Raw genomic sequence first — 142983 nt, 5'->3', positions numbered from 1 at the left:
GCGGCTTTGCCCCTCTCATCTACTGGGTGCGGTCGCATCCCAACCTGTGTGTTTGTGTTCTTTCCCGCCAGCAGTACCGGATCCGACGAGCGGAGGCAGTGGCCACCTGGGAATTCGGGACTTGGCGGTTCCAGTACTTCTGGGTTTCGGTGGCAGAGGAGATCTGGGTGGTTCCGGTTCAACTAGGACGGACGTCTCCTACCTTCGGGCCTGCCCACAAGACACCAGCAGATTTCGGCTTACAAATTGCTAATTGTTGTATCAGTTGTGCTATTTTCACAACAGTAAAACTTGTTCTTACTTTTCTCCATTGTCCGTTCATTGCGCCCCCTGTTGTGGGTCCGTGTACCTACACTTTCACAACAATCTGCAGAGGAATGGTCTATTTGAAGAGTTTCAGTCAGGTTTTAGAATTCATCATAGTACAGAAACAGCATTAGTGAAGGTTACAAATGATCTTCTTATGGCCTCGGACATTGGACTCATCTCTGTGCTTGTTCTGTTAGACCTCAGTGCTGCTTTTGATACTGTTGACCATAAAATTTTATTACAGAGATTAGAGCATGCCATAGGTATTAAAGGCACTGCGCTGCAGTGGTTTGAATCATATTTGTCTAATAGATTACAATTTGTTCATGTAAATGGGGAATCTTCTTCACAGACTAAAGTTAATTATGGAGTTCCACAAGGTTCTGTGCTAGGACCAATTTTATTCACTTTATACATGCTTCCCTTAGGCAGTATTATTAGACGGTATTGCTTAAATTTTCATTGTTACACAGATGATACCCAGCTTTATCTATCCATAAAGCCAGAGGACACACACCAATTAGGTAAACTGCAGGATTGTCTTACAGACATAAAGACATGGATGACCTCTAATTTCCTGCTTTTAAACTCAGATAAAACTGAAGTTATTGTACTTGGCCCCACAAATCTTAGAAACATGGTGTCTAACCAGATCCTTACTCTGGATGGCATTACCCTGACCTCTAGTAATACTGTGAGAAATCTTGGAGTCATTTTTTATCAGGATATGTCATTCAAAGCGCATATTAAGCAAATATGTAGGACTGCTTTTTTGCATTTACGCAATATCTCTAAAATTAGAAAGGTCTTGTCTCAGAGTGATGCTGAAAAACTAATTCATGCATTTATTTCCTCTAGGCTGGACTATTGTAATTCATTATTATCAGGTTGTCCTAAAAGTTCCCTAAAAAGCCTTCAGTTAATTCAAAATGCTGCAGCTAGAGTACTAACGGGGACTAGAAGGAGGGAGCATATCTCACCCATATTGGCCTCTCTTCATTGGCTTCCTGTTAATTCTAGAATAGAATTTAAAATTCTTCTTCTTACTTATAAGGTTTTGAATAATCAGGTCCCATCTTATCTTAGGGACCTCGTAGTACCATATCACCCCAATAGAGCGCTTCGCTCTCAGACTGCAGGCTTACTTGTAGTTCCTAGGGTTTGTAAGAGTAGAATGGGAGGCAGAGCCTTCAGCTTTCAGGCTCCTCTCCTGTGGAACCAGCTCCCAATTCAGATCAGGGAGACAGACACCCTCTCTACTTTTAAGATTAGGCTTAAAACTTTCCTTTTTGCTAAAGCTTATAGTTAGGGCTGGATCAGGTGACCCTGAACCATCCCTTAGTTATGCTGCTATAGACGTAGACTGCTGGGGGGTTCCCATGATGCACTGTTTCTTTCTCTTTTTGCTCTGTATGCACCACTCTGCATTTAATCATTAGTGATCGATCTCTGCTCCCCTCCACAGCATGTCTTTTTCCTGGTTCTATCCCTCAGCCCCAACCAGTCCCAGCAGAAGACTGCCCCTCCCTGAGCCTGGTTCTGCTGGAGGTTTCTTCCTGTTAAAAGGGAGTTTTTCCTTCCCGCTGTAGCCAAGTGCTTGCTCACAGGGGGTCGTTTTGACCATTGGGGTTTTACATAATTATTGTATGGCCTTGCCTTACAATATAAAGCGCCTTGGGGCAACTGTTTGTTGTGATTTGGCGCTATATAAAAAAAAAATTGATTGAATTGATTGATTGACTGTGGATTAGCGGTTAGCACTGTTGCCTCACAGCAAGAAGGTCACAGGATTGCTTTCCACCTTGTCCTTTCTGTGTGAAGTTTGCATTATCTCCTCACGTTCACATGGGTTCCTTCCGGGTGCTCTGACTTGCAAATACATGCAGATTCAGTGAACCGGTGACTCTCTATGGTGAATCCGTTTGTATGTGGCCCTGTTACAGACTGGTGTCCTGTCCAGGGTGTACCTCTCCTCTCACCTGATGAATACTGGTGTAGGCTTCAGCCCCGTGACTCTTGATTGGATTAAGCTGGTATAGAAAAATGAAATAATTGATTTTAAATTAAAGGACCTCACAACAAAAAGATTGTGGGATCACTTCCCACCTGTGGCCTTTCTATTTGCATGTTCGCCTCATGTTCATGTGGGTCCTTTCAGGTGTTCTACTGTCCTCCCACTTACAAAGACATGCATGTTGGATGGATTGGAAACTTTAAATTGTCCGTTGTTGTGTGTGTGAGCGGATGTGAATGTGTTTGTCTACACAGCAAAATCACCAGTGTTAAATTAACACTGACAGTGTCTAATTTTCCTCACTGTCACAGTGTGGGCCCATATAGACACTGTCAGTGTTAATTTAACACTGGTGATTTTGCTGTGTATATGTCGCCCTGTGACAGACTGGCATCCTGTCCAGAGTGTACCCTGTCTCACGCCCTATGACTGCTGGGATAGGCTCCATCCCCCCGTGACCATTAACTGGAGTAAGCGGGTATAGAAAATGCATGAATTTTCAGTTGAAGAGCAGTGACTAGTTTTCTACCTAAAGATGAAATATTTTTATGTTCTCTCTGTTTATGCCTTGATTTATGTTCAAGATGTTTTGTATTGCAAGGTGTATTTGAGATAATAAATGTCTGTTCTTGGAGGGTTGGGGGGGGGGGGGGGGTGCATACTGTGCACACAGTTTGAAATCTCGTGCTTATCCATATTCTGAGCTCTTCAATCTGCTGTTTTACTCTTCACCATTTGCGGTCTGAGCACTCATGACGCATCACACACAGCAGGAATATTTAATAAGATTATCTTTGGAGCCATCAACATATTCAGGGGTCCTTAAGATTGACGGAAGGGAAGATTGGGTCTGAAATTGGCATAATTATCTTGCCATGTGAACAAGGCATAAGGGTGACCATGTTTCACTGCTGTCCAAGGAGCTTGGAAGGTTCTGCATTACTGTGGCTGCATGCTGAGAGCCACAAACCTGGAAGCAACTAGATTTGTTAGTGGATGCATCTATTTTTGGATTTCCCCACTCTGCCCCATTTGAGAGCTAACGCACAAAACTGGAACAGACATTTGACCTGATCAACATCATCTTCAGGTGACTAAACAGAATTACTTTCAAATTCTGGGTTCATATAGGCTGTTTTGGCTGTCTCCCAATCGCCGAGTTTCCAGTGATGTGGCACAGTAAGAGGCTTGTCATGACAAATTTTACTCTCTATAGAGCAGTGATAAAGCAAGGCTGGGAGTGTAACTGACAGAGACAATAACTGGCAAGAGGCTGGAGCAGTTTAACAGAAAGTGACAAAGGATGTGAGGAATGATGTCTTGTGCACAGCACTTCTACATTAAAATGACATATTGAAGTGAAACCCACAAAAATAAATATAAACATGCTCAAGTGAATGTGCATTGAAAGCTTGTATCTCACACATTGCTGTGCAGTGATTCACACCCACCCACACACACACACACACACACCCCTTTATTTTAACCTATACTTTTTCTTTATATGTTTTATCATTTTTTTCTGAACTAAAAGAGGCAAAAGACAGACACCAAGTCTAATCTGTCTCCAATCTGCTTGTGGGAGGAGCCGGCTCATTACACATCTTTACGTCTACGTATTCTTACCTGATAAAGACTGGCTGATCTCTCAGCAGAACCAGCAATACCAGCAGAAATACTGTAACAGATTTATACTTCAACTGCAACAGGAATGTGAAAAATTTTGACCTCTTAAGGCAACGTGAGACTTGTACAAACGTGATCCCCACACTGGCACTCAACCTGGGGGTTAAATTTGTGCAAGTGTCAAGGTGCCTTAACTCTGCTGTTACTTAAAGTCTCAAGAGGAGCTATTTTAGTGCAATCATCAGGTTTAGTCAGGTAAATATGAATAATTTGACAGAACAACAAAATTAAGATGTAGCGTTACAAAAAAGATCATTTGTGAATTCACTAGATAAGGTTTGCAAATTGAGAATGTATACAGAATTATGACTCACTAACCAGCAGCAGTTTGATAGGAGCAGCACGGGCAGCTGAAAAAAACAAAAACTGGCTAATCTGATTCTTACCAGATTTGTTCGTTTGATTCATGTGCGTGCTTCCTCTCTGTCGGAGGTCTGGGAATGACTGGTAGATACACTTTGTCCAAGCTCGCTGCTACGACTGACAGACAGCTGAGTGACGCAGAGTGTATTTGTGGCTGAAGCACAACCACGTTAGCTCCACGGCTACCGGTTATCTCCAACTGACAGGGATAAAAAGTGTGGAAGCACCAACATGATATTTCCTAGTGGATTTGAAGAGAGAATCGGCATTAGCCATAAAGCTAACTCGGGGCCCGTTTACACAACAATGTTTTCGAGTGAAAACTCAAATCTTTTGTTGCATTTTGACTGTCCGATTACATGACAACAGTGTTTTGGTGCCTGAAAATGGAACTTTTTGGAAAGGAGATTCAGAGTGCAAGTTTTTCAAAGCACACATATGCACAACAGCCGCAGTAAATATCCATGCACAAGTAGGGTTGTAACGCATGGACAGGTGGTACGAAAAAAAAAAATATTTACCAATAAATTTTCTTTAATATATTGAAATATATTTCAATACATTATTACCTCCAATACATTATATATTGTAAATACATGGATTAATATATTGTTGATACATATATTACACACCATATTATATATTCACAAAATATATTGCAATATATTGTAAAATATACAAATGATTGCCGCTTTCCATATATTACAATATATTTAGCATGAATATATAATATATGTGTTTATATATCCCAAAATATATGTAATTTTATGTTTATAAATATCAGCCATCATGTATTGCAATTTATATGGGCAAATGTATTGGTATTTTATGTAAAAATATATTGTCACATATATGTTCAATATATGGTAAATGTATTATACATGTGTGGAAAATTATATGGAAACATACATTAAATATATGTTAATATATATACACAATATATGGTGGAATATATTGTAAATATATGTAACATTATATGGAAACACATGAAATATATGTACATTTATAATGTTTAATATATGGTACAATACATTTTAAATATATGTTAAATAATATGGAGAACACCCTGCACTTCATGTATGAATACAAACATGTATACGATAATCAACACAAACTCATGGGTATCCATCAAATTCACTTTTATTTTCTTTTGAGGCACAAATCCTCAGGATGTTGAGGTAGATTTTACCAGTACAAACTTTGAACATGTTCAGAGACTCAGCTGAAACAAACTTCCACAGTGCAACATGCTGGTATTCAAAATTTAAATTAAAGCAACTTAAAACGTTCAGCAACACCTTTCTGAAATTGAAAAATATAAATATATACAACCTTTCACCGTGCAACACATACTGGTATAAAAATAACAAACGTTCAGCAACAGTTTTATATAATTGAACAAATATATATATATACGAGGTCTGTGAGAAAAGTATCTGACCTTATTATTTTTTTAAAAAACCATATGGATTTGAATCACGTGTGATTACATCAGCCAAGCTTGAACCCTCGTGGGCATGCGAGAGTTTTTTCACGCCTGTCGGTGACGTCATTCACCTGTGAGCACGCCTTGTGGAAGGAGTGGTCCAGCCCCCTCATCGGAATTCCTTTGTCTGAGAAGTTGCTGAGAGACTGGCACTGTGCTTGATCAAAATTTTTTCAAGAACTGTGAGGCACATCCGACTGGACACCATTCGAGAAATTCAGCTGGTTTTCGGTGTAAATTTTAACGGCTGATGAGAGATTTTGGATTGTTTCTATCGCTGTAAGGACTTCCCACGGAGCGGGACGTTGCGCAGCGCGTCGAGGTGACGTCGTCATCCTGTTTCAAGCTGAAAACCTCCAAATTTAAGCCTCTGTTGACCCAGGACATCGTGAGAGAACAGAGAACTTTCAGAAGAGGTCGGAATCAGCAGTTTATCCGGACATTCCACTGTTAAAGGAGATTTTTTTTAATGAAAGACGTGCGGACGGATTGGTGCGTCGGCTCGCAGCTGGCGCAGCGCGCCCGCCACAGGAAAAACACCTCCGTTGGAAGCCTTAAGGACAAGTTGGAACATGCCCTGCTGTTAAACAATTTCTCAGATACTCACGCAACTGAAAGCCACCAAAAGCCGCCTGGATTTTACAAATGGTTATCAACACGGAGGTGTTTTTCCTGTGCCGCCGCACCGCGCCGGCTGCGTCCCGACGCGCGGACCCGTCCGCACGTCTTTCATTAAAAAAATCTCCTTTAACAGTGGAATATCCGGATAAAATGCTGAAACCGACTGCTTCTGAAACTTCTCTGTTCTCTCACGACGTCCTGGATCAATAGAGCCTGAAATGTGGAGGTTTTCAGCTTGAAACAGGCTGACAACGGCGCCTGAGAGCGCTGCGCGACGTGTCGCACCGTGGGAAGTCCTTAAAGCGACAGTATCACCTCAAAATCTCTCATCAGCCGTTAAAATTTTCACCGAAAACCAGCTTAATTTTTCGAACCGTGTCCACTTCGATGTGCCTCAAAGGTTTAGAAAAAATTTTGATCAAACAAAGCACCAGTCTCTCAGCAACTTCTCAGACAAAGGAATTCCGACGAGGGGCTGGACGACTCCTCCCACAAGGAGTGCTCACAAGCAGATGACGTCACCGACAGGCGTGGAAAAACTCACGCATGCGCACATGGGTTCAAGCATGTCTGACGTAAAAACATATGAATGAAATCCATATAGTTTTTGAAAAAAATAAAAAGGACCTATACTTTATTGACAGCCCTCGTATCTGAAGCTTTTGTACAACAATCATTTACACATAAATTCAGCATTATTTCATCATAAAAGATGGGGGAAGTGATCACAGCGCCTACATCAATTCAGAGCCTCGGTAACAACTCGCAGATTATCAGCTCATTTTCTGCTAAAAACAGCCTAGTTTCTACTTAAAACTGACTTTAGAATGATTTATGAGGTTCATCTGATTGTTAATAATCACATTATTCCCTTTGATCGCTTTAGGGGTAGAGAGTCAGTGTCAGACGTGCTGCTGCAGTCCCAAATGACGCATGGGCAGTGAAGGCATGGCAGACCAATTTTTAGGGGGACCATTTGGTCGGCGATACCAGTGTCCTGCACCTTTTAGATGTGTCCCTGATCCAACACACCTGAATCAAATGGCTGAATTACCTCCTCAGTATGCAGTCAAGTTCTCCATATAGCTGCTCGTGACCTCATTAATTGACTCCAATGTGTTGAAACAGACATTTAAAAGTTGCAGGACACCAGCACTCAAGGACTGGAGTTGAAGACTCCTGCCGTCCCTTACGTATGCTCCGAGAAAGAAAGTATCTGTGTGCATGCATTCATTTTGGTTCATTTCAAAATAATGCTACGATCTACTGGCCTGACATGTATACTACATTGTTTTTGGTGTTTCCCACAGTCTCATGTGAATGGAAATCTTTTTGAAAACGTTGCTGTCTGATCGTGGAACTATTTGAGTAGAAAAACTGAAAAAAAATGTGTAAACGGGGCCTCAGGTTCATTGACATGGTTCATAGTTATCACTCATGAATAACTTATTTTGTGCAGTATAGTACTAGGTGTGTATATAGTTTTATCAGTACTTCAAGACAAACTCTCAATATGGTTTTAATGTAACAGAGTTGAATAAATGCCTGTTTACAGAATCAGTAAAAAAAAAAAAAAAAAAATCATGTTAATTTAGTGGGATAACAATGTTGACCAAAATAATCTTTTCTTTTTTTTTCTTTGCCCCATATTTGAGCCCTAAATTCAAATTTTGTGATAATGGGGTGCAACATTCTTGAAATAACTAAGCTATTAAGGCATAATCATTGAGACATTTTTGCAAATAGTCAACAGGCTCACAACAAATATGTGCAGAGGAAATGAAGATATATAAGCTATTTTAATGATGATTAGCTTTGCATGCTAACAATGCTAAAGTTACCAAATTGAATAAAATGTTTTGTGTTCATTAGTTTGAAAAAGTAACAAATGTTTAGAAGTATGTGCACCATGCTAGCTCCAATGAACTAGGTATTGTACGGATTGAATAAAGACTCTCCTGACATAGGAACTGAACTTTCATCTGTGCAGATATCAGAATTGTGGTTTCTCACTGTCTGCACAATGGCGTATTAAAACTAAAGACACCTCCATATATGGACTGAAAACAGGTTTAAACTGGTTTTAGGGAACAGATGTGCAGGCAGACATCTGACTTAGGCGTGAAGTGCTGGTAAACCTCTCCTTTAGATTCTGAGAACCAGTTCACCACAATATTGACGTGTTCAAGAGGACCAATCAATGTGCCCCAGATAATCAATAATAATCAATATCCCCCACCATGCAATTTCCACGAAGAACTCCCCCCCAACTTCTCGAAGACCTTTCATGCCTTGTCCAATCAGAAGATGATAACACCCAAACTGTACTGAACTGTATAAAGACTGTATGTTTTCCGGTATTCTTGGTTGGGTCTTTGTTGAACACACAACTTGTTGGTATCGTTGTTGCGTAATAAAGTGTGTTGCATCGAACCCACCCTGCACTTGGTGATTGATGACAAATCAGTTGATCTGTTCTGCTGTATTCTTCAATAAACCCTGTTAAGGTTTGTATAATTACAAATTGAATTCTGAGTTTTTTGTGTCTCTCACGATTCATGAACACGCAAGGAATACTTCCAGGTCCTTCAGGACGGAGAAAAGGGAGTTATCCTTAACAGAAAAGACACAAATGAAGTACAAAAGACTTAAGAATTAAACATGACACAACTAGAAACCCATTATGTTCTAGTGTCACCATATTCCAGAACTGCGAGCTCTGCTCCCCAGAAAAGAGCACAAGCCCCCTTGAAAGCCCCTGAGAGACGTCTAGTGGGAGCTCTGAAAAATGTCCACTTTTGTGTTATGGTTATATATTATTTTCTGTACATTGAAGTTACTTTAAATAGTAAAACTACAGGATGTCAGAATTGTGTGTTTATTCTCTCCATATTTTGAACTCTTGTCTCCACTAAAAAGGGCCTCACTGCACAGCTCGATCTCCTTTTTCTGTTCCTGCTCCGTCCATCCATATATGGCAGCTCTCCAGTAAATTTACATAGCCATATGAGCCTGTTACTGAGTGGGCGCCATTTTGTGATAAATGTGCAAGACTCGAAATTGCAAAACAGACTGCCAGGGAAAATGTGGTGAAGCCCCAGACAGGTAGTCTCACCTGCTTGTCCACCTCAGCTGAGTTACCTGAACAAAGCCTCTCCTCACTTCTGTTTGTGGACTCAAATGACACACACACACACACACACACACACACACACACACACACACACACACACACACACACACACACACACACACACACCCTTACCGGAGCAGGAGCAGTTTGGCCCTCTGCCTTTTGTTTCATCATGGATTAAAGCTGCCCACTGACCCTTAACATTCTGGGTTACAGATGAAACAGGGCAGGCAGTTCCTTCTTAAGGTCTGATTCTGCCAATTAATTACTCGAGCTAAGCATTTCTAAGGTGTATTTTTTTTTTTTAATGATTTTGTGACATGAGTATATTTCCAATCTAAGATGCAATCCATAATGAGCGCTCTTTATCATGTGCCGCCTGGTTGTTTTGTCCGCTTGCTATATATATATATATATATATATATATATATATATATATATATATATATATATATATATATATATATATATATATATATATATATTAGCGGTTGCAGATTTAACTTTTGGCATGAGTTTGGTTTTCTTTCCCCCGTTGCAATCCACAGACAAAAATGAAATGAGGAACAGTGAGAGTGAGCTGCGATCCACAGATATCTTATTTCACTGTGGTTAATGACCATAGCTTAAGTCAATAAAGCTCAGCTTTTTCAGATCAGAATCATAATAGCCTTTATTCACCAAGTATCCACAAGAATACAAGGAATATGACTTTGGTTTGAGCCGCACTCTCTGTACGGCATGTATAAATATATACTAAACACTGAATAATGCACAGTAAAAGTGTGAAACAGACAGACTGAAGTTGTACATGAGGAAGATGAATTAGTGAGTTTATTTATTTATTTATTTTTTGGCAGGTTAAATTGTTCATCAGTGTGACAGCCTGTGGAAAGAAACTGTTCCTGTATCTGGTTGTTTTGATGTACAGAGCTCTGTAACGTCAACCAGAAAGGAGGAGATTAAACGGTGTGTGTCCAGGATGTGAGGGGTCTGCAGAGATGTTACCAGCTTGGGCAGGGTGACTCCAATGATTTTTTTTTCCCTGCAGACCTGACAGTTCGTTGAAGTACGTGTCTGTCATGTTTGGAGGCAGAGGGAATCCAAACAGAGATGGAGATGCACAGAACAGACTGGATGATGGATGTGTAAAAGATAAGTAGTTCGTGGAGCAGGTTGATCCTCCTGAGCTGTCTGAGGAAGTACGAGGTCTGTTAGAAAAGTATCCGACCTTTTTATTTTTTTCAAAAACCTGATGGATTTGAATCACGTGTGCTTGCATGAGCCAACCTTGAACCTTTGTGCGCATGCGTGAATTTTTTCACACTTGTTGATTGCGTCATTTGCTTGTAAGCAGCCTTTGTGTGAGGATGGGTGGAGTCTCTCGTCGTTTTTTCTTTGCAAGGAAATGGCGGAACGACTGGAGCAGCACGACTGCATCAACTTTTGCCAGAAACTGGACGACAGCCAGGTGGAAACCATTCGGATTATTCAGACAGCTTTCGGTGATGATGCTATGGGCATCACACAGATTAAGGAGTGGTACAACCGGTTTAAAGACGGCCGCACAACGGTGGAGAGCGCGCCGCGCTCCGGGTGGCCATCAACATGCTGAAATAACCAAATCATTTCCAAAGTGAACGCTGTGGTGATGTGGGACCGTTGTGTGACTATCCAAGAAATTGCAGAAGAGGTGGACATCAGGTGGACCAAAAAAAAACAGAGACGCATGGAAGAAAATGGAAAACAACCATCAAAATGGATAGAAGAATAACCAGAATGGCAAAGGCTCACCCATTGATCAGCTCCAGGATGATCAAAGACAGTCTGGAGTTACCTGTAAGTGCTGTGACAGTTAGAAGATGCCTGTGTGAAGCTAATTTATTTGCAAGAATCCCCTGCAAAGTCCCTCTGTTAAATAAAAGACATGTGCAGAAGAGGTTACAATTTGCCAAAGAACACATCAACTGGCCTACAGAGAAATGGAGGAATATTTTGTGGACTGACAAGACTAAAATTGTTCTTTTTGGATCCAAGGGCCGCAGACAGTTTGTGAGACGACCCCCAAACTCTGAATTCAAGCCACAGTTCACAGTGAAGACAGTGAAGCATGGTGGTGCAAGCATCATGATATGGGCATGTTTCTCCTACTATGGTGTTGGGCCTATATATCGCGTATCAGGTATCATGGATGAGTTTGGATATGTCAAAATACTTGAAGAGGTCATGTTGCCTTATGCTGAAGAGGACATGCCCTTGAAATGGGTGTTTCAACAAGACAATGACCCCAAGCACACTAGTAAATGAGCAAAATCTTGGTTCCAAACCAACAAAATTAATGCCTCGCAGATGTGAAGAAATCATAAAAAACTGTGGTTATACAACTAAATACTAGTTTAGTGATTCACAGGATTGCTAAAAAAGCAGTTTGAACATAATAGTTTTGAGTTTGTAGCATCAACAGCAGATGCTACTATTATTGTGAACACCCCCTTTTCTACTTTTTTTACTAACCGCCCAATTTCATAGGCTTAAGAGTGTGCAAATCATGAATGCTTGGGCTTGTTGGATTTGTGAGAATCTACTGAATCTACTGGTACCTTGTTTCCCATGTAACAATAAGAAATATACTCAAAACCTGGATCAATCTTTTTAGTCACATAGCACTACTATTAATCTGAACACTACTGTATGTGGGAGGTCCACTTCAGATCAAGGAAGATCTGAAGTGGATATATATTATATAGATATATAAGATATATATTTTGAAAGTACAGGTTGTCCTGAAAAAAGGAGACATAAAACTTGATTGTGGGATGCAGGGAGAGCTGTTAACAGCAATAATAAAACATTTATGCCAGCAGTGATGCCGGTAACGCGTTACTCTAATCTGACCACTTTTTTTAGTAACGAGTAATCTAACGCATTAATCTTCCCAAATCAGTAATCAGATTAAAGTTACTTCTCCAAATCACTGTGCGTTACTATTATTTTTCATTGTGGGTCGATAGCAGCATTAAACTTGGTCTGTGGCAGGAGGTCGGGGTTCGACTGAACTGCCCACTTTAAGCGAGCTGTGAGCTTTTCATCCACAGTTTTTTGCAGCTGCTCGACTTGTCCTCACCTCTTAAAGCACGGTGACAACAGCACACCTGCACTGAGCTTTACAAAGACATTTTTATACTTTTTTCCCTCCTTTATTTAGAATTCTGAGCTGAGCCGCTCCGTATCTGCTCGTTAAAAACAGCTGATCCTCCGCGACGCGTCAACAACTAACACTATTTTCCACTCAAATGCACCTAAACTCTCTTTCTGAGGACCACATGATGTGAAAACGCAATAAAACTTTCTTAACTGTAAATCTGGTCCTGTTTTCTGCATAAATAAATGTTATCCATTCTTTATGCTCAAACGCCAAAGCAGGGGCGAATCCAGATGGAATGGAGGCGTGGGACAGGGATGTGCCCCCCTCCCCTACAACACCCCTGGATTAAAGGTCCAGTTTTGAAGCCGTTTTTTTACTACAACTACTAATATTGCTTAAAATAATAATAATTTCGACAAGTAAAATGTTTAGAGAGAATTTAAATGTTAGAAAAATGTTAGAATTTAATAGTTACATTTATAAACAATGTAAGTTTGAAATTGCAAGTTTTACTGTTACAGTGCTGTCAATAGTTAAATATAAGGTCAAGAAAGAGGTCTTTATTTTACTTTTTATAAAACAAGTATTTATTTTCATTGAAGTCAAGAAAGGGTGACTATAAAGTGAGTTTTGGCAAAACAGGTATCATTGTTATGTTGACGTGGGTTGTTGTCGGCAGCTGGGGGAAGTAACTAAAAAAGTAACTAGTAATCTAACTAGGTTACTTTTACAATTGAGTAATCAGTAAAGTAACTAAGTTACTTTTTCAAGGAGTAATCAGTAATTGGATTACTTTTTCAAAGTAACTGTGGCAACACTGTATGCCAGGCGAGTGAACTGTCCAAAAATGCCCTCGGACCCCAGAGGGTTAACCACTGAATCTGAAACATGACGGTAGATATGTGAAACAACGTGGAATAAGTCTCTTTGCCAAAGAGTATTCCATGTGACGTCAGTGACCCTATGGCCTTGGCGGAGGTTTGCGCTCTCTGAGTGCTTATGTGTTGTTATGTGTTGTTCTTGAAGGCGTGTCTGAGAAGAAAGGCATCCCTGTGCTTGGTATTTTGTTTGCACAATTATGTTATTGGCCAAAAAAATGTTACTGAAGGTATGAACTGCTTGCAGTTGTAATCGAATGTTTATCCCTGTTATTGAATGTGCACTTATGTATGCACATGTATGTATGTGTTTGGGAGATTGTGGAGTTCACTGGAAAATAGGGCTCCCTTGAAAGCCACTGTGTAATTTGAACTCTGATTCCAACCTACCTGGAGTGTCCAGAAATACTAGGCATTCGGTACTCAGACATGGCCAAGACAAGGAAGGCAGAAACGTGACCACAACTGAACAAGATTCACAAATTGAAACATCAAGACTGGATGAAGAAATATCAGATCTTCCTCAGCTGACTGAAACCCTATGGAGAACTTGTGGGCCCTTCTTAAATGAGCCTTACAGTGAGAAAACTATATACACCTCTGAAGAGCAGGTGTGGCTCTGGTTGCTGCTGCATGAAAAGTTGACAGTCAGCATATCAGGAAATTGACTCAATGTTTACAGAATACAAACAGAATACAGTTTGCAAATCCTCCTCAACATTTCAGTTGTTTGAAATCATTGTATTCTATTTTTATTTACATTTTACACAACGTCCCAACTTCATTGGAATTGGGGTTGTACTTCCACCTGTACCGTAAATGCATGAAGAGTCACAAGACAACTTATTAAAACAGCAGCTGGCTTTAGCACATGAACAGACCTCTGTACAAACTTATTTTTTGGGAACAAATTAATGAAAATGTGTGTATGATTTGGTTAAATGTAATCTGTACGAGGTCTGTGATAAAAGTAACGGACCTTATTATTTTTTTCAAAAACCATATGGATTTGAATCACGTGTGATTACATCAGACATGCTTGAACCCTTGTGGGCATGCGAGTCATCGTTTTTTTCATTGTTTAGGAATGGCTCAGAGACTGCTGCTTTGTTTGATAAAATTTTTTTCAAAAACTGTAAGGCACAACTGAGTGGACACCATTCGATAAATTCTACTGGTTTTCGGTAAAAATTTTAACGGCTGATGAGAGATTTTGGTCTGGTAGTGTCGCTTTAAGGACGGTCCACGGCGCCTGACGGCGATCTGCGCTTCGAGGCGGCAGCGTCTCGCCGTTTCAAGTTGAAAACTTCCACATTTCAGGCTCTGTTGACCCAGTAAGTTGTCAGAGAACAGAGAACTTGCAGAAGAAGTCGGCATGAGGCGTTTATTCGGACATTCCATTGTTAATGGACATTTTGTAATGAAAGAACGTGTGGGCAGAGTCGCATGTCAGGCCGGACCTGACCGCGGGGGGTCGTGACAGGAAAAACACCTCCGTTGGAAACCTTAACGGGCAAGTTGGAACATGCCCAAGCTGTTAAACAATTTCTGTTACTCACTTGTTGAAAACCATCAAAAGCCGCCTGAATTTTACAAATGGTTTTCAACACGGAGGTGTTTTTCCTGTCGCGGCGCACACAGATTCGCCGAGTCATCACAGAAACGACTCGGCGAATTTGCGCACACGTCTTTCATTACAAAATGTCCTTAAACAGTGGAATGTCCGCATAAAGTCCTCATGCCGGCCTCTTCTGAATCTTCTCTGTTCTCTCACGACGTCCTGGGTGAATTAAGCCTTAAATTAGGATGTTTTCAGGTCGAAACAGGTCGGAACAGGCCGAAGACGGCGCCTGGAAGCGCTGCGCGACGTCCTGCTCCATGGAAAGTCCTTACAGTGACAGAAACACCCCATAATTCATCAGCCGTTAAACTTTTCACAGAAAACCAGCTTAATTTCTCGAATAGTGTCCACTCGGATATCCCTCAAAGGTCCAGAAAAAATGTTGATAAAGTAACGCGCGCCATCCGCAGCAGCTATTCAGACAAAGAGATTCCGACGGACGGGGTGGAGCACCCCTCACTCAAGGCCTGCCCACAGGCCAATGACGTCACCAACACGCGTGAAAAAACTCACGCATGCACACGAGGGTTCAAGCATGTCTGACGTAAAAACATATGAATCAAATCCATTTATTTTTTGAAAAAAATAAAAAGGGCCGCTTTTTTCATCACAGACCTCGTATTTCTTCTCCCCTTTGTACATTTTCTAGATGCCCACTCCATACTAACCCTGGTACTTTTCTAAAGTGGTTCGTCTGTCTCTGATCTAATGGTGGGTGCAACCAACTCATTAAGCATCATCACTTTCCTACATTATACCAATACTATATGTACATTTTGCAACTGCACATTGCAGTTAATAATTTTTAGTTTATATATTGTTTGCACAATTTGTTTTTAGTCCCTACTCGCCCAAAAAATATTGAGACAGGAAGCTGACGTTTGTTATTTCTGTCTTTAAAAGAAGTTAAAGTGTTTGTAAGAATTACAGAACGCTCAAGAAGAAGCCTTACCCTCTATGCCTTGTAATGCAGGCAATGAGGTTTGTGTAATTGCCGTCTTTTTGTTTGTGCTACTGCTAACATGGCTAACATTTAATTAGTATAATATTGCTTTACATATGTACAGTAGTGCTCAGAATAATAGTAGTGCTATGTGACTAAAAAGATTAATCCAGGTTTTGAGTATATTTCTTATTGTTACATGGGAAACAAGGTACCAGTAGATTCAGTAGATTCTCACAAATCCAACAAGACCAAGCATTCATGATATGCACACTCTTAAGGTTATGAAATTGGGCTATTAGTAAAAAAAAAAGTAGAAAAGGGGGTGTTCACAATAACAGTAGCATCTGCTGTTGACGCTACAAACTCAAAACTGTTATGTTCAAACTGCTTTTTTAGCAATCCCGTGAATCACTAAACTATTATTTAGTTGTATAACCACAGTTTTTCAGGATTTCTTCACATCTGCGAGGCATGGAGTCAACCAACTTGTGGCACCTTTCAGCTGTTATTCCACTCCAAGATTCTTTAACAACATTCCACAATTCATTCACATTTCTTGGTTTTGCTTCAGAAACAGCTTTTTTGATGTCATCCCACAAGTTCTCAATTGGATTTAGGTCTGGGGATTGGGCAGGCCACTTCAAAACATTAATTTTGTTGGTTTAGAACCAAGATTTTGCTCATTTACTAGTGTGCTTGGGGTCATTGTCTTGTTGAAACACCCATTTCAAGGGCATGTCCTCTTCAGCATAAGGCAACATGACCTCGTCAAGTATTTTGACATATCCAAACTGATCCATGATACCTAGTATGCGATATATAGGCCCAACACCATAGTAGGAGAAACATGCCCATATCACGATGCTTGCACCACCATGCTTCACTGTCTTCAGTGTGAACTGTGGCTTGAATTCAGAGTTTGGGGGTTGTCTCACAAACTGTCTGCGGCCCTTGGACCCAAAAAGAACAATTTTACTCTCATCAGTCCACAAAATATTCCTCCATTTCTCTTTAGGCCAGTTGATGTGTTCTTTGGCAAATTGTAACCTCTTCTGCACGTCTTTTATTTAACAAAGGGACTTTGCGGTGGATTCTTGCAAATAAATTAGCTTCACACAGGCGTCTTCTAACTGTCACAGCACTTACAGGTAACTCCAGACTGTCTTTGATCATCCTGGAGCTGATAAATGGGTGAGCCTTTGCCATTCTGGTTATTCTTCTATCCATTTTGATGGTTGTTTTCCGTTTTCTTCCATGCGTCTGTTTTTTTTTGTTGTTGTTTGTTTGTTTGGTTGGGGTTTTTTTTTTCATTTTAAAGCATTGGAGATCATTTTAGATGAACAGCCTATAATTTTTTGCACCTGCATATAGGTTTTCCCCTCTCCAATCAACTTTTTAATCAAACTACGCTGTTCTTCTGAACAATGTCTTGAACGTCCCATTTTCCTCAGGGTTTCAAAGAGAAAAGCATGTTCAACAGGTGCTGGCTTCATCCTTACATAGGGGACACCTGATTCACACCTGTTTGTTCCACAAAATTGACGAACTCACTGACTGAATGCCACACTACTATTATTGTGAACACCCCCTTTTCTACTTTTTTTTTTTACTAATAGCCCAATTTCATAGCCTTAAAGAGTGTGCATATCATGAATGCTTGGTCTTGTTGGATTTGTGAGAATCTACTGAATCTACTGGTACCTTGTTTCCCATGTAACAATAAGAAATATATTCAAAACCTGGATTAATCTTTTTAGTCACATAGCACTATTATTATTCTGAACACTACTGTAGTTGTTACTTTAAGCTAAAGGATCAATGTCATGTGGGTTAAGTTTAGAAGAAGCTCTCTCTTTTGTAAGTGTCTGCTAAAAGAAAGTCAAGACAGTCAAATCTTATGTTTATTTTTGATAGTTCTTGCTCCAGATGGCATCAACCAGAGACCAGTGTCTCAACATTCCTGCTGCCTTCCATGACTCTGGTCCACAATCTGAATTTTTATTTATTTATTTATTGCCCTTAACACACAGTATCCCAGTCAAAACAATGTTCTGCATCACATAATAGAGAAGCTTGAATCTTCGACTGGACTGGGTTGCTTGACGCGAGGACGTTTCGCTTCAAATCGCAGAAGCTTCCTCAACTAAAATTCTTGCTCTGGTGGTCTGACTTCTGTCTTGACTCTTGTAGAGAAGAATAATCAAGAAGTCACAAAAGCTGGAGTTTTAAACCTAACCAGACCCCTCCTACCAAGAGGCAGACTGCTATAGACTAGTGACTAAACAATAGCTCTAATTAGCACCTATTGTGCTCTAGTTAGCACCCTCCTAATGACAGGGCAGCTGTCCCTCTCCTGATGGCTCCCTTGACGACTCTGCTGATGACGTGAATGACTCATTGCCATGAAGAAAAGACTGAAACTGCTTTGACCTGAGTACCCCATTGTAAACAGGGGATAAAGCATGTCTCAGACCCCCTCCCCGTTTAAGGCTGGGTTTCAAACGTTTCACAAAGAATGCCTCCTTGACCCCTCTCTCAAACCATTTCTTCTCTCTGGCTAATATTTTAACTTCCTTGTCCTCAAACGTGTGGTTAGTGTCTTTAAGGTGGAGATGAACTGCAGACTGAGGCCCACTGCCGCCCTCTCTGCGGTGCTGGTATAGCCTTTTGTGTAAAGGTTGCTTAGTCTCACCTATGTAGTGTTCGTTACAGTTTTCCTGACATCTGATAGAATACACTACATTGCTCTGTTTGTAACTAGGGATCCTGTCCTTAGGGTGAACTAATTTCTGTCTCAAGGTGTTAACCGGTTTAAAGTAAACTGGGATTTTGTGCTGTCTGAAGATCCTCTGTAGTTTTTCCCCTACTCCTGCTAAATAAGGGAGAGACACTCCTCTGCCTACACAAAAATGTAGTTGTAGCCAGGTAGGAGTAAATGAAGAATTACACAAATTAAAAATGCTCCAATCATATTGGAGCATTTTTTTGTCTGATTATAAATTATTTGTCTGATCATAAAGTTTCCAAAAAGGTGTAGCATGGCTTATGTGACTGAACGTTATGTTGTTAAAAACAGCAAAAATGATGACAAAGGTCACTTTCAGTTTATACATGGGTCAAAAGTTTAAAGTTGCTCCAATGTTGGTAAAACATGATGAAAATTATTGGTTGCACTAATAGGATTGATGAATGGAATAGTTCTGTTGAATGTTTGGTCTCCAAAGTAATGCTCAAACAAGGTTGACATCCATTGGATTCTATAATATATGTTACCCCATAACTTAATTACTAAGAATAACAAATGGTGCAGACTATTCCTTTTTAAAACACTTAACTAATAATCTGCATCAAAAACCTACTTGGCTCATGAACTAATTGGAGTTGTAACAATTCCCCCTACAGCATATAGTTGCATCTGGGCCACCAGGGTGCACATGGTTATTTGCCTTTTTAAGACATTTGTGGTCATCCGTTCTTCCGGTTGCACTCAAACTGGCGTAGCTTGCATTAATAAATCAATCTAATAGTGTAAACGAGACTGGACAAAGTGCGTAACATATAATAAATACATACTTTGTGACACAACCACATCCCTTTATTTTGCATTTCCTTAAGTAGCATACAGCAGTCAGAGAATATTGTCCTGCTGGCCAACACTGCTTCTTGCTTCACGGGGCTTCGTATGAGTCAATATTTCAAAGTTGACTTGGTCATTAAACATCCGACTGCCATTGTCACTTTTGTGTCTTTTTGATTCTGTTATTTGTCCAGCCACTGTCAATTAGCTGGTAAACACAAGCAGCACTAACAGCTAGCAGTGCTAACTGCTTCTCACAGTCCTCTGGGCAAAGATCGCTAACCTGACATCGCTTCTTCTTCTCCAAGCCTTCATAGTCACACACTTACAAAATCAGAAACTTGCACGGCTTTCTCATAAACACGTAAAAACAAAATATAACAAAAAGTGGAGGTCAAGTATTGTAAATAACAATATGTTTAATTTGGCTGACTGGAAGAAAAACAGACGTTGACGAAGTAATGCATTGTGGGGGGTTTTTTATTATTTTTTTTCCTATGTACATGCAGTCAAATTCAGCGCTCAACGACAGATCTTTTTTAGATGTAGTTTGAAGAAAATGTCCAAACGGTTGCATTGGAATGATAAAAATTGTAACAGTCATGCTTCAGAGCAAACAGATGTCACTAAACAACCAAACAACGACTTTCCTCTGGACAAACTAGTTGGCACAGCAGAATTAATCACTTGACTTTGTGCTGTTAAAGATTACTGTCATAGTAATGGACAACCTCAAGTCAAAAAAAGTGGAGACAACATGGAAAAGTGCAAAACCACATAACTTTTATTTCATTACAGACAGTGTGACTTAGATATTTCATGTTTTGTGGTGTCAACTTTTCATTTATGTATACATCCATTCCTGCATTTAAAGCCTGCAACCCATTTGGAAAAAGTTGGGACACTAAAGCATTTAACACTTTATAAGTTTCTATTTCTTTTTACAACACTTAAAAGATGTGCTGACATTGAGGATACAAAGTGATGAAGTATTTCAGGTGTTGTTTTGTGCCATTCTTCCTGAAAACATGTCTTAGGGGCCCCCTCACACAGTGCGAATTTGGCCAATTTGAGTATAAGTTGCTCATGAAGCAGGAATTGTGTAAAATCGTAGCTGCATTGTACACCTGTTGCTACAACTATTTGTGCACACCAGCGGCTGAAAGACAGAGTGTGCACTGTGCGAGCCCATCAAACCCTGTCATGGCAGGTGTCTGCCATATTCCAAGTGACGCACACGAACATCTAACACTGCTCGTTTGGCACTTAGAAAATGTGTGGCCATTCACACTATTTACAACAACAGTCAGCAGACAATCATTGTCGAGCTGGCAGTGAAATTTGTCTAAGTGCCCCACAACTGAAGTTGCCAAGTGCACATGTGGTGTGCCAGAGTGTCGGCTCACCTCACAACACATCTGTGCATGTGGTTCGTGAAGCATATCTCATCTGATCAGAGTGACATCTTGGTCTGTGCACTGACAGGACAGGGGGCGTGGCTGGCTGTCCACAGCTGTTGAGACATCTCTGCTTCTGGACATCACAGCTGCAGCATACGTGCCTTGTTTTAATGGATGTACATGTGTGCTTGTGTGGAAATGCATAAAAACGGACAGTCAGTCCGTTTGGACATGCAGCAGGCGATCTGAACGTGACGTCTGACAGGACACACATGTCGGGCTGTGAGCGGTGCGCCGCAGGACCAGGAGAACCCAACAGTGCAACAAATACACCACTTTCAGTCATGTATCAGCAGAAATACACTGTACCAAACACTGTTTGGTGAGTTATCACAGCGCTTTTTTTCTTTTTTTGAAAATATGTTTATCTGCTTGTTGATTTTTGCCATTTCACACTCATGTTATAGACAGGTTTTGTAGCACAGTTGTAAAGTTTCCATCTGGTAATCAGAGCATGCAGGTTCAAATCCCATGAGTGGCTTTTTTTATTTTAATATAACCAGGGTTATTTAACCATGGGGTTCTGTATTGCATCCCCTTTTATGTATTATTTATATCAACCCAGTGATATTCACTAATTATACAGCTGGTTTTTATTTTATTTTCCTCCACATCAGCGGTGCAATGTGGTGCACTGCGTTCCTGCTCGAAAAACAGTCGCACCGGCATTGTGCATGTCTGCACGTCGGCGCGATGTTTTGTGGTGCACTCATATGAGCTCTACCGCCGTGAGTTGCCCGGGGTTGTACATATTCACACTATGTGTGAAAGGGACTTTAAGGGTGCCGTCACTTAGCAAGAATAAGCAGAAATCAAGCAAAGTCACCCAGAATGAGGGGAAAAAAAGCCAAAGTTCGACACGCATTCGGGAGGGACAGATATTCCGATGGCTGTATACGAATGCCGTTCGAATACTTAGAATGTGGGTGGAACCCGCCTTGACTGAATCATGCACAGTCCGTGTGCATGCCTACGAATGCAGTCCAAATCTAGATTGAACACAGTACGAATACTTAGACTGCTGTAAGATTGCAGTAAGAAGAAGAAGGATGTACATGGACTGCCATACAGGTGTGGTTCTGGTACCACCGGAGGTCTAGGTGGAAGGGGAGAAAGGGGAGGGGCATGGCAGAGCAAGCCCCACTATCTTCTGAAAACCTGTCATGTCTCTCTGCTGGACTTTGAATGACATCCAACTGATGACATGTAACCCAGGGTCCACTTACGATCGCATCTCTGTAGTGCATGTAAACTCAAGTGATCAGATCATTACGGCCATCAGTTCGCTGACATGCACACTCATTACCGGTGTGGCAGTTATAGCAAACAGCCCACAATGCATCACAGAAAACCCATATTCAGGAGAAGTTTGATTACATGTATTAGGCCATATATTGATTATCATACATAATCCTGAAAAGTGTGGAGGCGTGGCTAAGAAAGTGGATGGACAGAAATGCAAACTCATTCACAAAGGAGTAGGAGTTATCAAAAGACTTTTATCTGGAAATCAGGCAGAGGTTTGGTACACAGTTTGACAGTCAGCGATGCAGAAGTGACAGTCGTTAGGCAGAGGCGAGGTTCAAAAACAAGCTAGGTTCAAACAAGGTGAGGCAAAGTTCACAAGCTGTGGCAGGAGAGTGGTCCGAAAGCAAACAAGATCCAAACATGGTGAGGCAAAGTTCACAGGCTGTGGCAAGAGCGTGGTCCAAAAAGCAACACAGGATCATACACGGCAAGGCAAAAGAACAAAGACTAAACAACGGCGATGATAAAATACAAAGGCTGGAACGAGGGCAGAAGCACAAGGCAAAAAGCACAACAAACTGGCAGTGACAAACAACACACAAGGCTTTAATAGTCAGCAGGCAATCAGGGCGTGAAGTGAGACAGGTGTGGAGAACATTCAGGAAAGGGGGCGTGGTCAGAAATGACATGAGGAAAGACCGCAGACAAGAAGTTCAGTGAGAGATGGAGCGTGACTGACAGGACCAAAGGCAAAAATAATCCTTGACAGTAACAACATCCAAAACCAACAGGGAACCAAATAAAATACCTAAAACAAAGACAAGTCAAACCAAAATCCTAAAAAAACATTAAGGAACAAAGAATCAAACTAGGAAAACAAACAGGGGTTTGCATTAGTTTGTCACCTCATGTTTTTGTCTCTATTGTTTTCCATGCATATATTCCACACAACTGGACGATGAAATCATCCAAAAAGAGCCCCATGGCTGCTGTGGTCATTGTAAAAAAAAATTAAAAAGTATTTCTTTGCATTGAACACTCCAGGTCTGCTACATGTTATGGACATGATACAACAGGATGGGTACAAAATAGACAGCAAAGGTCAATGTTAAGTATGAACAGTACTCCATCCACTTATCACCATTAAGCAGACTTAATACTTTCCACTGGGGGGTCAAGAGTGGTTGATGCACATAGTTCATGTGGCAAAGGCCCACTAATAAAACTGAAACCTGGAGTCAAATCAAGGTCATCCTCCCCAACTCCAGGTGGAGGAGTGAATCTGAACCTCTGGAGGAGGGAGGAGAAGAAGAGCAACAGCTGCATCCTTGCCAAGCCTTCCCCAAGACAAAGTCTTCGACCTACACCAATGAAAGTTTTTGTAAAAACAATAAACTTGCCATGTGCATCTATAAATTCTCAATCAAGTGTTTGAAATTTTTTTTTAAAGTGACTATCCATGCGTAGCCATATTGATGAAATGAAATAAACGTAGCCATGTTTGAGGTTATGGTTAATATTAGGAATTACGGTTAAGGCTAATTTTTAAATTTAATATCAAAACAAAAATCCACACAACATAAACACTCCCATGCAAAAAGCTTTATTTGGACACTAATAATAGTAGTGACGTTTTGGGTGCTGCCCATCTTCAGACATATCTATATATCATATATATATACTATTATTGGTGTCCAAATAAATCTTTTTGCATGGGAGCGCTCAGGTTGTGCGGATTTTTGTTTTGATATTTGCCTCATTTTTGATCCAGCATGCCATTTTAAACATCTCAGATGTGCGTGTCTTTTCTGATTTACTTTTTAAGTTAAGTCTTTCCACTAATATGTATGATGACTTCATGTTATGAGTTGTGGCAATCGGTTGGATGCTGTGGCATAGATAGAAGGTGTTATGATTTTCGCCTGTCTGTCCTTGCTCTGTCTCCCTCTTGTGACAGTTCCTGATTCTGGCTCTCTGCATTGTCACTATTCTGCCTTTCTGACTGTGCCTTGACCTTGTGTCTTGTCTTTGGAGACCGGATCCATGTAAACTTTCAACACTAATTTTGGAATGTGTGGTTGTCTTGGTAAGTCTAATACTTTCTTTACATAATTTAATGCAAATTAGTTTTACTGGTTCACAATCCAGGTCAGAACAGTATTTTAACACGTATTTTACAAACTTTTTTCCGTGTGTGTTCACTCGCATATCTGCAATGAAAATGCACATGAAACATTTCAGATGTTTCATGTGCAGGGGAGGTGATGGTCTAGTGGTTAAGGCGTTGGGCTTGAGACCATAAGATCCTTGGTTCAAATCCCAGCCTGACTGGAAAATCACTAAGATCCCTTGGGCAAGGTAGATTGCTCCCAGTGTGTAGTGAGCACCTTGTATGGCAGCACCCTCACATCAGGGTGAATGTGAGGCATTATTTGTAAAGCACTTTCTGCTATATAAATGCAGTCCATTTATTCAGATGCGGGCACTTCAATAGATTGATTGCAACTGATGTCACATTTCCCATGATCCTCCCCAATCAGAAGCGGTGCGGAAGGTCCTAGTGGTCGAGCAGGAGTCCGGCGGGCTGGGGATCAGTATTAAAGGGCGCCGGGAGAACTGCATGCATCCTCATTTCAGAGATCTTCCCAGGACTTGCCGCCGATCAGAGCCAAGCTCTGCTGTCCCTCAACGGGACTACCTGCACAGTGCAGGCACTGAAGAAGGCCAGCAGAGAGATGATGCTGGAGGTGAAGTATATTCGGGAAGTTTCTCCGTTGTTTAAGAAGCCATCCCTGGTGGCTGATCTGCCTTGGGACAGCGTTACCCACAGTCGCCGAGTTACAGTGGCCCAGCTCCTTGTTCTTTTCAAAAGACAGCATACTGTGGTTCTTCACTGTAAAGATGGGTCCACTCCTGGCACTCGAGCAGAATTGTTAAAACACCCGACAACTGTGCATATAACTCCCATTTTGTGCCTTGGTCAACTGTTGCTATCACCTTGGTGTACATTAAACATGGCAGACACTAGCGAATCAGAGGATCGTGGGAAATCTGTGACGTCAAGCCACCTATACTTGCCCGGTTACAAAATGGCAAATCGTTCTCCATGAAGGTACATTTGCATTAAGTAGGCAGCATTGGGACTGTGCTCTCTCATACTCATATACATCTCTATGCTGTTAAGGCCCAATATAAACATTAGTTTATCATCCATGACATCAGAAAAAGTGGTTTGAGTCTTTTTTTTTTTCTTTTCTTAGAAACAGGTACATACGTAATTTCAAACCTGAAAAATGACACATACAGCACCTGCATTCCAAGTGAGGAACTGAAAATATAATTTTTTTTTAAATAAGTCTGGTCAGTGTACTGCACACAAGTAGTCTGATAAACATGTATACTGTGTGTGAGTGAGATGGAGCAACTGACTGTGGTTGTCAATGACCGTCTTTGGCCAAAGCATACTTGACACCTAGTGGATGTGCCGGTTCTTGTACCAGCTGTATTGCCGCTAATGAAATTTGCCAAAATTAAAAAAAAACAAAAAAAAAAACGATGCGGGCCGATTTCAGCATGTGGACGGGATGATAAACTAATGTTTTAGTTTTTTTTGTTTTTTTTTTTATGGGACCTAAATGACTGTGGTAAGGTTTGAAAGAGATAATTGCAAATATTTTGGTATCACAGAAAGTGTTTAAGATCGTCACTTCAAAAGGTAATTTCGCCCCTACTTCAGGACAGAAAGAGTAATGGTGCGTGCCATCATAATCATGTGACCTAGATTGACCAATCATAAGCATTACATGCTGTATGAATGTTGCATTTTTAATATGGCTACATATGGATACCCACTGCCTAATTTTTACCTGCAGAAAATGGCAAAAAAGCCTCTCGTTTAACAAATTGACCCTCTTTGTCCAGAAAGTGGGAGGGGTTGAAAGTGTGCGGGCTCTCCCATTCACTCTCATCATGTAGGACAGACATCAGTAAAGGATAAACTATTGTCCCCTGGAGGCAAAAGGAAACTGATTCAGTCTTTGAATATCAAAGGTAAAAGTAACACAAATCTTTCCAAATTAGTGACCTTTTTAAGAAAATGCCCCTGGAAGGTCACATCCTTTGAGGTTTTATGAGGGAGTGACATTGGTAGAATACTGGCAAACCTCTGGGTCTCATGAATAACCGCATCAGTATATGGCAGGTTTCTTCTGTCATCCATTCTGATTTGACGATTTCCAATAACTTTCCAAAGCTCCGCCTGGACACGATCTGGAAATGTACAATCCAAAATATTCATCATGTTCCCCTAACATGAGGAATTTGTCTAATTCCCCAGTGGACAGCACTGCTAACCTAACAGTTAGCTTCACTCACTCGCTGTGTGAAAATGTAACTGTGATAACATTAAACTGCTAAAACATTTAGCTGAAGCTACCACTAGCTTCTTATGTAAATTTATTTGTCTCAGACGACGATAAAAATATGGCATTTTAGTAGGCTGTAGTGTAAACATGGAGGTTGCTAAAGATTTAGCATGCCGAGCTCAAATAGTCAAGATGTAAAATAATTAAATCAACATGTGAATTTCAACAGTTTCCATTCAACAAACAGTTTATTTACACTACGGAAAATATCAAATAAATAAGATTAAGAAAGGAAACATAAACATGGAAAACTTTAATACTTTAACTATTTATTATACTTCTACTCCTCCATCTCCTGGCTTATTGCCTTTGCACGGTGTGTCAATTTTGCTAAAACGATTAGTGTATAAACTTCCACAGAAGCAAACATTTAATTTTTTTTTTTTTTTTTTAGGGATTATACAAACATTTTTGACAATTACATTTTATTCAACAAAGGTTTGTGGAACTACATTTTAATGGAAGATAGTTGCGCTAATGATTTGCAACATTAGTTGAAAAGCTAATCCGCTAGCAAAAAAGTTAGCTTTATCAATTAGTTCAGCTGTGCTCACCACTGACATTCACTCAAATGCAAATGGGACATTTTTTTTTCAAACTTTACCTTTTTAACTGCAAATGTTGAAGGAAGGCAGAAAGACAGAAAACCACAAACTTTAGCGTTGTCCTTACCCTGTATTTGTGGATATTTGGCCATCAACAGCAAAGCCCAATTTAGTGTTGTTGCTGTCGTGTCAGTTCCGGCAGCAAATAGATTAGCCACAGTGAAAATCAAGTTACTCTCATGGAAATGAGAATCTTCAACACCAGAATCCTAAAGCAGAGGCACAAACCCATATCAGTATTCCCATATCTTTGCTCAAAGGCACAAGAATGTATTTGCATACCTCATCTTTCTTCTTACGGTTGAGGAAACAGTCCACCAACCCCCTGCACATGTGAGAGTTCAGCGTCTCTTTAAGATTGTTGAGCAACTCTTTGAACCGTCTGATGTTCCCCTCAGTATACTTTAAAATCAGCTTCCGGTTGGCGATGAAATGGTGCAGCCAAGGAAACGTGTTATAAAACTGCCAGGAATGTTTAAAACAAAAGTCATATTTCATTGTGCAAAATGTTCACTGTATTTTGAGACGAGAGTAGATTACTAACAAGGTTAATGAGCCCATCATTACAGATGTTGAATTACACAGAAAATGTTTAAAAGGAACCCCGACTATAAATACGTTTATTCTATATGACTTGTAGTGATATTAGTAACATAACTATGGGACAAAATTTGCAAAAATAATGTCAAGTTTTATGATATTTTAAGAAACTTTATTTCTACGTAGGTCGCCATTGTTGTTTGTAACGCAATGCATTCTGGGTAGTGACGTCAAACGGGGGCAGAGCTTCCCGTGTTTACATTACAACTAGCGGCGATTAGCAACGATGAGCTCCTCTGTTCACCCTTTTCAGTTCAAACCAGAGCGTGATCTGCAGTGTGAGGAAGAGAACTTTGAAAATACTGTCAGAAATGAAGATCAGCGCTCTGATCAAGCAAGAGTTGGTCATTGTAGGTGGTGTCTGTGTGGGGGCTGCTTGCCGATGCCGACAGAGAAAGAGAGCGTCTGCTGCTCTTTCGCGTGTTTTAGTCCTATTTTCAGTAGTTAACTCGTGGACGATTTTTCTTCTTGTGGGGAAATATGACGGGCACTGCATCTGGTTTAAGACGTCGTTTGTATCCAGAAACACCAGCAAGCTCCCCCATTAGCTGAGGTCGATGAAAAGCCTCAAATGCATCCGCGTTGAAGTGACGTGAGCACAGCCGCGGGTCTTTCGGCAACTGCACTCTTCCACAAGCATCCTCCCACTTTTTCCTTAACTTTCTTTCTTTTGGAAAGCAATGAAGGCTTACCTCACTTTCTTTGTTGCCCTTAGACTAAAAATTACATCCAAAAGCCGCGCAATGTGGCATTTTATCTCGGTAGAAGAACTAGCTTTAACACTGTTTTCGCTTGCATGAAAGATTTCAGAAACCTTTCCACGTCATCACCCCCAGAATGCATTGTGCAGGCAAAAACACGGCGGCCGCGTTGTATTTAAATACGTGATAAATAAACGCTATTTTATATCATTCAAGACTTGTTTATGCATTTCTAACTATATATTATAATAGCAGATGTCAGTGTTTCAGTTTTTTGACAAATTTGATGTTATAGTCGGGGTTCCTTTTAAGTTGAGCCTAAAGGAATTCCACCCCCCCCAACGGCCCACTCTTTTGGAGGCCCAGACATGTTGGGGCACCCAAAATCTCATTTGAATTGATAGTTTCTGTTATCCCCCGCTGGCTGAAGGCCCAGAATGGGATAAGATTATGAAGATTCCCGTCTGTCTGTCTGTTATAGATTGGCAATACGCATATTATCATATCATTTGAGTTACGCACATTTTACCAGAGTTATGGCCCTTGATTAACAAATCTAGACTCCATCAGTTTCATGAGTGGGTGCCTGCGTTCTAAAATCAACTCCTCACATTTTTAGGAGGAATTTAATGAAACTTGGTGCAAGTAATTGTTATATAATGTTGGTAATATGAATAGTTTCATGTTGTTTGGGCCCATTTTACCAGTGTTATGGCCCTTAGCACACCTAGACACTGCCAGATTCATGAGATAGTGTCTGCATTCTGAAATCGACTATCACACGTAACTTGAAATGTTATCAGAATGTAGCAAACATTTGTAGCAGCATTTGCCAGTGGGGGATATTGTGCTATCAAAGCACTCTTGTTTTTTTTATGGCTTTATGTAACCAAACTCAGGCACCCACTGACTTTTCATAAGTTGTGTTGGCTGAAGGGGATGGACTGTTGGATTTCTGAAACTGGCAATGAAGAAAAACGTGCAGATGTTGTGTGTGTATTTTATATGACATCCTCCTAAAAGTAAAGCACTATTTCATGCATATTCCTATGAATTTCTGGGCATATTTCGGATGTAATGTTTAAAAAAATGTATGCTTTGTTTTTTGATTAGGGCTTTGGTTAGAATGAAAAGATCAAGACTTTTTATATATACAGTGAGGAAAATAAGTATTTGAACACCCTGCGATTTTACAAGTTCTCCCACTTAGAAATCATGGAGGGGTCTGAAATTTTCATCTTAGGTGCATGTCCACTGTGAGAGACATAATCTAAAAAAAAAAAAAAAAATCCGGAAATTACAATGTATGATTTTTTTTAATAATTTATTTGTATGCACTGCTGCAAATAAGTATTTCAACACCTGTGAAAATCAATGTTAATATTTAGTACAGTAGCCTTTGTTTGCAATTACAGAGGTCAAATGTTTCCTGTAGTTTTTCACCAGGTTTGCACACACTGCAGCAGGGATTTTGGTCCACTCCTCCATACAGATCTTCTCCAAATCTTTCAGGTTTGGAGTTTCAGCTCCCTCCAAAGATTTTCTATTGAATTCAGGTCTGGAGACTGGCAGGCCACTCCAGGACCTTGAAATGCTTCTTACGGAGCTCCTCCTTAGTTGCCCTGGCTGTGTGTTTGGGGTCATTGTCATGCTGGAAGACCCAGTCATGACCCATCTTCAATGCTCTTACTGAGGGAAGGAGGTTGTTTGCCAAAATCTCGCAATACATGACCCCATCCATCCTCCCTTCAATACGGTGCAGTCGTCCTGTCCCCTTTGCAGTAGAGTACCCCCAGAGTATGATGTTTCCACCCCCATGCTTCACGGTTGGGATGGTTTTCTTGGGGTTGTTCTCATCCTCTAAACATGGTAAGTGGAGTTAATTCCAAAAAGCTCTATTCTGGTCTCATCTGACCACATGACTTTCTCCCATGCCTCTTCTGGATCATCCAGATGGTCACTGGTGAACTTCAAATGGGCCTGGACATGTGCTGGCTTGAGAAGGGGGACCTTGCTGCCCTGCAGGATTTTAAACCATGACAGCATCATGTGTTACTAATGTAATCTTTGTGACTGTGGTCCCAGCTCTCCTCAGGTCATTGACCAGGTCCTCCTGTGTAGTTCTGAGCGTTCTCACAATCATCCTTAACCCACAAAGTGAGATCTTGCATGGAATCCCAGACCGAGGGAGATTGACAGTAATCTTGTGTTTCTTCCACTTTCTAATAAATAATCATAACAGTTGTTGTCTTCTACCAAGCTGCTTGCCTGTTGTCCTGTAGTCCATCTCAGCCTTGTGCAGGTCTACAGTTTTGTCCCTGGTGTCCTTAGACAGCTCTTTGGTCTTGGCTATGGTGGACAGGTTGGTGTGTGATTGATTAAGTGTGTGAACAGGTGTCTTTTATACAGGTAACAAGTTCAAACAGGTGCAGTTAATACAGGTAAAGAGTGCAGAATAAGAGGGCTTCTTAAAGAAAAATTAACAGGTCTGTGTGAGCCAGAATTCTTGCTGGTTGGTAGGGGATCAAATACTTATTTGCAGCAGTAACATACAAATAAATTATTTAAAATTATCTAAAAAAAAAAATCATACATTGTGATTCTTTTTTTTTTAGATTATGTCTCTCACAGTGGACATGCACCTAAGCTAATATGAAAATTTCAGACCCCTCCATGATTTCTAAGTGGGAGAACTTGCAAAATCGCAGGGTGTTCAAATACTTATTTTCCTCACTGTATATATATATATATATATATATATATATATATATATATATATATATAATTTGTTTAATTTATATTTAATTTTTTTCTTTATTTTTTTAACTAGAAAATTTGCCATGTTGTTTTTGTTGACATCAGTCGAATACCTGAGATATGTATGAAATTTTGTGCATTACTTTATTTTTTCATAACCAGACAGGTCCAAGAAAAATGCAGGGAACAGCACCAAGACCTTTACATGGTCTTTGTCGATCTAACAAAGGCTTTTGATACGGTGAACAGACCTCTTTGTGGGAGGTACTCAAGTGCTTTAGATGTCCTAGCAAGTTCTTAGCCGTATTGAAGGCACTGCATGATGGAGCCATGATGAGGGTCTTGGATGGAGGTGAGCCATCCGACACATTCCCTGTATGCACTGGAGTTAGGCAAGGCTGCTTGATCACACCTGTGATATTTAACTTGTTCCTTGCCATAGTGATGATGGCAGCAAAGAAAGACATATACCCAGAGGACTGTGTCCCCTTAACCGACAGACTCGATGGTAACCTCTTCAACTTGCGCAGACTTACAGCGCCAACAAAAGTCTACCAAGAGGCTATCCTTGAACTGCAGTACGCAGACTATGCTGCTGTTGCCAGCTGCACTGCTGAAGGACTGCAGAGGAACCTCAACGTTTTGGACAACACCTCCACACAGGCTGGGCTCAGTATTAACACGGGGAAGACTGAAGTCATGAGCCAAAGTGAGTCCCAAGCAGCCCCAACAAACTTACTGATCAAGAACACCACACTGAAGAATGTGCCCTCCTTCATCTACCTTGGCTCAACTTTGTGTGCAAACTGCGACATAACTGATTCAACGGTGGATAGGACTAGCATCTGCCTCCTTCAGTAAACTTGCAAGCAGAGTCTTCCTGAATAGGAACCTGACTGTCAAGACCAAGGTTGCTGTCTATAGGGCCATTTGCCTCTCAATCTTGCTGTACACCAGTGAAACTTGGACACCATACAGATGACACATTCGGACTCTGGAGCACTTTCATACACGTTGCCTCCAGCACATATTGGGCCTCAAGTGGTGGCAAAAAGTCCCTCAAACGGAGATCTATCAACGGGCCAACATCGAGTCCCTTGGGACTATACTACTACACAGACAGCTCAGGTGGGTCATACGCACCATCCGTCTGCCCCCCAATTGTATACCTTGGCAGGTACTGTATAGAGAACTGTCCAAGGGTAAAAGAACTGTTGGAGGACAACAAAAACGCTTCAAAGACCAATTGAAAGTAAACCTGAAGGAGTGCTGTATCAAACCTGCTGATCTCTAAGCACTGGCCTCGGACAGGAACAAATGGAGGCAGCAGTGTTCAGCAGGCAGTGTCTCCTTCACCAACCAGACTGCTTCAACCAGAAAGCAGAGGCCAAAAGAGAGAGCAGACATTATCCTGACCAGCCGCAGGGCAAATATGTGTGCGATGTCTGCGGAAGAGTGCTGGCGGCCCGCATCAGTCTGATCAGCCACCAGAGAACTCAAAAGCACAGAGTGACAACGATGGACTGCCCTAAGCAAGTAAGCAAGCAACTTGAGCAAACAGGACAAACCAGGTTTGGTTTTTCCCTATTTCACATGCTAGTGTGAAGAAAGTAGCACCACCATCTGTTTTCTTCAAAAGCCACTGTTTTACATGCATTATTATTAATCACAAGTTTCAAAGTAAAAATTACCTACCTGGATTCCCACAGAACCAAGGAGGCGGTTGTTTTCATTGGTAGTCCTCAACATGTCTAAGAATTGGGAGTCATCGTATTCAAATCTGCTGCCGTACAACAGAGAACTGATAATGCTGGATGCAGCATAAGTCAACAGATCAACTGTAACAAATGGTTTCCCTGTAAAAAGAGAGAGGAGGGCAGTATCAAATACAACCTGGAAAAAATATTTTTTCCATGAAGTCAAACGGGGACCCTTTACAAACCACTGAATGCACTCAGCTGGCTGGCTTTAAGGGGAGGCAATGAATCAGGAATTTTTTATTACATCCATGCACAGAAGTTTACATAACAGGTGTGATTTCAGTCCTGTGTGAAGGGACTGTTTTAATCGGATTGACAACTTTGTGGAATAAGAGCCAACCAAAGACAAAACAATATGACTTTGGGACATTCAAGATATCTCATTTCAACCTTGTACAAGTCCAGCATTAGATGAAATGTTTCTCCAGGACCATGATACTGTATGACGCTTTAAAGGACGTTCATTAAAACAACATGAAAATTAAACAAGATAAAACAGTATAAAAACATAAGAGATATTAACATAAAGTTGGGCATTTTAACATGGACTTGAGTGGGAACCTGCTGGCTTTTATGACCAGTCAAGGAACTGCAACTTTTTCTTCAGGCAAAGTTTAATCTGAGTCCACTGAAGCTTTCCACTTGGTTACACTGAAATAATATACTGCATCCACCTTCTCTTGGTCATAACAGTTTGAACATAATTTGTCAAATATCAAGGCCACATAGAGCCGTGTGTTATCACTGAATTACAAAGAATTTCATTCACTTATTTTAATGTGCAAATAACCTTTATGACTTTCAATCGCTTGGATCAGATGGTGGCATTCCTCAATGACTTTGTCCTCAATTACTCTTTTGCCCATTCCAAAGTCTTTCAGGGTAGAAATTGCAAAACGCCTCATTTCTTTCCATGAATCTCCATTTGCAAACAAAATGCCTGAAAAATACCACACGAAAGATATCTGTTCAACAAATGTACATTAAAGAAAACACACTTTATTCGGATTTCAGTGCTGTAATTATTTTTGCTGAAATTTTAAAAGTAGATCATACCATGACCCTGAGTTATATCTTCAAAAATGGGGGTGACACTTCGATCTCCAAACTCCTCTGAATAATTGACCAGAGCCTCCTTGACTGTCTTGTATCCAGCCAGAACCACCACTTTAGTGGGTCCAAAGTAAACAGTGAATACAGAACCATATTTCTTGGACAACTGTGAAAATAAAGGCAGTCAAATGTCAGATATTTTGATATTTACAGTCGTTAAGTGACACACTGAAAAAAGTGAAACACAGTGCACTTCATTCAAAGTACTTATTTACATTGGTCTAATGGAAACTTGTGGTTTCCAGTTTAAATCTGATGGAATCACTTTACAAAATCATAAATATACATTGTGAGAAACTAAAAAATTAGCTGTAACAAATTACATCAATTTTTTTAAGTTGATCCAAAGTATCATTTTTTTCAGTGCAGTGTAATTGGAGTTTCGGCAAGATGGCACACCAAGAGGCTGCTTAGAAAATAGCTTTCCAAAGCTGATAAACCACCGAAAATATGCAACTCAACACAGAAATGTGCTAAATACAGCGATGATTGGTGGAAGTAAGCGCTGAGACCGAAACAATACAAAGAAACAGCCTGTGACTCAGGACACGAGCCAGAAGGAGAACACAGAGGCGCTGTAGGAGAGCTTGAGGAGGACAGGGGCAAATGGATTCGGATAGGCCTAGCTAGCATTAGCAAAGACAGACACCTCCGACAGAGACGAGTTGGCAATGTTTTAAAGCCAATTTAAAATGGCTATTTAAAAAAGAAAGGAAATAATAGCACTTGAAAACTGAAAACTTGGAGAAAGCTAAGAAGAGATGCAGGAGCAAAGGCAGGACATGACTGAAGTGCAGATCTGAATAACTGAGCTGGAGGAGAGAAATATTGAGACAACTGAAACTCTGCTGACATTACTGGAACAAATAAGTCATAATCATGGGAAAATAACAGACATCAAAACCATAGACTCAAAGAAATAACATCTGTATGTTTGGCTTACCTAAAGGGACAGAAGGAACCTTCTCCTTCAGCCATTTAGAAGAACTATTTAAAACAAAGTTGGAGTTCCCAGAAGAGACCAATCTACACATCCAGAATGCTCACAGAATCCGAGCTCAGGTGGACATGTGAGATCCGCCCTGGTTGCTTTTTGGCAGTTAAAAACAAAAGAGATGGCACTGAAAAAACTGTGACCGAAGTGGATTTAAATAGGTGACAAAAGAATACAGTTAGACCACGACCAACCCACGGAAATAGTCCAGAAATGCAGAACATATCTGGAAATGAAGAAGACATTGAAAGAGAAGGGTATTCATTTCCAGACTACATACAGCAAATATGAATTGTGTGGAATGACAGAGTAAAGAGCTATGAAGATGCCAGGACTGGTGCCAAATGATTCAACAGACACTGGCGTAGGAGGGGGAGAGAACCAGCGAGAAACTTCAAGATAGCAGTGAACAAAAGGCAGAAACTCAGCCCAAGACACGGCACAGCAAGCGAGAGAGAAGTCATAGGAGTACCAAGGGAAGATGAGAACAATAAGGGTGAACTACAGACATTAGGGTTCCCACCACAACTTGTTTGTGGTGAGATCCAAGTATGTACGAGGATAAAAGACATGGTACTTTAACGTGTCAAAATTTAAAAAGGAAAAAAAAAATTACCTCAATGTAGACACACAATATAAGCGGGTATCAATAACACTAATTTAATAAGCTCGTTGAAGAGAGATTTTGTAGAAATGTTGGCCAATTCTAGAATGTGGAAAATCCAGGTACAGGATTTAGTTCCTCATGTAGAAACGATGTCTTCAAGTGGAAGTGAGGACATCCCATCCACCCACCAACAGTGACATTAGGGGGAGAAAGCTTAAACCCCTAAATGGAGGTCTCTTGTTAAGTTTGTTTCAATCGTGTTTATTGTTTTGTAGATTTTCAAATATTTACATACTGAGGCCAAATATGGTCAACAGATTTCTCAAGATAATGTTGCTTGATGTTAATGGTCTAAACACGGGAGAGGAGAGGAAAGATTGTCTATGCTGAAAAAGGAAATGGTCCAAGTCACTTTTTTTAACAAGAAACCCATCTATCCTCCATAGAACGCGAAAAATTGAAGATACGGCTTTAGGAATTCATATTTCAGTACATATAAACGATGCCAGAGAAGAGGGGTTGCAATATTAATTTGTAATGCAACAAATTTTGAATGCCATAATCTGGAATGTGAACCCATGACCTTGATAAATGTTGCTCCGTCTGAGAGTGACATATATGGGGTGCTGCTGTTGTTATGGGGTTGGAGAAGTATGAAAATGGTATATTGAAACTGTTGAATAATGCCAAACACTATCAACTTTTATCTTCCAATCCCACCTCCAATATTAATAGTATGATTCATGAATCTATTGACTCATCTCATAAGAAAGGCTGGATAACAGAAAAAGAGAAGGCCTTCATTTTAAGTGAATACCCTCGTTGTCCAGTATTTTATGGTGTACCCCCTATTGTTTCTGGAATAGGGAGTCTTACTGAGCCCGTTTCGCAATTTGTTGACTTCTTTCTGGCAAAGTTTGTTTGTAAATTACCTTCGTATCTTGTGGATACCACTGATGTTCTAAATCTTATCAATAATCGGAATTGTGCAAGTAATGATATCCTTGTGTCTTTGGATGTACAAAGTCTATATACGTGCATACCTCATCATACAGGCTTAGAAGCCATTTCCTTCTATCTTGCCAAACGTCCTATTGATGTGCTGGCACCTTCAGATTTTTTGAATAATTGGTTGAGATTGTCTTATCGAATAATTTTTTTAAATATTCAGACAAATATCTACAACTACAGGGGACTGCTATGGGGAGTGCTTTTGCTCCATCATACGCCTGCTTAGTGATGGGTTTTTGGGAAGAGAAACATATCTTTAGTACTGAAAATAACCCTTTTCTGTTGTGAAAGTGTCGTGACACGGACCCACAACAGGGGGCGTTAATGAACGGACAATGGATAAGCCAAAAGTAACAATTTAATGTTGTGAATCGCACAACGACGTACAGACAATAACAATATGGTGGAATGTCAATTATACACCAGGTGACGTGTGGGCAGGCTCGACGATAGAAGACGCCTGGCGAGAGAAGAGCCGGATCCCACACAGCTTCCACCACCAACAGAGCTGAAGAACACCGGAGCCGCCAAGCCCTGCGCCCCAGGTGGCCGCTGTCGCACACTCAGTAATCCCACAGTCTGTATACAGTTAGGAGGGAAAACCTCCACCTCCAATCACACACTCTTGCAGCTCCTGTGAAACCACTTATCTGGTTTGGGGTGTGAGGCAAAGCCGTCGCAGTCCACACCAAACGCCAATACCGCAGATAAGGACACCGTCACAGGAAAACGGCTGCAAATGAGATCAGACTATTAGTCACAGTTAAGCTTAGAGAAATTACCTGAATGGTAGCTGATTTCTCGGCGGGGAGGTGGAGTTGCAGTCCAGCCTTTATGGTGGTGGTGATGAGTAGTGGATGAGTGACAGCTGGTACGGATGATGAGTGACAGCTGTCATTCCCGGTCGCTCCGACGCCCTCTCGTGCTTGAAGCCCGCACTTCAAGCAGGGCGCCATCTTGTGGTGGTGGGCCAGCAGTACCTCCTCTTCAGCGGCCCACACAACATTTTTTACTCAAAAATATCACTATGGCGCAGATACATTGATGACATCCTCTTAATTTGGAGGGGCACATCTGATGAATTACATCAATTTTTGAACTATATTAATTCCACTATGGATTATTTATCTAAGTCTTCTTCAACATCTAAATTGTTTTTTTCTACCTGCTATACTCCATTTGCGGGAAGAATAAAAAACATAATTTATAAATATTGGCACATTTTGAAGAGTGATCCCACACTTAAAGACATCTGTCCTGAACCGCCTAAATTTATATTTAGGCGTGCCCGAAATATTTTCGTGATAGACTTGTTCATTCAGATATGATCAGTCCCGTCTCAACTGCCTGACCCTCCTGACCTCCTGGCTTAGGAATGCCTTGGGGTTCCCCCGGAGGAGCTGGGGGAGGTGTGTGTGGATCGGGAGGACTGGGCGGTTTTGCTTGAGCTGCTGCCCCTGTGACCCGACTCCAGGTAAAGCGGAAGAAAATGGATGGATGGATGGATGGATGGATGAGAGAATCATAGCTCCACCCAGAGGTGGTGATATTAAAAAACTCTTATGTAGAGAAACATTTTGGATTTACACTTTAGGCACTTTGGAATCTTTTGGTCTGAATGAAGATCTAAAATTTACTTGTTTTCTTTAATAATTGTTTTTTAGTCTGGTTTTATTTTTATGTGTTTTGGGACAGTGTGTTTCTAATCATGAATTGATTACTAATTGAGTGAGTGTTGTGTCTGACGGAGCTGACAGAGCTGCGTGTCGTCAGAGCGAGCTGCAAAAAGTTTGTACCTGAGTTTTCAGAGGTGGTGTTTGTAGTTGCCATCTGCCACGCCGGTGTTTGCCAACCCGGACAGTGGGAATACCACCTCAACCGGCAACTTAGCCCCGCGACTGGACAGCAACAACGTCCGAGGCCCAACGTGGTGAATTCACTGAGGCCGCGTCATTAGAGCCGCGCGTCACGAGTGCCGCTTCCCCGAGGCCTCGTGCAGCCACCGCGGATCCATCAGCGCGGAAACACCGAGGCCGCGCGGCACCAGCGCAGTGCAGATCCATCCCGGTGACAAACAACGCAGGCTGTTAACATCGGCGATCGACAAGCTGCTCATAAGCCGACCATGGGGCCTAAGAAGGTTCTGACAGCGGAGGAAGGTGACGATATTAAAAAATCTCTGGACTTTCTATCAGAGGAGATTTCTGTTGTGAAGCAGCAACAGAAATCAATTATGGATCTGGTGGAGGAGGTGAAGGCATTACGGCTCCAGAATGCCGAGAAAGACCGGCATCTGGTGCAGCTGGAAAATAGAGTGGCTGAATTGGAGCAGTACACCAGAATTAACGACGTCATCATCACAGGTCTTCATATCAAACCACGGTCCTACGCACGGGCGGTAACAGATGAGAGCGGAGGGGAGCCCAGTGAACAGGAGGTCAGCTCTGTGGAAAAACAGGTTGCTGATTTCCTCCTATCTAAAGGTATAGAAATGGATTTAAATAACATTGAAGCGTGCCACCCTCTGCCCCGGAGAAATGACGGTGATAAACGAACCGTCATCATGAGATTCATCAACAGAAAACACAAAACAGCACTGTTAAAACAAGGAAGAAAACTGAAAGGGACAAACGTATTCATCAATGAACATCTCACCAAACGGAATGCCGACATCGCCAGGAAAGCACGCTTCTTGAAGAAACAGGGAAAAATCCAGCACACATGGACTTCAAACTGTAAAATATTCATCAAACTGAACGGATCACCAGAACAAGCAAAAGTCATGGCAATAAGGAACATCGAGGAGCTGGACAAATATGAACAATAGTGTTTCTTAAAGCGAGGATCTGGACAAATATGACCAATAAGGTATGAGGACACAAACACATCACAACACCATGACACAGACCAGAGGAACCTATTCATCTACTACCTATTCATCTACATCTGGAGACAAGAAGGATATAACTCAAAGGATTGCTGATCATGGAAAAGTAGAACTGAGACCATTTAAATACACAGACCACAATGTACTGGACTTGGAGCACGATATAGACCCGGACAATAATTTCTTCTCAAATATCAATGACAGTTGTTGCTATTATACAGATGAACAGTTTAATCGGATCATTAAAACGGATAACAAATTATCAATAATCCATTTCAACAGCAGAAGTCTATATGCAAACTTTAACAACATTAAAGAATATTTAAGTCAGTTTAAAAAAATATTTAACATAATTGCTATATCAGAAACATGGATCAATGAAGATAAAGGAATGGATTTTGAACTGGATGGATATGAATTTAATTGTGTAAACAGAAAAAATAAGAGTGGAGGAGGAGTGGCTGTGTATGTGGATAAGAACATGGATTATAAAATAGTAGACAATATGACAACTGTGATTGATAACTTATTAGAATGTATAACTATTGAGATATGTGAAGAAAAAAGCAAAAATGTATTAGTCAGCTGTATATAGAGAGCACCAGGATCTAGTATTGAAACATTCACTGACTGTATGGGAAAAATGTTCTCAAAAACTAATCAAAAAACTGTGTTCATTTGTGGTGACTTAAATATTGATCTGCTCAATCCAAATAAGCATAAAATAACAGATGAATTTATCAGTATAATGTACAGTATGAGTTTATATCCAAAAATCACCAGGCCAAGCAGAATTACATCCCATAGTGCTACCTTAATTGATAATATATTCAGCAGTGATATTGAGAATAACACTGTGAGTGGATTATTAATCAATGACATTAGTGATCATCTACCAGTTTTCATCGTTTATAATAGAAACCATCGGCGGAATCAGCCAGAGGAGAAAATAAAATACAGGCGAGTGCGGACAGAGGAAAACATGAACACACTAAAGAAGGATTTACAGGAGCAAAACTGGGAAAAGGTATACAGTGAAAGTGATGTTGATAGTGCATATGAAACTTTTTTTACAAATATTTACATCATTATGATAAAAATTGTCCAATTAAACAAGACTACAGAAAACAAAAAATCCAAGCTCGACCATGGATGACGAAAGGGTTACGAAATGCATGTAATAAGAAAAATACACTGTATAGAGAATTCATAAAACTAAAGACTAAAGAGGCAGAAAATAGATATAAGAAATACAAAAATAGATTAACTAATATTATACGGGTATGTAGGAAGGAATATTATAGTAACATATTATATAATAACAAAAACAATATTAAAGGAATATGGGATATATTAAATAGCATTATCAAAAATGGTAATAAAAAACAGAGTTACCCTCAGTATTTCATTGATAATAATGTCAAGAAGGAAAATAAGGATGAGGTAGTCAACGGTTTTAATAATTTTTTTGTAAATATTGGACCAAGCTTGGCAGAAAAAATTCGCGATTCCCAACCTGAGGATTGGGATAATAATCTCATAGAAAGAAATCCCTGTTCAATGTTCCTCACAGCAGTGGATGGAAATGAAATTATAGACATTGTGAATAATTGTAAATATAAAACATCTACCGATTTAAATGAAATTGATATGGTGGTGGTAAAACAGGTCATTGAATGGATTGTAGAACCATTAACATACATCTGTAATTTATCATTTCAAACCGGTAAATTTCCCAATCAAATGAAAATAGCTAAGGTTGTGCCGCTGTATAAGACTGGGGATAGACACCACTTCACAAATTATAGACCTGTTTCTTTGCTTCCACAATTTTCCAAATTATTAGAAAAGTTATTCAATAATAGATTAGACAAATTCATAAATAAACATAAATTACTTACTGATAGTCAATATGGATTCAGAGCACATAGTTCAACATCACTTGCATTAATAGAATCAGTTGAGATTACAAACGCCATAGACCACAAATTACATTCAGTTGGAATATTTATAGACCTTAAAAAGGCTTTTGATACAATTAATCATGACATATTAATCAATAAACTTGAACAGTATGGGATTAGGGGGTTGGTGTTGCACTGGGTGAGAAGCTACTTAAGTAACAGAAAACAGTTTGTGAAGTTGGGGGAATATACATCATCATGCTTGGACAATGCTTGTGGCGTCCCACAGGGGTCAGTATTGGGTCCAAAACTGTTTCTAATTTATATAAATGATATTGTCAATGTTTCCAAAATATTAAAATTAGTATTATTTGCAGATGACACAAGCATTTTTTGTTCAGGGGGGGATTTGCAGGAGTTACTGAGGAGGATCAGTATAGAAATGGGAAAATTGAAAATATGGTTTGACAGAAACAAATTATCATTAAACTTAAGTAAAACAAAATACATGTTATTTGGCTATTGTAATACAGACATACAGGTTCAGTTACAAGTCGAGGGGGTAGATATTGAAAGGGTACATGAAAATAAGTTTCTGGGGGTGATAATAGATGATAAGATAAACTGGAAGACTCATATAAAACATATACAAAGTAAACTGTCAAGAAGCATTTCAGTTCTAAACAAAGCGAAACATATTCTGGACCACAACTCACTCCGCATTCTTTACTGCTCACTGGTTTTACCATATTTACAGTACTGTGCAGAGGTATGGGGTAATACTTATAAAGGTACAACACAATCACTATCAGTAATGCAGAAAAGAGCTATAAGAATTATTCATAATACTGGCTATAGAGATCATACAAATCCACTATTTTTACAATCCAAATTCTTAAAATTCACAGACTTGGTTCATTTTCAAACAGTACAAATTGTGTATAAAGCAATAAACAATTTACTTCCAGCAAATATTAAAAATATGTTTTTTAACAGATCAGGGGATTACAGTCTGAGGGGGAAATTTAATTTAAAGCATTAGTGGGCACGAACAACATTAAAAGGTTTCTGTATTTCTGTCTGTGGGGTGAGGATGTGGAACAGATTGGGAGTGGGGCTCAAGCAATGTCCAAGCATGAACCAGTTCAAACAGCGGTACAAAAATATGTTTTTTTCTGGGTATAGGGAGGAGGAAGGGTAATGAGGGTTAGGGTGTTTTTGTTTTTTGCTTCGGCTTGTAAATATATAGTATTTTGTATGCAAGTAGGTATGTGTAGGTGTATATTTATGTTTGTGTATATATATGTGTATATGTGTATGTATGTTGATGTGTGTATGTATATATGTATGTGTGTATGTGTGTGTGTGTATATATATATATATATGTATATATATATGTATATATATGTATATATATGTATATATATATATATATATATATATATATATGTATATATATGTATATATATGTATATATATGTATATATATATATATATATATATATATATATATATATATATATATATATATATATATATATATATATATCGGTTTAGGTGTGTAGGAATCTATGTGTATATGTGGCAAAGGGTGTTACTGGTTGTGGGGAAGAAGGGGTAGGGATAAATAAGCTGATGCTTCACCCTACCCCTTTTCGGACATGTTGGGTACACAGTAGGAACTTTTTTGTTGTTGTCTTTACTGATCTATCTTGTAATTGTTGTTGTATCAAATGTTCGAAATAAACAGTTTTCATTCATTCATTCATGGTCATGCCCCTTTGGAAGCATCAGGACACCTGCTTCTTATTAGTATTTAAGCTGTACCATCTCTGTCTTTGCAGGACTCTGAGGAAGATGTGACTCTCACATTGAAACGTTAGTCCCATGTACATCTTTGCTTTCAGCACCTTATTAAATTGTCTGGCACTTATTTCTGTGTTGCACCAGTTATTTTTCTCTTTTACAAATTAGTCCTATCTGGTTGCACCAGATTTGTTTGTGCTATACAGAAGCACGGTGAACTCTTTGTTTTTGCTCTACAAGATATTTAATGTTCAAACTGATAAACTTTATTGTTTTTGTGCAAATATTTGCTTATTTTGAAATGGATGCCTGTAACACGTTTCAAAAAAGCTGGGACAGTGGTATGTTTACCACTGTGTTACATCACCTTTCTTTCCAATTCTCTTCCATTCTTGCTTGATGTACAACTTCAGTTGTTCAACAGTCCGGGGTCTCCGTTGTCATATTTTGCACTTCATAATGCGCCACACATTTTCAATGGGTGACAGGCCTGGACTGCAGGCAGGCCAGTCTAGAACGGCACTCTTTTGCTACGAAGCCACGCTGTTGTAACATGTGCAGAATGTGGCTCGGCATTGTCTTTCTGGAATAAGCAGGGACGTCCCTGAAAAAGACGTTGCTTGTATGGCATCATGTGTTGCTCCAAAACCTGGATGTACCTTTTAGCATTGATGGTGCATCACAGATGTGTAAGTTGTCCGTGCCATGGGTACTAACACACCCCCATACCATCAGAGATACTGGCTTTTGAACTTAGCGCTGGTAACAATCTGAATGGTCTTTTTCCTCTTTTGTCCAGAGGACACAACGTCCATGATTTCCAAAAACAGTTTGAAATGTGGACTCATCAGACCACAGCACACTTTTCCACTTTGTGTCTGTCCATTTCAAATGAGCTCGGGCCCAGAGAAGGCAGTGGCGTTTCTTGATGTTGTTGATGTGTGGCTTTCACTTTGCATGGTAGAGTTTTAACTTGCACTTGTATATGTAGCGACGAACTGTGTTAACTGACAGTGATTTTCTGAAGTGTTCCTGAGTCCACGCGGTAACATCCTTTACACAATGATGTCGGCTTTTAATGTAGTGCCACCTGAGGGATCAAAGGTCACAGGCATTCAATGTTGGTTTTCAGCCTTACCGCTTATGTGTAGAAAGTTCTCCAGATTCTCTGAAACTTCTGATTATATTATGGACTGTAGATGATGGAATCCCTAAATTCCTTGCAATTGAACATTGAGAAACATTGTTCTTAAACTGTTGGACTATTTTTTTTTTCACGCAGTTGTTCACAAAGTGGTGATCCTCGCCCCATCTTTGCTTGTGAACGGCTGAGACTTGGGGATGCTCCTTTTATACCCAATCATGACACTAACCTGTTTCCAATTCGGTGTTCTTTGAGCATTCATCAACTTTCCCAGTCTTTTGTTGCCCTGTCCCAACTTTTTTGAAATGTGTTGCAGGCATCCATTTCAAAATGAGCAAACATTTGCACAAAAATAACAAAGTCTATCAGTTTGAACATTAAATATCTTGTCTTTGTAGGTTGAAGAGGATTTTCAAATCATTGTATTCTGTTTTTATTTACATTTTACACAACGTCCCAACTTCATTGGAATTGGGGTTATAAAATCTCTCTTTAATAAAATAACAACAGAAACAGAGGGCACTCTAATCTGTAGGGAGACTTTAATATAGCTGTGAATAAGACCTTAGATACAAGTTTCAGAAGAACTAAAACATTTCGCAAAATTCACAAATCTGTCATTGGAAGAAATGGGAATGATAGATGTTTGGAGGAACCTTACATACATTCAGCAACCCATAAGGTACATTCAAGGACAGATTTTTTTTTTTTTAATGAATAAGAGTTACAATTGTCAAACCACAAGGCTATAGATTTAAAAATCCACCAGACAGTAGGAGAAGGCAAACAGTATGGAGACGAATATTAAGCAATAAAGATGTGATGGAAGACTTAAGCAATACATGGAGGAGAGCCCTGAGATAGACTGGCATCCTGTCCAGGGTGTACCCCACCTAACGCCCTATGAATGCTGGGATAGGCTCATGACCCTTAATTGCAGAAGCAGCTATAGAAAATGGATGGTTGGAGGAGAATGATAAAGAAGTCGATCCCACTGTAGTTTGGGATGCCTTGTAAGCAGTACTTTTGGAGAAAATGTATAGCAAAAACTGCTTTATCAAAAAAAAAAAAAGTTTAATTGGACACCTAGAAAAACTGTTCAGAAAGACTAAGACATCTGAAGCAACAACACCAAATAACAAATCATCAGGAAGTATACCAAAAATTAAGGACACAAAATCTGAAATTGATGAAATGTTAATAGAAGAACAAGAAAAAATAAATTTATTCTTAAAGCAAAGTTATTATGAATCAGCCCACAAAGCAACAAAACTTTTACAAAAATTAATTAGAAAACAGGCGATCGATACTGTCAATAAAATTAGAGATCCAAATACGAGGGAGATAATGTACAACCCAGAAGGAATACAAAAAGAAAAAAACTAAATCAAAAATGCTATGAAGAACTATACATGCAACCACTGCTATGAAAATATTAGGTCTACCATCAATTGGGTCATACCAGAATGAAATATTAGTGGCAGACATGACTTGTCTGCCACAGACATGCTTTGAAAAATAATAAATCTCCAGGCAGCGACATGGTACAAAATTTTTAAGGAAGAATGAATACCAATACTCCAGGCCTCCTTTAATTGGACTTAGAAAACAAAATGCCACCATCTTGGGAAGAAGCAATAAATTCAGTTATTCCAAGACCACACAAGGATAGAGACAATTGTGTGAATTATAGAACAATTTCAAAATTGAACATAAAATTGTGCACTTCTATAATTAAGAGACTGAATAAATTCCTTCCAGGTTTGATAGATGGAGATCAAACGAGCTTCATGAGAGGTCCTCAAACACAGGAGGACCACTTGACATAATAGAGCAAACACAAAAAGAAAGGCGAAGTACCATTTTGATGAGTATAGATGCTGAAAAAGCTTTTGATTGTGTCAATAGGAGATACCTATACCAAGTACTCAAAGCTGGGATTTGATAAGAAATCTGTGCAACTAATCCAGACACACAAAGTACCATCAGCTAGGATAAAAATGAATGGACATTTAATGGACAAAATTAAATTTCAAATATCTACTAGACAAGGTTGTTGCCTATCACTGGCGCTTTTTGCTATATTTATTGAACCATTGGCTCAGGCAATCAAACAAGACATAGAATCAAAAGCATCAAATAAAAGGAAGTGAACATAAAATTGGACTTCTTACGGATGATGTAATAGTTTTTTTTCGAACAACCAGACACAACACTCCCTAAACTGATGGAACTGCTGAAAATCCTTGGCTATGTAGCTGGACACAAATGAAATATTTCTAAAACTTTTCCTAAGACTTAATTATTTATAATCCGTCTAAAATAATAAAGGAATCCCATGATTTTAATTGGAATCTGAGACTTATTAAATATTTCGGTGTGGTAATTCCTAACGATCTCTCAGGACTCTATAAAGTAAATTATAAAAAGGTAAATCAGGAGGATATTAAAAAAAGAGATGGAAAGATGTTCCACCCTACCATCATGTTTTAGCTCTAGAATTGAAATTAAGATGAATGTGCTTCCAATACAGTATTTATTCCAATCCTTGCCAGTAGAGATCACCCTTACACAAACACACACACACACACACACACACACACACACACACACACACACACACACACACACACACACACACACACACACACACACACACACACACACACACACACACACACACACACACACACACAGACCAACTGCTTAGTCCAGGGTCCAATTCCAAATCTGAGACAAGTTAATATTTAGTAAGGGAGTGAAGGCCCAGAGTTAGATGTCTTGCTTCAGTTATCAAAAGAAAATGGGTGTCAACCAGAGTTTGATGCAAAATGGAAATATGTTGAAGAAAAAAAAATTCCACGAGCTAATCAAAAATTTGACAGGACATAAAGTACTTTTCAAGAAATTAAAGTTATTAAATCAAATAACAAAATCAAATAACAAAACATAGGCTCAAATGGTGGTTTATAGTGATTAAAAAAAAATGTCTAACTCACAGATATAAAAATATTGAAATTGGTAGGGTATGAGTAGAAATTTGAAGCAGCAAAAGATCCAACAATTCAGTGATAATCTGTGTAATTTTGGTGATATTGCAACAAAAGACAGATAATTAGTGAAAGTAATGTTGGTAGCTTGACAAAAGCAATAATCAAAGATCTTCGTAATGTAGAACTCAACTGTGTACACAAAGGAACATTTCCAACACTGTGACATGATCATGTCAATGTTGTCATTTCAAAGTGGCTTCAAACTCACCTCAAACAGGGTGTTATGGGGCCTCTTCAGATCGAGCTGCAACAGGTTTCCAATCAGAGGCAGATGTCTTGGTCCTGGAGGTTCCTTTCCCATTTTCTCCAAGATGAATCTGGAGATGATGTAGAGAATGAGAAAGAAAGTAGCAGCTGCCAACATGGCAGTGGGACAGAAGAAATGGCAAAATGTAAGATCTTCAACAAGATGCATCTTCTCTTTCTGCTTTCAGTGATGGAAAGCTACAGCTTGCTGAGGGCTTTTAACTTGACCATGAGTCCTCCCCACAACCTGACTCCTCCTTATCACATAGAGATGTATCCTTTTGCTCCCAGTGCAGTAAACAGCGTAACCTTGCTGGAGTTTCCATACATACACATTGTACAACTATCTTCACAGCCTGATACATTCTGATATGGTAATTTTGAGTCCGTTAAAAACACTCCTCCACAAACACACACACACACACACACACACACAGCCTTGTCTTTGTTACATTCCGGGGATGCAAGACCAGACCATGCTTTCTGGTAACCACCTTGTCTACTTGTTGTACTGCTCTGAAAAAAATTAGGCAACATCATGTAATGGCAGTGAACACAAATTTCAATTCAAAAATTCATTTAGACAAAGTAGAGCTCCAGACTTGACTAGGACCCCCATTCTGGGGACTTTTCAGAGACACACACTTTATTTATTACTGAATGACAGTTTTTCTCTAAATAATTACAAGAAACCTAAAATAAATGGACTGCATTTATATAGCGCTTTTCCATCTGCATCAGACGCTCAAAGCGCTTTATAATTATGCCTCACATTCACCCCAATGTCATGGTGCTGCCATACAAGGCGCTCACTACACACCGGGAGCAATAGGGGATTAAAGGCCTTGCTCAAGGGCCCTTAGTGATTTTCCAGTCAGGCATGGATTTGAACCCATAATCTTCTGGACTCAAGCCCAACACCTTAACCACTAGACCATCACCTCCCATAAAGTAATTCCCCACAACTAATAGATCAGACATAATGGAGTTCGTAAAATACAATAACATGCTTTTGGAGGCCATATGCATTTTCAGAGGCCCGACGTCCATGCCCATTCACCCAAAATGATTGATATTCACCCAAGTTAGAGGAGGGTGAATATTTGGGAGACTGGGCATGGACGTCGGGCCTCTGAAAATGCATACCGCACAACAACTGCATGTTATTTGCATTATTATCACTCACTGAGATACACAACACGTGGAATCACATTAACAATATTTAATGTCATTTCAAAACACACGACACCCAGTAAACGCGTACATAAAAAGTTGGCTCACTTTAACTTTTGTCATGTTGGCTGGTACCGCGCTGCTCTCCAAATTCAGCAGGGCGTCCTCAGCAGGCTGCTTTGGCTGCTGTTCATTGTCAGACTATCCATGAGAAAATCATCTAATATCCATATTGGGACCAACACACACTTCTTGCCTTTTCATCTTTTCCTCTGCGGACAGTTCTTAGGCTGTGCGCTATGACGTCATCAGTTTATGCACCTACTGCGGGCAGGTGTGGACAGGTAGCGTAAATGTAAATCTATTCTACCGGCCCAGCAACGCCTCAATAAGTGATAATAATAGGGTAGCGCAGTCTCGTTTGAACGCTGCGTGATATCACCGGGACAGCTGGGGACAGCTGCTCCCGTTGTGCAATATATAAATAGCATAACTGCACACGGGAAAATGGTGTTCTGTTTTCCTTTTGGCTGCAATCACCAAAGCAGTCGTGAAAACTGCAGGGTTTTTTTTTAGTTCCCAGTGAAGAAGGGAAGACGAGGCAAATGAGACGTCGGTAAGTGTTAGCCTACACAGCTAACCAGAGTAGCTGTGTTGTCTCGCCAGCAGAATCGACTCGACACTTTTGAGCTCCACTTTCCACCATATCATCACTTTTTCTTTGCATTTTCACTTTGTTTGCATGTAATTTGCCCAAAAACGCAGAAAGTGTCCTGTTTCTGTCCCCAGAAGTAGAGAAATTACATCATATACAGTATATTTTACCCCTTTAGCGCCCACCCTCAAACAAGACTGCACTGCCCAATTCAGTGACTGAGTGGGTCCCAAAATTTACATAAATGTCACAGAAACTTATACATGATCAGCTCTAATGTTTTGAGTTGTAGCTTCCACTACATTTAGTTCCAGTAACATTTTTTAATGAGGTTTCAGGTCAAAAATATCTGGAAAACCTAAAATCATACAGGTCTGTTTCTGTTTTAAATCATACACCAAAATTTCTACCCTATTGTGTAAACATGACAGGCATCTCCTCAAGGAGGTCAATCCAGAGTAAGTGCTTTAATTGGATTTTTAAAATTGTCTAATTTGTGTATTTTATTTCTTAATTTCTTGTGCATTTAATATTTTCCGTAGTGTAAATAAACTATTTAATGGAAACCACTGTTTAATTTCTGTTGGGGTTTTTTTTTTTTCATTTAATTTCTGTACTTCCTGATCATGTTAAACCTTGCTTCGGCGTTTTAAAATTTAAGCTCTTTAGGTTTATTTTTCAGGGTTATAGAGCATTTTCCTGCACCTTTTACAAGGCAGTGATGGTAGCTCAGTGGTAAAGTTTCTGGCTGACAATCAGAGCTTTTGGAAATTACAGGTTCGAATCCTATGGGTGGCATGTATTTTTTTATTTTATTTTCACAGCAACTGCAGCTGCTTGCACTGTGTTCCAGTGTGCACGAAACCGTCACAGCATACGTTTTTATTTATTTATTTTGACAGCAGCTGCTAATGTGTAACTACATCATGCAGCTGCTCGTACTGTGTTCCCACGTGCACAAAACCGTCACAGCAGCATCGTTCAGACCTGCCCGTCAGCGCGACGTTTTCGTGGTTCGCTCATACAAGCTGTTCTGCCATGATTCACCCTGAGTTGTACGTATTCGTACTATGTGTGCAGGGGCCCTAACAATGGGCAGGAACTCAGTGTAGCACATGTGCCGTGACTTTGGGCTTATTCCAACTTTTCCCTGTAACAATAATGCAAGAGTGGTTTCCTGTTAGATTTTTCTTGGAGTTTTGCCTTTGACTATGAAGAGCTTCTTCAAATTGGCAGCATTATCAAATTATTTTACATGATAAATATTGAAATGAATCACTATGGTGGCTGGTCTGTCTGACCCTGTTCCTCAGACTGATAATGTGTGTCCTGACTGCTCTGTAAATTTTGCCTGATGGAAGAGGGACAGTTTGTGCTGAGTCTTTCACAATGTTGACAGGTTTCTTATGTAGGCGGTGAGCATAAACTGTGTCCATATTTGGGAGTTTGTTTCCAACAACGAGTTGTGCAGGCTGACCCGCTCTGATTCTCTGCAGTGCAGCTGGTGTGACACAATAGCAGATAAGGCTGTCTGTGCTGCTGTAGAAATTTGAGGTGAGAGGGGAGATTGGCTTTTTTAAGCTTTCTCAAGAAGAAAACCCTCTTCCAAGTACTCTTTACCAATATAAAAATTGCACTGACGTCACAGATTTCCCATGATCCTCTGTGATTCGCTAGTGGCCGCCATCTTTGACGTACAACAAGGCGGTGGCAACTATTGAGCAAGGCGCAAAATGAGTTATAGGTGCAGTTGTCGGGTAGTCTAACAATTCTGCTCGAAAAAAAAGTCAAGTTTTTTAGTTTACCTGTTAAACAGCGTGAAGGGCCAAAAGTCGAAGAATTAACTCTTAGACGTCAAAGACAGTGGCTCGCACAGAGCTGACATAAAACCCACCAGCTACAAATATATGTATGTGAAGAGCATTTTGTGAAGGGTAAGTTTATTTTTTTATAAATAAAATTTGACTGTTCAACATTCAGTACTTCAAGTTACAGACATTGAAAAGTTACATTATAAATGAAGTGAAAATCCCAGTGTGAAAATAAATTCATAAATACAGCAAGGGACATGGGAATGCATTGAGTGACTCGACGGTCATGTCAAGATTTGAGGTGACTATTTTGCAGCTGAGACAAAACCAGTTAAACACTGTCCATAAATGCCCTGACATTTGTATTTTAAATAGGGAAAAAAAAAAATTCAGATCTTTTCTCAATACCTGGCCTTGTCATTGCTACTTAATTCACAATGAATCTTAGAATAACTACACACGTCCACCATTGAGCCTTGTTGCCATGCAGTTGTATACATCAAAGATGGCGGACACAAGCGAATCAGGGAGGCTCATGGGAAATGTCGCAATCAAAGAATTTGAGGTGTCAATGGTCCACATCAGGTTGTTTGAGGAATCTCAGGAATTTAGATGTTGCTATTACCATCCAAACTGTGCAAATTGAAGTAGTGAATAAACGCATGTGTTTTTTGAAAAAGCCCTATCACAAAAACATTTTTATGCTTGCACAAGGAGGTTGGGTTTTTCAGGTGACCCCGGCCAGGGAGGGCAAAGGAAATGTTATGTAATAACATGTATGTGGCACTGTGCGCATGTCAGAGTGCAGCGCCACAACGCAGCTGAACAGGATGTCACCGCTGTAACGCACGTATTATTACATGTTCACCTCCTAAGTCTGTAACAGATATGATGTGGAAATGTTTTCCCTGCACATGACAACATAAATAAACAGGCAACTCACCTCAGACACCTCGCGTTCCACAGCGCAGACAGTTGGTCTAGGCTGCGCTGGATGCATTCGGACCATGCCTCTTTTTCCTTATGGCACACAAGAGCTTGTTTGTTCTTGAGAAGCTGCTATAATGACAGCACAGTACTCAGATGTCGAAGCCTTTACAGCCTTGACTGCATTTTCATTACATCCAAAAGCCAGATGTTTTAATCAAGGATCCTCACAGGCTTGACCCCACATCATTCCCTCAGGACCCGGTCACACAGCACACGGCGATAACTGAACGAAGGATAAAAAGTCGAGGAAAGGTGGATGAAAGATCCTGCACCTTTCCCGTCACCAAAAAGCCTGCGAATCAAGAATGCAAATAGGAACAAAACTAAAACTCACAAAAGAAAAATGAAGAGAACATCGACCTTGGCTCTTTAAACAAAATCAAAACGAAATATTCATGATGACGTGACAGACAGTAGGTATGAGACTGAGCGCAGCCAGCCTCTTCCTCATGCCCATACTACTTGCAGGTGTGGGATTTGGTTGTCTTGAGAGCAGATGAGAGATGTTGTTTGTCTTCACAGCAACAGCACGTGTGCACAAGCAGGCCAGCCACAAACGGTTGGAACATGCGCAAATAGTTAAAGTAATTGATAAAATGTTCTTACCACTATTATTTCTGAATGACGTTGCTTTTCGTCTCACACATGGACGAGTCATCAATGATACAAGGATGTTACGTTCAGCTTGCCAGAGCTTTGGTTATTGATCCATTCAGATATTGCCAATACTTGTGCAATGTGTCGGACTTGGGAGGTTGGACAGCGAAACGGAACGTTGACGTTGCGGAAACTATGCAAATGATCAGAAACCATCAAGAAAGCAGCAAAACGAGACACGGACAAATTGAGGTTTTCGTCAGGATTCGTTCACCTTTTTCAACAGTTTGAAATGTGTGCTCGGGATTATTGTCCTGTTCAAAGATGAAATGTCGCCCCAGTCTCAGCTCAAGAGTGCCCTGGAGCAGGTTTTCATCCAGGATGTCTCTGTACATTGCTGCATTCATCCTTCCCTCAATCCTGATGAGTCTCCCAGTTCCGGCTGCTGAAAAACATGCCCACAGCATGATGCTGCCACTACCATGCTTCACTGTAGTGATGGTGCCTGGATTCCTCCAAACATGACGCCTGGCATTCACACCAACGAATTCAATCTTTGTCTTATCAGACCAGAGAATTTTGTTTCTCATGGTCTGAGAGTCCTTCAGGTGTCTTTTGACAAACTCCAGGTGGGCTGCCATGTGCCTTTTATTAAGGAATGGGTTCCATCTGGCCACTCTGCCATATAAGCCTGATTGGTGGATTGCTGCAGATAAGGTTGACCTTCTGGAAGGTTATCCTCGATCCACAGAGGAATGCTGGAGCTCTGATAGAGTGACCATGGGGTTCTTGGTCACCTCCTTGACTCAGGTCCTTCTCCCTCGATTGCTCAGTTTAGACGGGTGGCCAACTCTAGGAAGAGTCCCGGTGGATCTGATCATCTTCCATTTACGGATGATGGTCACTGTGCTCACTGGGACCTTTAAAGCAGCAGAAATGTTTCTGTACCCTTCCCCAGACTTGTGCCTCCAGACGATCCTGTCTGGGAGGTCTACTTTCAATTCCTTTGACTTCATGCTTGGTTTGTGCTCTGACTTGCACTGTCAACTGTGGGACCTTATATGTAGACAGGTGTGTGCCTTTCCAAATCATGCCCAATCAACTGAATTTACCCGAGGTGGACTATAATTAAGCTCTAGAAAAATCTCAAGGATGATTAGTGGAAACAGGATGGGTTCAATTTTGAGCTTCATGGCAAACAGTGTGAATACCTAGATTTTTTTATTTTCAATAAATTTGCAAAAACCTCTTTTTTTCACATTGCCATTATGGGGTATTGTGTGTATTTTGTGTGTAATTTTGAGTAATATCTATTATCGTCCATTCCAAAATATCATCTATTTTGAAATATGGCTGTAACATAAAATGTGGAAAAAGTGAAGCGCTGTAAAAGGAGTGACTGGACTTATATGCAAGAAGTATCGTATTCTGCAGTCAACCCTGCCAGTTTAAAGTGTGTGGCATGTAAACGACTCCTATTTACTTCAGTGTTGCCATTACAATGAACATTGCATTGTCTGTTAGAACAAAACATGTTGAACAAAAATTTAATTATTAGAAAATAATGCCTATATATCCTAAACCTTATCTCTGTCCTTGCTCCTTCACCTGTACTTATGGCTATTTGGGCAGAATCAGCTAAACCCATGTAAAAGTAGTCCATGTGATTTCAGTAATGTTAATAAAAGTAGGTCAGTGTGGAAAACAATATTCTTATCGTAACAATGAGTCCATGAAGTCTGAGTCCTCAGACAAAACACAGCCATTTTCAGTAAACATGAATTGCAGTCATCTCTGATTTTGTAATGCCAACAAGAGGTGTGCAGTGACTCCTTTGGATGATATTCAGTGCTGTGACGCCACCTTCTGGAAGCATTAACAACTCCAATGCAATTCCCATCTGCCAGATTTACCCATAGAACACCAGCTTGTATTCACCGTTAAGCCTCTGCTCTCTCTGTACCATGTACTTATGGATTGTTGTTAATGGCCAAATTAGTTAATCTGAGTGTAGTTGCTGTAATTTAAATAAAAAACAATACATGGGTTGGTTCCTGTTATATCAGCAGTGACGTCTCATGTATCTGAGTCTTTGCCTTGGTCTTGAGACATGCCTGGCAAGAACATCTGGAGTCATGAGGTCGCTGGGCAGAGATGTTTGGCTATGCCAATATTTTTTTCAGGATAATGAAGGTCCAAGACTTGAAGCTTCGGGTGCTTCCTTGCTGTATGGTTGTGAGAGTTTGATATGAACAATTGTGTAATTTCCCCTGGCTCTTTATGTAATTTACTGCCCCTTACCAAAAACCAAACCATTATTTTCCTCATTTTGAGTTTATTAAAGGTCATGTGAAAACCAGGCATGGGACCCTCAGACAATGCCCATCTTGTGAAAGGCCCCTAATATGAGTCATACAACACTTTTTATACCTTGTGGGCATCACAGTGGGTGTGGTTTTGTCTCACATTTGTAATGTTACTGACTCTCACCAACAGGGGGAGATCTCCCCATTTCTGAAATTTGCACATATGATGGAAGTGAAACTTAACTCTTAAATTTCTCAGAAACTTCCAAACAAATAACACAGACAAACACTTGATAACTAACATAGAATAAGTAATTAGCACAGATATTATCTAGCAATTTAAGTGATGACAGGATGTCTTTGGTACTGCATCTTTTTAGAGGATCCTTGGGTACCACTGGAATGAAACTGTCAGAGAGGACTATCACTTGCATTGTGCGGAACGTCACTGATATTTTGACCGTGTGGCATGTTTGGACATGATCCGGCACGCAGATGGACTGATGAGGAAATGGGTTACTATATTCATCTTATGATGCTGCACCTAGTTACCTACCTTAAATCTGAGGTTTTTACATCTATGTTAGCCCTGAGGCCCATTTGTGCTGGTGCTTATCCCATGTTGCATGAAGCAAATGAGGTTCGACAACAACCCATTTACAGCTGGGTAGAATGGGATGATGCATATGAAGTGTCTTGACCAAGGACACATATAGGCAATGCGACTGGAAATTGAACGCAGGCCTTTATATTGGCTGGCCAACTACAACCCCTGGCAAAAATTATGGAATCACCGGCCTCGGAGGATGTTCATTCAGTTGTTTAATTTTGTAGAAAAAAAGCAGATCACAGACATGACACATAACTAAAGTCATTTCAAATGGCAACTTTCTGGCTTTAAGAAACACTATAAGAAATCAGGAAAAAAAAAAATTGGGGCAGTAACGGTTACTTTTTTAGACCAAGCAGAGGGAAAAAAATATGGAATCACTCAATTCTGAGGAAAAAATTATGGAATCATGAAAAACAAAAGAACGCTCCAACACATCACTAGTATTTTGTTGCACCACCTCTGGCATTTATAACAGCTTGCAGTCTCTGAGGCATGGACTTAATGAGTGACAAACAGTACTCTTCATCAATCTGGCTCCAACTTTCTCTGATTGCTGTTGCCAGATCAGCTTTGCAGGTTGGAGCCTTGTCATGGACCATTTTCTTCAACTTCCACCAAAGATTTTCAATTGGATTAAGATCTGGACTATTTGCAGGCCATGACATTGACCGTATGTGTCTTTTTGCAAGGAATGTTTTCACAGTTTTTGCTCTATGGCAAGATGCATTATCATCTTGAAAAATGATTTCATCATCCCCAAACATCCTTTCAATTGATGGGATAAGAAAAGTGTCCAAAATATCAACGTAAACTTGTGCATTTATTGATGATGTAATGACAGCCATCTCCCCAGTGCCTTTACCTGACATGCAGCCCCATATCATCGACTGTGGAAATTTACATGTTCTCTTCAGGCAGTCATCTTTATAAATCTCATTGGAACGGCACCAAACAAAAGTTCCAGCATCATCACCTTGCCCAATGCAGATTCGAGATTCATCACTGAATATGACTTTCATCCAGTCATCCACAGTCCACGATTGCTTTTCCTTAGCCCATTGTAACCTTGTTTTTTTTCTGTTTAGGTGTTAATGATGGCTTTCGTTTAGCTTTTCTGTATGTAAATCCCATTTCCTTTAGGCGGTTTCTTACAGTTCTGTCACAGACGTTGACTCCAGTTTCCTCCCAATCGTTCCTCATTTGTGTTGTTGTGCATTTTCGATTTTTGAGACATATTGCTTTAAGTTTTCTGTCTTGACGCTTTGATGTCTTCCTTGGCCTACCAGTATGTTTGCCTTTAACAACCTTCCCATGTTGTTTGTATTTGGGCCAGAGTTTAGACACAGCTGACTGTGAACAACCAACATCTTTTGCAACATTGCGTGATGATTTGCCCTCTTTTAAGAGTTTGATAATCCTCTCCTTTGTTTCAATTGACATTTCTCATGTTGGAGCCATGATTCATGTCAGTCCACTTGGTGCAACAGCTCTCCAAGGTGTGATCCTTGGAGAGCTGTTCCTTTTTAGATGCAGACTTACGAGCAGATCTGATTTGATGCAGGTGTTAGTTTTGGGGGATGAACATTTACAGGGTGATTCCATAATTTATTCCTCAGAATTGAGTGATTCCATATTTTTTTCCCTCTGCTTGGTCTAAAAAAGTAACTGTTACTGAGTGCCACAATTTTTTTCCTGATTTCTTATAGTGTTTCTTAAAGCCAGAAAGTTGCCATTTGAAATGACTTTAGTTTTGTGTCATGTATGTGATCTGCTTTTTTCCTACATAATTAAACAACTGAATGAACATCCTCCGAGGCCGGTGATTCCATAATTTTTGCCAGGGTTGTACTATCCCATTGAGCTACCTGCCCAAACCAGGAATCACTGCTATGCAGCTCGGGATCAACGAGGAAAATATCTGCAGATGTTGCTAAGTTTTATTTGGTTGTCCCAAGTCCTTGCTGCTTAACTACTGTTAGATATATTTGTGTATGTATTTTTTTTCTTTGCTCTTTGTTTTGGTATTAAGTAATTACTTTACTGAAATGATCATATTCTTAGTTTGATATACTTTTAGTCTGTTATTTGTCTAAATGTGCATATCGTCCTGGGTTGAACCGGTTTTACTACCTAGAACAAAGAGCTTCAAGTTACAATATAAATCATATGTCCCGTTATGGGCAGGGGGGCAGGACCTCCCCTGAATGCCCACGGGGACCAATAACGGAAGGATTTTGCAAAATAAGGTCTGCCTTTCTCATGCCCATGTTGTGCTTTATAAAAACTGTTTTAGTCCATTGTTCGGGGTTCTGAAATGATGGATCTCCTGTGAGAGAGAAATTCTTCAGAACCCAGGCCTGTTTTCAATGTGACTTTGAATAAATTTAAAAGTGCAAAATAGTTTGACTTTGTTTAACCCCAGTTCCAATGAAGTTGGGACTTTGTGGAAAATGTAAATAAAAACAGAATGATTTGCAAATACTCTTCAACCTATACTCAATTGAATACACCACAAAGACAAGATATTTAATGTTCAAACTGAAACTTTATTTTTGTGCAAATATTTGCTCATTTTGAAATGGATGCCTGCAACACGTTTCAAAAATGCTGGGACAGTGGTATGTTTAGCGCTGTGTTACATCACCTTTCCTGTGTTTGGGAACTGAGGACACTAATTGTTGAAGTTTTGTAAGTGGAATTCTTTCCCATTCTTGCTTGATCTTGAACTTCAGTTGTTCAACAGTGTGGGGTCTCTGTTGTCGTATTTTGCACTTCATAATGTGCCACACATTTTCAATGGGCGACAAGTCTGGACTGCAGGCAGGCCAGTCTAGTACCCGCAATCTTTTACTATGAAGCCACACTGTTATAACACGTGCAGAATGTGGCTTGGCATTGTCTTGCTGAAATAAGCAGGGGCATGGGCACTAACACACCCCCATACGATCACAGATGCTGGTTTTTTAACTTTGTGCTGGTAACAATCTGGATGGTTTCATTCCTCTTTTGTCCAGAGGACACGACGTCCATGATTTCCAAAAACAATTTGAAATGTGGACTCATCAGACCACAGCACACTTTTCCACTTTGTGTCTGTTCATTTCAAATGAGCTCGGGCCCAGAGAAGGCGGCGGCGTTTCTTGATGTTGTTGATGTATGGCTTTCGCTTTGCATGGTAGAGTTATAACTTGCACTTGTAGATGTAGCGACGAACCGTGTTAACTGACAATGTTTTCTGAAGTGTTCCTGAGCCCACGCGGTAAGATACCTTTACACAATGATGTTGCTTTTTATTGCAGTGCCGCCTGAGGGATCGAAGGTCACAGGCATTCAATGTTGGTTTTCATCCTTGCTGTTTACGTGTAAAAAGTTCTCCAGATTCTCTGAATCTTCTGATTATATTATGGACTGTAGATGATGGAATCCCTAAATTCTTTGCAATTGAACATTGAGAAACATTGTTCTTAAACTGTTGGACGATTTTTTTCATGCAGTTGTTCACAAAGTGGTGATCCTCTCCCCATCTTTGCTTGTGAATTGCTGAGCTTTTTGGGGATGCTCCTTTTATACCCAATCATGACACTCACATGTTTCCAGTTAGGTGTTCTTTGACCATTCATCATCTTTCCCAGTCTTTTGTTGCCCCGTTCCAACTATTTTGAAATGTATTGCAGGCATCCATCCATTTTCTTCCGCTTTATCTGGACTTGGGTCGCGGGGGCAGCAGCTCAAGCAAAGCCGCCCAGACCTCCCGATCCACACACACCTCTCCCAGCTCCTCCGGGGGAACCGCGAGGCATTCCCAAGCCAACCAAGAGATATAGTTCCTCCAGCGTGTCCTGGGTCTTCCTCCTGGGCCTCCTCCCAATGGGACGTGCCCGGAACACCTCTCCAGCGAGGCGTCCAGGAGACATCTGGAAAAGATGCCCGAGCCACCTCTGCACCTCAGCAGTGGCTCGACTCCGAGCTCCTCCCGAGTGACCGAGATGGTCCAGTGTGCCACAACCAGGACGAAAACCACACTGATCCTCCTGAATCTGAGGTTCGACTATCGGTTGAATTCTCCTCTCCAGTACTCTGGAATAGACCTTACTGGGGAGGCTGAGGAGTGTGATCCCCCTACAGTTGGAACACACCCTCCGGTTCCCCTTCTTAAACAGAGGGACCACCACCCCGGTCTGCCAATCCAGAGGCACTGTCCCTGACCACCACACGATGTTGCAGAGACGTGTCAACCAAGACAGTCACACAACATCCAGAGACTTAAGGTACTCAGGACGGATTTCATCCACCCCAGGAGCCTTGCCGCCGAGGAGCTTTCTGACTACCTCGGTGACTTCGGCCTGGATGATGGATGAGTACACCTCTGGGTCCCCAGTCTCTGCTTCCTCTTTGGAAGATGTGACAATGGGATTGAGGAGATCCTCAAAGTATTCCTTCCACCACCCAACAACATCCCCAGTCAGGGTCAACAGCTCCCCAACCGCACCGTAAACAGTGGCAATTGAGAGCTGCTTCCGCCTCCTGAGGCATCGGACGGTTTGCCATTATTTCTTCAAGGCCAACAGATAGTCCTCCTCCATGGCCTCCCCGAACTCCTCCCAGGCCCGAGTTTTTGCCTCTGTGACCACACAGGCTGCAGCACGCTTGGCCTGCCAGTACCTGTCAGCTGCCTCCGGGGTCCCACTTACCCACAAAGACAAGTAGGACGCCTTCTTCAGCTTGACGGCATCCCTTACTTCCGGCGTCCACCATTGGATTTGGGGATTGCCGCCGCGAGAGGCACCAGAGACCTTGCGACAACAGCTACGATTTGCCGCATCGACAATGTAACTGGAGAACACGGTCCACTCAGAGTCCATGTCTCCAACCTTCCCCCGGGATCTGGGAGAGGCTCTCCCGGAGGTGGGAGTTGAAGACCTCGCTCACACAGGGTTCCGCCAGTTGTTCCCAGCAGACCCTCACGATATGTTTGGGCCTGCCAGGTCTGACCGGCTTCCTCCCCTCCCAGCAGATCCAACTCACCACCAGGTGGTGATCAGTCGACAGTGTTGCAGGCATCCATTTCAAAATAACCAAATATTTGCACAAAAACCACAAAGTTTATCAGTTTGAACATTAAATATCTTGTCTTTGTGGTGTATTCAATTGAATATAGGCTGAAGAGAATTTGCAAATCATTATATTCTGTTTTTAATTTACATTTTACACAACATCCCAACTTCATTGGAATTGGGGTTGTACTTTGTGAGGGACAGTATTACAGTAAGAACCGGGTAGATATGACACTACCAAGGCTAAGAAAACCTTTGGGGATTGTTCTGGATTGCGTTAACTTGCAAACAAATGGTAAGAGTTTGGCTTGCTTTGTGTATTATGTTGAATTACAACCCATATGAACTGGATGTCGTAAGCAGCTGCCTCACTGTAGCAGTATTGAATTTAAGGCCAATACAAACTAAGCAATATGATGGGATGCACCTAGTTATGAATGTACAGTAAGTGGTAGCATGTTGTCTTACCTAAACTGATTCAGTTTGTCAAATTGCTCAGCGTACATCACAGTTCATTGCTATAATTGTTTGTTTGTCTATCCAACTACATCCAGGGGTTGGTAAGGGTCAATACAAAATTTTAAATGACACCCTGACACACTGAACTGCAAATGTCCTGGATATTGTTTCAGAAATCTGGTTACCTTGAGGTCTAAAATCTAAAATGCCAGTTTAGAGGCTAATGAGGGATTAGTTCATCCAACCACCACCAACAACAAAAAAAGCAATAATGAAAATATTTGTATTTGCATAGAGCATTATTTATTTAAAAACGCAGACACACATATGCTTGACAAGGTCAACTCCACAAGGCCAGAATACATTTACAGTGATGTAATGAACTTCTTAAATATTTCACAATAAATCTATCAGCAGCCCAAAAATGTCTGATTTTTTTCACAAACTATGAATATAACATTTAAAATCATTCAAGTCATACGTGTAAGAGATGACCTCTGCAAATATATTAACACATATAATAAAAATGATACAAGTCCAACAGTCAACACATATTCTTGGAATGTCAGTCCCTTATTTTTAATAACATCACCTGGTGAAGAAAGCTCTGCAAATCATGTGAAACTGTTAAATAGTATTACTCATTGAAACTGCAAATATATAGTCTTCTGTGGAAAACTGGGAATATGTCATCTATCTGGTCAGTGAATAAACAAACTAGTTTGTAGTTTAGTATGCAGGTTGCTTCTCTTGTAGTGGTAGCTTAAGTGACCATGTACAAACATGGTAACGTTTATGGTGTCACGGGGTACTCGGTCAAAAGTAACTCATCCAAATATTTCCTCACACCCAGGATGTCTCTGAGGGTTTTTTTTAGGCCAATCTCTCTGAAAATCTGAGGGAAAACACTGATCATGGTAAGAGAAAGAAGCCATCTGAATTCATTCATAATAAATTATACTGGGTTTTTTTTTTAGTTTTCTTGTTCACAGACAAGAAAACTCAAACAGCTGGGTGGATTTTCACTAGTATTAACTGAGTAGATATCTCAAGATGATTAACCTTTGGAGAAAATGGACAAAAATCAAGGTCAAAGTCAACAAAAATATGGGGCAAAAACATTTTCTGTTATATCGCCACAATCAATAGGGCTAGAGAGATTATCTAAAGTTTATATTGATCACCATAATATTTGTGATTGGTATAAGTGGTGACATGATGAATTTACAATGAAGTCATGTTTCTGTGAGGTTACTATATTCCCTGCGTATAAATAAATCTGTCTGGGAGCGAGAGAATTATAAACATAGAACATTGTATTACCTTTCAACAAAAAGTTGGAGGATTCTACGAAACAATTTATCACTGCGGGTTTTTGTAATCACATCACTGCACACTGAAAAGCTGCTGCTACTAACCTGAATGGCCATGAATGTATCCCAGTGTGCAGAGCGTGCAGGGTGTGCATCAGCCACCTGATGCATTTCATGTTTTAGATTGCGTAGCTCCAACCCCCACCCCTTACTCTGCTATTCAACAGCAATATCTTAGCATGAAGAAGCCATAGGTTTATTGTAAACTTAGTGTCATAAATGTAATAATGGCACCAAGTATCTAATAATGACATATTGAGATGTACCATGTTAAATCCAACAAAGAAAAAGAACTTCTGGTGCCAATGCTGTCAAAGATATGCACTCTGTTTATACCGGGAGGTGAAACATCCAACTTCTTGGTAATGGCACCCACTTCTGAAAACAGGCACAGCAGCCAATACACAGCACCAAATCATATTGTCATGTCATAGAATGCATTTTAGACACAATATGATTTCCCAATAAAATGCATTAATTACCATCAGCTGGCCTGCTATCGTTGGATTGAGCACTGGGTCATGTTTAATGTGTTCTGTCTCCAGCTGCCACTATTCAGGTGAAGTTATAGGCAGTAGCTGCCAGCTGCCCTGCCAAGCTTATGGAAAGAACACTGGCTACTACTCATAACAAAAAAATAACATGTGCACATAAATTTCTTCAGAGTCATTTGAGAGTTGCACACCATTGAGAATCCTGGCAAATATTTTATAATTCTGATTAGAAGTTTACATTCTAGCTTGTCCTATATGATCTGGATGGAAGCCATTCCATTATCCTTCTCCACTCTGTAGCAGAAGATGATGAAACCTCTGGAGCTGTATAGTGATTCCATCACTAATTCTAAACACCTTCTATGGACAAGTCTTACCAGACCTGGAATAGCTGTATATTCACACAGTAGCTGTTAACTCAGTTGGCTTAAGAAACAAGCAATGGTGCATTCTGTGGCCATCAGGATCCAAGGGGACATAAGCCACTGGACGGGCCTGTCTCCTTATTTTATATTTTGGTCATTGTGCCATGTGAAAAGATGCCAACATGGCCCAAAAATAGGAGGTTCACTGGTCCTCACCTGTATGTATAACAACTCAACAAACTTACAGAAAAGTTGATGAACTGACTGATTCCATTGATCCTACATTTGCCCTGCTAATCACAGGGAAAAAAGAGGTGCACTGGTTCACAAGTGTGAAACAATGAGGTAACTAGAAGCACTCAGAGTGCAAACCTCCGCCAAGGCCATGGGGTCACTGACGCCATAACATCTACACGCCGTGGAATCACTGAACCTAAAAAAGTGTAACAATTATGTTTGCTCAGTAGCAAAAAAAGTTTCATCTGCTGTGACTGGATAGCATGTATCCTTAGCGCTTGGCATCACAGTTTATTGCAAATTGCACCTTTCCCAGAAGCTACTGTCATCTGAGCACTGATATTGATATTGCATGTGCTTATAGACAAAAACAAATAAGAGACAAAATTCAATTTATTATTCAACTAAACTGCAAATATATGAATTTTTTAACATTTATGAAACACTTCTCTAAACAAGGCCATAGGGTCACTGACCCTAAAGAGATTCCCTCCTTGGCACAGTGATCTATTTCTTTTTGTCTCCTTCTCTAAAATTGTATATAATAATCATTAGATTATTAATATATAAACAAGAATAAATTTAAGAAATATTACAATTTGAAAACAAATGCACCCGAACGTGATGACAGCTGCAACTGATTAATGCTAACTTTTAACATAGAAAATGCCATAGACATGCTAACATGTTAGCATTGTGATCCGGATCACCACTAAAATTTAATCACTTGTTCCTCTTGTCATTTCCAACCACTCCACAAAATTTCATCAAAATCCGTTCAAAACTTTTTGAGTTATCCTGCTGACAAACAGACAGACAAACAAACAAACACGACCGAAAACATAACCTCCTTGGCGGAGGTAATGAAAGTCTTCCTGTCAAACTGAAGTCATCACACTCTGAAGATTAATCATTAATAAGGACGGCCTTCAGGCGCTCGACTGACGCCTCTCCCAGTATCATGCACTCCTGAAATCTGTAAAATTGGCATGCATTTGCTCTGGTCCAAAGTGGTTCCAGTACCATAAACACGTCACGTTATTTACATCTGGCGACATTAAAAGGTTTGTAAGGATAAGAAGGCATTGCAGGTAAACAAACTTCAAAAGGAAAAATAACCCTTATTAGTTGCATAAGGCGCAAAGGTGTCAAACTGTTCCATAAAGTATCCTCACATAGAGTGGCTCACTCACATGATGAGCACAAAATAAAGTGGAAAAAAGTATAAATACCAAAAAGAGAATATGCACAAACATAATTGCACATTTAAATGAGGCCTGTCTATCAGACATAATGCAGAAGTAAAATCTGACAGGTGGGTTCTGTTGGACTTCACTAAAAAGGTTCCGCTTGCACACCTGCGGCTGTATAACAGAGTCTGTGTACAAGATTCACACACTTGCAATGTTTGGGATGAACTCCTGGCTCCGGTTACTTCCTCGTCTCCTCTGTGCAGTGCTGGAACTGGGCAAAGCTGAGGAACACCTGCTCTAGCGTTATCTGGCTCACACAGTAGTCTTCAATGCAGTATTTCTCTTTGGCTGCCTCCAAAGTGCCAAACACCTGAATGGTTGACAACATGGAGAAATGCTGTGAAAGACTTGCAACATTTGTTATGTTGCAAAATGTTGCAACATAACTACAGCCAATTTAAAGCTACAATCTGCAGCAGTTTTATAATCTAGTAAGAGTTACAGTATACAGTGTCTGTCCTGTTAATACATTATTAAATATTTGTTAATATGTTGCATGACACTCTTAAAGCATTTTGGTCACACGGCACACGACGATAGCTGAACGAAAGAAAAAAAAAGTCACAAATCATCGAGAGAAAAGGTAGATGACTGAGCCTGCACTTCCCCCATCCCCAAAAAACCTGTGTAACAAAACCGAAACTAACAAAAGAAAAACAAAAGCGAACAGCGACCTTGACTCTTTAAACAAAATCAAAACGAAACATTCATGATGATGTGACTTGACAGCGGGTATCAGACCGAGCACCAGCCTGTGATCAAGTCTGCAGCCACCGCGTGCAAGTGTGAGATCTTGTTGTCTTGACAACAGGTTTGTTCACAACAACGTGTGTGCACACGCACGTCCCAGCCGTCTGACAAAGACAGAAAGAAAGTAGTTTTCACTGAACTGTTTATTGTTTACACAAGCGATCCCATGATCATTTGTGGAACAGTGCATGCATGTACCAGCCGTCTGTGGCTGGAATGTGCATAACAGTTAAAGTAGTTGATAAAACATTCTCGCTGCTCTTGTTTCTGTATGACAACGTTGCTTTTCGTCCAACATGGATGAGTCACGGTCACCTTGTTGGATCTTTAGTTATTGATCCATTCGGATATCATCACTGTTCGTGCAAGACATCGGACTTGAGAGGTTGGACGACAATCAAACGGAATGCTGACGGTACAGGAACTATGCAAACGATGAGGAACCGTCAAGACAGAAAGCAAAATGGATTACAGATGAAATGAAGTTGTCGTTGTTGAAGTTGTTGAAGTTGAACCCCCTCCTGTGGGTTCACCACCTGCAGAGGGGGCCATGGGGGTCGTGTGCAGAGAGGATTGGGTGGCGGTCGAGGGCGGGTGGCCCGGAGGCCCGGTCCATGCTCACAGCCCCTGGCTGTTGGGATGTGGAATGTCACCTCGCTAGGGGGGGAAGGAGCCTGAGCTGGTGCGGGAGGTTGAGAGATACCGACTAGAGATAGTCGGGCTCACCTCCATGCACAGCTTGGGCTCTGGTAGCCAACTCCTGGAGAGGGGCTGGACGCTTCATTTTTCTGGCGTTGCCCACGGGGAGAGGCGGAGAGCTGGGGTCACATTGCTTATTGCTCCCCAGCTCAGTCGCCATGTGTTGGAGTTCACTCCGGTGAACGAGAGGGTCGCGTCCCTACGCCTTCGAGTCGGGGACAGGTCTCTCACCGTTGTCTCGGCCTACGGGCCGAGCGGCAGTGCAGAGTACCTGACCTTCCTGGAGTCCCTGGGAGGGGTACTAGATAGTGCTCTGACTGGAGACTCCATTGTTCTCCTTGGGGATTTCAACGCCCACGTGGGTGGCGACAGTGAGACCTGGAGGGGGGTGATCGGGAAGCACGGCCTCCCCGATCTGAACCCGAGTGGTGTTCAATTGTTGGACTTCTGTGCTAGTCACAGTTTGTCCATCACGAACACCATGTTCGAGCACAAGGGTGCCCATAAGTGCACGTGGCACGAGGACACCCTGAGCCGGAGGTCGACGATCGACTTTGTAGTCGTATCATCTGACCTTCGGCCATGTGTCTCGGACACTCGAGTGTCCGAGACACTTTTTCCTTCCCACTGTAGCCAAGTGCTTGCTCACAGGGGGTCGTTTTGACCGTTGGGGTTTTACATAATTATTGTATGGCCTTGCCTTACAATATAAAGCGCCTTGGGGCAACTGTTTGTTGTGATTTGGCGCTATATAAAAAAAAAATTGATTGATTGATTGATTGAAGAGAGGGGCAGAGCTGTCGACCGATCACCACCTGGTAGTGAGTTGGATCCGCTGGGAGGGGAGGAAGCCGGTCAGACCTGGCAGGCCCAAACATATCGTGAGGGTCTGCTGGGAACGACTGGCGGAACCCTCTGTCAGCGAGGTCTTCAACTCCCACCTCCAGGAGAGCTTCTCCCAAATCTCGGGGGAGGCTGGAGACATGGAGTCTGAGTGGACCATGTTCTCCACCTCCATTGTCGATGCGGCCGCTCGTAGCTGTGGTCGCAAGGTCTCTGGTGCCTGTCGCGGCGGCAATCCCCGAACCCGGTGGTGGACACCGGAAGTAAGGGATGCCGTCAAGCTGAAGAAGGAGTCCTACTTATCTTTGTTGGTAGGTGGGACCGCAGAGGCAGCTGACAGGTACCGGCAGGCCAAGCGTGCCGCAGCCCGTGCAGTCGCAGAGGCAAAAACTCGGGTCTGGGAGGAGTTCGGGGAGGCTATGGAGGAGGACAATCGGTCAGCCTCGAAGAGATTCTGGCAAACCGTCCGATGCCTCAGGAGGCGGAAGCAGCTCTCCACCAGCACTGTTTACGGTGCGGGTGGGGAGCTGTTGACCCTGACTGGGGATGTTGTCGGGCGGTGGAAGAAGTACTTTGAGGATCTCCTTAATACCATCATTATGTCTTCCTAAGAGGAAGCAGAGACTGGGGACTCAGAGGCGGACTCATCCATTACCCAGGCCGAAGTCACCGAGGTGGTTAGAAAGCTCCTCGGTGGCAAGGCTCCTGGGGTGGATGAAATCCGTCCTGAGTACCTTAAGTCTCTGGATGTTGTGGGACTGTCTTGGCTGACACGCCTCTGCAACATCGCGTGGCGATCGGGGACAGTGCCTCTGGATTGGCAGACCGGAGTGGTGGTCCCTCTGTTTAAGAAGGGGGACCGGAGGGTGTGTTCCAACTATAGGGGGATCACACTCTTCAGCCTCCCCGGTAAGGTTTATTCCAGAGTACTGGAGAGGAGAATTTGACCGATGGTCGAACCTCAGATTCAGGAGGAGCAGTGTGGTTTTCGTCCTGGTCGCGGCACACTGGACCAGCTCTACATGCTCCATCGGGTGCTCAAGGGATCATGGGAGTTCGCCCAATCAGTCCACATGTGTTTTGTGGATCTGGAGAAGGCATTCGACCGTGTCCTTCGGGGCACCCTGTGGGGAGTGCTCCGGGAGTACGGGGTCTGGGGTCCTTTGCTAAGGGCTATCCGGTCCCTGTACGACCGCAGCAGGAGCTTGGTTCGCATTGCCGGTAGTAAGTCAAACCTGTTTCCAGTGCACGTTGGCCTCCGCCAGGGCTGCCCTTTGTCACCAGTTCTGTTCATTATTTTTATGGACAGAATTTCTAGGCGCAGCCAGGGTGAAGAGGGGGTCTGGTTTGGGAACCACAGAATCTCATCTCTGCTGTTTGTGGACGATGTCGTTCTGTTGGCTTCGTCAAATCAGGACCTTCAGCGTGCACTGTGGCGGTTTGCAGACGAGTGTGAAGCGTCCGGGATGAAAATCAGCACCTCCAAATCCAAGGCCATGGTTCTCGACCGGAAAAAGGTGCTTTGCCCTCTTCAGGTCGGTGGAGTGTCCTTGCCTCAAGTGGAAAAGTTTAAGTATCTCGGGGACTTGTTCACGAGTGAGGGACGGATGGAGTGTGAGATCGATAGACGGATCGGTGCAGCATCTGCAGTGATGCAGTCGCTGTATCGGACCGTCGTGGTGAAGAGAGAGTTGAGTAGGGGGGCAAAGCTCTCGATTTACCGATCGATCTACGTTCCGATCCTCACCTATGGTCATTAGATTTGGCTCATGACCAAAAGAACGAGATCGCGAGTACAAGCAGCCGAGATGAGTTTCCTCCGCAGGGTGGCTGAGCGCTCCCTTGGAGATAGGGTGAGGAGCTCGGTCACTCGGGAGGAGCTCGGAGTTGAGCCGCTGCTCTTCCATGTCGAAAGGAGTCAGTTGAGGTGGCACGGGCATCTTTTCCGGATGCCACCTGGACGCCTCGCTGGAGAGGTGTTCCGGGCACGTCCCATTGGGAGGAGGCCCTGGGGAAGACCCAGGACACGCTGGAGGGACTACATCTCTCGGCTGGCTTGGGAACGCTTTGGGGTTCCCCCGGAGGAGCTGGGGGAGGTGTGTGTGGATCGGGAGGTCTGGGCAGCTTTGCTTGAGCTGCTGCCCCCGCGACCCGACTCCAGATAAAGCGGAAGAAAATGGATGGATGGATGAAGTTGTCATCGGGATTCGTTCACATTTTTCAACAGTTTGAAAATTCCGACAAAGCGCCAGCTATAGGAACGAAGCTGGATGATGGTTAAACGATGTCTCCGAAAGTCAATGTAAGTCCAGATTGCTTGTTTCGTTTTGCTTCAGTGTCCTTCATTAGCGCCATGTGACTGGGGCTTAAATCAGCTGCTGCTTCAGGTGAATTCACCCATCAGAAGTGTGTGTCCGTGCAGTGACATTCAAATTTGTAGAGACAGTTACTAAAAGAGGAATTCCGACTCTTTAACCTGGTGCCTATTTTCTATATTGTTTTGAATTAAACATCTCATTCTGGATTTAAAAAATTTTAATCGGTGCAGTCTTTAGTTTGATTGTTAAAACAGAGGAGATATACGGAGCAACTGGATAACACTGCAGTAAAACGGTCACTAAAAACGCTAAAGTATCTTTAGATGTGTCAGGAAACACGCAGTGTTTAGTCATTGAGGTACACATGTGCAGATTTACCTCGGTACATTTAATTAAAAGTTGTAAAATCAGTGATTAGAAAGCAGTACCTTACTTCTGCAGTCTGTTTAAAGTCCACAGTGAATCTCTAACAGTCAAATCGCTCGTTTGTATTCGTTTTTTTTTTTTTTTAACCAACAAAGAAGTGAAGCTGAAAGCGATGTGAGCGTAGTGAGCGCAAACTGTAGTTTAGTTCTTTGTAACTGTACATATGGAACCCGACACTGCCTTTTTGTTTTTATCAACCATTTGTCTTGGGGGTGAGGGGAATAGTGAAACGACTCCTGGGTTTGTTTGGGCCATGAAGGATACCCCTGTTGTATCTTTTGTTCTCAGGGAAAAGAAGGCTGCCTTCACTGGCCACATTCCAAGAAATCTTGAAATGAGACAGCCGAGTCTCGCTAATATGATGCACACAGCCAACGAGTGCAGTGTTTGAAGGAATGCTTCCTCTGAACTGAGACACGTCTTACAGTAAACTCATGGTCAAATCTTCAGATACTTTTGAAAAATACAGATGGATGCCCAAATGTATGTTAATGAATATACTGAGAAACGGCTGCCAGCTGGGACACATCATTATGCAGTGGATTCTGTACTGTTGACGTCAGCTATGACATTTCGCCCATATGGCGAGTTTCTCTGGGCATAATCCATGCAGGTGATTCAGTATTGAGGACCCACACAAGGGCCAAGGGGACACCTACATTTCATGTGGCTGTGGCAGATGGATGGATATTGATTTGAGGTGGGAATGGACCTGTTGCCTACTGGGTTGGTTGCCATTCAGGACCCAAGGCAGTTAGGTCATGTTGTGAATGGAGTATAGCTGCTGTTAGGTTTTGGTAAGCTGGATTTCCATTTCTTAGATGAATCTGAGTCTCTCTCTGAAGATTGAAAGCAAAATGTCCAATCCAAAAATGTGAACCAGCTCTTTAGGAAATCCTGGGTCCTTGTCATATTTGTGAATCCATCCCATTCTTGATGGTAAAGAATAATTTGAAAAAAGTAGAATCCAGCTCCTGGTCATGGATCCTCTTGGTCTTTGAGACAACAGGAAAGAGTAAGTCCCTTCGGCTGCTCCTTCGTTTTGCACTTGGGGTCGCCACAGCAAGTAAAGGTGGATCTGCATGAGTAATTGGCACAAGTTTTACGCCGGATGCCCTTCCTGACGCAACTCTGCATTGCATGGACAGCGGGAAGTCATTGAGACACAAAGGTCATCTTTAAGTACCCTCTTCACCCCTTTGAGGTGATGTGAGGTTAATTTAGCGTACATATCAGGCAATTAAACGTTTGAAAACCCTTTGAAGCTAAGAGCTAATTAATGGTTTTGTTACAAGCGCAAACTGTTTCTTTAAGTCATGAAACAGACGATCACAGTATGTGAGGTGAACGTAAAATGCAATTTAAACTTTTTATCATATTTATAAAATAAACTCACCATTCATTTTCTTCTTCTTGTTAAAAGAGCTGGCCTTATACTTTCAAATAAGTCCGAAAAAGGTTTCTTCCAAATAGAAAGGGGCAAAAAAGTCCATCATTCAAAAGTGTGGTCTAGGAAAAACATGCTATGGTATTTCTTCAGAACAAGGAATGTTTTTTTTTCTTTCGTGATCTTATTCTGGTAGTTCTAAGGTCTCCTTCCTGAAGCAAGGCAATTTGGGACAGATTTTACACCACACCGTAACTTTAGATGAGAAGCAGGGCTAATAAGCCTCGCAATGGCTGGGGGGGCAGTCACCCCGTCATCTCCCCCTCTCCCAACAGCTGAAGGCATGGACTGTTGGACCCGCCTTGCAGGTGCTTTCTCCCTCTGGATAATCTCCTTTCGTGGATCTTCTCAGCTATGGACCCACCAGGACCACGTTTTGTGATCAGATGACAGACTGTTTTGTTCATGTCTCTTTCCAGAGCTCTCCTCTTCCTCATTTCATGCTGGATTTTCAAATGGACTTTTTGAGCACAGCGCTGACCTCTTGTGGATTACTTTCTACATGGAACATTTCCCAAAATGACAGAGTGGTCCAACGTAAACTTACATTAAGTTCAGTTTTAAATCAGCAGCATTTATCTGTTTCCTGTTGACGTTGTTGCATAACAGCGCGACACGTGCTCACACACACACACACACACACACACACACACACACACACACACACACACACACACACACACACGAACGTCACGTTTGTTTATCTGCGTTTTTACGGCACAGTTCTTTGTATTATTAGACACTCCTTGCTATTTGATAGATATTTGAAGGGGGAGGTTTTTGTGCAAATATTTGGTTATTTTGAAATATCTGAAGATATTTATTTCTATATATTTGCTTGAAGTTAGCACTAGCATTAGCACTGCTAATTGTATTTTAAGTGGAGCTGACATGAGGAAAAGCTCAAAATAGTAACGGCATCAAGATCGCTCATTTAAAGAATGCCTTAAGTGTGACCAGACTGTTTTAAACAGGTACTGAAAGTAATCAAGCCCTGTTTAGGAAGTTTCCACCTCTCATTTTTAAAATAAAGAGGCAATTTAATGGTGTGTTTCTCTTTTCAAGCGTAAAGAAAATTTGTGGTCGTGAATTTTTTTCCCCGCATACAAGTTGCACTGGACTATAAGTGGCGGGACCTTTAAAACTAAAATGCGACTTATAATCTGGAAAATACTGCAGATACATTTTCCTAAATGGCACAACATGTGGAGGCTTTTTTTCTCCTTTTTACCTGAGCCCAGGTAAGTGTTTTATCAGTCAAATGGTAGTGCACCATCCCCTGGTGTTCATCTTTCAGTTGACTTCCTGTAATAGTAGAAAAATCAGTTAACTTTGCTTTAGTCATTACTGTAAAGGCTCAATGTAAGAAGACTGATCAATTATAAATTCACCTGAATATTATATCTTGCTCCACTGTTTCCTTCAGGGTTTTTTTCTTTAATAGTATTTTATCTGTGTTAGCATTTTCATTTAAATTCATAACTGCGTGCCACTAACCTGGGAAGGTGCTTTCAATGAAATCCTTAAATTGTTGCAGGTCACTGTCTTCCAGCTCAGTCTCTACATGTATTTTCGCCAGCAGTGTGTAGCCGCTGCCGAACTTGCTCTTCAGGTGTTGAGGGCTCCCGAGGCACTTGAACTGACCATTTACCATTACGGCCAGCCTGGTGCAGAGAGCTTCACACTCTTCCATACTGATGAGGAAATGAGAAGGACAGACCAACAAAATGAAAAAGAGGAATGAGTATTCCTCAGGCCTGTATTGACCCCCATTCTTTTAACACTTGAAGGACTGCAGATATCTGAGTAAACTCTTCCTGTGCTGTATCACTGTACACCAACTTACAGCGCTCAGTTGTTTGAATGATTGACAGATGTTACCAAAATGGAAGACACTGCCCAAAACAACTGAACTTTTGTTGAGATCTTGTTGCAGATGGTAGCTTACGGTATCAATATCTCACTGCATCTAGAGTCAAATATTGCTGTACGAGGGTCTGTTGTTGACGCCAGCAAGACGTTTACAACACAAGAACATTCTCACTGATGTAGCTCCAACAGTGAAAAATGTCTGGGACATGTGTGAATATTAATCATCAATGTTGCACTTTCTCCCAATCTGTGAAGACAAATTCATATTAATGTCAAGTATTGAGCCTTAGACATCAGCAACACTTGTTCCAATGTCCGGGATGAGCAGAAAATCTGTTGGGACAACTGGGTACTCCTGTCTAAATCAGACAAATGCATATTTTTGACATTAAAGCAGTCAAATTCACCATAAAACAAGCTCATGTTGGGCTTTCTTCAAGATGGTGTTCCAAAGGCGAAAAACACACAGTTACGTCCTTCCAAAATGCTAAACTAAATGGGGTGTGCGGTTTCAGCATGTCTCAAAAGGTAGTATGTGGACATAATGTCATAAGAAAGAATACTACTCAACAAAAGGCATAGAAAACAAAAGGACAAGATCATGTGAGTTCTGCTACAACTGCTGCTCTTTTTCATCATCTTAAGACCTGTAAGATACTTCACATTAGTGTAGGATTTGATTATTTTATTTAAACACACAGGTCTTTCGTATTTTATTTGCAGATATAGGACAAGTCCCTATTCTATCAGACAAGACATGAATAAAGGCCCTGTCACACCTTGACGATTTAGCCAACATATGCCAACGTATCAAATGCTGCCAATACACCATTCTAATCCAATTACATTTTTTCCGTGAATCTGACTGGTTAATTGTATGACATATCAGGCGCATAATATCTGTTGAACGGTGGCCGAAGATGTATTACTCCACACCCTGACCAGTGTTCTGACGAGATGTCATTACTGTTGAATGTCATTCCTGTCCTCCGCGCACAACAGCGCATGCACGCGCAACTGCGCATGCGCAGTATTGTCAGACGCGGAACTTTCGAGATGCACAATTCGTCAGAACACTGGCTGTGCACGCAGCCAGCTGCTGCTAGCTGTTAGTGCTGTTAGCTCAGAGTGAGAGAAAGTCATGTGCTGCTGCCGAAATGGGTGAATTTAAGCTACCGTACGAAAGTATTGATGTGGATTCTGATACAGAATTATCGTTTCACATTTGATGGATTACACCGCGTCCTGACCGCTGTTGGAGAGACGCTCGCTGCTTCACGGTAAGCCTAGCCTGGCCGACCGAATTACCTACAGAAAAATAAACCGTACAAACAATGGGATTGGATTAGAATGGGAATAACCCCCTTGTGTCTGATAAAGCTCTATTTTCGACCGTATAACCTAGTATGAACGTCCGACACATCGTCAGACACAACAGGGTTATTCCCTAATTATGCGGAAGCTGACATCTAACACCTTAAATACGTCTACATACATTGGAGAGAAGTTAGATATAAGTTACACATAGGTTAGAAATAAGATTTGGGTACGCTAGCCATTATCTTGACATATTTCAACTTGAGTAACTTACAAGTAACGTGTGTCAATAACCACATAACTTACCTACAACTTATGGCCCGCGTATGTGGTACGTAACAGTCATACCCTTACCAAAAAGTAGTACATGCAAGTATGTTTCAAGTATACTTCCAGTTTACTTTTTATATACTTATCAGTACTATTTTTTGGTAAGGGTATGCTGGCATGCGTCAAATACTGTGCATGCACAATATTTTCAACCTCTCTGTACTACTACTTATAAAAGCGTGCTTCAACGTGCTCTTAACGTATACAAAACCTAACCATAACTTATTAGACGTATGCCAGCGTATTCACTTAATTTTAATACGTCAGCATATGCGGGCTAAATTGTCAAAGTGTGACAGGGTCAGTCTGCTAGCTCCTTACATAAGGCCCCAAGCCCATATAGAGCTTTTCCGCCCAGGGGAGGGGGAAAAAGGACTGAGAGGACGCAGAGAAGCGCTTCACCTCACAGCTCTCTTGAAATGCATAAAAGCAAAATGACCCCTTTTCTGGGCATCACCATGTTGAGAGCCCCGCTTGCACGGATTCATGGTGAACTCATTAATGCATAAAGGGGTGGAGCGTGGGTGGCTCTGTGTGTGATGGAAAAAGCCTGAACATGCCCCTACCAGCTAACCTCGGTTTTGGTGTTTCATATATTTGCGCAATGGTTCTCATAACTTTTTACTTTGGTGTGGACAGAAAAAGTTATCTGCCACGTATTTCCTCAGTAATCATGCATTAAGTGGACCTACTGACAGCTGCGAAAAGTGCTAACATCATTAGCATACAATATTAAGTAAGACGAGAGTTTCACTCAGCATCAATATTGCAATAGGGACATCTTAGATAATCCGTTAGGGCATTTCACTAAACAACAACCTGTATTATTCCAAGTGTTGTAATAAAATGCTCCACACAGACACAAAAGACATGGCAATGCTTAGATCTATTTTATGCAGGTGTCGGCCAGAAAGATGTTACAGTGGTAATCAACTTCCCAGCTAACGTGCTTAATTTAGCTGAAGCTAACATTAGCTGATATACTCTTGTTGTTTTGACAATGTTACGCTATATTTTCTTACTTTTCACACACAATTATATATGGCGCTAACGAATGCACAAGGGAACATGACTAAATATTTATATATGGATACACTGGTATTTGTAAGCTTAGTTGTTGGCAAGCAGGCTAGTGCTAAAGTTAAAGTCATAGTCGAGCTGTGTTTATCTCAGACAGACTGCAGTCATATTGGCATTTGAAGAAAGAATTCTTCAAATTATCTGGCTACAGTGCTGTGAAAAAAGTTTGTGTTCTCTCAAATTTTATATGCATTTTATTTTTTGACATAAAAAATATTTTTTTTATTTAGCCCTTTAAACCCCCAGTGAAAACAAATATCTACTTAATTTTAGAAAGCAAATAAAAATACCAAAGACAAAAAACATCTGTTCTACCTTTCCAGTGAAAATGGGTTTCATTAGGGATGCGTTGTTCCTACATTTTATTTCAGCTTCTTAAATGTGCATTTTTTGTTGTTGTTTATTTTAGGCATTATTACAAAGCGCTTTGAGCGTCTGATGCAGATGGAAAACCGCTATGTACGAGGTCTGTGAGAAAAGTATCCAACCTTTTTATTTTATGCAAAAAAATTTATGGAATTGATTCATATGTTTTTACGTCAGCCAAGCTTGAACCTTCATGCGTATGTGAGTTTTTCCATGCCTGTCGGTTGAGTCATTCGCCTGTGGGCAGGCTTTGAGTGAGCACTGGTCCACCCCTCTCGTCATTGTTTCATTGCGAGGAAATGGCGGAATGATTTGGGCTTTTTTTCCCATCAGAATTTTTTTCAGAAACTGTTAGAGACAGGCAGCTGGAAACCATTAGAAAAATTTATCTGGCTTTCGTTGAAAATTTTACGGGCTTCACAGAGAATAAGGAGTGTTACTACAGCTTTAAGGATGGCCCACAATGGCGCACGGCTTGCCGCGCTCCGAGCCGCCATCAAGAGGCAGAAACCACCACATCATTTCTAAACGGATCGCTGTGTGGAGCCGAGACCATCGTGTGCAATTTCTCTGGTTATCACAAGAGCTGGACATCAGCCATTTTCCGGCAGATTTCAGTTTTAACAAGAGATTTTGTCATGGAAAGCCGTGCGGAGGCTTCGCGCGTCATGACTGATTCGCTGATGAAGCGAGACAAAGGAACAGCTCCGTTTCTGAGTGATAAAGGACAAGTTGGGACATGCCTATCTCGGCTTTCAGTGCTTACCAGTTGAGTGAGTATAAGAGAAATTGTGGAGAGCTGGACATGTCCCAACTTGTCCTTTAACACTCCGAAACGGAGGTGTTCCTTTGTCTCGCTTCATCAGCGAATCGGTCGTGACACGCGTGTCTCTGCAGTCTCTCAGCTGCCTGTCTCTAACAGTTTCTGAAAAAAGTCTGATGGAAAAAAAGCCCAAATCATTCCGCCATTTCCTCGCAATGAAACGACGACGAGAGGGGTGGACCAGTGCTCACTCAAAGCCTGCCCACAGGCGAATGACACAACCGACAGACGTGGAAAAACTCACGCATGCGCACGAAGGTTTCAAGCTTGGCTGACGTAAAAACATATGAATCAAATCCATATATTTTTTGCATAAAATAAAAAGGTCGGATACTTTTCTCACAGACCTCGTAAATGCAGTCCATCTACCATAAAAAGTGAGTAGCTTTGTTTTGGTCGGACATTACGAGGGGAGGAGTTGATGGACACATCCCATCACTCAAAGCAACCATGCCCACAATTATATTAATTAAACTACGAAATTAGAAAAAAAGTCATCCCCCATACCGTTGTCATGGAGGAGGTAACTATCTGGAGAGACCAAAATTGTTTAGTTAGTTTTTTTTTTTTTTTCTGGTTCCAAGCTCTGAACATGTTTGTTTTTGGTCTAAAGTTGGATGTTTTTAAAAATGGGCTTCTATGAGAATGTGTTCTGTTTTGGAGTGAGCCTCAAGAGGCCAGTCAAGGAACTGCACTTCCTGGTTGGGGTCAAAATGCAAGCTCGAGTGCTGCTGCTTGGGTCAGACACATACCAACATTAAAGGAAACACAAAAAGATGCTGTGAAGCTCACCTGTGAGAAGTGATGATTATGGCCTTGCCGGACTCCCGCGTTCGTGTAACGGCATCCCACAGCAGCCTTCTGGCCACAGGGTCCATCCCAGTGGATGGCTCATCCAGGAAAATGACGGGTGGTCCACCAATCAGAGCGATGCCTGCGCTCAGCTTTCGCTTGTTCCCACCACTGTTAATGTATACACAATAAATACACACAATCATGTCCAATTCCGCTGCACTCTTCAGGTTAAGATCCATGCAGAAATTTCTGAGATGATCCATCTGTGTTCACCTGTAGCTACGGACCAGTTTGTCAGCATGCGGCTCCAGCAGCAGCGACCTCAGCACATTCTCCACGCACCCCGACACGTACATCTCTGGGATCCCTCTAAGCCTGGCATACATACTCAGAGTTTCTCGTCCTGTCATATGGTCCAACACGGCATCAAACTGTGGACAGTAACCAATTCGCTGCTGCACCTGCAACACAGTGATTATATTTGGATTCATATTTGGAGTTGTCCTGGATAAGACACTTTAATAAAGAACTTATTGTTAATTTACCTTCTTAATGTCCCTCAAAATGCTGTAACCATCAATGTAGGCATCACCGGAGTAATGGGTCTCATCACCTGTCAGCATCTTGAACGTGGTGGTCTTCCCTGCTCCATTGAAGCCCAGGAGGCCGAAACATTCTCCTTTACCCACAGCTAGAGACAGCCTGTCCACAGCCACAAGATTCCGCCCACCGCTGTACACCTGAGAAAGATGGATAACATGATGTGCTGCTTTGTCATATTTTGTAAAAATACACTCATATCTGCATGCAATGTTCTCTCTACCTTGCTGAGCTCCTGCAGTATGAGTGGGCTGGTAACCATGGACTCTACCATGGGCTGGCACTCCATAATCCTCTTCCTCTCGTCGGCTACATCCCTGTCCTCTGGAAGCAGTGCTGTATCCCCTATTAAGGGCACCTGACATCCAAGTATACACAAACACATGCATTTGTGTCACGGTACAAAATGTTGTGAACTCAAAGTCCCCCCGCAATGAACATGTTCTTAACTCTTAACATCCAACAACTAAACATGTGATTTCACCTTCAGCACTACAGGAAATGATGATGAGACAGTATAAGAATTGATTAACAAAACCAAACAAGCTTACTGGTTGAGCAAGAAATCATTCAATAAATTTAAAATGAACAAAAAGTAGCTATGCCCTTACAGTGTTAGTTATTCTAGGTAATGTAGACAGGATGGAACAGTTTTTGTCAAGTAAAACGAGAAATAAAAAACGACTCATACACCTGTCGAGTCTGCAGCTGCCAGTGCTTTCGTGTTCTAACCCAGAGATGCTGTTTTATTTGGGACCCAATGAAAATACATATATATAAAGTATGTAAGAGTGTGGAAAAACTTTCACATTGTCCACCACACGCCAACAAAAGGGGCATCATAACATTTTATTGTCAGAAATACCTTGACTATGTACATTAGTTCACGCAACTGGGGGGGGCTATGTACTCATACATATGCTCATATTAAACTCATAAGAACAGATACTACACTTGAGCTTAGCCAAAAGGTAGAGAAGCAACGCTACAAGTCACTGTAGTCAGATGTAGCATGGACATCACTCCACCCACAGGTTTCACTCTACATGTTGTTGTATAATGTTATATCCATTTTCAGAATCTTTGTCTATCATTCTTTATGCCCTTATATTGTTTGCTCCCTTTAGCTCCTTAAATCCTCTGCTGCCTGGAAGCACTGGATACCACTTAGGTTAGTTAACTATTAACTTCACCCTTAAATTAAATTTATTTAATCATCCAGAAGATGTTGGATACCTTCAATATGTACATTCATTCATGCAATCGCCAAGAGGGGGCAGTCATGTCATGCAAAAGTACAAACCATCATTGACCCAAGTGTCATTTCAGTGTTTATTAAAACAGGGACCTTTTATCTACAAAGATGGACTGTTAAAGGCAATGCACTCACAAATATGTATGAAATCTCACAGTGCTAGAGAGAATATAAATGTCAAGGTGGATACACCAACAATAAAAATCAACTCAACAAATAAAACTGTCCATATTTTTGGTTTGGAAACTGTTGCAGGTTCTGATATGCATCAGCACTTAAGAAGCTGATTGTCTGGCATCTGCTTTTGGTCTCACACTGTTTTGAAATCTAAAAAAACAAATGCCCAGTATCCTTTTTTCGTCTGATTACTGCTGCTGACTGGCATTTCCCCCAACAAACCAAACCACTGACGAATATTACTAATTTACCACAGCTTCTTCAAGACAGTACATAATTTTTGTCTATGCCCAGTATGCTTAAAAAAAACATTTGTTACACCTCCCTATTCTGCCCTTCCCATAATGCTTACCATCTTGCATCTTCTACACAGGGAGGTGATGAATCGCCACAGAGTTCGGAAACACTGAAGTTCAATGACAAACAGCAGAATGATGAAAACGACACCCTGCACCGAGAAGGCCACCAGGAAGCGCCCCACACCAGGCTCTGACATGGATAAGTAGTTTGTCTGAAATGTGATGTCTGAAACATGGAAACACTGTCAAAGTTGGCAGGGCTGATGACTGAGCTGGGTTGTCATTTTTAATCATTTTTGCTATAACACTGGGAAATTGTATCAAAATGGTAAATCCAAGTGGTGGAAATACGATGAGATCTAAAGCTGTCTGGAAAATCTATTGTTTTTTGTTTTATAAAACAATTTCCATTATTTATTCATGCAGTAATGATCACAAATTAAAACTCCCATCCTTCCACTGAGGTGAAATAATGCCACCCACATAACATCACATATCCCCTTTTAATTAATAGAACTGGCAGTACATCAAATGCTTATCTTTGCATCTAAGCACTGTGAAGTAGCCTCACTCTCTGAAACTGAAGCAGTACTCACTGTACAAATGGCAGATTGACTGGCTGACTTTGGATTCAGTGCAAAATGAAAGGAGTTCATAGTTCTGGTAGAACTGGCTGAAGGCCATGCCCAGACAGTAGTTTGGGAAGATCAGAAACACCTTGTCCAGCAAGTGAGACAGGTTCTGCAGCTGCAGCTCTGGAGAAGGAATTTAAAGGGAAATAGTTAAGAACTCAAGACGTCTTTTGATCCCACATTAGGTCTCAGCAGCTCAGAGGCCATATATATATATAAACTAGAATACTTTATGGTTCACTGAATTCACATGAAATAGAAATTTGTCTCTTTCACTGGCATTAAAAAATACCCCCTAAAAAACAAGACAAACAACCCACAACATACATGTATAGAGGACACTGCATACAAATGATAGTAACATTAAATTACATAAGAACAAAAATATTGAGTGGACTGTTCACTGAGTTAAAACATGTCCATTAATAAATAATAATTAACTAAATATCCATCAATAAGTAATAATTGTGCTATCATGCTATCCATGCCCATTTATAACAACAGTCAAATTGTGACACTAAAAAGGCTTTTTTCAAGTAGTGATCTCTGTGCATTTAAAATATAGTAGCAGCTGTAGCACTTCCACTGGTCGTTCAAGTGAATAACACTTGAACCACCAGTTTCCTGCACCTAGTTTTAACAAAACCAAGGATTTCATTGCACAATTCATAACTTCTTTTTTTTTTTACATCCACCAAGGATGTAATAAAATCATCACTCTTTATTTATTTGTCTGTCTGTTAGCAGGATTATGTCAAAACTATTGCATGATTTTGATGAAATTTTCACCAGAAATAGATATTAGGCTATGGAAGATTCCATTAAATTTTGGAGGTGATTCTGGATCAAAACTTCACTTATATAGGCTTTGAAAGATTACATCAAAACTACTTCACAGATTCTCACCAAATTTGCACCACAAACAGATATAAGGGCATGGAAGACCCCACTGAATTTTGGAGGTGATCCAGATTCTGGATCAAAATTTCACTTTATATAGGCTTTGAAGGATTACATCAAATTTTCACCACAGATATAAGGGCATGGAAGACTCCACTGAATTTTGGAGGTGATCCAGAATGGCAGACATCAGAAATCTTGGCTTGCTCTTGTTATATATAATCTATTACTATTTAGTCCATACTAATAAACACAGCAGTATCATTTTCAAGCAGTGCACAACTATAGGTTAGAAAAGTATTATTGTTTTCATCTGGAAACTATCATAAGGGATAATCTGCACAACACCCTCCAAATATTCTGACCAACCAGTAAGAGCTGCTTGAATGCAACAACTTGTGTTGGCAAAGCCCAAACAAGTTGTGAGTCACAATGGAATCGACTATGCTTAATGTAGTGTGGTGCAAATACATTTACCATCCCGGCACCCCCTCAACCAGATCTTGTAATTAAACCATTCTGTTTGAGACACATGCAGCCTAACTCAACACTTTTTACAGCTTTGTAAAGCTCCCCTAAAAACATCAACATGATTTAAAATGCTTGTAATATTTTGCAGTGCGCGCTGTCACCTGGGATGGCCATGATGGTGACAGCCAAAAAAGTGGCTGTGCCCGAGATCATGTTAAATATGGTGAGGCGCGTGTAGGCAGCGGCTGCAGTGGAGAAGAAGAAGCTGAGCAGGTACATGAGAGGCACAACAGCCCAGCCATACAGCTTTAGCAGCAACAGCACATCTAACAGGTGGGTGTGCAGAAAGGCCTCGACCCCAAATGCCTGGAAAACCACCTGAACAACAACAAAAACACATATGTGAACACAATATAGAAAGAAAACTAAATTGTAAAATAACATGCATCTACTCATTATAAGAATACAGTATTCTCAGCTGTGCTGGTAAACACCAAAACCCCCACATATACTAACCAGCATGAGGATGCAGGGCAGCAGGAAGTTGACCATGTCCCACAGCAAGGCAGAGAACCAGAAATTTGACAGGTAGACACCGCTAACTTGCTGCACATGCTTGGACTTAATAGAAGATTCTGTGACGAGCAGCAGAGCAAAGGTGCTGGACAGGGAGGCCATGCCGTACATCAGGTTGATGGCGATGGCAAAGCCTGTCTTGCTGCTACACATAGAAGAAGAAAGGAGTTTGTGATCAGTAATCCAGTCATATTTGGCCATTTGTTTTTGTTTTGTTTTTTTAAGCTAAGTAAATATAGTGTCCTTTATAGGTCCTGAGACCCACTGATGTTGTGATTATCTCCAGATTCCGTAGTGTGAAGCAGATGACAGTCCACAACTCCCCCTTGATGGGATGCCAGTTTGACTTGGGTTACTTCCCCAGCCAAGGCAAATACCCATTTACAGCTGGGTGGACTGAGACAATACACGGATGCAGACTGGTACTGTGAGCAGGAACCAAATGCATACGTATTGATAGCCCACTGAGCTATCTGCTTTTTAGCCAAGGTCAGAAAAATAGACTGCTTGATGCAATTCTTTGACAGTTCTCAAAGACATATTAAAAGTCCCCATCCATCCTCATTGAGCTTTTCTCGTTATGACATCTTGATACCATGGAAATGTTTGCAGTAATTATGGTGGAAAAGTCATTTTGGAAAGATGAATTGGTGAATTATTTCATGGATGGCTGGTGAGGATTTTGCTCTGGAGGTCATTCTGATAAATGCAACCACAAATCCATGAAAGCAAAAATGTTAAACATAAATTGGCATGTAGGAGACATCTAACACTCTTATATGTTGCAACTGTAATACTTGATGAACTTAAGCCCCCGAAGTCTGAAATGTTGGCTAGAACTCTGAGCTTTGGTTGTATAATTCCAGTGAAAATTCCTATTTATTGTTAACTGTGAAGTAATTAAATAAGATGTCATGCTATTATGAGGTCATGACACCATGATCTCATGTTCCTGAGTTTATTTACCTTCAAGGCAATGTTCCAAAGCTTTGCCTGGTCAAACATGGTGTACTCATGTACACTAAAATACACCTCATAAGGCCTTTTCTCACATGAATAAGATATAACACCATACCAATGAAAGCTCACTATTTTTTGTGCTAAAGAGGAGTGAATAGATAAGAAAAAAGGTGTGAAAATGGTAGGCAGCCATAAAATACGATTTGCCATCTTGTGTGATGAAAAATTACAGCTTCTTTTAGAGTCCCACATCAGTCTATAATTACACAGAGAAGCAAGAAAGCACTACCTTGTATCATCCCTATCACACATTGAAACTAAAAAGATAATCAGGTTTGTGTAGAGTACTATGACTTTAGACTAATAAAACTCATGATGCACACATGAAAGAAGCATTTCTTTGTTTGAGTCCATAAGAAATGAAATATTTCCACCCATTGCACCCTAATGCATCACTATAGCTGTATAACTTCATGCATATACTGCAGGTGTGCCTTGTATTTTGGCATGAGGAATCATGCCATGCCATACCATACTGTGGTTTTTGCTAATAACACTGAAGAGAAGCCGAAGTGTACACCAATGTAGTACTATATCCACTGCTGAATTTACAAAAGTCAAATCCAGAGCTATCTGAGCAGACTGAGCTATGCTAAACAAGGGGAACCCCCCCCCCCCCCCCCGATATACCATACTGTGCAAATGTTTTAGGCCAGTGGTATCCATAAATATTTCAAAAAGGGCCAAGAGGGTGGACAGTGGGTTTTCTGCACTGCTTTTAATTGCAGCTTCCTAATGAACTGTCATCAGGAATTTCCATCCATTTAAATTATGTACATTTTGAAACACTTTTGAGTACCCACTCTACTCTAATTCACTCCATTCTGCTCAACTCCTTTTTTTTTTTTATTAGCACAACATTGTGTAGGTTATTCTCACAAAACTAAATGTGCCTCCTCCACTCACTCTGTGAGCTGGGTCATGGCGACCTCGGACATGCTTTTTGGCATTGGGTAATTGCCGGTTTGGATGGACGCATTCTTTCCTGCCATAAGCTTGAAGAGAGCATTGTCCATCATCATGAGGGCCATGGCAGGAGTGTGATAACCCTGATTGTTGAAGTATGCTGTTGCTTCTAGATTCGAACTGCTTGTGCCACGAAAAGCAGCACCCACGACACACTGCTCGTTAAAGCGTCCTCCTTCTGCCTTAGTATGGGCCAGGATGTAATCAGTAACATCTGAATAAGCAAGAGAATGGAACTTAGTTAAAATCACACAAAGTTCTCTTTATATGTTTGTTTCCTCTTCCTGTATACCTGAGACGTTGATGAGATGTTCAAGCTGGGCAGACAGTTGGGAACTGTATGCGTCTGCCAGGACAGTGGCCAGTGGACCCGCCCCAGGCTGCAGAGACATGGGCACGCGGGTGTAACCATACCGGCTGAGCGCCAGCCTCAAATGAGGTGCACTCTTTTCACTGGGAAGGGTGCGTGCCACAACAAGAGCCACAATTGTGAAGACCATAGGGACCAGGAACTGAGCCACCATCACCTTCCAGTTTCTCCAGCTGTACAGTGCCCGCTTCAAGAACATGGCATAAAACTGTTGCAAATGTAGGTAGACCTAGTGGGGGACAAAATGAAGAAGCTTAAATGGCACCAAACTTTATGAAGCACATATTGATGCCGACTGTATCAATAAACTCCATTGTCTATCTCACCCCAGTGTTCAGCTTAATGTTGGAGCAGTCTTCTGAAATGAGTGTGCCGCTGTCTGTGAAGTCGGTGACATCAGTCATGCCGCTGATGCTGCTCGTATCGTCTGTTGTCCAGTCGTGGGAGCGTCTCTCATGTTGGTACTGCAGAGCTGGCAGCTGGATGGCTTGAATGTCCAAACTGGAATCCACCAACTTTCCCACTCTGAAGACAAGTTAATATTTGGTTATCCACAGTTTTGTTAACTTTGCTTTTCTTTCTTCTTTTGGTTGTTTTTTTACAGTCCTAGTGTCATACCAAAACACATATCAATCTTCTTTAAAAAAAAAAAAAAAAAAAGACGATTTAACATAAAGGACACAATCAGTACTCACATGCTGTTTTGTTTGTTTTATTGTTGTTGGGTTTTTTTTTTACAGTCCTAGTGTCATACCCAAACACCACATGAGTACGGATTGTGTCCTTTATGTTAAATCATATTTTTTGATAAATGAGTGTAGAAAGGAATTAGGATGAACAGGGCAGCCATCACGAGTCACACAAATTCAATGTATGCTGAAAATGGCAACAAAATAGCTCTACCTTGAAAGTCACTGGTATTTTAATGGTTAAATGACAGTAAGCCATCTAGATGTACTTTTGTTCTGCGATACAGCCATCAAGCTTTGTTCAGACTGTCAGATGAAATCTAATTCAAATATGATCTCACTGACTGACTTTCTAGATTATATACAGCAAGTCACCAGATCCAATCTGTGTGTTTGTGTGGCAATCCTTATTTTCCATCTTATCTATATCAGCTGCTACATTAATAGCATAGCGGCTGCAGGGCATGTGGGCAGAACATGGAGAAAAACTGAAAAATATTTGAAAACTGGAGCGGCATCTCTCTCTCTCTCTCTCTCTCTCAACTTTCTCATACCCAACCCACTCACACATACACCTGAAGTATAAATGACCCAAAATAGATCTGTGTATTATCATGCCTGAAACAAACTACAACTGTCACTTTGGACATCAAGGCAGTTATTGTGTCACTGCTCAATCTTTCTACATCATTTGACTTTGATATGAAATATTTTACTGTCTTCTGTGACCATTTTTGGACATGATTTCCCAAGTTAGTTTGGGCTTGTGTGTGTATGAGCGAGGGAGAGAGTTGCCCTCCCTGCTCATTTAGCAGAACAGTGAGTGTCACCCAGCAGCACATCCCTGTAAGCGTCCCTCATGTTGAATTTTTCTTTTTCTGGAGCAAGCAGTGAGGTGAACATACAACATATTGCTTTTCTTTTTCAAACTGTATTGAACAATGAATATTTACCTACCAGTGGGTAAATAGTAACTGCAGATCAATTCAATATCAGCAGAAATATATGCTGTAATGAATCATAACATATAAGCATGCATTCATAATGACAGTACAGGAAAGGGAAGTGTGGGGCCCCCTGCTGGAGCTGTTACCCATGCAGCCCGAACCCACATAAGCGGTTGAAGATGTATGTATATTATGTAAATTTCAGAATGTGCTGGTTTGACTCTGTTACCTGATGCTCTGTAGTCTCTTAAGGGGGGAAAGAATGCAGATGATGCAAGTAAAATCAGGAGATTTCAGTTTGTCAAATATCATTTTTAAATATTGCATTATACATTTCTGCTTAAAGGCACTTTGTAAAATGCACGTGTGGCATTTTGAATGGAAACATTCCCTAATATGACACATCTGCTTTATTTTAATGACAATTTACACATTGTTTGTTCTATTCATTGCAAGGTATTCATGGAGTAAGTGTGAGAAACAACGTGCAACTCAACGCTACAGTAGAGGATGCTTCACATCTAAACACAAAAAGTACATCTAATTAAATTATTCTGTGTGACTGCAGCTGATGGCTGTACATTCATTCAGGCTTTTTTTGTACCTTTTAGCAGCTCTGTGTGAAGTACAAAAGCAGCACTGCACAAATGGCTATTTCAAGGACTTATGACTCAATTATAAGTGGAACTGTAGAATCAAGGCACAGGAGGGCAGTTCAGCTCCATATTATGGTTGCTTAAATGGGCTTCTTTAGGCTAAGTTACAATTATTCATCAGTGTGCTTCTTACCTATGGAATTAAAACCTAGGAAGTGAACTATCACAGTGAAACATGAGACAATACATCAGTCACAAAGTGCAGGAAAGGTACAGAGTGTTTAAAACTATCTTTATTTGAATGACAGAACTCTTTTTTGTGTATCACTGCCACCTTATTTTATGAAACAGCCATAAAACCAAAATATAATAAATTTTTTTTGTCATCACAGACCTCTAATATGGTGTTCTTGATCACAGGGGGAATGGTGGCCTTGGACACCAGACCCTATTTTTTAACAGCGTAAGGGTGAGGCTGCCGTAAGTCAGGCCGAGGTTCAGGGGCTGCCTAGACCTCTGATGGGGTCCGGAACAGGAGAGACATTTCTTACCAGTTTTGCCGGAGCTCGGTTTACAATCTGTCACAAAAAAAAGAAAAAAAAATACTTTTCGCGACTGCTTCAGTGAAACAAAACAGTACACCACTGTTTTATCAGTTACTCTGGGGGCTGGTAAGGTTAGACCTTGTGTGAAGCGCCTTGAGGCAACTCTGTTGTGATTTGGTGCTATATAAATGAAATTAAATTGAAATTTAAAATTGAAATAGCACACCACTTTTTCCATGTGAAGTTATGCTGTGTATATATTGCACAACGGGAGCGGAGGTCCCCATAAGTGGTCAAATCCCGCAATATTATGCAGGGTTCAAACGAGACTGCGGTGCCCCATTGTATTTCTTGTTTTAAGTTATTGTATGAAAGTTATTGTAAGTTAAATATGAGTTTCTTGTATTTAAGAAACTCTAGGGCGGGGGTCTGCAACCTTTACTGTTTAAAAAGCCTTTTTGTCTCATCTCCCGCAAATAAAATTCTTCTGGAGCTACAAAACATATCTGACCCTTAAAATGAATAAAGGCAACACAGCTTATACACACGCACAAAAAAGCCAGTTACCTGCCTCTCCACAACATGGAAGCTCCTATCAGGTATCATAGCAACCACCTTAGTTGCTATGATGGTTGCTATGCTTCTGGAGCCGCAAAACATATTTGACCCTTAAAATGAATAAAGACAATACAGTTTAACATACACACAAAAGCCAATTACCTGCCTCTCCACAACATGGAAGCTCCTATCAGGCATCATAGGAACCATGTTGGTAGGCACGTGAGTCAACGCATGAGTACAGCTCAGAAGAGCACTGGACACAACACCAGAGGATCAAAGCACCAGCTGCTGGTTGACCGTGCAGTACACCACGACTCAAAGACCAGGCAGACCAACCTGACCACAGCCTGGATTGAATTTAGGAAGGCCTATGACTCAGTGCCTCACATATGGATACTGGAGTGCTTGGCACTACAAGGCTAACAGTGCACTGATAACCTTCATCAGGAACTCAGACATCACCTAAGGCCAACTCTAAGGCAATCATACAAGTCACCAACAAGTGCGGAATATACCAAGGTGATACACTATTCCCGCTCCCGTTATGCATACGTAAGCCTCAACTCCCTCTGCTAACTCATCACAAAGAGTGGCTCCGAATATCGATTTAGAAGTGAAGTAACCATCAGCCACCTCCTGTACATGGATGACATCAAGCTGCATGCCAAGAGTGAGTGAGACACTGACTCACTGAGCCACCTCACCAGGCTCTACAGCAAGGAAGTGTGGCCAAATGGTGGCAAAGAGAAGAAAGGTAATCCCAGCCCAGAAGGCAGGACAGCAGACATACAGTACAGCTTCAAGTACCTGGGAATCCCACAAGCCATTGAGAACCGTGATGAAGATGCAAGAAGGTCAGCCACAGCCAAATATCTCCAGAAGGTAAGACGGGTGCTGCAAAGCCAGCTCAATGGTGGGAATAAGATCTAAGCCATCAAAACATACGCTCTACCAGTCATCAGATACCCAGCTGGGGTACTAAGTTGGCCACAGGAGGAGATAGATGCCACTGATGTCAAGACAAAAACTCCTCACAATGCACGGTTTCCACATAAAGTCCAGTACCCTGAGGCTCAATGAGCAATGGAAGGCGGGAGGGTGAGGATGAGATGAGGAACATATTAAAGCCATATTACATTCAGAAACAACAACAAAAAAAAAAAAATCAAGCCCAGACTAACTGTGTGTACTGGAGTAAATCATGAAGTGACACAGGTGGAGTGACCTTCAGACAGCATGTGAGGTTAAGTCACTTTTACAGCTAAAAATAGCTCTGAATGTGTGTGCATTTTTCAGATGCTGTATGGTTAATTTTTTTTCTCAGCTACATCAGGACTTGCACAAGTTAAAGAGTTGGAAGCAACATTCATAATCTGGTATATAATATTTTAAAAGATGTTGATTGGAGTAAGATGTGGCCTTTAATACACATCCATTCCTGCATTTAAGGCCTGTCACACATTTCAAAAAAGAAGTTGGGACAAGGAAATCTCTTCTAAATGTAAGAATTAAGTCATCACTTTTATATCATCAGTCATTCAGAAATACAGTCTAGTACTGTGTGGTAAATCTGTCAAGTGAGCAGTTTTCAAAAACTAAGTGTCCACGCTGCAAGGCCACGAGTGAAGGAAACCACCAAGACAACTCTGAAAGAATTTTTGGCTTCTGTGGGTGTGAGCAGAGAAACTGGGAATGGTACATTTTATTTTAATTTGCATTTTACATATTATCCCAGTTTTTATTGATTTGGGGTTGCGTGGCATTTCTTAAATTACAGAAGTGCTGTAAACATTTGATTGTTTTTTGTTTTGTTTGTTTTGTTTTTTTTTTGTTTTTTTTAAAAAAAAGCTTGTTGGAACAAATGAAAAACCCCAAACGTGTGAAAATAAAATAAATAAATACTCTGGCATGCACAGGCATACTACTGAAATAAACTGAACAAAACAATGTAGGCTTATTTGAGTCCCCATATTTTTAGAAAATAAATGAATAAGACTTTGCAATTTATAAAACATACAAGTGCAGCCTAATAACTCTGAAAAGTAAACAGACGGTACAGTCTGTACCTCACAAGCAGTGAGACTGGACTGATGGCTAAGGTGGCTTGACAGCTTTGTTGTTTTGTTTTCCCCAAACATTTCGCTCCACACTCTAACATCCCCCCTCTTCACTCTCTGTCTCACATGTACTGGTGCACTGACCTTCCCTCAGCAGAACATAGCGTCTGAAAACAAAGTTCTCGCCTTCATGACAGTGGTGCAGCTTCCCATAACAATTGTTCATTTTGTGACTAAAGCACCAAATTTGGTACACAAATTCTAAATTAAGTAATGTTCATTTTCAGATGTGGAGGTATCCTGGAGCTTACCTCTAATGACCTACAGCGGTCAATAAAGAATTACACAGGGGTCAAAATTTAAAAAAGGTTCCAATCATATTGAAAGAGACATCATGTTATCTGTCTGATCATAATGATTCCAAAAAGGTATAGTTTAGACTATCCTTGACTAATTGTTGTGGAGTTACAGGGTAAAATCAGCAAAAACAAGGACAAAGGTCAATTTCAGTTTATACAAGGGTCAAAAGATAAAGTTTCTCCAGTTTTGGTAAAAAGTGATGCAAATTATTGGCTCAGTTAATAGGGTTTTAAAAAAGAATACTTTGCACATCTGTCATGGCTATCATATTATGGGGTAACATATGTCACATCATAGAATCCAATGCACATCAACCTTGATTGACCTCTACTTTGGAGACCAAGCATTAACACAGACAAAGCTATTCCATTTATTAATCTGGGAGGAGACCCTGGGGAAGACCCAAGACTAAGGGGAAGAGATCATATCTCCACACTGGCCTGGGAACGCGTAGGTATCCCCCAGTCGGAGGTGGTCAATGTGGCCCCGCAAAGGGAAGTCTGGAGTCCCCTGCTGGAGCTGTTGCCCCCGCAACCTGATCCCGGATAAGTGACTGAAGATGAGTGAGTGAGTGACTTTTCAACATGATTGGAACATTTTAAAATTTTGAACCCTGTGTAATTCTTCACTGACCCCTGTAGGTCATTAGAGGTCAGCTCCACGAACCCTCCACATCTGAAAATGAACATTACTTAATTTAGAATATATGTTCCAAATTTCATGTTTTAGTCACAAAATGCACAATCATTTTGCCTATCTGCTGCACTATGAAGAGAAGATACACCGTGTGATTGTTTGCCTGCAAAGGTGCTATAGTGACATCACAATGCTACTCTGAAAACCTCTGACATTTCCAACTTAAAAGCATGTTTTAAAAAAGCTCCCTCTCGGGAGAAAATTCACAGACAGAGTCATGGAGCTGCTGCGGAGGTGTGAAAGAGCCATGGGTTGCTTTTGGTGATGGACTCTACCATGGGGTTTTCCAAATCATAGGAAAACCATGGTTGTTCATTGGTTGACTGACTTTAAAATACTGAATATCTGTTCAAACTTCAGCACTTGCTGACGTCACATTTATTTGGTGTGTAAATATTGACCGTCCTCAGTACACTGACTTTCGGTGTAAGTCTTGTAAATAATATTATCTGCAGTACCCTCGACAAGTTATGCACTCATATTTGTTCAAATAGCATTCTGTGTTAGCGGTGTGTTAGGTGTGTGCAGCTGATGCACGCTCGTGTTTGTTGTAGCAGATGTACATACTGAGAGACGGGAAAAGAAACGGCACATGAAGCAGCAGGCAGCTGGGACTGAAATGTGCAACTCTGGGATTTACAGAATCTGTCACAGCATCTGTTTGAAAATGTCAACAAAGCCGATAACTGTTGCCGTTAGTACACAGTGCGTAGTAATTCATATTCTAAAACTCATTCCTCCAACCCGTGGTTTTAACTATACAAGGAGCCCTCTGTTGCATTAACATTTTCTCACCACAATCATTCCTGTGTGCCCATAAACTCAAGTTGCTGCAACAATGAAAATGCACGTCCCAGCAGTACAGAGGCCTCCAGGATATCACACTTAGGAGGGCAGTGGAATTTATTTCTACCTACCTGAGGAAAACCTCCTCCATAGTCGTCACTGAAGCACCATAGCTGGCGATGCCCAACTCCTCTCTGTTCATCTCCAGCTCAGCAAACAGCAGCTCAAACCTGAGACAAGATGACACAAAGAGCATGGGATCATTTTTTTACAAACCAGGTCAGTGTCGGGTACCCTACAGTTTTCCAGTTCAGGTCTCTTTTTTTTTTTTTTGATGCAGGTCAACCTTAGAGGCGTATCCAGATTATTGACTCAGCATATGCATCTGACAAGATAAAATTTTTTCTTTTTTTATGAACTGCGCTCTGTATTTACTAAGAGTCTTACATTTAACATTAGTGTTATTTGTGTTTGTACTTTCACTATTGGCTAGTTCTACTCTGTAAGGTTTCAGAGGTCATGTTCATGAATCGATCACTGTACACACACTGAACTGGACCAGTTCTGTTTCTTGCTTAAGCAAAGTAGATTTACAGTCCAGTAGGTCATCCAAACACCTTGCAAACTCCTTGCAGTTTTTCTAAGTATTGACTGTGTATCTGAAGAAGCGATGGACTTACTTGCTGGTGCTTTCCTTCGGCAGGATGTAAGAGAGTTCGGCTCCGGCACTGCTCTCAAGCATAGCGTTGGGAACGTACATATGCACGAGGCGTGTGATCTCAGACACGTTACAAAAGGCATCTTTTACTATCACCATATGGTAGCCAGCACCTGTGAACAATGGCAAGTACAGACATGAATATTTACTATAATCAAAGTAAATGATCGCAGACAGCCATCCTTAACAAAGATGTTACATTTCATCTTTTACTCATGACCAATTTTTAGTGATGAGTGGGGGAAAAAAATACTGGGCAGGATGTTATTTCTAGCAAATCACCACTGTTTATATGCAGTAAATGTTCCTTATCAAACAAGAAAAAAACTATATTGTCTTGTTTGATCAATGGTGCCCATAGCATCACTATTTAAATGGGACATCCTCTAAATGCAAGTATGGTGCTGGGCAGAAATGAATGACATTTAGTAACTTAATTAGTTATGGGCATGTTTTGGGCATAACATGAGAAAAACCAGACTGTAATTGATCAAAACCTTTAGAAAGAACGGGCGTTTTGATGGTGAAATGAGAACAGAGGTGTTTTCTGCACACAAACTGTTCAACTTTCAACCTGGTTTTTGGTGGCCTATGATACAATCATTTTCTTCTTGAGTTGAGAAAAATGAGTTGGATTCACCAGTGTGTCCATCAAACCTCAGAGAGTTAAGGAACATGACCACTAGGTGTGAAAAATACAACTGCATTGGCCAGGTGGAAACAAGAAATGACACTTCTGCTGCATAGTGCACTGCTTTGCAGCAGGTGGGAAACAGGATCCAATAACTTGAGCACAGTGCTCATAATATTAACAAGGCTACCTTGCAGGAGGATGACTTTCTTTTGTCAAGCATGCTGCATACTGAGCAACAAATCATCATGATTAGGGATGAGCGAGTACACCACTATCTGTATCTGTTCAACCATCTAAATTATCTGTATCTGCACTCATAGTGGGCGGAGCCTAAACCGGAAGTGGGCGTGGTTTAACACAAAATGGCTGGGGCTTAAATCAATACATTATTTTAAGTCTGAAATTAATATGGATTGATCAGAAGTTGCTATATTTATTGTTTATTTGAAAACTATTTACAGAATAGCCTCAAAATTGAGATTCAAATCAATGATTTTGATCACAAAACTAAGAGAACCATTTACAGAACAACTTTTTTTATGAACTCAGAACATGAATATTCTTAAGTGTATGAATAAATATTTACAGAACAGCCTCAGAATTGAGATTCAATGTTTTTGATTACAATAGTAAAGGAACTATTTTACAGAATAAGTTTTTGATAAACTCAGAACATAAATATTCTTAAGTGTATGAATGAATAACAGAACAGCCATAGAATTGACATTCAATGTAGTAGGAAATTATGAACTACTATGTATGAACAAGAGTTGTCATACTCAACACAACTTTCTTTTTTATTCTATGATCAAACTGATTTTTGTTTTCAATTTATTTATTTTTACTACCTAACGTTCTTGGCATTTTTTCTACACAAAGTTAAACAATATTGATCAAGGTGTGTGTGTGTGTGTGCGTGTGCATGACTGTCTGTCTGTGTGTGCATGTGTGTGTGACTGTGTGAGAGGCAGAGAGGTTGTTCGACTGACCAATTTATTTTTATGAATTGCAGTGAGAAAGTGTCAGATACTGCATGTAGCCATATTCAATAAAAAATAATATAGGCTACTTTGTGTGTTCAGCTATATGTGTGTATGTGTGTAAGTGATCTGTAAGAGTGTTTATTTTTTAATGATCTGTGTGAACTTGGTGATTCATGCAAACATCCAGTGATAGCAAACAGGGAAATTATATGCCAGCCTTGTTCACTGTATTCTTCTCAAAACTACCGCGTTCAGTTCGAGCAAAGTTTTCCAACTGACTTTATATCACCAACAAAACGAAGAGCAAACAAACGGTTAAAAAATAAATAAATAAAAAACCCGACGGGAGTGGAGGCAGTGACCGACGCAACACGAGCCGTTTTCACCTCTGTCTTGTCAAATGCACCGCGTACGATACGGAACAAGTTCACCAAGTGACTTTAAATATCATACAAATCGAAAAAGAGGCGAGCTGCTGACAGAGCAACGTGAGGTAGAATCAAGCCAAGCACAGAGAGAGATCCTGTCTGTGTGTGTGCAAAAGGCTTCAGAGAGATGTGTCTGTGTGTGTGTGTGTGGGGGGGGGGGTATGTATGTGAATGGCCAATCACAGAGACAGTCAGTTAGCCAGTGAGAATTTTCCTTCAGCACGAGCACAAATATTGATGAGTTTTACTCGTATCATCCTCGTGCTCGTCAAAAATGCTTCATCCGTACCAGATACTCGTCTTCAACGAGTATCCGGCTCAACCCTAATCATGATGTCAACATTTTCTACCTTATGCAGCTATTCCACATTTTACTCTCATCTTCACTCACCATATTTGTTTTTAAGGAAGAGAGGAGAACCGCAGCACTGCAGCTCCCCACCCGCCATGATGGCGACGCGATCACCGAGCAGGTCAGCCTCGTCCATGAAGTGCGTGGTGAGCAGGATGGTGCGACCGCTCTTCTCACCTTGCAGAAGGTCCCAGGTGGCCCGTCTCGCTGCTGGGTCCATACCAGATGTGGGTTCATCTAACATCACTACCTGTTGATAGGTATGGTTACCAAGAAATAAGAGGTGGATAAAACCTTCAGGAATAGATGGGATAAAGAGAACGATGGTAGGAAAACAGTCAATCAAAATCCAATTCCTTACCTTCGAGTCTCCAATGAGGGCAATGCCGATGGAGAGTTTTCTCTTCATGCCACCAGAGAGGGTCTTAGAGCGAGCCTGTCGCTTGTCCTCAAGGTTCAAGATCCGGAGAATCCGGTCCACCTCATCTGGAATCTTGTCTTTGGAGAAGCCTTTCAACTGGACAGAAAGCCAAAGACACACCGAGTAGAAAAGGCCACACTGCTGACCTTTTCAAATATGCTGACATTCTCCTTTTATCAAACTGACTGTAAATGGATGGACGGACGGACACATATCGCCTTTATAGCAAATAAATGATAAATCTACTACATTTCTATCGCACTTTTTTCATCCATCAGATGCTAAAAGTGCTTTACAATACTTCACATTCACACCGTCAACCGCCCCCGTCAACACACACGCACGGTGCTGTGCTGCTGTGTAAAGAGCTCAACTACACAGCAGAAGCAACTTGGAGGAGGAGTAACAAAGCAGTGGGCTTGTGACCAGAGCATCCTTACTTCAAACCCACATCAGGCTGAAAAATCATGAAGGGCCCCTGAGCAAATTCCTTAATCTCCATCACCATGAAAGTGCAATTTAAGTGCAACCCATTTACCGTAATTAGTGTGCCAATAAAAGCCAATCAAGTGCTATTCTATCAGCTTCCCTACCCACATGTTCCCCTCTGGTCAGGAGAATGTAGGCCATGATATTCACTTCTGTGAAATTTAGGCCACTACAATCAGAGTATAATGCAGTCATCAAGTTTGCTGGGGTACACAACACTGAGAAACCTGCTCGCTGGGCATTTCACGTTCCCGCACAATGCAAGTTGTGTACCTCATAAAGCCTCCCTAAGAAAGTGTTCAGCATTCCATCTGTACCCAAGGATCCTCCAAAGACACTGAGGACCAAAGACATCCAGTTGCCGCTTCAACAACCAAACAGGAAGCACCAAGACACAAAAGACGTGGACCTTCATTCTGCTGCAAAAGTATTAGTATTGTTAAACACTTTTGTCTAGGGACCTCACAAATTCACAAGCTTTTCCCAGCCATCTCCCAATCTCAAAGACCACAGACCCAGAAACACAAATGGCCCTGTTGAGAAAAGTGACTCTCGACAAGTTTGGCACTTTGACTGCATACAGATAAAGTTCAGATGGCCAAGTGTAGGAAGTGGCTGAAAACCTGAATTTTAGTCTTGATGGAGGGCAATCAAAAACCCAGATACTCTAAACTTGTCACTCAGCTTCTCAAGTGCTACAATCAGGGCATGCGCTGATCACAAAGCCATGAAACGTTTCCACACCAACAAAGGCCCCTAAGTCATTTTAAACCATTACTTGAAAAAATAAATAACAGCTGGGAACAAAATCATGACAGTAAGTTTATAAAACCACTTTTTAGATGCCATATGTTCTTGTTAATGGCTTTGTGCGTACCTGTGTGTAAAAGAGAAGGTGTTCCCTGACAGTAAGGTTATCAAACAGCACATCATGCTGAGGACAGAGTCCAAGACTGCGTCTAATCAGAGCCATATCCTGACAGATGTCATAGCCGTTGATGTAGGCCCTGCCACTGCTGGGAGGGAACAGACCTGAAACACAAGTAAGAAAACAGGGGAGTTCACATAAATCAGGTGGTTGCAATGCTTCCTTGGTCCTGTACTTGTTCTGCATGTTTAAGTTACCAGTTAGCATGGACAATGTGGTGGTTTTCCCAGCTCCATTGTGTCCCAAGAGCACTGTGATCTGTCCTTCAAACATGTTCATCGTAAGATCCTGCACAGCCTGCCGTGTTTGATTGCCCACTTTGAACTCCTGAAGGGGCAATAACACCCAAAGAACAACAACAATAATTCACAAATGATCTACAAAAACATATGTAACACAATGGAGTAGCCTTCTTATACAGTGCAATCTGTAATGGTTGGCTACGTTTGTTGAAATCATCTGCCATTTTCAACCTACAGAAATGGAACATGCTGAACCTATGAGCCAGGAGCTGTCTCCTCACCTTAGCAAGGTGTTTAATCTTGATCCCAGAGACTAATCCAGCTGGTTCTTCTTCTATAAATTCTCCTTTCAGAGCCTTTTCTGCATCTTCTTCTTCCTCTTTCTCTTTCACCAAAGCCATTCGTGGGCTGCTGCACCAGTATGAAGGCTGTCAAGGTTTGAGAGTAGGATGAAAATTACAAAAAATGTTACAATACTTTACAATTCTGTTGTCAGTTTTGAAAAATATTTCAGGGGTGAGAAATCAGTGCACGGTGACACCGTTAATACAATATCTCCTACTAATACACACACAATGGACAGAAGTGCATCACAATCTCATCACCATGACCATGCTGTTCACCACTTTCACTATTCCAGCACAAAGACGGCTCTCTTGGGAATACATTACTGTCCCTGTTAACACTGGTTTACAAGATTTGTTCTTTAACAGAAAGTAATCCTGTATGATGGAAGTCTTTTAAAAAAACCAACAACAAAAAACAACTGTAAAATAGTGACATCTTCTCAGTTCTTGTTTTTAAGACACAATATAGCCCCAGATGGTAGGCCATTACTAACATTACAAAATTGTGATGTTTTTGAACCATGGGAGTGTTACACTTGGTGGACCAGTTGTCCTGAAGCTGGCGCATATTTATTTTTTCTCTTTCCAGGTTCAGACTAGTAAGCAGTGGGAAAGACTACAATGTCTTACCTATAATTCTACCCTTTCACTGACAGCAAAAGCTAAAGTGATGTGTGCATTATTTATGGAATCCTACTACAGTCCTGCAAAGAGGCGGTGGCTAAAAAAATTTCACAGAAAAGTACACAAGTATTTTTCTGTGAAATTCTTTATGGTACCAGCAACATGCACTTAGCTCAGTCATGGTAACAGCAACATGACACTTAACTAAACTGACTAAACCAATTGAACCACACAACACAAATCAATAACACTAACAACACTGTTAAACTAGCATGAACCACAATAACATTTAAAACCCCAAAACCCCAAACTCCCATGGTGCATTGCAGCACAACGTCCATACTTATTAGCTAAAATTACTAATTCTCAAAAATATTTGGCAGTTTTAAGCAGCATTCATCCTTGACCCAAAATACATAACCATATCAAACTGCAAATGTCAGCTCTCCCCAATTTCTGTGTAATCGAGCCATAAACATGCACTCACAAGGAGGCCATTTGGCTATTTTAATGTAGATGCAATGACTGGGGCAAGGGCTTGGGGGGCGTCATCATCAAATGGTAAATGAACTGCATTTATATAGCACTTTTCCATCTGCATCAAACACTTAAAGTGCTTTACAAATACAACCTCAATTCCAATGAAGTTGGGACGTTGTGTAAAATGTAAATAAAAACAGAATACAGAAGACACTGCTTGGATGGCAGCATGTGTTGCTCCAAAACCTAGATGTACCTTTGCATGCTTTTTTTTTTTACAGCGCATTGTACCGCGAAGGGAGAGTACGTGCATTGTGTTCTGCGTGTCTGTTTATAAGAATCTTCTCGCCCAGAAGAAAAAAGAGCGCCAACAACTACCCATAACTGTGTTCTTCACTCGGAAAAAGACACCTGCACCGAGGTGTGACTCAGTGGAAAAAGACACGACAGCGGAGCGGTGCCAGGACAAAGAGGCGCGGTCAGAGGAACTGTGAAATACTGGTCAGTCACTATTAATAATTTCTTATGTGTCCAACCTCGTAGGTTGATCGTTAAAATTAAATTCGTTAGTTCTAAAAGCCATCATAATTATTTGTAGAAAAACATTCTATTTTTATTTCTCAAAAAATATTTGGGCCTGAAAACAAGTTGGTCTTATTTTTCTACTAAGGTTTGAACTTTGAGAGTGTTTACACACGAGAGAAAAGTGAGAAAATGTTAATGCCTGTTTGAGAAAAGTGTATAAAGTGTGCAGTGAGGGGTTTTACAGCCTTAAAACGTCTATAATGTAAAAAATAATGCTGACTACTTTGCGGATTTCGCTTGTTGCGGGCTATTTTTAGAACGTAACTCCCGCGATAAGTGAGGGACAACTGTATTCCGCGCAAATATGTGTCAGCATGTGCATCTGTAGCTAATCATTTGTGAAACATACCAGTACAAAGAAGTAGTACGGAAGAGGCACCCCATATTCACCGGGAAAAACTGCTTCCATGTACCAGGCCACCAGCCCATAGAGCAGGGCATCAAAAAGCAGCAAGGTCAAGACCTGGGCCAAGGTGAAGTCGTCATCCACCGTGACAGATTCAAACAGGTTACTCCACTGGATTCCTATGCCTGCAACAAAGGTAAAGCCCAAAATTTGTAGAAACAGACTGATTTAACTGAAATACGGAGAGATAAAATAATCCACCATGAGGTGGCTTCAGATCCAGTATCCTCAACTACTTATAATGATAACATCCACTTTGACTATACTCTGAATTTTTTACCTTTGCCTTCATACATTCCTATGAGCTGAGCACCCATGGCCATGGCCACATTAGAGATAAGGCAGGCTGACACTTTCTGGGAATGGCTCAGCAAGTCGTAGCGAGGCCACAGGAACAAGTAAGGCAGGTAACTCAGGAAATAAATGAAGCCGCCTGCTGCTGCTCCTACATTCGCTGAAAACAGATGTAAAAGACAAGTTAGAGGAAAATGCAGCTGTACCTCATTGCATTTACGACGTATTGCTGGAGCTCAATAATCGCTGACAGTTAAATCATGGTGTGATTCTAGGCTTTTGACAAGTGTCAGAAAATGTGTGTGTTGTTCATATGAAGGTGAAGAAATAAGACAGATGAACAGTTGTAGTAGAAGAATGACAGACTAACCATAATACACAGAGAGAGAGAGAGAGAGAGAGACAGCTTGAAAACACCAACCATAACCCTTCTTTAAAAGCTGATTTTGCACTCAGGTTTATTGTCATAATAGCAAAAGAACCAATAAGAAAATCAAGAAGATAATTGGTCCGCTGATGGTTTTAAAAGTTATCTGAAAAGCTACTCCACTAGCAAAAAGATTAGCTTTGAAAATTATCGGTTATCGGATTAGCTGAACTTTGCCCACCAACACCTCCATGTTTTCAACTCTCACTGCTCCACCCACTGCTAATTAACAGGTGTGTTCATCCAATTGAGAGCTAAGAAACACAAGACTTGTGAGAGAGAATCCTCTGTTCAATTTCCTGCCAGACAGTAACCTCATTAGAGTGCTCCCCAGCAAGGTCCTTCATCCCCACATTGCTCCGTGTGAAGCTGAGCGCCCTGCATGGCAGCACCCTGACATTGGTGTGTGTGTGTGTGTGTGTGTGAGGCATCATAAACAGCTGTGAGCATCTGTATCAGTTGGAAAACTGCTGTGTGTGTGTGTATGTGTGTGCGTGCGTGCAGTTTGGCTGTCTTGACAGTGAAGAACATGCAATGCACTCAGTCAAAAATAGATTATGATTGAACCAAATCTTTCACAAAAATGTAAAAACAGCCAGAAGAAAGCCCACCTCGTGAGAAGAAGGCACTGATCATAAAGCTGAAGTTGATGGTGGCCACAGCGAAGACTAGCAGGAAGACAAAGACCAAGGTGGGGTCACTGTAGGTCAGCACTGCACCGTTCGAGCTCACCTAAAACATAGGTTTCCAATGCTTATTTGTCTTGTTTTGAACACATTTATAGCACTCATAACCTGAAGCTACCTTTCAAAAATACCACACATCTGACCCTTGTTCCATGAGTGAGAAAGAATTATTGTTAACTTTAGGTTTTTTTGTTTGTTTTTGGGTTTTTTTTTGTGAGGGTAGTATTTGGAATGAATGAATGAATATTTTATTTTCAGACATTCCACCAAGAGCGACCAGAATATCAAAGTCAGCACACACATCTATTCTTAAGTGTTAATACAAACATCAAATCGCATGTATATACATACACAATAACCTATGTTCATAATCAGACTCGTATATATAAATATATACTACATACGCCCATACATGCATATACACACACTCGCACCACCTACACAAGTCAATCAATCAATCAATTTTTTTTTTTATATAGCGCCAAATCACAACAAACAGTTGCCCCAAGGCGCTTTATATTGTAAGGCAAGGCCATACAATAATTATGTAAAACCCCAACGGTCAAAACGACCCCCTGTGAGCAAGCACTTGGCTACAGTGGGAAGGAAAAACTCCCTTTTAACAGGAAGAAACCTCCAGCAGAACCAGGCTCAGGGAGGGGCAGTCTTCTGCTGGGACTGGTTGGGGCTGAGGGAGAGAACCAGGAAAAAGACATGCTGTGGAGGGGAGCAGAGATCGATCACTAATGATTAAATGCAGAGTGGTGCATACAGAGCAAAAAGAGAAAGAAACAGTGCATCATGGGAACCCCCCAGCAGTCTAAGTCTATAGCAGCATAACTAAGGGATGGTTCAGGGTCACCTGATCCAGCCCTAACTATAAGCTTTAGCAAAAAGGAAAGTTTTAAGCCTAATCTTAAAAGTAGAGAGGGTGTCTGTCTCCCTGATCTGAATTGGGAGCTGGTTCCACAGGAGAGGAGCCTGAAAGCTGAAGGCTCTGCCTCCCATTCTACTCTTACAAACCCTAGGAACTACAAGTAAGCCTGCAGTCTGAGAGCGAAGCGCTCTATTGGGGTGATATGGTACTATGAGGTCCCTAAGATAAGATGGGACCTGATTATTCAAAACCTTATAAGTAAGAAGAAGAATTTTAAATTCTATTCTAGAATTAACAGGAAGCCAATGAAGAGAGGCCAATATGGGTGAGATATGCTCTCTCCTTCTAGTCCCCGTTAGTACTCTAGCTGCAGCATTTTGAATTAACTGAAGGCTTTTCAGGGATCTTTTAGGACAACCTGATAATAATGAATTACAATAGTCCAGCCTAGAGGAAATAAATGCATGAATTAGTTTTTCAGCATCACTCTGAGACAAGACCTTTCTAATTATAGAGATATTGCGTAAATGCAAAAAAGCAGTCTTACATATTTGTTTAATATGCACTTTGAATGACATATCCTGATCAAAAATGACTCCAAGATTTCTCACAGTATTACTAGAGTTCAGGGTAATGCCATCCAGAGTAAGGATCTGGTTAGACACCATGTTTCTAAGATTTGTGGGGCCAAGTACAATAACTTCAGTTTTATCTGAGTTTAAAAGCAGGAAATTAGAGGTCATCCATGTCCTTATGTCTGTAAGACAATCCTGCAGTTTAGCTAATTGGTGTGTGTTCTCTGGCTTCATGGATAGATAAAGCTGGGTATCATCTGCGTAACAATGAAAATTTAAGCAATGCCATCTAATAATACTGCCTAAGGGAAGCATGTATAAAGTGAATAAAATTGGTCCTAGCACAGAACCTTGTGGAACTCCATAATTAACCTTAGTCTGTGAAGAAGATTCCCCATTTACATGAACAAATTGTAATCTATTAGATAAATATGATTCAAACCACCACAGCGCAGTGCCTTTAATACCTATGGCATTAGGTAAGTAACAGTGCTAGTAATTTGTTTCAGTTTTATTGCTGGAACTTCTGGGAAATTCACATAATCAGGTATGTGGATGTCCCCCAAAATATTGTAGTCTCCGTAGTAGCATACTCACAGAGAGGCAACACTAGGTGCAGGAATGATACCAATATATTTCACTAGAGTGTCTTCGTCTCAACCATGATCTAGAAATTGGAAGTGATATATTTATTTTTAGTACCTCAAGAATGACAATTTGTACCAAATGTAGTCTCCGTAGAGCCTTGTAGTCTCCGTAGTAGTAGCTCTATACTGGAATCGCTTGTAAAACTATGGTGGAGGTTTTACAGCAGAAATTTTGGTCCAGTCTTTTGACTCACATTATAGGACACAGAAATAACACCATTTCCAATGCTTTGGTGTGTAACTTTTTGGAATAAAAGAGTTCTTCACAAACCTAATGTAGTCTCCGTAGTACCTGTTTTTGTTCACAAGGATCAAGCACTCAGTCTGTCACCGAAAAAAATCTAAATGGTATTTGCTCATGAAATTCTGCATGAAGATCCCTTGGGATGTTATCATTGTGAAACAAACTATTAAGCATTATACTGAATTTCATTTTTCGCCAAAAGTGAAACACTAGTGGTACACCTGATTGTGCAATTACCGAGAGCACATGCAACAAACCTTTTAACAGGAAAATCACTTGTTGACATTCAAAACAAGTGATTAGAATAGGGGAAAGACCTGAATCTGGATTGTAGTAAATACTATGAAGGTCCTGAAGCCCAAAGTTTCTGGTGCATACCGTTGGATTTCATGGTGTGAAGCGGATGAGAATCTGACTCCCTCTGAACAGGATACAATCCAATGTAGCTTACTTCCCAAGTCAAGGTTGGCATGTTGGCACCTTTCCTTCTGAGTCTGGTCTGCTTGAGGTTTTATCCTACAAAGGCCTGAGGGCATTTTCCTTACTGTTGTTGCCTATGTGCTTGCTCTGGGTGTGGGGGGAGGAGGCAGTGTAAGGTTAGACCTTACCTCTGTGAAGCACCTTGGGGTGACTGATGATGTGAACTGGCACTATACAAATAAATTGAATTTTAAAATCATTTGCAGTTGTTGTTTTATATACTGAGTTCAACAGGAATGTTGGCATAGTGGAACATGTCTGGGCTTGTTCAGGCAGGCACATGTACAATAGGCCTTTTTGCTATTGTATACTTTAGAGTTACAGCTTGGCTAGTACTGGTCTCATGAATAGATCTGCAGTATCTATAACTGTTCAAATGTAGTGCTTTCCTGTTTTCCAGGAATCCGCTTGGTTACATTGAAGAGGCACTGTAAAATGAAATGCAGGCAAAGTACCAGTTATTTGTCAAACTTACATGAATGCAGAGAAGCAGTGTAACAAAGAAGACTGAAACAGAGAGGAAGAGGAAGAACATGAGAAACCAGGCGCTCCAGTGCAACCAGTTACTGAGACCCATCATCCTCATGTACTCCTATGATGTACAAAGAAAAAGAAGAAAAAATAATGCAGCAATGACGAATCAATCTACTGATTCAGGCAAGTGCTACCCACAGAGACATGGCCGTACCTTGAGTTTCCTTTCCTTTTCCTGCACCACAGCTCGGACTATATTGAGGGCTGTGTAGGTGAAGCTGAGCACCAATACCAAGGGTAGTTGACTCTGAATAGCCAGGATGAAGACATCATATGTATATGCAGGGTAAGAAAAGCGTGACAGGAGCACTGTGATCGAGGCGAACAGGGAGTCAGCAGCACTTCTGTTATAGGCACGCATGATTGCTCGATCAACCGCATGCTGCACTGCCAGGAAGCCCTCTCGGTAATAACCTGAAGGAAGAAGAAGGTAGTAACCCTCAAGTGAGGAGAACAATGTAAAACTGGCATTAAATAACTTCCATGAAATGACGTTTTTAAAGGTGCACTATTGCACTGCTGTAACGCTTCACCCACCTGTTTTATTTATATAGTTGTGAGCATTGTTTTGGTTACTCCTCATTGAGTTCAAGCATCTGTTTTCCTTCTCTATTATATTACTACAACCATTTGATTTGTCTTCACACCTGCATCTTGCTTGTAATCACACACCTGATGACTTTCCCTTCATCAGCACTGGTATATCAGTCTCTGTCAGTTTGCTTGGCATTGTTTCTGTCTTCACCCTTGAATAATCTTTACTGCCCCATCACAGTTCAGCAGTTGCCAAATTTCAGATTTATTCCACTTTTCATCCTGTAAATAACCATTTTTTAATATCCTGCTTTGTGATTTGTGCCCATATTTTTTGGTTCAATTCCTCCATTATAGATAAAAGCATTCTCACTCGATAAGACTATTTCTATTCATATCTCAGATGAGTAGCAACAAAGGCGTCAAAAATAAGAATCAAGTCCAGCTGTTTAGAATTTAAAAATGTCTTGATTTTCTCACACTGACGATGAAAGAAAAAAGGAAGAACGTGACAAGACAAAGAGACAGAAAGGAGGAAGACTGAGAAAGTCCGGGGGACTGAATGAAAAACTTTCTCACCAGGTGTGCCTCCCTCTTGGTTAAACTGCTCCCGGGGACCTGGCAGCTGGAGGAGTGGAAACAGACTGTGCGTGTGCCAGTCCAGGTCACTGTTGGGGTTGAGCTCGGAACTCTCTGGGAGAGGAGCACAGCGTGGCGTGTATGGGAAACGCAGGTGATAACTCACCTTTTTATGAGGAAAACAAATGAAAACAGGAATTCAAGTGTTACATTTAATTAGAAAGCCAGGAGAAGTGGAAAGGTGTGAATTCAAGATTAAGAAAGGAATACTCTCGGGGTTGTTTGGGTGTTTTAGTGGCTTTGCTCATTTCTCTCTTTTCAGCAGGTTCAATCAATTTTTGAGAATTGCCTACTTGACACAGATTTACCACACAGTACCATACTGTTTGTATTTTGATGTAAATGAAGTCCAAGACATATTCAGTGACTTGGAAATGTTCATGTATTCATCCTCTGACTTGTCTGAAGAAAACTGCCTGCGAAAGTCATGATTTAGTCATATTTAGAATAACAAACCCTTGCCTAATTTTTCTTTTTTGGAATGTGTTGCAGGCCTTAAATGCAGGAACGGAGTATACTAACAAATGAAATTAAGTTGACTACACATGAATATCTCTGGTTCATATTGTCTGCAATGAAACAGAAGTAAATGAATCACTGGGGGTGACTGCTTTTTGCTTTTGCAATTTCCATATCGTTCCAACATTTTCTGATTTGAGGTTGTATTAGGGTATAACTGAAACAACAAAAAATAATTTGCATGTAAGGAGCAGGTTTTGCACTCTAAGGTTACTGTAGTTGTTCCGCTGACCCTTCCCAGATAAACGATTAGCATATGAGACGGCAGAATAATGTGACCAAACTTGTATTACTAGTAATACATACTGTATGTGCTCCCTTTAAACTAGCACACACTGAGCTCTGAAACATGAGGCATTAAACACAGATTAAGAGGAAAAATGCAAAGAAAGGAAACTTACATCGACTTAGTCTGAACAATGATTACAATCACATTTTAGAACTAGAGCACCGCGCTCACAGAGCTCAAACCTCCACCAACAATAGTTTCCAATTCCACAACATTTTACCTTAGGGAAAAAAAAAATTCAAGGTCACCAAATCCTGTTAGAAGTGGCTTTTCACAAGCTAAATTAGATGTGATCAAATGCCAGGTGTATGTATTTAGTTCATACACTTGAATCCACGTTTTTTTGTGGTGTTGTCAGGGGTTTTTTTCCCCAAACTTTTTCAGTTTCTGAATTCTTTTTCAGATCATGTTCACAGAACATTGGTTATCTCTACTATGCACAATTTGGAATTGCTTTTTGGTACTTGGTTTCCAAATGATAACTGGAAGACAGACAAACAGCCATAAAATTGGAACCGCCATACAATTTTGGTGGTGTAAGTAAATCCATAACAGAAAAATGAGTGAGTGAGGCACTTTTTCAGGCGATAGTGAGTGCCTGTCTGCACCTCACTTTCAAACATGACAGTGATCAGGGCACATATGACTAAGAAAAATGTAAAATATACATTAAATGGCCATTATATATATACATTATGTAAATATACATTAAATTGCCACAAAAATCTGTAATCTGGATCAAATTACAGATAAAGGATACCATCCTACATAACCCTCTCAAATATGAAAGAAATTTAATCTTTTTTGACAATTATGAATTTCATACATGTCAACTCCTTTGAGGGTCCACCTGTATAACCCAGTGAGAAAATCCATAAAATCAACACAAAATCCTTATAATCTCCAAATCGCACCAAAATCAGTTTTATTCCAGTACACACAACCGCATAGCGGTATCATATAACTGGGTTTTTGTCCACATATTATGAGTTGCCACAATGACATTGAAGTCAGGATCATTAGTATTTCATCCACAGTTGAATTTAAAACAATAGAGATCTAGTATTCATGCGTCAAGCTGAATTTTATAGAACTGAACGTGTCAAATTTAGTTATTTTTTTTACAGAAACAAGAACTGTGTGTCACTAATGGAAATACATTAATAAAATCATGAAAAATAAATCAAATATAATGAACAAAATAAAACATACCTCAGAACTTCATCAAGTGTATTGAAAATCGCCTCGCCAGTGCCGATGTTGCAGACTGGCATGTCAATGATCCTCGACTTCGCCCCTGTGTTTATTAGGGATGGGTATCGATAAGATTTATTGATATCGATACCATTATCGATTCCGCTTATCGATTCCTCTTGTGAATTTTTTGTGTATTACAAGTAGGCTTTACAGGTTTTCTATGTCAACAGGTCAAAGAGCTTTTTCTTATCGTGCACCCGCTATGTGGAATGGTCTTCCTGCGACCGTGAGGCAGTCGGAGTCCGTGGACATCTTTAAGTAAAGACTTGAAGCCTATTTTTATTCTCTTAACTTAGAATATTTTTTATTTTTTATGTGTTTTATTCTTTTACTTTTGTTTTTAATTATGTATTTGAAATTTTTTATTTTTATTTATTTATTTTTATGTTGAACTGTTCTATGTGAGGTGCCTTGAGACGTGATTGTTGTGATTTGGCGTTTTATAAGCCAATTAAATTGAAACTGAACAACATTTTATTGAGTGTTAAATTAAATAAATATGAAATTGATCACTGGATCCTTAAACTTTGGACATAATAAACTCTACATGGTGGATCCTTGATCTCTGGACATAAATAGGAATAAACAAAATCTGTAGTTTATGTCAAAAGCATTTCCTTTCAGACATTATGGGCATGAATGAATTTCCATATATCTGAGCTGAACTCTTACAGCTGGCTGTGCTACACGTCAGGATGTAATTTATAAAGAATACAGCACGTCTTATTTTGTGAGGAAAAAAATGTTTTAGTCGATTGTAGTTTCTTGTCTGTAATACAACGTTTGTAAGAGGTGTCATTTTATTTAAAGCGGCAATTCATTTTGAAGTTAATTAGTTAAGTTAATTCCGACCGGACTCTGTCTCAGCAGAGAGCCGCGCAGCGTTTGGAGCTGTGCCAATAGAACGGAGGACGATTCTCATTTCTTGACTGCAACAAGACAAGAGTCCCAGTTAGTGACTTTAATCTGCACAAAAGTGACTCACAATATTTTAATGGCTTTGAGAGTGGTTAAGAAGCGGACTTGCCGCTTCTGAAGAGCAGCGAATCAAAGAACCAAGGAACTAGTGGATCGAAGCATTGCTTCATTGGCTCACACTTTAAAGTGGAGTCACGCTGCAGAAAGGGTTGATTACAGAGCCGCTGCAGACCAAACCCTGAATATCCGTAAGACTTTAGTTGTACGTCCGTATGACTCTGAAACTCGGAAAAAGCCGTATAATTTACAGACGATCCGTATAGGTTGACATGTATGGAATTTTTGAAAATTCTTTCAATGTTAAAGATAGGGATTATTCCTGACTTATGACCTTGAAAATTGAATCAGTTCTTGCCTGTCAGGATATGAATCTTCAGAAAAAATTTAACGATATGTGAAAAATTGTGGGCTCCAGGCTGTTCACAAACAAACAGGGGCAAAACATAACCTCCTCTGACTTTTGACGTTTGTGGAGGTAATAAAAAAACATTATACTTCCATTACTCTCTCGTGTTTTTAAATGGTACCAACATTATTTGCAATACATATTTCCATTACAGTGAAGTAAATGTGCATAGAGAGGTTGCATGACCTACTGTTCAAGACATTTGACATTACGTGACCACTACAGAGGGACCCCAATAAATGTTTATTTACCAGCAATGGTGCCATACAGACACAAGTCTGTGCCAAAAACATTCTTTACAAAAGCAGAGAGTGACATAAACAGAAAGTTGAGTTGATTGGTGGTATTGACCCTTATTCTTTGTCAACGATAGGTTTTAACTGTAAATTTGCCAAATATAGAATTTGGAGATATTTTTAACTTCCTTCTTCTGAAAATGCGTTTCTACACCAGCAAACAAATGGAAGCGTAGAAAGCCTTAGAAGTGCACAAATATTTTACCAGTGGATAGATGGTTGATGTTAAAACCAAAAGTCTTGGAGATGACAGTGTTGATGCTTGCAAGGGTAAGTTCATGCACTGATAAATTAATCTGTGTATCAAAAATTGTAACAATGCACTAAATGTGTTCAAAAGAAGTTAGCACAAAGCAGCTAACTCTACTTGTGAATTAAGTCGTATTTTTCTCCATATAAAATGCAACATGAGTCTCGGGGATTTTTCAGTAAGAATGGGAAAGGCTCCTCTCAAGACATGATTTACACAATTTACTTCACAGCACTCCAGACTGAATATAGGATCTTTTCTTAATGATATAGTTGCAGAATTTGTAAACACTGTGATAAACTTAACATTTATGAAATGAACACCACGTACATGTGGTTTTTGTTTGTTTATTTTTTTTTGTTGGGTTTTTTTGGAGGGGAAGGAGGAGAGATTAGCACAAGAGATGTTAGCTAGCCATTTCTCCTTTTCTTGCTCAGTTCCTCAGTCTGATCACTCCGATTCATAATTACCGATGATACTCTGATAATGCTGGATTTTTTTTTTTTTTGGCTTGTTTGTGCACCTAAACATGGGACAAAGTGGCACTTTTGCACTTCAGGGCCCGGTTTCATAGAGCAGTCTAATCTTGTTTAGCTGACTAAACTCACTTAGTTGACTTTGTGCAAGTCATTGCACAAAGCGCTTGGTCGGCTAAAGTTTAGAGGCTAATCTTATTTTAGTCGACTAAACTTCAGTGTTTTACCTATTAAAAAAAAAAAAAAGAGGCAACTGTCAAGTACCACCAATTGATGGAGAAGGAAGGAAGGAGAGCCTTCCGGTGGGAGCGGGTGTTCCAGGACCGGAATAATTCATTGGAGATGTTGACAGACACCGAGGCCGGGAACACTTTTCCTCTGGTGTGGCAGACTTGGCCATGTTTGAGGCAGACGACCAACCCGGAACACAAGATTTGCACATTGGAGGACTTTCTTGGCAATGACACTGGCGAGGCCACTTATGCCCATGAAAATCATCAACTAATGTTAGACGGCTAATCTACAAATTTAGCCGTCAATGTGAAACTGAGATTAGACAGCTAATGTTGGGCGACTAACCTTAGTCGACCAAGTAAGTTTAGCAGACTAATGCCGCGTTCACACCAGATGCCACGCAAGCAACGGCGGCAAGTGGTTGCCATGTAATCCCTATGGAAGGATGCGCTGTGGCGCCACAAAAGTCCAAGCCACACAATGTGAAACTAGAAGCACTCGGAGAGCGCAAACATCCGCCAAGGTTACCCTTGGCAAAGAGACTTATTCCACGTCGTTTCACGCATCTACCATCATATTTCAGATTCAGTAGTTAACCCTCTGGGGTCCGAGGGCATTTTTTGGACAGTTCACTCACCTGGCATAAATGTTTTATTATTGCGGTTACCAGCTCTCCCTGCATCCCACAATCAAGTTTTATGTAGCTTTTTTTTTCAGGACAACCTGTACTTTCAAAATATATATGCTATAGTTGTGTTTTATAAGTGTAATAAAGATTTACAATCAGAAATAAGAAAGGAAAAAGTAAAGAGGAAATAATTTTCCACACACATTTATTCAAAACACAAAGCAAACTATAATAAACTAGTAACACATCACTCCTAAAAACAATCTTTTGTGTGTCACGTGAGGTGAATCTGCCCTATGATTGGATTTTGGAAAACTATGTGACGGTGAACCAATTCCGATTGGACACTCACATTGCTCATGCCATCACACAGCTTCTATGAGGAGTACAAAGATGGTGGACGGTGGCTCAAAAGTCCACGGAGTTAACTTTTCAGCAAAAAAAAAGCAAGTTTCTATCTCATATCATTAAAAAGTTATTTATAATTTAGTAAAGCTTGGTCTCAGCCGTCGTGTACAAAGGCGTCGGCCCCAGAGGGTTAAACCCTTTGATCTTCAGCAAATGTATTTATAAAGAGAAACTGCATGAACTACACAAGTTTTTTTATTTTCTAATAACAAGTTTATTCAATGAGGAGAAACAAACTCTAAATTATTGTTGTGTCGTAACTTAATTTTTGTTCAGTGTTTTTGTTTGTGACCCGTCTTCATAAAGTTAGATGCAAAAATGTTGAAATTGGCCCTATCCTGCAATGATAAAGAATCCTTAAAAAAAGTTACTGGATCCGGATCGTGTTCCGGATCATTACCAAAATTTAATGACTTCTAAGTTAGGCCAAGATACACCCCTGGTAAAAATTTCATTGAAATCCGTTGAAGATTTTTTTGAGTAATCCTGCTAACCAACCAACCAACAAACAAACAGACGCGACCGAAAACATAACCACCTTGGTGGAGGTAATAAATGCAAGTAACTGCTTGCTTAAAGTGAATCACACACACTGGAGCAACCAGATGCTGTTTTGTGTTATTTCCCTTAATCTGAGTACAGAAAGTAAAACAGGATGTGAAAAGATCACTGGATAGTTTGTACCCCTTTAAGTCTGTTTTCCAACATTTGCTAGTGACTCATCCTCACTCAACTCTACTCTGGTATTGGTACCACACACTCCACTTTGCAATGCAGAAATAGTACAAAAACCCCAACCCACAAGCAGTGCAGTTGGTCGTCATAGTGACGCTGCAATATTGATAAGATTCCGTTATTGGATAAAAATGTACTTTGTGTAAAGATGTGAAGAATTTTCAAAACACACATTTCACATTTTCAGAATTAGGCCAAATTATTTCTCTAAACACTTTTCTAGACAAACATGTATCATTTTGATATGCTATACATGGGCATTACACTAAAAGAAAGTAATTTAAATGGGGGAATTACTAACCATATGGTTAAAAAAAATATATATATCCTTCAACACATAGGGTTAACTTTAAAACACAACTCACTCAGCAATACAACACAATTGCATGCAATACTGCAATTACACTAGTAACAACTTAGGTTACCGCCCACCATTTTTAAACGCGGTCCATTTATGGTGGGTGCAGTTCATAATTGCCAGAGGTAACTAAGTAAGTCCCTTTGGCTGCTCCCTTGTTTGCACTTGGGGTCGCCACAGCAAATCCAAGGTGCATCTGCATGTTGAATTGGCACAGGTTTTACACCGGATGCCCTTCCTGATGCAACTCCACATTACATGGAGAAATGTGGCAGGGGTGGGATTTCAATCCGGAGCCTTCTGAACTGAAACCAAGCACATTAACCAAATTGCCAGAGGTAACTAACAGAAGAAAATGATGCAGCGCCAACCTGTTCCAATTCTTCAGACATTAAAAAAATTAAAATCCCTACATGTGTACATGTGTGTGCGTTATCTCAACTTTACCTGTTTGGGAAATGGTTCATCATCGTGGGTGAAAGAGTGTTCAAAAACCACAGCAGCCAGCACCTCTTTTGACAGACGGTCATTTTTCACAAAGTGCTCAAACTCCTCCTCCGTGTCAAATCCACGTACTGTAAAGCATGTAGACAGACAACAAATCATTATACTGTTTGGAATTCTCATCACATCGGTCTGTTTTGACACAGTCCCACTGCTGGATCTTGCTGCTCATTATTCTCAGTGAGTGACAAACACATAGTTTCTGGTGGGTGAAATGGTGGTCGGCACAACGCTGAATTCTGTGACCACCAGGTCACAAGCCAAAGAGAAAGCGATACACGTGACCACGCCTGCATACATGTGTTCAAATCTCAAGAGATACACATGAAGTGCATGTGCACAAAGGCCTATTGAACAGCACCGATAAGATGGCTTGAAAAACTCTGAAGTGAAATAAGTGAGCAGTAGAAAAGAAAAAAAGATAATACTTTTTTTTTCTTTGGGCTCTCTTTCACAAAATATTCCAAACATGTTTTCCTCTTATCAAGTGCATGCATGTATTCTAAAAGATAGCACAAGACGTCTGTACCACATACTGGCACAAAGGGTAAATCTAGGTTAGGCTCAGAAAAAAAATACTAAAGTGAAGACAGGAGTATTCAAGCTCTTTTAGAAAACAACACTGACAAGTAAATAGAGGGGTTTGTTTGTTTCTCAATTCCACAAATCATTTTTCAGAATAAACCATAAATATAATGCAGTGTGGGATAGCACGGTGGCTTGGTGGTTAGCACTGTTGCCTCACAGCGAGAAGGTCATGGGTTCGATTCCCGCCTGTGGCCTTTCTGTGTGGAGTTTGCATGTTCTCCCCATGTTTGCGTGGTTTCATCCAGGTGCTCCAGTTTCCTCCCACATCCAAAGACATGCGGGTTAGGTGGATTGGAATCTTTACATTGTCCGTAGGTGTACGAGTGGGTGTGACTGTGTCTGTTTATGGCCCTGTGACAGACTGGCGTCCTGTCCTGGGTGCACCCCGCCTCGCGCTCTGTGACTGCTGGAATAGGGTCCAGCCCCCGCTAGCTTTCATTGGACTAAGCGGTTGAAGATGAGTGTGTGTGTGTGCGCGTGTGTGTATAATGCAATGCTAAAATTCCCTTGACCGTATGAGCATACATTTATTATTTACATTAATTATTAAGATCCTATTGTCTTACATACAATTTGTACATGTTCAATAAACCCCCTCTTATCAATCAATCATAAACAATATTTATGTTTTAACGGTGTCTGCAGGAGGGCGTGCATGTGCGCAAGCCTTTGACAAGAGTGGAAGTTAGCTTTGAGTTTGCGGATGTTAGCACAGTGACGTAAGCAAAATGTCTTGTAAATCACTCCAGAGGTGTTATCAGGTTCCAAAAACAGCGTTTTCAGTTTTAGAAGTGTTTAATTCTCGCTAGCTTTTACATACTGTATGACAAAAAGGTTATATTTACACACAAACAAAAAGGAGTCTGCAGCTAGCTAGACCAGCCTGTGACGTCACCACGCTAACATCTGTGAAATGTCTTGTAAATAATTTCAGAGGTGTTATCAGGTTCTAAAAACAGAGTGTGCAGCTAGCTAGACCAGCCACTGACGTCATGGTGCCGCTCTACGCTGATCGGCTGTCACCCCCACCCTTCAAAAAAAACCCCAAAAAAAAACAAAACAAAAAAAAAAAAAACTGAATGAGATTTATTATTTAATACCTCTTAAAATAGGTCAACGTTCGCCATCTTTGAACCTGTCCCAGGTCTGTGTCCTAAGAATGTTCTCTGTGAATTTGAAGACCCTGGCAGTAATAGGACTGGACTTATGCTGAGCACAGACGGATGGATGCAAAGTCTTCGCAATACCAAAATGAAGTAATTATAAGTTATTTGAAGTTGGTTTTTTTTTTTGTTTTTTTTAAGTAAAACCAGTTAAAAGTGTTGTTTTAATATCTAACAAATTAATCACTTTATCCATTCCTGCTGTGGAGGTTATGTTTTTGCCCATGTGTGGTTTTTGATTTCTTGGATTGATAGCAGGATTCAGAAGAATTCACTGAACTAATGTTCAGGAAACTGCAAAAGTTGGCCTGACTGAGAAGGCAGTAATTTTGGGAGCAGCCCCATATAAACTGACTCCCACCCCTCATATATTCCCTGCCAAACCCATCCTCTCCAGCTTTTATGGAAACTGTTTTTTCTGGTGAAAAGATATTATATTTTAGGTGAGATCTTCTGTAGTTGCAGGGCTGCAACCAGAGAATGAAAAGGGTGTAAATCGAACACTGCCTGGTGGTGTTCTGTTCTATGCCTCGTGGAGAGTACTTCATGTTTTTAAAATGTATAACACCTCAGGGTTTTGGTATCAGTGTTACAATTTAGACCAAAAAAAAGGAAGGGGGAAAAATAGGTCATGTGTTGATGGTCTTCTACATGACATCTTACAGCTGATCACTGCCGTCCTCTAGCTCTGAACAAACACTGAGACCATCTAAATTATTCATTAAGGACTGAGCTGGGATCTCACAGGTCGTACTTGCTCCTGCATCTCTGCAGCCGGCTCCATACTGTGGTTGTTTATCTGATGCTCAGCTGTCCTCATGAACAGAAATATGGAAATAGGTTGTGATTGCACCTGTCAGTTACTTTTTTACACATTTACCTCATCGAAAGACTGTGAGGAAGAATGTGCATCTGAGTTAGAAACCCTGAAGCCCTGCAGGAAAAGAGCTTCTTTTCTTCCTTTCCCTGTATAAAATTCCAACCTGGCTCAAATGAAGGGTGTGGGCTGTTTGATGTCCCAGGGGTTTGTTTCTAGAGGAACCAGTATTCCCAGATCTGTCCTAAAGAAAACACAAGCTACAAAAGTTGCCAAGCAATGTTCGTCTCACTAACGTGAAAGGAAAGACTAGTAAAGATCAGGTGTAAACCTTTCAGGCTTTGTTCTGACAAAATGCAATCTTGAAGTTTAAATCAGTGATTTATTATTTAAAATACTCTTGTAAAATACTGTAAATGAATTCCTGTAAAGAGTCACTTATGTGGCATTTTCAGAATTGGAGCACAGCAGGAAATGTAAAAACTCAAGAAGATCTCAAATAAGCATCCCTCTACAGAGGTGCAACAGGCCCAAACTACACTCCACCTCTTTGATCTCTAAACCGATACAATATCCGTAACCACCTGACCAAATTTGTACAAATGAACTGTTCACTTTTCTAAAAAAGTCCATTGGATGACTAGTCTTGAAGACTACCAAGATGTCCAGTTGCTGTCAATGTCTATATCTCCTACCTGGGTGGATGAAAACCTTCATCAACACCTGACTTGGTCGATTTTCAGTGGATCCAAAGTTATCCAGATTTATAACAAACTGGAAAGATTACAAACACTACAATTCCACATATAGTTCATAAAAATTTCACTTAAAAAAATGCCCTAGCTCACAATGTTGAAAGTGAAGACAAAACTTTTTTGGACCATGCCCCAATATGTTTCATGAAAATATATTAAAGCTGTCATTTTATTTATTTAACTGAGTATTCCCAGTGATAAACACATCAACCAACAGATATGGGTGCCTACCTTTGCAGAGATAAAATGAAAACGTGAAAAAGGTTCCTCGTTGGACTTAAAGACTTGGTAGATCGTGGCTAAAAGGTACAATTACTGAACTACGAGCCACCATGAATCACTCCCCCCAATTATTGCTTCCAGGTCAAAATAAGTTCTACAAGCCCCGTAAACTTTAGGTTGGTGATATAACGCACATATAACCCATCACCACTTCATAAACCCTTATCCATACCTGCAGGAGTCCTCCAGTCCACCAAAAGCAGAACCTACTAGGTAAAGGTCACACATCCAGCATAAACAGTCCTGTGACTGGAGCTGTGGTCTATAGTTTCCATGTTAATCAACATAACTGGTACTACAGCATTTCACATATCAATCAGAATTGGTATTTTCAAAGATCATTAGTTCATGAATGTAAAGATATGTTGCAGAAACCACCTTTGCCTGATGTTTCGTGTTAGATGAAAGCTTTGAATGCACACCTCATGATCTCCTTTGACATCTTATTCTCAAGTAAGATGGTGACACACTCTTGTCAGAAAACCCCATGTATGAAAAAAATGAAATGCTCAAACAGTGACACTGTCATGACCGTGCAGTCTGTTAACCAACCTGACCATAAATCCAGGATTTTTAGCACATTTTCTGCCATGTGACGCACCACACTGGAGTTTCCTGGTACATACGCCAACTGTTTTTGGATTGGACAGGCCTCCAATTCATCAACAGAGAAACTCTGGTACGTGGTGTTTGGGTAGATCTTAAAAGACACATTCTCTCGCAGCACGATGAGGACGCCAGAGAAAAGGAGAGGCAGGGCTATTTCCACCAGCGTCACCAGGATCTGACGTTTCTGTACAGCAGGGAATAATAATGGAGATAAAATGAGATTAAGATCAAAGATATTGACGAGAGGTGAAACAAATTTAGATTTTTAATGAACATAAAGGAGAAACATATTAAAAAGAAACTCCAGGCAAGAAGGGAAAAGCGGCATCCACAGAGGGGTTTTCTGATATGCTTTACAGAACATTAACCCTCAAATAACTTAAATTTCATCAAAATTCCTGGGCTTTGGAAAAGCTGAGCCATGTACCCTGTTAGTGGTAGTAACTGCACTTTCCCAAAGCCAGAGAAGTCGTGCTTGAAGAAAATAGTCAGTAGAGGAGAACAATCAAAGTGTCGAACCATCAATGTGTACTTTAACACAATGTGGACGTGACACTGGGAGATTTCACAGATATCATTTGGAGGACAAAGTGACCTGGAAAGTTTCAGAGTTGCAGTTGCACTGTGAAACTGAAGTCACCATTTTCACAAATAAGTTAAACCTGACTATTTTTATGCTTTTATTCACTGTAATTTCCTTTAATCCAAGTCTAGTCTGGGATGTGCATGTGCTGGTGCAGCGCTGCGCCGCATCCACGATACCAGCGCCTTGGATACTGGATGGCAACCAACCAGGCAGATATCCGGTTCAACACGCCCACGTGACACCTGGCTACAGTAGCTAGATGGCTATTTTAGAGATGTAGGAATGGACCGATCTTTGATCCAGCAATGAGTATAATATGAAATTTAAGAAAGCTAAATGTAAAAGTTATTTATGACCCCGCTTCAAGAACAAGAAGTCACAAATTGAGTCACGGTAAAAATACCATATTTTCTGGAGCATAAGTTGTACCTTTTTTCATGAATATTCAGTCTGTTATTTGGGATTTTTATGCATTGATTTCATGTACTTTTTATTATTTGTGTTTATCCCTTTTATAATTGGAAGTTATTTTGTTTAGTGCTTTGATACTTGGGAAAGCTCATATGTTTAATGTTACTATTACTACTAATAAGTGGTTAAGTGCACTTGCTTTCAGTGCGGAAGGTTCCCAGTTCAAAACCCGCCCCTGTCCATTCTCCATGTAATAAGGAGTTGCATCAGAAAGTGCATCTGGTGTAAATCCTGTGCCAAATCAACATCCAGATCCTCCTAATTTTTCAGTGTAAAAGTCACAGGAAATCACAAACTTAAAAAAAAACAAAAATCTGCAACTTATACTCTTGAAATTATGGAAAAACAGAAATTAACAATAAACCATGAATGCATAAAATAGAAATAGTGTGTCAAAGTCCACATTATCCACTAAACTAATGCACAAATGCCGACTGTGCACCTTGGTCAGCTGAGAGTTCAACTGTGTAACTGGCAGGTCAGTCAGTTTAAGGAAACAAGTACAAAGATTTGAGATCTGTGGTCATATGTTTTGCGTTATTAGACTCTTCAATGAAGACTGGCTGAGGCACAGGAGCAAATGGACCCAAAAACTGATGAATCGGACAAAGATTTTCATGTTCTCAAGCTATGTATGTTCGCCGACATGTTCAGTACCGTTTGCTTATTTTGGTAAATTACAATCAAGAAGGGCTGTCTGGTAAACAAATCCATACCTGTCAATATTAACTTCCTTTTGACGATCGTATTACATGTTACTCCACACTGTTGTGGTTTTTGAACCAGCAGTAAATATAATTTCTAAAGTATTTTTCGACTGTTCAAAAAAAGAAAACGCTTATCTTGTCAGCTTACAGATAATGGAATTACTTATATACGAGGGATGTCTGTAAAGTATAGGTCCTTTTTATTTTTTTCAAAAACTATATGGATTTCATTTATATGTTTTTACGTCAGACATGCTTGAACCCTCGTGTGCATGCGTGAGTTTTTCCAGGCCTGTCGGTGACGTCATTCGCCTGTGAGCACTCCTTGTGGGAGGAGTCGTCCAGCCCCTCGTCGGAATTCCTTTGTCTGAGAAGTTGCTGAGAGACTGGCGCTTTGTTTGATCAAAATTTTTTCTAAACCTGTGAGACACATCGAAGTGGACATGGTTCGAAAAATTAAGCTGGTTTTCAGTGAAAATTTTAACAGCTGATGAGAGATTTTGAGGTGATTCTGTCGCTTTAAGGCCTTTTCACGGTGCGAGACGTCGCGCAGCGCTCTCAGGCAGCGTCATCAGCCTGTTTCAAGCTTAAAACCTCCACATTTCAGGCTCTATTGATCCAGGACGTCGTGAGAGAACAGAGACGTTTCAGAAGAAGTCGGTTTCAGCATTTTATCCGGATATTCCACTGTTAAAGGAGATTTTTTTAATGAAAGACGTGCGGATGGGTCCGTGCGGATGGGTCCGCGCGTCGGGACGCAGCCGACGCGGCGCGGCGGCACAGGAAAAACACCTCCGTGTTTAACCAGTTTAAACAGTTGGCTTTTGATGGCTTTCAGTGGAGTGAGTATATGAGAAATTGTTTATCAGCTGGAGATGTTCCAACTTGTCCTTAAGGCTTCCAGCAGAGGTGTTTTTCCTGTGACGGAGCGTCGCGGCGGCTGCGAGCCGACGCTGCAATCCGCCCGCACGTCTTTCATTAAAAAAAATCTCCTTTAACAGTGGAATATCCGGATAAAATGCTGAAACCGACTTCTTCTGAAACTTCTCTGTTCTCTCACGACGTCCTGGATCAACAGAGCCTGAAATGTGGAGGTTTTAAGCTTGAAACAGGCTGATGACGCTGCCTGAGAGCGCTGCACGACGTCTCGCACCGTGGGAAGTCCTTAAAGCGACAGAATCACCTCAAAATCTCTCATCAGCTGTTAAAATTTTCACTGAAAACCAGCTTAATTTTTCGAACCATGTCCACTTCGACGTGTCTCACAGGTTTAGAAAAAATTTTGATCAAACAAAGCGCCAGTCTCTCAGCAACTTCTCAGACAAAGGAATTCCGACGAGGGGCTGGACGACTCCTCCCACAAGGAGTGCTCACAGGCGAATGACGTCACCGACAGGCGTGGAAAAACTCACGCATGCGCACGAGGGTTCAAGCATGTCTGACGTAAAAACATATGAATGAAATCCATATAGTTTTTGAAAAAAATAAAAAGGACCTATACTTTACGGACAGACCTCGTACAGTTATGAATCATTCAACAGTTTAGGTACAATGCACAGGAGCCTACGTAACGCATAGGATACAGAAATTTGACAAAATTTTGTTTCTGTGTTTCCCTACTCCTCAAAGGGCCTTTGGCAGATTTCTACCAAACTTTCTATGTGGTTAACCCAAGAATCACCCTTACGGGGTTTGTTTGAGCAAAGGTCAATGCCACTGGGCTCAAAGGTCAAAATTTAGATTTTCATTCTAGTGCTCACCAAACGTGGTTCCGGTGGTACTGGCCTTGCTACACATATGGAAGTATTAGGTTGTGGAATTGGAAATTTAAGGTTTTTCTTCCACACTGATGTCCATGAAACTTGACACAGATATGGAAGTGGGCCCAGGAATTACTCAGCAAGGTCAAATTCATTGGGGCCACAGACAGGTCTGTGTATCTGTTAGTTCTATAACAACTTCTGTTGCACCTCATTCTCTATCCCGTCTGTGTCAAGTATCTTTGAGCAAGACAGTGAAACCAAATTTTTCTCAATGGCCAGGTCGATCTTCATGAGCAATTAAACTTAGATCTGTAGTTTTTCTATGTAAAAATCTGGCTGCATTAGCAACAAATCAAGATCACGTTTAATATAGTTCAGCAACTAGCTATACCTAAGTAGCTACCGTATTTTCTGGACTATGAGTCACGTTTTTTATTTACTCCTTTGACTAGTTCTGTGACTCATCTTTTGAAGCAATTTATGTCAGAAACAGAATGCATTATCATCTACGGTCACAAGATGGTACAGTATAATCACATAACTGTAAAGTTCTCTGTACATGGATCTGGATGGAGTTCCCATCTGATCCACACTCCAGAGCAAAAAGTGATGGTAATGTATCATTAACCATTAACCTTGGCATAACATGAAGAAGATGATTATCTGAATGAGGAGGATGTGCTGGAGCTGAGAGAGCAAGCAGATGAAATAAATCAGGCTCTCAAACTGAAAGACCACACTCTTGAATAAAGAGGGAATAACCTCCATACTACTTGAGGCTCTGTGTTTGCATTTTGTAGAACATTTTTTACCCACATCCAGCTTCACATCAATGTTGCTGTCTGTTCAATGGTGACAATAAGCATTCACTTTTGAGTTATTTATGCCTTGCAAAACAACACTAATTAGCAAGTTAGCTTCTGCTTGCATAAGCAGTGATTGTATATAAATAAATAAATAAAGCGGCAATTAGTTTTGCTTCTTGTTGCAAATAACAATAGCACCATGTTTTGAAACTAAATGGAAGTTATGTGTTGTTTTTTTCCTCTTCGTGATGCTTTTTTGGACAGATGTGACTAATACTCCAGTTTGACATATACAGCATACCATTTTCCTCTCAAGCCTGTCACACAAGGCCAGAACCAGCAACACTGTTTTATACAATTAATGTGTAAGCAAATATGATGCTGATACAAATGGATATCACTGGGGTATAATCAGTTTCCAAGTAACTGGCCAACATCACCAGTCCTGGAACAAGACACAGCCACTCGAAGAAAACAATAGATGAGTCAGATTATTGAACTGATGACCTCATAAAGCTGCAACTTAAATACTCAAACATGCCTGTCTGGCATAAATACACACAGCAACAGATTATTAAAAGGTGCATGCAGTGTGATCATAGGCTTTCATTCCACCGACTTACCTGCTGAAGATAGTTTTTCCACATCAGCAATCCGAACTGCCGCATGACAGCCATTTTTTTGCCAGCAGAGAGAACACAGTTCACTTAACCGTCTACTGTGGCTAGAAACAGAAAGTAAGATACATGTTTACACTTTATTTCTGACCCAGTGGTCTAATCCTCACAGTTGAAAAAGCGTCTGCTCTGACTTATAGTTTCTGTTTGGCATCTATGAGGAAAGTGAAGTGAAACTGATTATTCAGATGTGTGAAAATTGTGATGAAATTTTACTCTGAAACTCAAAATGGGATCAAAAGCAAAACATTACAAGTCAAAACAACTGATGCAAAATTACAACAGTAAACCATTTGTTCTATTACACAACATAAGACACATCCTGAAAATGAATTTAAATAAATACTCACATACAGTAAAAAGAAAAACAGATTTTTACATGTTCTAAAGCTGTGGTCCAAACCAGTGGAGATTGTGTTTCCTCTTAAAATGGCTTCAGAATAGGGTGACACAGAATGTTGAACTCAGTGTCCAATAATGTCAAATACTGAAGAAAAAGTGAAATCAAACATCGACTGCTTCCAGCTTCCAAAATATGTGAATTTGCTTGTTGTTGATTTTAAATCACAGTTAAATTCTTCATTTTTAGGTTGGCGTACATTAGGATTTTTCATTTACCTTTGGGGAAACAGTAGTGCTTCAACTTTTCTGGCATTTTATTGGCTAAATGAATCATCTTATGAAGTAATCAACAGAATTAATCAATGATGACAATATTACTGCTTGAATAGTTGTAATAAAATGTAGGGACAAAGTGACAATAAACTTACAGAAGAAAAAAAAATCCATGTTTGCCTCATGAAACTCTTGAGCAAACAGAATTCTATTTTACAAAAACAGCTGGCATTATAAATGCAATGTTAGTAATTTGAACTTCTCACATTGCTCTTTATTATTTCTGAATGACATTCGAACATTTTTTTTAACTTTGTTTTTCGGAATTTTTGGTTATGCTTTTTCGAAAATCCTCAGCATGTGACCCATAAAATGCAGTGAGTGAGTCCCTCCCTTCCACTTTAACACAACAATGTAAATAAATGGGAAGCAGCATCATCTTATTCTAAGTTCTTTCGGTTTCTCTTTTTCTTCAGCCTGGAGGCTGCTGCAGCAGTCCCCATATGGATCTGCATGTTGGTTTGGCACAATTTTTATGCCAGATGCCCTTCCCGACACACATTACAGCACACCTCTGTACCCGTCATTAGGAGGTACAAATGTGTAACACAGGCGGGCATAGTAGAGGCTGCAGCAGGCTGGCGTGTGCCCTGCTGCGTCTGGTGGTGTGGGGACTCTCAACCAGTAGTTCTTGTTGTGTGGGGCGCTGAAGAGGAGGTACTGCTGGCCCACCACCACCAGAGGGCACCCTGCCTGGAGTGCGGGCTCCAGGCACCAGAGGGCGCTGCCGCCTCACAGGAGCAGCCGGGGTGACAGCTGACACTCATCACCTGTGACAGCTGTCACCACTCATCTGATCTGCATCGGTATATCAGCAAGACGTCATCTCCACCTCTTTGCCGAGATATCGTTCTACCTGAAAGGTAATATCCTCAGCCTGACTGCTTGATAGAAAGCCCTTTTTGTGATTTTTGTGAGTGATAACAGACTTTTTCTCCAACGAGAGGTGGAGGTAGCTTCCCTGCCGTGCAGATTGCTGGGTGCAGACGCACCCACGTTTAATTGTGTTTTTGTTCCTCGCCAGCAGTACCAGGTCCGACACGCGGAGGCAGTGGCCACCTGGGAGTTCGGGACTTGGCGGCTCCAGTATTCCCGGGGTCTGGTGGCGGAGGAAATCGTGTGGTTCCGGTTCTGCTTTGGACAGGCGTCTCCTATCTTCGAGCCTGCCCACACGACACCTTGTAATTTGACCTCTGATCTGTTGTGTAATCTGTTGTGTTTGTTGTGCACGTTCGCAACAGTAAAGTGTTGTTATTTGACCTATTCCATTGTCCGTTCATTTGCGCCCCCTGTTGTGGGTCCGTGTACTTACACTTTCCCAACAGTTCTCAGAAAGTGCTTTCCTATCATATAATTTTCATGAGAAATATTAAAGTATCAGAATAGAGGCCTGCTGTTGTGCTGACCTATCCTAGAAGCAGCCTGTCTCAAGCTTCTCACTGCCTAACAGTTATAGAGGAGTTTCAAGAAAAAAAAAAAAGAAAAAAAAACGCTACGAAAGTGCTGTATTTAAGTTTTCAATGTCAGAATTTTGATCAAAATATAGTTCTCAAAAAGTGCTTTCAGAAGATATTTTTCATATGGAAAAACCTACTTTTAGACAATAAGAAAGTCATCTGCAGCTCAATAGGGAAAAATGACCTCCATCCAGCTGGCAGTTACACACAGATTCCTAAAGATGCCTGGTTTACCCAGAAAATGTGCATCTTTATCACTGTAATCATATACAAAGTTAGTTAAGACAAAGTGCTTCCAGATTATCACCTATATGTGTCTTTATCTATAATCTGGTTGTCAGGGTGATGGTCAGCAGATCCAAGGGGTCTGGACCTCACAAATTTGTTATAAATTGCTAAATACACATCAACTGATTGTAAATTTGATACAGGCATTCACTTACCTTCTTATCTGTCAAAAAAAGTTACAATAATTAGGATCTGGAACTTTGACCCATGCCAGGGAGGAGAATGTGCTGAAAGATTGAACTTCATGTTACATGAACAAAAGACTGAAACTGCTTTGACCTGAGTACCACATTGTAAACAGGTACTCAGGTCAAAGCAGTTTCAGTCTTTTGTTCATGGTAATGAGTCATTCACGTCATCAGGAGAGAGTCGTCAAGGGAGCCATCAGGGAAGGCTTCCGTCCTGTCATTAGGAGAGTGCTAACTAGAGCACAATAGGTGCTAATTAGAGCTATTGTTTAGTCACTAGCCTATAGCAGTCAGCCTGTCGGTAGGGGGGGTCTGGTTAGGTTAGAAAACTCCAGCTTTTGTTGGCTTCTGGTTTATTCTTTTCTACAAGAGTCAAGACAGAAGTCAGACTACCAGAGCAAGAATTTTAGCTGAGGAAGCTTCTGTGATTTGAAGCGAAATGTCCTCACGTCAAGCAACCCAGTCCAGTCGAAGATTCAAGCTTCTCTACTAAAAGATATGTCTTATGTTTTCACTTTGTAAAAATAAGAGTTGACATTGATGTTGATAAACTATTTGGATTCAACTGGTTTATGAATCAAACCATAAGTCAAACCTGCTTTGCTTTTCATGTCTACTGACACGCGTCTGGAGCACTGTAGGTTGAATGTAAATGACTCTTCCTTACAGCAGTGGGCAGGGAACACAAAGACAGAAGCTCTGACTCATTTGTGTTGGGTTTGTGATTGCCTTTGAATCTACTCAGAAGCATCGGCGGTGCTTAAACTCAAAACTGGCTTGTCAGTAGCTGACAGCTTACTGGAATCAACACTAAAAGTTAGTGGTTATCTGTAGCTTCCGCTAAATTTTTTAGTGGTTCCTCGGTTTAGCGTTATAAAAAATAACTTTTCAGTTAGCGGATTTGCGAATATCGAAGCTACAACCCCAATTCCAATAAAGTTGGGACATTGTGTAAAATGTAAATAAAAACAGAATGCAATGATTTGCAAATCCTCCTCAATCTACATTCAATTGAATACACCACAAAGACAAGATATTTAATGTTCAAACTGATAAACTTTATTGTTTTTGTGCAAATATTTGCTCATTTTGAAATGGATGCCTGCAACACATTTCAAAAAAGTTGGGATGGGGCAACAAAAGACTGGGAACGTTGATGAATGCTCAAAGAACATGTTTTGATACAGGTGAGTGTCATGATTGGGTATAAAAGGAGCATCCTCAAAAGGCTCAGCCATTCACAAGCAAAGATGGGGCGAAGATCACCACTTTGTGAACAACTGCATAAAAAACTAGTCCAACAGTTTAAGAACAATGTTTCTCAACGTTCAATTGCAAGGAATTTAGGGATTCCATCATCTACAGTCCATAATATAATCAGAAGATTCAGAGAATCTGTAGAAGTTTCTACACGTAGGCGGCAAAGCCGAAAACCAACGTTGAATGCCTGTGACCTTTGATCCCTCAGGCAGCACTGCATTAAAAACCGACATCATTGTGTAAAGGATCTTACCGCGTTGGCTCAGGAACACTTCAGAAAACCATTGTCAGTTAACACAGTTCGTCACTACATCTACAAGTGCAAGTTAAAACTCCACCATGCAAAGCAAAAGCCATAAATCAACAACATCCAGAAACACTGCTGCCTTCTCTGGGCCCAAGCTCATTTGAAATGGACAGACGCAAAGTGGAAAAGTGTGATGTGGTCTTATGAGCCCACATTTCAAATTGTTTTTGGAAATCATGGACGTCGTGTCCTCCGGACAAAAGAGGGTAAAGACCATCCAGACTGTTACCAGCGCAAAGTTCAAAAGCCAGCATCTGTGATGGTATGGGGGTGTGTTAGTGCCCATGTCATAGGCAACTTATACATCTGTGATGGCACCATCAATGTTGAAAGGTACATCCAGGTTTTGGAGCAACACATGCTGCCATCCAAGCAACGTCTTTTTCAGGGACGTCCCTGCTTATTTCAGCAAGACAATGCCAAGCCACATTCTGAACGTGTTACAACAGCGTGTCTTTGTAGTAAAAGAGTGCGGGTACTAGACTGGCCTGCTTGCAGTCCAGAACTGTCACCCATTGAAAATGTGTGGTGCATTGTGAAGCACAAAATATGACAACGGAGACCCCGGACTGTTGAACAACTGACGTCATACATCAAGCAAGAATGGGAAAGAATTCCACCTACAAAGCTTCAACAGTTAGTGTCCTCAGTTCCCAAACGCTTACTGAGTGTTGTTAGAAGGAAAGGTGATGTAACACAGTTGTAAACAAACCACTGTCCCAGCTTTTTTGAAACGTGTTGCAGGCATCTATTTAAAAATGAGCAAATATTTGCACAAAAACAATAAAGTTTATTAAGTTGAACATATATTTTGTCTTTGTGGTGTTTTCAGTTGAACATAGGTTGAAGAGGATTTGGAAATCATTGTATTCTGTTCATATTTACATTTAACACAATGTTCCAACTTCATTGGAATTGGGGTTGTAACTTTTTGGTTAGCTGTGCCCACCAGTCTGTACCCTTCCCCAGATTTCTGCCTCAAGACAATACTGTCACGGAGGTCTACAGACAATTCCTTTGACTTCATGCTTGGTTTGTGCTCTGACATGCACTGTCAACTGTGGGACCTTATACATAGACAGGAGTGTGCCTTTCCAAATCATGTCCAATCAACTGAATTTACACCAGGTGGACTCCACTTAAGCTGTAGAAACATCTCATTGATGATTAGTGGAAAAGGGAATCACCTGAGCTCAACTGAATAGAGGGTACAGGATTTTAAGGAACAAATGAATTTCATACATTTTGGAATAAGGCTGTAACAACAAAATGTGGAAAAATGAAGAGCTGTGAATACTTGCTGGATGCATTGTATATCGGAAAAGGGCATAGACTTTGAATTCAGTGGAGAGGTAGGTCTTTAGTCAAGGAAGACCCCGCAACAATTTTATGTTGATCTTGATCAAGGAGTGCATCCATGATCTTTGATACCTGGTACGCAGTCTTGAAAATAGAATACATATATAATGTCCAGAATTCTGGATTCAAAACACATTCCAGATCAAATTCAAAATGAAAGCCCTCATTTTCTAGGACATTATCCATCTGTTAACCAAATTTTATCAACATCCTCTCACAACATTTGAATTAAATGTTGTTATGTGTCAAACATTCTTCTGGATTACAGTTCAACATTATAATCCAGATAACTTATTTCCCTGAACTTTCCCTCGCTGCTCACCAAATTTAATTGAAATTAATTAATTACTTTTTGAGTTATCCTGCTAAACTCCTCAATGGTGGCAAATCAATAATAAAAAAAAGAAGTTTAAATGACCTACAACACAGATTGGCACCACTGATAAAAAATATGAGTATAAACTATCCTCAAAGAATTTAAAAAATGAAAAGGTGCTTAGGAGACAGCTCGGTTGGAAGATAAGTTCAGTGCTCGCTCCAATAATGGGTAATCATGAGTTTGCTCCAGGGCTTATAGGTACATCTTTTAAGCAATGGGAAACTAAAGGGATACACTGTGTTCGTGACCTTTTTATACAAGGCACTTTTGCTAATTTTGATCAACTAAAAGAGAAGTATAAAATTAACAGGGGAGATTTCTTTAAATTTTTACAAGTTCGCAGCTTTGTGAAGGAGATGTTTCCCTCTTTTCCCGGTCGACCCCCTGAATACGAGTTGAACTCAATTATTTTAAATGACCCACTGACAAAGGGCTCAATTTCTAAGGTCTATAATGATCTGTCAGATATGGAATATCTGCCCTCTCTAGGCCATCTGAAGGAAGCTTGGCAAAAGGACCTTGGAGTAAACATATCGGACTCCCAATGGAACAAGGCTCAGGATAATGTCCACTCATCTTCAATCTGCGCTCGACACAGATTATTGCAATTTAAAGTTTTGCATAGACTTCATCTGTCCAAGCAACGTTTGACTGAAATGTTTCCTGGGACAGACCCATCATGTGACCATTGTGGCCAGAGTCCGGCCTCATTGGCTCATACCTTTTGGAGCTGTCCATCCATCCATCCATCCACCCATTTTCTTCCGCTTTATCCGGAGTCGGGTCGCGGGGGCAGCAGCTCAAGCAAAGCCGCCCAGACCTCCCGATCCACACACACCTCCCCCAGCTCCTCCGGGGGAACCCCAAGGCGTTCCCAAGCCAGCCGAGAGATGTAATCCTTCCAGCGTGTCCTTGGTCTTCCCTGGGGCCTCCTCCCAATGGGACATGCCCGGAACACCTCTCCAGCGAGGCGTCCAGGGGGAATCCGGAAAAGATGCCCGAGCCACCTCAACTGACTCCTTTTGATGTGGAGGAGCAGCGGCTCGACTCCGAGCTCCTCCCGAGTGACCGAGCTCCTCACCCTATCTCTAAGGGAGCGCCCAGCCACCCTGCGGAGGAAACTCATCTCGGCCACTTGTACTCGCGATCTCGTTCTTTCGGTCATGAGCCAAATCTCATGACCATAGGTGAGGATCGGAATGTGGATCAATCGGTAAATCGAGAGCTTTGCCCCCCTACTCAGCTCTCTCTTCACCACGACGGTCCGATACAGCGACCTTATCACTGCAGACGCTGCACCGATCCCTCTATCGATCTCACGCTCCATCCGTCCCTCACTCGTGAATAAGACCCCGAGATACTTAAACTCCTCCACTTGAGGCAAGGACACTCCACCGACCTGAAGAGGGCAAAGCACCTTTTTCTGGTCGAGAACCATGGCCTCGGATTTGGAGGTGCTGATCTTCATCCCAGACGCCTCACACTCGGCTGCAAACCGCCCCAGTGCACGCTGAAGGTCCTGATTTGACGAAGCAAACAGAACCACATCGTCTGCAAACAGCAGAGATGAGATTCTGTGGTTCCCAAACCAGACCCTGGAGCTGTCCAAACATCTACAATTACTGGACAATGGTATTTCAGATGCTCTCTGAGGTTTGCCATATACGTTTAGTCCCAGACCCGGTTCTTGCCTTATTTGGTGTTGCCCCAATTACAACTAACCTTTTAATTAAACAAAAAACTGTAATAAAATTTGTGGTGCTTCTGGCTAAAAGATTAATACTGTTGAATTGGAAGCAAAAGAACCCACCCTCCTTTACTAATTTATTACTGGATATAATGAAACATGTACAAATGGAAAAAATTAAATTTGAGCTGAAAGGCAAGGTGGACACATTCTACGGGATATGGCAACCGTTCCTAGATTACTTTAACAGGTAAAGTGAATCATACTCGTGATAGGTGACCCGCCCCCACTCTCATTCTTTCTTTCTTTCTCTTCTTCTTCTCTTCTTTCAACTCTCTGTATTTTTTGTATTTGTTCCTAATTTTGTATGTGTCAAAAAAGAAAAAACCTTAATAAAGTGATTTAAAAAAAAAAAAATGAAAAGGTGAGTGACAACTAGCAACTATGCGCAGTAAAGACTCAACATAATTCATTCACATTCCTCTTCATTTGAGAGTTTTAAAATAGTTCAAGAAGAGTTGCCAAATTGGGTAAAAAAACTTCTGAGGTTGATGCCATATTTTCGAATTGTACTTCTGCTTTTTAAATTAAAGTGTAGGTGACACCAAAAATGTGCACAAATAATCACTAAAAATGATGAAATGTGAATGAATGAATACATTTATTCAGCACTCACAGTCCAAAACAACAACAAAACTTACAATGAACACAGAAAATGGATTTACAATGTATCCGTGTGCCTGAAAGGGTATAGGCAGAAGCAAAGCTTATTAACGCCTACCCCTTAAACCAAAAATAAAAATGATCTAGTCTGAAAGGAGTGGGAGGGAATTTAAAAAAAAATCTATCTATTCCAACTCCCTTTTTCAACCACTTCAGTCTCTTCATCTTAAAGGACACAATCCGAATGCTACAGTACAAATTTACATTTACAATTTTGCAACACACAAAACTCAACCTTCTTCAGCAGATACATATCTCAAAAACATCATGTGTTTATACTGATTTTAAAACTGACTGACATTTGGACATCGTTTGAGTTCCTCCGTCAGGTTATTCCATATTCTAGGGCCACACAGAGAGATACAGAAACCTTTCCTGGTCATCTGAGTACCAGCAATTTTAAAATGATACAAGCCCCATAAATTTTCCCTCTATTTTAAAATATCCTGAATAAAAAAATCGATGATAAGTGCGCAGGTGAAAGATAAACTACAGCTGTCTGAAGCCTGCACTCTATTTCAGCCCCGTTCAGCCCTCAGCCGCGGCCATATTGTTGTTACGTCATCACCAGAACGGCACCTGCTGATTCAAGCCCAAATCATTTATAAACAAGGCAGAGGTCGAGCTGTTTTCGGATGACTTTTTTTTGGTTTTTCTAAAGTCCCGTCTGGAAGACAATTTTTTTTTCTAATGTGGAGCTTTTCTTTTCTTTTTAAGTCCAGTCTGAAGGTGTTTCTGAAGCAGCTGTGGGGGGCACAGCATTTATGGTTTTGTGCCTTATTTACAGTGGGGCAAAAAAAAGTATTTAGTCAGCCCCTGACTGTGCAAGTTCTCCTTCTTAGAAAGATGAGAGAGGTCTGTAATTTTCATCATAGGTACACTTCAATTATGAGACACAAAATGATAAACAAAATCCAGAAAATCACATTGTAGGATTTCTAAATAATTTATTTGTAAATTATGGTGGAAAATAAGTATTTGGTCACCCACAAACAAGCAAGATTTCTGGCTCTCACAGACGTGTAACTTCTTCTTTAAGAAGCCCTTCTGTCCTCCACCTGTTACCTGTATTAATGGCATCTGTTGGAACTTGTTATCTGTATAAAAGACACCTGTCCACAGCCTCAAACAGTCAGACTCCAAACTCAACATTGGCCAAGACCAAAGAGCTGTCAAAGGACACCAGGAAGAAAATTGTAGATGTGCACCAGACTGGGAAGAGTGAATCTACAATAGTCAAGCAGGTTGGTGTGAATAAATCAACTATGGGAGCAATTGTAAGAAAATGGAAGACATACAAGACCACTGATAATCTCCCTCGATCTGGGGCTCCACGCAAGATGTCATCCCATGGGGTCAAAATGATCATGAAAACTGTGAACAAAAATCCCAGAACTACAAGGAAGGACCTGATGAATGACCTGCCGAGAGCTGGGACCAAAGTAACAAAGGCTACACACTACGCAGAGAGGAACTCAAATCCTGCAGTGCCAGGCGTGTCCCCCTGCTTAAGCAAGTACATGTCCAGGCCCGTCTAAAGTTTGCCAGAGAGCATATGGATGATCCAGAAGAGGATTGGGAGAACATCATGTGGTCAGATGGAACCAAAATAGAACATTTTTGTAAAAACTCAACTCGTCATGTTTGGAGGGTGAAGAATGCTGAGTTGCATTCCAAGAACACCATATCTACTGTGAAGCATGGGGTGGAAACATCATGCTTTGGGGCTGTTTTTCTGCAAAGGGGACAGGAGGACTGATCCGTGTTAAGGGAATAATTAACGTGGCCAAGTATCAAGAGATTTTAAGCCAAAATCTCCTGTCAGTGAGAGCACTGAAGATGCAACATGGCTGGGTCTTCCAGCACGACAATGATCCCAAACACACCGCTCGAGCAACAAAGGAGTGGCTCCGTAAAAAGCATTTCAAGGTCCTGGAGTGGCCAAGCCAGTCTCCAGATGTCAACCCCATAGAAAGTTGCTGAGGGAATTGAAAGTCCGTGTTGCCCAGCTACCCCCCCCCCCCCCCCCAAAAACAAAACAAAAAAAAAAAAAAATCACTGCTCTAGAGGAGATCTGCTTGGATGAATGGGCCAAAATACCAGCTACAGTGTGTCCAAACCTGGTGAAGACTTACAGGAAACATTTGACCTCTGTAATTGCCAACAAAGATTATGTTACAAAGCATTGAGTTGAACTTTTGTTATTGACCAAATACTTGTTTTCCACCATAATTTACAAATAACTTCTTTAAAAATCCTACAATGTGATTTCCTGGATTTTTTTCTCATTTTGTCTCTCACAGTAACCCACACCATTAATCTCCTTTTGTGTTCAATTCTTAAAATGCTCTCACACAGAAAGAGGAACCACAATTGGAGGCCAAGGGGCTTTGAGTTTAGGGGGAGGTGATGGTCTAGTGGCTAAGGTGTTGGGCTTGAGTCCAGAAGATCATGGGTTCAAATCCCCACCTGACTGGAAAATCACTAAGGGCTCTTGGGCAAGGCCTTTAATTCCCTATTGCTCCCGGTGTGTAGTGAGCACCTTGCATGGCAGCACCCTGACATCGGGGTGAATATGAGGCATAATTGTAAAGCGCTTTGAGCGTCTGATTCAGATGGAAAAGCGCTATATAAATGCAGTCCATTTGAGTTGACAGGAACTGACATTCAAAAAGTTTTCTTAGCTGGAGACAGATTGTTAATGAGTGCAACTTTACTAGATTAAATTTAAAACCATTGTGATTATGGGCTTGACAAAACTGAGAAGAGTTAAGTCTGGGAACACGGATTGGTGTCCCAAGAGGCCCCAGAATCATCTTGGGTCCCGACCAGGCAGACAGCCGGTTCATCCCCACTTCTTCAAAGTAACCATTTATCTGCTGCAGCCAGGTGAAATAAGTAGCCATATTAAATCTTTTGTTGTTGTTTATTTTTTTCATCATCACCAACAATATCGGAAATGGGTTTTATGTTTTGTTATTCTCAGCAACATTATTTTTTAATTTCAACTTTTAGGGTAACCTTTATTAACCAGATTAGTTCCATTAACATATTATATCTCATAATTTTGTAGAAATAATAAATTAAATCATATATAAATTACAAAAAAAATACAGTAGTCTCTTCCACATGTACAACAAATTAAAATTATCTTATTTGGATAACAGCAATACGCTGCTTTCCAAGAGTTAAGAAACATTTCCTTAAAAAAATGAACAAATAAAACTATGGTAGAATGAGGAATAATAAAAGCGTCATAATCTGCCATTGTTACACGACGTTACAGACGTCAACTCTTTATTACAGCCGTCCCAGCTTTCCTCTCATTGGTCTAACGCAGCCATCTGGCTAACATGATTGGACAAAAGACCTGCTCGTCAAAGCCGGTGGTTTCTGATGAATGTTAATGATGGAGCGGCTCAAAAAAACGAGAACGTTTCCTTAATGTAATTTGCTGAATCACCGACGCGACTTTTATGTTCTCCGGTATTAATGAAACAGCTTAGCCGAACTAATTCGAGTGTTTCTGTTCTGTGCGTATGAGGGAAAACGTCAAGTTACCTCAGAAAAGCAGGATTAGGCACATGAACTTCCCGATCTTCTCGTCTCCCTCAAAGCGATTCCTTTTTTCCTTCCTCTTCTTTTTCTTAATCCGATACCAGCATCAGTGCAACGTTTGTGTGCACATTCCACTGGGATTCAGGCGTCGTTTTTTTTTCCGGAGGTAAATCCGGGTTGTCGTCCTGCTAGCAGGACGACGACATTGCACCACCTGCTCGGAGAGACTGTGACTTCATGGTGCAAAATGCAGCGACAACCGTCAACAAAGCAGGTCACGTGGGCACCGCCGCGCAACGTGACCTCCACAGCTGTAATCCACGTCACTGCAGCTGCATTAAATACGCGTGCCTTATGAAAATCGTGCGAATGCGTTAGTTTCATGCCTACTTTTAAAAAGTCGCTCTAAAATTGAAATGAAAAAAAAAAGATTATAATAATAATGCATTAATTAACGCATAACTCAAATAGAATAATAAAACGTTAAATGTCTATTTTTCCCATCAGTGGATTAACAGAAAATTAAAAAGGAAATGTCTCAACATTTATTTTTTTTTAATATGTCATTAAAGAAAGAAGTTAGAAATGTAATTTTCTAAATTTAAAAAACTTCTTTGGAGGTGTACATTTGGGTCCATAACTATTTAAGCAATCACAATTTAAGTAATTTTACCCTTGTCCACAATCAGTGGAAATAAATTAATCATGATGTGCTTGTAGACAGCTTGAATTCAAGGTGTTTAACAAAATCATTTCACAATTACTTTTTTAAAATTTTCAACCATTTAAAAAGAATCCCTCCATTTTCAAAGCCAGTAATTGGACAAATTAAATATAAGGTTTATAATGTCTAAACATTTATTTTTAATATATCATTAAAGAAAGACATTATAAATGCAATTTTCAAAATTTAAAAAACTTCTTTGGGGGCATATATTCAGGTCCATAACTATTTAGGCAATCGCAGTTTCAGTAATTTACCCCTGTACACAATGACAGTGAAAATGAATGAAGTAATTATGATGTGCTTGTAGGCAGCTTCAAAGGGTTTTAACAAAAATAGTTCACAATTTTTTCTTTTTTAATTTGTTTTTAAAATGGGGGGATTGTTTTATCCCTCCATTTTCAAAGCCAGTAATTGGACAAATAAAATATAAGGCTTATAGCTGACACACAAACACTTGCACGGAGTCAAGTGAGGAAAGCCACCAAGACCACTCTGAAGAAATTTCCTCTGTCCTTCTTGCAGTCAATATAGGGGTACTAACAATTTTGTCCGTGTGCATGTGTATGTATGTATATATATATATATATATATATATATATATATATATATATATATACACACACACACACACATACATATATATATATACACATACATATATATATACAAGGTCTGTTAGAAAAGTATCCGACCTTTTTATTTTTTTCATAAACCATATGGATTTGAATCACGTGTGATTGCATCAGCCAAGCTTGAACCTTCGTGCGCATGTGTGAGTTTTTTCACGCCTGTAGGTTGCGTCATTTGCCTGTGAGCAGGCTTTGTGTGAGCACTGGTCCACCCCTCTCGTCGTTTTTTTATTGCGAATAAATGTCTGAACGATTTGGAACTTTGCTGCATCAATTTTTTTCCAGAAACTGTGAGAGACCTCCAGGTGGACACCGTTCGGAAAATTAATATGGCTTTCAGGGACGATTTTATGGGGATTACACAGATTAAGGAGTGATCCAGATGGTTTAAAGACTGCCCACAACTGCTGAGAGCGCGCTGCGATCCGAGCACTGATCGACAGGCTCAAACCCCGCTGAAACAACCAGATCATTTCCAACGTGAAGGCTTTGTTGATCCGGGACGTCATCTGACTTTCACAAAAAGGCAGAAGGCGTGGACATCAGCACTTTTTCGGCACATTCCACTGTTACAGGAGTTTTTTTCATGGAAAGAAAAGCGGAGGGACGCGCCACGGAGCTGTTCATTACGCGGCACAAAACCACCTCCGTGTTGGTCTCACAGGACAGCTTTCAGGTGGATTTCAGACGGCTGTCAGTTGCTTTTCAGTCGTGTGATTATCTGAGAAATTGAGCATGAGCTGGACATGCCCCAACATGTCCTGTGAGGCTTCATCACGGCGTTGCTTTGCGCCATGCGGCTCCACCACGACACGCGGAATTCCGCTCCTCTTTCCATGAGAAAAACTCCTGTAACAGTGGAATGTGCCGTTCATTTCTAAACTGGACGCTGTCTTGATCCGGTATGTTGTCTGACTAGCACAGGAATTGTGAAAAGACGTGGACATCAGCACTTTTTCGGCACATTGAGACAGACGTGCGGAGGAGTTCGCACGTCGCGGTGGAGCCGCATGGCGCAAAGCAACGCCATGATGAAGCCTCACAGGGCATGTTGGGGCATGTCCAGCTCATGCTCAATTTCTCAGATAATCACACGACTGAAAAGCAACTAAGTCATCTGAAATCCACCTGAAAGCCGTCCTGTGAGACCAACACGGAGGTGGTTTTGTGCTGCGTTATGAACGGCTCCGTGGCGCGTCCCTCCGCTTTTTCCATGAAAAAAACTCCTGTAACAGTGGAATGTGCAGAAAAAGTGCTGATGTCCACACCTTCTGCCTTTTTGTAAAAGTCAGGCGACGTCCCGTATCAACAAAGCCTTCACGTTGGAAATGATCTGGTTGTTTTAGCGGGGTTTGAGCCTGTCGATCGGCGCTCGGAGCGCGGCGCGCTCTCAGCAGTTGTGGGCGGTCTTTAAACCGTCTGGATCACTCCTTAATCTGTATAATCCCCATAAAATCATCCCTGAAAGCCATATTAATTTTCCAAACGGTGTCCACCTGGAGGTCTCTCACAGTTTCTGGAAAAAAATTGATGTAGCAAAGCTCCAAATCGTTCACACATTTCCTCGCAATAAAAAACGACGAGAGGGGTGGACCAGTGCTCACACAAAGCCTGCTCACAGGCGAATGACGCAACCGACAGGCGTGAAAAAACTCACGCATGCGCACGAAGGTTCAAGCATGGCTGATGCAATCACGTGATTCAAATCAATATGGTTTTTGAAAAAAAATAAAAAGGTCGGATACTTTTCTAACAGACCTCGTATATATATATATATATATATATAGTGTGTGTGTGTGTGTAGATAGGTATTTGCTATCACAGTGTAACTATTTCCATTAAGCTTCATTAAAGTCTGAATTAGTGCGAATGATTCTGCCAATAGCCTAAACAAAGTCTGTAGTCGGGGTAATTACACCAGTCTGCGTGGTCAGGGTTAAATAGCCGACTGACTTCCACAATGATGACTTGTTTGTAGGAAATACGTTTGTATTCACATCATGAATCAGATGAGAAAATACTGCCCTGTAAAAAAAAAAAAAAAAACTTACTACTGGTTTAACAAAAGTTTCAAGTAGTGGCATGTTGTACATTTTCTCTTCTTATACATATAGCATTATGCACTAAAACACAGGGTATAACCAGTCAGCAGTAACAGCTTCAACTGTATTCACAATCACTGTGTACTCAGTGAGGCACATTTTTTAAACCAAGTAACATGCACCTGAACTTCCAAGGAGCAAATCCATTTGATTTAAATATTGATTGTTCAAGCATAGATGTGTTACACAATTGCTCTCCTTTTGTACCACTATAAGAACTTGATGTAGTTCAGAGTAAAAGTGGATTTAAAGCTCATTGTCAGGAAGGGGTGTCCAGCCGATGGATCTTGTTTAATTTCATTATCCAGCGCACATTCAGTGTCTCAGTTATTCTCTAAATCTCAAGGTGATCTCCACAGGATATTGTATTTTACCTCAGCTGAAGTAATATGGATCCAAATGTTTATACAGTATAATTTCCTACTTAAGCAGGCCTCCCATAGCTGAATTCTGACACCCAAATGTTTACTTTACTGGTTCAGAAAACAAGCAGATACCTAACTGGGGCATGCTCTAGTGTGTAATCTATATTAATAGGGGTGTTGCAGAACATTGTAATCCATTGTGAAGTTGTTAAAATGTTTGTGACCTTGTGACACATTGTGAGCCACAAAAATAAATAATTGTCTATTGGTAATGCACATCTTTTACTTTTATTTTACAGGGCTTGATTATTTTGTGATATCTTGATTTTATTTTATTTTTTTGATTTAGGTGTGGATTTGCCTACAGTCAATGTGATGCCAGATTAAAAATAAAATACGAGTACAATGCAGATTGTATGTTCTGGACAGAGCAATTTTCATTGACTGGACAGCAATCTGTGTGCATGACGGTGCATTTACAGATTCACTGTTCTCTGATCTTTTTCAATTGCCTCTGGAAATACAATATGCATCCTGTTATTTAAATGTTAACATTTTCACTTTGTAGTAAGCAACTTGTTGCTACTATATAACCACAGATATTAGCACAGAGACTGCACACAGTACATGTGAGCATGCTCAGTAGCTTCCGTGACATTGTGCTGCATTCCAGGTCTCTTGGATTCAACAGTAACCTGCTGTATAATTGTGTACATTATGACACACTACTTTAGGTTGTGGCCAACTGGGCCTGATTACCCAATTTTTGGAATGAGTATGTCATTCAGGGACAAAAATCAGCAATGGGAGACTGGCCTTAATAGTTCTGTTGCTGCACATAAAAACCCCTGCAAACACAAGTGACAACACAACTCCTTTGACAAACACTTGGAAATGACAAAACTGATTCTTGTACAGACAATGCACATTAGAAAATTACAATACAAAAGCATTTAGGCTTATGTTATGGTTTCACAATTACTTTTTTCACAACATAAAGCAGTTAAAACAATACCCAAAAAAAAAAAAAAAAAGAAAGAAATGGCATTTAATGTAGCAGAATCCTGAGGAAAGTCACATTCCAGTGGTTTAATTGCTGACTCCAGGTCAGTTGTTGCATTGGTGTGATTACTGAGAGGTATTTTACAACACTGTGGCTGTAAACACAAATTACTGGTAAACAAAATATAATCAGAGTTCTTGGTATTTTTTTTTTCCCTCTCCCTTTCTTGTCTTTGATGTCAAAGTCTCTTGCTCTTGTGACAGCTGACAATTCAGTGCAGACGGGTGGAAGTAAAAAACAGCATTGAGAACAAAAGTGCTGCTGGATGACCGAGCAGTTGGTCTGTGAGCATTCAGATTCCTGTCAACCAGACCAAAAATGGCCATTTATAGACTCAGAAACCCCCTGTTGGCACAACACCCATCTCCTTCAGCTTCCTCTCCTGCACTGTGAGCCGCTGTGTTCTTCCTCTTCACCTGCTTAGTGGACGTGCCTCGTGGCCTCTGGACTGGTACCAAAAGACGGAAGCCTGGTTGAGCATCGGCCGAGGCTCCACCGGAAGCCATGGTAATAGTTTTTAATGTGCATGACATCAGGGAGGAGTTGGATGATGTGGAAGATGGACGAACAGACAAGTAACCTGAACTTTGATAGTCAGTGCTGAAGAAAATCTGTTCCCTCTCTGGACAACCCCTGGTCACTGCCCTTTCTGCTTCACAGAAGCTGTCATCATCGCTGGACAGGGCTCTGCAGTGTTTGAAACTACTGTCTGTATCAGGAAGCTGAAGTTTCATGGACACCATTGAAGCTATTAAAAGATAAGATGCAAAAGCGTTAAGGCCTCTTCCTGGAAAGAAAACAAACAAACAAACAAAAAATCTACATATGCAGCTGAACCTAATCCATCTGTCTATAAAGTAAGAAGTGTCTGTGTGTGGGTATGCTGCTCGCATATTTCTCTATTTGTCAGATCGGCCTCAGCTTTCTAATACGGCTTGTGCATAGCACGATGATGTACATCATTTATTATGAAAATTTGGGGAATTAATTTTTCAAAACCTTTCTTTTGAATAATGTGTTCAGGCAATATTATGGAACACTATATACGTCGACAGTGTCTGATGAGGAGAACCAGAGTGTTAACACTTCTCCAAACTCAGTCTACCTATACTCAACAAAAATATAAACGCAACACTTTTGGTTTTGCTCCCATTTTGTATGAGATGAACTCAAAGATCTAAAACTTTTTCCACATACACAATATCACCATTTCCCTCAAATATTGTTCACATACCAGTCTAAATCTGTGATAGTGAGCACTTCTTTGCTGAGATAATTCATCCCACCTCACAGGTGTGCCATATCAAGATGCTGATTAGACACTATGATTAGTGCACAGGTGTGCCTTAGACTGCCCACAATAAAAGGCCACTCTGAAAGGTGCCGTTTTATCACACAGCACAATGCCACAGATGTCGCAAGATTTGAGGGAGCATGCAATTGGCATGCTGACAGCAGGAATGTCAACCAGAGCTGTTGCTCGTGTATTGAATGTTCATTTCTCTACCATAAGCTGTCTCCAAAGGCGTTTCAGAGAATTTGGCAGTACATCCAACCAGCCTCACAACCGCAGACCACGTGTAACCACACCAGCCCAGGACCTCCACATCCAGCATGTTCACCTCCAAGATCGTCTGAGACCAGCCACTCGGACAGCTGTTGAAACAATCGGTTTGCATAACCAAAGAATTTCTGCACAAACTGTCAGAAACCGTCTCAGGGAAGCTCATCTGTATGCTCGTCGTCCTCATCGGGGTCTTGACCTGACTCCAGTTCGTCGTCGTAACCGACTTGAGTGGGCAAATGCTCACATTCGCTGGCGTTTGGCACGTTGGAGAGGTGTTCTCTTCACGGATGAATCCCGGTTCACACTGTTCAGGGCAGATGTCAGACAGCGTGTGTGGCGTTGTGTGGGTGAGCGGTTTTCTGATGTCAATGTTGTGGATCGAGTGGCCCATGGTGGCGGTGGGGTTATGGTATGGGCAGGCCTCTGTTATGGACGAAGAACACAGGTGCATTTTATTGATGGCATTTTGAATGCACAGAGATACTGTGACGAGATCCTGAGGCCCATTGTTGTGCCATCCAAGAACATCACCTCATGTTGCAGCAGGATAATGCACGGCCCCATGTTGCAAGGATCTGTACACAATTCTTGGAAGCTGAAAATGTCCCAGTTCTTGCATGGCCGGCATACTCACCGGACATGTCACCCATTGAGCATGTTTGGGGTGCTCTGGACCGGCATATACGACAGCGTGTACCAGTTCCTGCCAATATCCAGCAACTACGCACAGCCATTGAAGAGGAGTGGACCAACATTCCACAGGCCACAATTGACAACCTGATCAACTCTATGCGAAGGAGATGTGTTGCACTGCATGAGGCAAATGGTGGTCACACCAGATACTGACTGGTATCCCCCCCCAATAAAACAAAACTGCACCTTTCAGTGTGGCCTTTTATTGTGGACAGTCTAAGGCACACCTGTGCACTAATCATGGTGTCTAATCAGCATCTTGATATGGCACACCTGTGAGGTGGGATGGATTATCTCAGCAAAGGAGAAGTGCTCACTATAACAGATTTAGACTGGTTTGTGAACAATATTTGAGGGAAATGGTGATATTGTGTATGTGGAAAAAGTTTTAGATCTTTGAGTTCATCTCATACAAAATGGGAGCAAAACCAAAAGTGTTGCGTTTATATTTTTGTTGAGTGTATTTTACTTCAGGAACATGCGGAGTGGTTAGGAGCGCCAATAAAATAAGTGGAAATTAGAAAGGCAATCTCAGTAATGAAGGTGGGAAAATCCCCTGGTTATGACGGTATTCCTGCAGAGTATTATAAAGAATATATAGATATTCTTGTCAGTTTTGCAGAAACTGTATCACAAGGCTTTTGAGAGAGGCCAAATTCATCCCACATTTAATGAAGCACTGATCTCTCTGATTCCAAAAAAAGATAGGGATAATACAGATCCATCAAATTATAGGCTGATCAGCTTGTTGAACGCGGATTGTGAAATACTC

General features: G+C 40.8%; 3 protein-coding genes, 1 long non-coding RNA gene and 1 pseudogene across 4 annotated transcripts in view; 1 reads left to right on the top strand and 4 right to left on the bottom strand.

Moving 5' to 3' along the window:
- Positions 1-23630: 23630 nt before the first annotated feature.
- On the bottom strand, positions 23631-48284 carry LOC117528728 (cytochrome P450 2K1-like). Its single transcript, XM_034191364.1, has 9 exons — positions 48062-48284; positions 34391-34553; positions 34125-34274; positions 33270-33430; positions 27799-27978; positions 27584-27725; positions 26572-26756; positions 26354-26495; positions 23631-23848 (listed from the first exon to the last, which is right to left on the bottom strand). The coding sequence occupies exons 1-9, from the start codon at positions 48266-48268 to the stop codon at positions 23631-23633; spliced, it is 1548 nt and encodes a 515-aa protein (XP_034047255.1). The 5' UTR covers positions 48269-48284.
- Positions 48285-63324: 15040 nt separating this feature from the next.
- On the top strand, positions 63325-65423 carry LOC117527269. Its single transcript, XR_004565483.1, has 2 exons — positions 63325-64334; positions 65087-65423. It is a non-coding gene; the product is annotated as an uncharacterized LOC117527269 (long non-coding RNA).
- On the bottom strand, positions 65290-135344 carry abca3b (ATP-binding cassette, sub-family A (ABC1), member 3b). The gene is made up of 31 exons (XM_034189531.1): positions 135069-135344; positions 123131-123231; positions 118118-118358; positions 113904-114031; positions 106563-106728; positions 105604-105863; positions 105391-105507; positions 102018-102138; positions 100966-101139; positions 100629-100810; positions 98525-98671; positions 98199-98328; positions 97951-98105; positions 96525-96680; positions 96203-96413; positions 93729-93879; positions 93180-93278; positions 86138-86336; positions 85734-86040; positions 85382-85655; positions 83396-83600; positions 83041-83257; positions 81473-81631; positions 80930-81102; positions 79369-79503; positions 79091-79285; positions 78819-79006; positions 78543-78713; positions 73460-73656; positions 73194-73267; positions 65290-65789 (listed from the first exon to the last, which is right to left on the bottom strand). Exons 2-31 carry the CDS (start codon positions 123182-123184, stop codon positions 65658-65660), a joined length of 5118 nt encoding a protein of 1705 aa, XP_034045422.1. The 5' UTR covers positions 123185-123231; positions 135069-135344; the 3' UTR covers positions 65290-65657.
- Positions 79895-80129, bottom strand: LOC117528815 (annotated as a pseudogene).
- A 4567-nt stretch (positions 135345-139911) lies between the features above and the next one.
- ccnf (cyclin F) overlaps positions 139912-142983 on the bottom strand; it is a 46448-nt gene continuing 43376 nt past the window's right edge. Inside the window, 1 exon segment of the mRNA XM_034189816.1 lies at positions 139912-140699. Within this exon segment, the coding sequence (XP_034045707.1) occupies positions 140278-140699 (422 nt within the window). The 3' untranslated portion in view covers positions 139912-140277.

This window comes from Thalassophryne amazonica, chromosome 16, assembly GCF_902500255.1.
Source record: "Thalassophryne amazonica chromosome 16, fThaAma1.1, whole genome shotgun sequence".
Classification (NCBI taxonomy): Eukaryota; Metazoa; Chordata; class Actinopteri; order Batrachoidiformes; family Batrachoididae; genus Thalassophryne; species Thalassophryne amazonica.
Note: the sequence above shows the minus strand (reverse complement) of the source record. Positions and strands in the feature narration are given on the sequence as shown.

Excerpts from the sequence above, each read along its gene's own strand:
- abca3b (XM_034189531.1), bottom strand. The coding sequence starts at position 123,184 with ATGGCTGTCATGCGGCAGTTCGGATTGCTGATGTGGAAAAACTATCTT. Across the intron at positions 100,811-100,965 it reads AGGAATGTATGAAGGCAAAG|GCATAGGAATCCAGTGGAGT; the intron begins GTAAAAAATTCA and ends CCTTTGTTGCAG. Across the intron at positions 81,632-83,040 it reads CACCATCATGGCCATCCCAG|AGCTGCAGCTGCAGAACCTG; the intron begins GTGACAGCGCGC and ends TTCCTTCTCCAG.
- LOC117528728 (XM_034191364.1), bottom strand. The coding sequence starts at position 48,268 with ATGCATCTTGTTGAAGATCTTACATTTTGCCATTTCTTCTGTCCCACT. Across the intron at positions 34,554-48,061 it reads CCCATAACACCCTGTTTGAG|TTGTCCAAGAAATATGGTTC; the intron begins GTGAGTTTGAAG and ends TTATTTTCACAG. Across the intron at positions 27,979-33,269 it reads TTGGTTCTGTGGGAATCCAG|TTTTATAACACGTTTCCTTG; the intron begins GTAGGTAATTTT and ends CATTCCTGGCAG.